The sequence below is a fragment of the Triplophysa dalaica genome, chromosome 7 (genome assembly GCF_015846415.1).
Source record: "Triplophysa dalaica isolate WHDGS20190420 chromosome 7, ASM1584641v1, whole genome shotgun sequence".
Taxonomy (NCBI): domain Eukaryota; kingdom Metazoa; phylum Chordata; class Actinopteri; order Cypriniformes; family Nemacheilidae; genus Triplophysa; species Triplophysa dalaica.
In genome coordinates, this window is record NC_079548.1 from 2,385,884 (window position 1) to 2,510,079 (window position 124,196).

General features: G+C 39.2%; 7 protein-coding genes, 1 long non-coding RNA gene, 3 other non-coding genes and 1 pseudogene across 13 annotated transcripts; 7 read left to right on the forward strand and 5 right to left on the reverse strand.

Moving 5' to 3' along the window:
• Positions 1-9,252: 9,252 nt before the first annotated feature.
• Positions 9,253-24,281, forward strand: evplb (envoplakin b). The gene is made up of 22 exons (XM_056752332.1): positions 9,253-9,363; positions 12,094-12,193; positions 13,608-13,762; positions 14,118-14,241; positions 14,404-14,523; positions 14,673-14,714; positions 14,820-14,981; positions 15,073-15,180; positions 16,777-16,872; positions 16,972-17,082; positions 17,156-17,302; positions 17,398-17,552; positions 17,650-17,747; positions 17,832-18,004; positions 18,127-18,305; positions 18,426-18,564; positions 19,247-19,440; positions 19,543-19,693; positions 19,783-19,866; positions 19,944-20,048; positions 20,224-20,316; positions 20,502-24,281. The coding sequence occupies exons 1-22, from the start codon at positions 9,323-9,325 to the stop codon at positions 23,970-23,972; spliced, it is 6,048 nt and encodes a 2,015-aa protein (XP_056608310.1). The 5' UTR covers positions 9,253-9,322; the 3' UTR covers positions 23,973-24,281.
• Positions 24,282-24,410: 129 nt separating this feature from the next.
• LOC130425928 (sphingosine kinase 1) lies at positions 24,411-39,437 on the reverse strand. Its single transcript, XM_056752380.1, has 5 exons — positions 38,039-39,437; positions 30,716-30,865; positions 29,592-29,686; positions 29,400-29,515; positions 24,411-27,891 (listed from the first exon to the last, which is right to left on the reverse strand). The coding sequence occupies exons 1-5, from the start codon at positions 38,607-38,609 to the stop codon at positions 27,123-27,125; spliced, it is 1,701 nt and encodes a 566-aa protein (XP_056608358.1). The 5' UTR covers positions 38,610-39,437; the 3' UTR covers positions 24,411-27,122.
• A 168-nt stretch (positions 39,438-39,605) lies between these two features.
• On the forward strand, positions 39,606-40,828 carry LOC130426003 (uncharacterized). The gene is made up of 5 exons (XR_008907123.1): positions 39,606-39,733; positions 39,923-39,978; positions 40,207-40,253; positions 40,445-40,538; positions 40,710-40,828. It is a non-coding gene; the product is annotated as an uncharacterized LOC130426003 (long non-coding RNA).
• LOC130427024 (small nucleolar RNA SNORD49) lies at positions 40,058-40,135 on the forward strand. The gene has a single exon (XR_008907271.1). It is a non-coding gene; the product is annotated as a small nucleolar RNA SNORD49 (small nucleolar RNA).
• Positions 40,297-40,373, forward strand: LOC130427025 (small nucleolar RNA SNORD49). The gene has a single exon (XR_008907272.1). It is a non-coding gene; the product is annotated as a small nucleolar RNA SNORD49 (small nucleolar RNA).
• LOC130427023 (small nucleolar RNA R38) lies at positions 40,568-40,639 on the forward strand. Its single transcript, XR_008907270.1, has one exon. It is a non-coding gene; the product is annotated as a small nucleolar RNA R38 (small nucleolar RNA).
• LOC130425911 (fas-binding factor 1 homolog) lies at positions 40,772-50,483 on the reverse strand. 2 transcript variants are annotated; one of them, XM_056752349.1, is made up of 28 exons: positions 50,132-50,483; positions 49,959-49,986; positions 49,825-49,878; positions 49,667-49,742; positions 49,389-49,449; positions 49,199-49,249; positions 48,899-49,010; positions 48,738-48,818; positions 48,364-48,489; positions 48,153-48,285; positions 47,916-48,073; positions 47,745-47,841; positions 47,240-47,668; positions 46,782-46,841; positions 46,554-46,606; positions 45,669-45,757; positions 45,251-45,370; positions 44,692-44,792; positions 44,418-44,624; positions 44,235-44,342; positions 43,881-44,139; positions 43,577-43,699; positions 42,999-43,184; positions 42,727-42,903; positions 42,517-42,654; positions 42,164-42,251; positions 41,987-42,093; positions 40,772-40,920 (listed from the first exon to the last, which is right to left on the reverse strand). In XM_056752349.1, exons 1-28 carry the CDS (start codon positions 50,132-50,134, stop codon positions 40,846-40,848), a joined length of 3,300 nt encoding a protein of 1,099 aa, XP_056608327.1. In that variant the 5' UTR covers positions 50,135-50,483; the 3' UTR covers positions 40,772-40,845. The 2 variants fall into 2 exon arrangements, with proteins under 2 accessions (XP_056608327.1, XP_056608326.1); XM_056752348.1 differs by having other exon boundaries at positions 47,916-48,076.
• Positions 50,484-54,108: 3,625 nt separating this feature from the next.
• Positions 54,109-73,609, reverse strand: LOC130425754 (interferon-induced very large GTPase 1-like; annotated as a pseudogene).
• Positions 73,610-77,417: 3,808 nt separating this feature from the next.
• Positions 77,418-97,356, reverse strand: LOC130425903 (interferon-induced very large GTPase 1-like). The gene is made up of 2 exons (XM_056752337.1): positions 97,310-97,356; positions 77,418-83,297 (listed from the first exon to the last, which is right to left on the reverse strand). The coding sequence occupies exon 2, from the start codon at positions 83,287-83,289 to the stop codon at positions 78,529-78,531; it is 4,761 nt and encodes a 1,586-aa protein (XP_056608315.1). The 5' UTR covers positions 83,290-83,297; positions 97,310-97,356; the 3' UTR covers positions 77,418-78,528.
• A 7,862-nt stretch (positions 97,357-105,218) lies between these two features.
• On the forward strand, positions 105,219-112,775 carry LOC130425941 (sterile alpha motif domain-containing protein 3-like). 2 transcript variants are annotated; one of them, XM_056752401.1, is made up of 8 exons: positions 105,219-107,016; positions 107,517-107,678; positions 107,787-107,874; positions 108,006-108,170; positions 108,456-108,659; positions 108,871-109,042; positions 109,165-109,244; positions 109,564-112,775. In XM_056752401.1, the coding sequence occupies exons 1-8, from the start codon at positions 106,793-106,795 to the stop codon at positions 109,858-109,860; spliced, it is 1,392 nt and encodes a 463-aa protein (XP_056608379.1). In that variant the 5' UTR covers positions 105,219-106,792; the 3' UTR covers positions 109,861-112,775. The 2 variants fall into 2 exon arrangements, with proteins under 2 accessions (XP_056608379.1, XP_056608380.1); XM_056752402.1 differs by lacking the exon at positions 108,006-108,170.
• Positions 112,776-114,182: 1,407 nt separating this feature from the next.
• LOC130425755 (interferon-induced very large GTPase 1-like) lies at positions 114,183-118,730 on the forward strand. Its single transcript, XM_056752136.1, is given in 6 exon segments — positions 114,183-114,204; positions 114,298-114,354; positions 116,103-116,399; positions 116,402-117,039; positions 117,041-117,315; positions 117,317-118,730. Coding segments are annotated over 6 exon segments (2,703 nt in total).
• Positions 118,731-121,231: 2,501 nt separating this feature from the next.
• On the reverse strand, positions 121,232-123,655 carry tmem220 (transmembrane protein 220). The gene is made up of 6 exons (XM_056752476.1): positions 123,468-123,655; positions 123,314-123,343; positions 123,177-123,237; positions 122,517-122,640; positions 122,329-122,388; positions 121,232-122,184 (listed from the first exon to the last, which is right to left on the reverse strand). The coding sequence occupies exons 1-6, from the start codon at positions 123,558-123,560 to the stop codon at positions 122,052-122,054; spliced, it is 501 nt and encodes a 166-aa protein (XP_056608454.1). The 5' UTR covers positions 123,561-123,655; the 3' UTR covers positions 121,232-122,051.
• Between the last annotated feature and the right edge of the window lie 541 nt (positions 123,656-124,196).

Sequence of the window (124,196 nt, forward strand, 5' to 3'; positions counted from 1 at the left end):
TAATGTAAAGCTTTATTCTTTGCAGAAAAGATGAGGTATTTTGCGTGTTACAGCTTTTGCCTGGAATTTATTCTTTTCACAAGTGTGGTCTTTTCAGGTTGGTAAACACACACTTTCACTTTATGGTACTATAAAAATGCACATTCATGTATACAAAACGTCTGAATATTTTGCAGCAGTCAAAAAACAAACACATCAAACATTTTTCAAGTGTTAAATGAATGTAAACAGATTTAAACTTGATTTATATAATGCGTGTGATGTGTTGTAATGTATATTGTTTTATTATGTTGCATTGTGCTTCAGTTTAGTTCTTTTTTCAGTAAACAGAAAATCCATCAGGTTCATCTGAATTTGTTTGTGTATTTTCTTAAATTAATGTTGATTTGTTTGGATCTTTTCCTCCATCTCAGTTCTTTATAAAAATGTTGGGAATAGACTTCTGCATTATTCAGTCTTTGAAAGAAGCTTGATAACAGTCTTGTTTGGAATGGTCCCTCTCTTGTGTCTCATCATCATTTTTTACAGTAAGTAGTCCCGCATAATATGATAAAAAGGAGCCAACTTGATAAATAAATGTTATTTTTAGCGAACATATGATACATTGTTTGATTTGTATTTCTGATGTAAAACAAGATTTTAATATGGATTCTGTACTATCATTGTTTACTTTTTCCTTACAGTAGTATTCACTGTAGCCTCGGAGACACATCCATTAATACTCAACATTATGGCTTCTATAAGCTTGGATATTCTGCCACCATTACAACTTATACTTTTATTCTACGCCTTCGGTGTTGCCAGAGGAAGTAATTCATTTTTATTAATTATTCGTGTTCAATATTTGGAACATTTCTCACTATAATATACTATATTTCATATTTAGCATTTCTCATTGCTGGAGTTTTACCAGTGATTGTAATCGTGGCAAGATTTAACTGGAGCTATATATGTGGAACAGAAGGACTCAAATGTAAGTGTGTGCTGAATACTGTCTTGATTCCGGTCGTTTGTTCATTTTAAAAACAAAGTCTGTCCTGACACAAAAAAATGGCTTTATTAACTTTATTGGGAACCTCTGTAAATTCTGTAAGCTTTTTTTCTATCAATGTTTATCGCAGTCATCTTTTTTAGGTCTTCCTTTGGTCACGAGAACGGTGTGGTTTATATTCACATTGCTGATGAATGTAATGTTAGGCTCTTTTTACCTCATGGCTCTGGATAACGAGGAAGGTATTGCGATTGGAAGGTTCAAAACTCTTAAAGATTGCTCATTATTTGTTTATTTGTCTCGACAAATTCACAGAATTTATTTTTTTTACAATAAAAGATTTTGCAGGATGGGCTTGTTTGATCATGTTTCTTCAAGTTCTATGGAGCTTTCTTAACTTCAGGCGTTCCTTTAATCATTGGGGTACAATATCTTAAAATCTTTTTTTGCGTAAATGAGCTTAATCTAAAATCAACTTTTGTCTTTGCAAAAGAATTGTGCAGGTAATTTGTTTGACTGCATTACAGGTGTCAAAGTAAATGGCGCTGTATATTTGTTTGGATCCGCTGGTGTTGTTTTAATCAACGCTGTTGCTTTGATGACTACATTGATCATGAAAAAAGGTGAGAAAACACACAACACAACTTCCGCTTTAATATCAATCATAAACAATATTTTTCAAATACAGTACTTGCCAGCTTAATAGAACATACATGCGTAACAAAATAAATGTTTATATGTTCCGATAAATATCTTTATCCATAGCCTTTCGACTGAGTGCTTCCTTTTTCAATATCATGTTGGGTAAACATATAGATACCATATAAAGCTTGATAATATTTGCAAAAAGTGTTTGAACTTTAAGCATAAGTTTACAGAACAATGAAAGTATATGTGAATGTTTGTTGTCAGTTAATGGTGAACATTCACCGGGGGATTTGAGAATCCCTGTCTTCTCCTCTGAAAGCCTGTTTGCTGTATGTCTGTTGATTCTACAAATTTATGATGGTAAGTTTAAATGTCTAAAATTCTTCTTTGGGGTACACTGTAAAAAATGTCTGTAGAAATGACGGAAATACTGGCAGCAGTTTTCCAGTAACTTTCGGTAGATTTCCATTTATATAGTATACTGGCAACAGTTTGTTCAAATATAAATGAACATTAAACATAAGCCATCTGTATAAAAAATAATAAATAAATAAATAATAAATAAATAACAGCCTCATGCAAAGCATTCTGGGGACCAAAATTAGAAAAAACAGCAAAAGGTTGATGAGGATTATCTCTGTTCCCATTATGCTTTGCATTAGACTGTTATTTTATATATTTTTTCTTTTAGGATAAGACATGCTAATGTTTAATGTTCATTTATCTTTTAACAAACTGCCGCAAATAAATTGGATGGATATAAATCCACAGTAAATTAGTGGCAAGTAGCTGCATAACTACAGCAAAAACACTTTTATTTTGTGAATGTGGGTGTGGTGTAGCTATTGTTTATGTATTTTATTACAATCATAGATACAAAGAAGCTTCATAAGCCTCAGAGCTAGTGTGTGAACTGAAACAAGTTGAAACTACTGTAGTTATGCATCTATGAATATTGTCTTGTGTAAACAAACATTGTATAAGTAAGGGATAATCCATAGTTTAACACAGGCTAGCTGTGGATTATCCCATTTATACCATGGTCATTTGCCAAGCTTAAGCTTGTATTGATGTTTAAAGTTTACAGATGTTTGTCAAAGGAAGTTATTTTGTAAGGTAATTTCAAATTTTATCAAACTGACTGGATCTACCCCTGCTTTAAAGCGTTTTAATGCACACCCTCCAGCCAATCAGAATTGATTATTCAAACAAACCATGGTATAACATATATTGATAAACTAGCACACAACAACAAGATGAAGCTGTTAACTAACACAAGATAACAACTTTTTCATCATTTTAAAACCTGCAACATTGACTTGTGAAAACCATACAAAACTGTAGCTTGTACAGTTGCTGGTGTCTTTAAGGGTATGCAACAGAAAAGGGTACTATTGTGTACCTTTACCCTCTACGTTTTTAATGATCATTGGATGATTTTACTGCATTTCATCTGTGAACGATTTTTCATCTTTACAGTATCTGAAGAATATGAGCAATCAGAGACTCAGCTTCGCCGTCAGGTGGGTTCCTTACGTGAGATTTATATCCAACTGCAATACAAGGCAATTTTTGAAAGAAAAGTGTAATGCACACAATGTTGGATGTACTGTATATATCTTATTTTTTTCATAGCCTTCCTTCACACAACGCTACTACAGCAGAGGCAGTTCTTTACAGACCGACGGCACAGCAGAACCCATGGCTCAAACAATTGAATTACAATAATAGATGAAGCAGGTCTTGACACATTTTGACAACTCAGCCAACAGAAGATGTTGTTCAGAGCAAGCTTATTACGTAAAAAAAAAATGTTAAAATGATATAACTTTTCTTTAAGCAATGACAGGGTAAAGTGCACTTGAAAAATGACTCAACTTATTGGACAAGGTTTTTCTAATGTATAATTCAGATCTCGATTCCGATCAGAGAACTCGATCTCAAACTCTTCAGCACTGGAATGCAGGGTTGACACAATGGTAGGAGATTCGGTCCATAACCAAGTCCTTATCTTCCGTCCCACCGACAACCCACGGCCGTGACAAGGGGCGGTTTGGGTATCTGGAATACCGGATCTTTCCCCGGTGAGCCGCTAACGTTTGGGGCCGGAATGGACGCTTGGACCAGACAGACGGACATATTATAAATGCGACTGCATGCAACGCGAAGGCATTAGCAAGTTGGACACGTATGCATGTAACGCAATGTCAAGTTATATACAACCCCCTACCCCATGCTGAAATGGTGGTGGGCCGGTGTGGGCCGAATATTCCATGACCGTTTTTGCTTCCCAGTCCGCCCCTGGTGGAATGTCAATGGTTGTAGGAATGATAAGTTATCAAAAAGTAAGTGCTGTTGTAGTTGTTGTTATAGTGTTGTTTGTTCAAAAAAAAATTTTATGTGTTGTGAATGAAATGATCCCAGGATGAATGAATGATGAAAGAAACACACAGGTTACTCCTCAGCTACGGTGATGAAACTTTGTGTCTTTATGAACATTACTGTGTATACATCAGTGGCGCTCTCTAGTGGTGTGTGTGAGAAGTGTTGAGCTTCTCCACGAATTTAAGAATGATGCCTCTTTGTCTTTTTTGTTTGAGAAAAACATGTAAGCCTGCTTGTATGCAAATCAAACATGGAACCTAACAGGTTTGTTTAATAATCTCATGAAAACTGTGCTTTTATCAACAAATCTAAAGAGAGAGAGAGAGAGAGAGAGAGATAGCGTGCAGCATGATCTTTTGATGTAAAATGTCCTTTTTTGTTTCAGATTGAAAGCTCTTGATAGTAGATCATCCCTCAACACTTCATGTCAGCGTAATTTAAAGGTCAGAATTCCCAACATGCGCTTGTGAAAAGATTGTAAAGGCGTTGTTATGTACAGAAGGTCATGCGTGACCAAAAAACATGAAACTGTTTGGGTCACGTGTGTTCAATTGTCATGAAAATATTTCATATGAAAATAAATTGTAACAACCCAATTACATATGAAATTTGTTTATAGAACTATGTTTAGGTGGTGTGTGATGTTCTGCAGAAGTTCAGGGTGAGGTTCTGCGGTAGTACAAAAACATCATCAGGTATGACTGGAATGACAGGCATCTTCAGTCTCACATTCATGTTCAGGGGTCATGTGTGCTTGTATGAGATCTGCTGCTCTACAGTAGGTGTGTTTCTCACTAGGTTGGCCGGTGATCAATCTCAGGAGTGTTTGAGAGCTGGTGAAAGATCACCCAGCCTCCAAAAGACTTTTTCTCAATTCATTCCGAGCTGATAAACGTACCGAGAGAGTTTTTATTGTTGACATTATTACCCACTTTCACCTTATACACACACATCAAGTAGCTCCGCATTCCTTTTACCGCGGTATTTATGGCTTATAAATGTCACTGATGTTGAGATAAAAGATGATGAAAGCTTAACAGGGCAAGGCGTCACAGCAGAATAATCATCAACGCTCAGAAATATGCCATTGTGAAAAGAAAGTTTGCAAACTTCACACAAGAATTATGTGAGGTTGAACGTTTTCTTTTAATAGATTAATTTAATCAATATTTGTATTAAATATAATAACAATTTTTACTGCTCTCAGATTTAGATTTTATTAAACAAGCATCATCAGGAGTATATAATAGTATATGTATATTTATATGTATAAGCATATATATAAATGTATATGCTTAATTCTTCCATTCAGGTAGAAACAGAAATTAAATCCTAATAATAATTCAATGTTGATCATTTCATTTATTAATTTGATAATTTAATTATTATTATTAATAATGACATTTTTTTTAAGTGACCAGGTAACACTGTATGGTTGTGTATGTTGTATGGCTGTACAGCGTTTAGTCATCTTGGTTCATGTTTATGCATTTACATGTTTTTCAAAATCAAAAGTTGTGTCTGTTAATCCCCCATAAACTAACATGAACAATTGTATTGACATTAGCATTATTAACAAGATTAATGAATACCCATTGTCAGTTCATGTTGGCTATTCCACTTCATACAGATCTTATTTCATACATCAGAGATTTGCCAAAAGAAACATGTAAAAGAAGCAATATACCAGGAGAGTGTTTTTCAAACACATTTTCAGTGTAATTTAGGGGTTGGTTCAGAACTGATAACTTACATTTTCATTCATGCATTTGCCAGACGGTTTTATCCAAAGCAACTTACATTTGATTAACCTATACATTTATACTAAGGTATATGCAATCCCCTGGGATCGCGTTGTTTAAGCAATGTTCTTACCACTGAGCTACAGGAAATCTGTTGATAACTGCAGTTAGTACACATTTACACAGTACATGTGGAACAAGAGTGTCGAATAAGCTAATGGAAAAACTGCTGATGATGATGATTGTGAGATCATGACAGTAACAAGAGATGCACTGATGCATCTACCACCGATATTCGTCAGCCGATATTGGAACAATTTAACACCATCTGCATAGCGGCAATAGCATGAAGGCCGATACTGATGGTTTATTAATTGCAAAATAATTTCAATGATAAGCAAAATAATTCAACAGAAACAGCACAAATGTTAAATACGAGTTAATGTTGTCCATAACAAAATATTGGATAGCAAAAATCACCTTTGAATATTGTCGTGTTGTCTTTTTGTATTTTTATGTTAACTTGTGCCTGTCTTAAAATATTGAATGGATACAGTTCATGTTCAGTCAAATTAATTGAATGCTACTTTAAACTATTATTAAAATACTATGCAACTGACCAATATCAGACAAACGTTCTTTGTTAAAATCGGAATTGGTCCAAAAAATCCTATATGTGCATCCCTAAATGTAACAAAATGAAAAATGTTGGTACTCGACTACCAAACAGCGCTTTACAGCGGGTTACATGCGCTGTAAGTGCTTCCAGGTTTCACAGACTCTGTGGTGAGATGGTGATACTGTGATGGCTGAACACAGGGGAGTGAGAGCGTGTGGGACGTGTCTGGAATGACACATATGACAAGGTTGTATGACCACAGCATTCTGTGTGTTTGTTCAGGATTTGTGTGTGTGTAGTGATAAGTGCCTGTGCAGGGTGTGATGGAGACACACCTGTTTCAACAGAATCTCACAATCTTTTCCACTCTGCTTCACTCACACGCGCTGCACTTTTTGCTCTACAGATGCCTCAGGTGTCAGGGCACCAACATCCAAATGACCACGTTACCGTATAGATCATACACATTGTTGAAACATCACACTGCTAGTAAACATAGTCAACTGTGATGTAATTGTCAGCCGCAGGAGTGTTACACAAAAGTGTTCATTAAACCTGGATTGAGACAGAGACGACAGTATTGAGCGTTTAAGTGTTTATGTTTTTACGGCCGGGTGGTGGTCTTGATAAAGTTTACACTTTGTTCTACACAAAACCACAGTGACCGTTGGACTGTTTGAGCACTTGCGTTACAAAGTTAAACATTTCTAAAAAATGTAATTGGATATATTTTTTATAGAAATACTTTATGACACAATATATTCTAATGTCAATGTGATGATGCACAGCTGAGCTTTTTTCACATTTTAAAAGTGAAGTTTGTTGTCTGTGTAGATGATGCTTGATTTGATATTTCGTGGTTTGATGTGATGACATTTCAAAATGATACAAAGAATGTCATATGTAATATTCACAGTGCAATTATACGCAGTCTCTCTCTCTCTCCCTCTCTTTAAATGTGTCAGAGTTCTGTGTGTGTTTTCTGTGTTTGCTTGTAGGGTGGATGCTGTGCTGGAGTGGATCCAATGTTGTTCGACTTTAAAAATAAATCTAATTTAAAACACATCAACTGTATAGAAACATCCATCATAGCACGGCATGAAAAACGGTACAAGACGGGTTATTTATTCACAGCGAACTTTTGTTTTGGTCAAACAGGCCAGTAGTTTGTCACCACGAGAAGAGAAAACACACCTTATGATATATTCATGATTATAAGCCAAGACAAATAAAACTTAGGAACATCACAGGTGGTCTGTCTGCTACCGTTCATGTCATAAACTGTGTTAGTGAGCAGAAAACACACAAGAAGAAAGAGTGAAAATGTTCATGATTCAACTGAACTTTGATTGATTAAATGAATTGTCATGTGACATGTTAAGTATGACCATTTTTCACATCACATCACAAAATCTTTTTTCATATTTATTCTAACATTTCTACTATAAAATTCAACCAGTAGATCTTAAACTCCGCGTGGGACAGTTTTATAATATGAGATATAGAATTGATGAATTGAATTCTGTCTAAGAGGAGAAATAGGGCTACCAACTATCAGAATTTAATGTTTCATCAAAAATATTTATTCAGGTGTAATATTGCATTTGTTTTTATCCGGAAGAACGACTTCTCTAATACAGTCATAACATAAAGTTTGTGTTTTGCAAAATTTAGATTGAGGATTGACCACTGGTGAGATGCTTTTGTTGCCTTTGATCACTCTGTACAGTAATCTATAGACGATGTGAATGAACACCACGACAACAGAACCACAGCATTTATGTCACCGCCAATACTTTTGGCTACGACTTGTATCTTTGCATAATACAATGTATATTCATCATTGCATCCATTATTGTAAAATGTCTTGTGTTTTAGTTTAATTGAAATGCAAAGAGTTAGATTTTTTTGTGTTTGAATTGGGATTGGACGCACCCTACACAAGAGCTCACTCAGACATGAATATGACCCTGTGGTATTTCGAGTGATGTATCTCTGTTGATCAAGTGTCTCACGTGAGAGGTCATGGCCTTTGGTAACATTTATAACATGTTAATTTTGTAATTATGTAGTGTAAGGATGTGATGAGTGGGAGGATACACTCTTAAAAACAAAGGTGCTTAAAAGGTTCTCCACAGAGATGCCATAGAAGAACCATGTTTGGTTCCACAAGGACATTCAGTCAAAGGTTCTTTAAAGAACCGTCTCTTTATTACTTTTTAAACAATTTTTGCTACAAAAGAACCTTTCGATGTTAAAGGCTCTTTGTGGAACCAAAAGGTTTTCCTATGGCGACAAAACAATGTTTTTAAGACTGTGGGTGCTCATTTGAAAACTATAATGACACGAGTAGAAAGAGAGAGACCGGATACACAACATTCCTGTCCACCACACAAACCCACAGAACAGATTATCACACAAATGCATTTAAACACACAGAGAGATGCTTTAAACACAGCTGCAGACACTCACTATTCACATTAACTGCTTTAGTTTATGACATCAGGCGAAAAATCAACCCTTTCTCCCTGTTTGTCTGTACGCATATGTGTGTTTCTATTTTATGTTTTTCTGTCTGCAGGATGACTTCTGCTGTCCGACAGGAGACGCCGCACATTAATTCTCTTTAATAAAATTAACGCTTGTAGCCCGGAAGTGAGGCCAGACATTTCAGCTATACACAGATATGATACTTGACTCATTTTGACAGCTTTCAGTGATCCATCACGAAATCATTGTATGACAGAAAGGGCTTGAAAGAGAAATCGGTGAGTGAGAGCGAGGAAACAGGTATGGCCAGTCGTCCTGTGTTGAATGAATGTGACACACCTGTTTCAGTGGGCGGAGCTACAGGAGGTGACAGTCCTGTCATAACAGAGTACACGAGAGAGCCGGACGGCAATCGGAGAGAGTGAGGGACTGCTGACAGACGCAGACATGAGTAAGAAAAAGGACTACAGTCCAGTGAAGGCCTCGCAGTGAGTTATAACCTCTTCTTATTTCTTCTTCACTTTCCAAAAGAATCTATTGATATGGTGTCTGTTGACTTTCCTCTGATGTTTACCTTCAACAGTCGCCTGTAGCTATAACGCCTCATGGGTTATTATAAAAAGTACATCAACCGCATGCTTCTTAAAGGGACAGTTCACCCAGAAATCAATTAGTCCCCTCTTCAGTGGAACACAAAAGAAGATATTTTGAGAAACGTGTCCTTGGTTTTGTGTTCATATAATGGACGTCTGGGTATAGACGTTATTCTTTTGTGTCCTGTAGAAGAAAGAAACTCATGACATGAGACGACTGTCCCTTTAAATCTCGCTAAGTTCATTTTAATGTGCTTTTAATGTAGAAATTGTATGTTTTACTCTATACAGTTTTTGTGACTTGTGTGTGTTTGGTAATGTTCAGTGCTTGATGTGATTTATCTTTACGGCAGGGCAGGGCTTTATCTGACACACACACACCCACAAGGGTGGTTTTATTATGCCGAGGAGAATGTATTGCAAAATAAATCCCAACAGCTCTTGTGTCACCCTGAAGGGCTTTATTTTGCTATAATGACCAGCTGACTGTACATTATTCTGTGTATTCCGTCATTACTCAGCAAAAAACGTAAGTTTGAGATGATTTCGCACCGATGCGTTCTTAGAAACTAAAGGTTAGCGGCTAGTAAACTAAAGGATTATGATTTTGGCCGGGTCACCAGATTGATAGTTTAACAGCATGTGGTGTGGCCTTCAAATGATGACGTGAAATTGAAGTACAGATAAACAATAGACAATGCTTACAAACAGACAATAGATGTGTGACAGTATATTCAGTATTCTGTTAACATTAGACATGTTTGTTACACCACAGCACTGTCAGAACTGACAAATAAACTAAAAGACGTAGCGAGAAGTCAGCTGAAATATACATTAATTGTGTCTCGGGAGGTGTGAAGACGTCTTGCTGATGTCGTGATATAAGAGTGCAGATCTTCAAGGGATAGTTCACTGAAAAACAGACATTTCTATCATCATTTATTCTCTCTCATGTGGTTGCAAACCTGTATGTGAGTCTTCCTTCAGTGGAACACAAAAGAAGATATTTTGAGAATTGTGTTCATACAGTGAAAGTCAAAGGAGTTCAGTTTTGTTTAGTTATCAGCACTCTACAAAATATCTTCTTTGGTGTTCTGAAGAACAAAATAAACTCATGCAGGTTTAGAAAAACATAAATAAATGATATACTTTTGTGTGAAGTTTCGCTTTGGATGAAGCTAAAAATCATTAATATGTGTCAGATGAAAAGAGTAACACTTCTCATTTTTGATATTTGTTTTTCCTTTCCGAGTCTTGTTACGCACAATAATTAAATGAGTCACGTCCATTATTTCTTAATAATGTCAATCCAGCTGATCAGGTCAAAGAGGTGTGTGTGTGTTTCCCTGTATCCGGCTCCACATACAACCCTGTGAGTCACACAGAAACTAACCGAACACACACACACATGTAGTGCAGAAGAATAGTTAAAATGATGTGTTAATTTGGTCTTGACACTGTAAACATTTGAATTGGCAAAAAGTGATGTCCAACTTTGACAATATGATGTCATGACTTTTCTTGAAATATGCGCTCAATGATGTATTAATTATGTATGTGTGTTGTGTAGTTGTGCTTGGAGTGTAAACTGAAGCGTAGGAGGGCAAGAATGGACACACAACACATGAGCAACATTTATTTGAGTTAAAATCAACAAAATAGGAATTACTTTATATCCTTTGAGCTTCTTGTGTTTCTACGCATTATAGAATTAGAATAAAACACATATTTCGTAATATGCTGTAGTTTGACCTTTTTCCAGTCTAAATCAAGTTTAGTGTTTTCATCATCATTCTCCTCATATTTTGATGGTTTAATCGAGTACAAATGTTCCCTCGGGACATCACTTTTGGCCACCGCTGTACTGAACATCTCTGTTTAATGCTCAGTGACCTACAGACGTTTATCACAGGTGACATCTATAGAATGAAGTGTGTAGTCCTCCCACACATCCAGGGCGTGACTGTATATAAGTGATGAGGAATCTCTTCCTGCAGTGCAAGGATTCCGAAATAAAACAGGCAGAATTCCGAGAGTTCCAGTCCGAGCATTCTTTAAGACACTCCTTTACACCTGTCTCAGTCAGAAGGGGCGAGGTCGCTTGCGTAACGCCGGCAGGAATGTCAGCACAATGAACTGACAGAAAAGAAAATTACACGGAGAGAGTGAGATGTAAGAAGAGTTGGGAAGAGCCATTGACAGCTGAGGAATTCAGGCGGGTTTTGCTCTTTCAGAGGTCAAAAACATTTTCTGAAGCGAGTTCTTGTTCTGCCTGTTGAGTGATGACGGCGCAAAGCCAGACGCTTGAGTCATGAAGACAGAAAGTCTGGTCTTGTTCTGTATTACTGTAAGGGAAAGATCACTCAAAAAAATTGATTCCATTATATGAACAGAAAATCACTGAGACGTTTCTCAAAATATCTTCTTTTGTGTTCCACTGAGGAAGGACTCGCCTAAAGGTTTTAGAGAGAATAAATGATGACAGAATTGAGATATGTAAGAGCACTGATCTGAAACCAATAAAACTCCAGTGTTTGTAAATCGCTTCGGATAAGAGCGTCTGCTCGATGAATGAATGTGAGTTCACGTGTAACGATAGATATCTTTCATGTTTTATTCGTGCAGGTCACAGGCCACTGACATGCTGGCCATCATCACACGCTTACAGCAAAACGCAGACCATGTGGAGAAGAACATCCTACAGGCTGAGAAACTGCTCATAGAGGCATGTACACACACACACATGTACATGAACACATGCACATATATCCTGATAACACACTCCATCTGGTTTACGTCTATTTGACGTTTTCATTAACATCTGCAACACGTCTGGGAGACGTCTTTATGTCTGTAATACGTCTGTTAAAGATCTGGAGATCTGGTAAACATCTGCTGTGTAAAGACATCTGCTAAACATCTTAGAAAGAGCAGTTTTACATCCATTCTGAATCATAAACATCTTACAGACATCTTATTGTCTGACAGCAGACGTCTCAGAGACGAATTGCAAATATGCAAATTATGTGTTGCATATGTAAATGCAGACGAGGAAGACTTGTTTTAACAGCACGTTACACCTAAAGACAGTTAATAAAGATTTGTACTATTTAGAGCCCTTCCTTGGTAGTAATTAAGGCACAAATACAGGTGCACTCCTGACACAAAAGCTTTAAGAAACTGGTCTGGTCTGACTGGAATTCCTGACTATTTCACAAGGTGGCTGCCTAGCCAACAAAAATATTTCCCAAAAACATTCTGCTTCTCTAGCATTCACATGAAGATGAAAATGTTATTTCTGAATGTTTTAAATGTTCCAATGTTTAAGAATTAATACAATTTTGCGAACAAAAAAAGTTTATTAAATGCGCATTTAAAGTTGCTGCAAGAATCTTTATTGAAAACTTTGCAAAAACTTTTGTTTTGTCCTCCACAGTTTTGATACTTGCGGCCTAAATCACCAAAACGTAGAAATGAGTTCACACAAACTAATATGTGGCCTTGGATCATGAAACCAGTCTTAAGTAGCACGGGAACATTTTTAGTAAAATCCAAAAATGCATTGTATGGCACAAAATGATCTATTTTTCTTTTATGCCAAAAATCATTAGGATATTAAGTAAAGATCATGTTCCATGAAGATATTTTCTACCTTAAATATATAAAAACTTTATTTACGAGAGTGGATGGCCTGCCACAGAGCCCCTGATTAATAAGTCCATTTTCTCAATATTTTGATTTTCTTGCGCTCAGATTTCAGAGATCCAGATATTGTCCTATTCTAACAACTCTAACAGCAATAGAAATCATATTCATTCATCTTTCAGATTATGTAAAAATCTTAATTTTTTAAAAATTGACCCATAAGACTTGATTTGTTGTACAGGGTCACAGATAAATTACCTCCTCATAAAATGGTCACGAATTACCATGAGATTTTGTTAATGTTACACATCCTTTGGAGAGAGGCCAATGAGTTTCTTTAAACAATTGAAAATGTATCTCAAATTCCAGTTGAGTTCCTGATGTTACATAAGCACGTGAACATGTATTGAATGTATTGAAATTCAGACAGACCGGTAATATTTTAGTCTTCAAACGGAGAAACAATGTTTAATTCAAATCGTTCTGTGTTTCAGGACAACGACAATGAGAGGAAAAACTATTCCCTCAGACAACAGCGTCCGGCCGCAGATAATCTGTCTCAAGCCGAGGTATTACTGAAGGATCTCTTTCTGGATGTCGACCGAGCTAAGAGACTCAAACACCCGCAAGCCAATGAGATCGAGCTTGAGTGAGTGACATCACAAACCCCGCCCACAGAAGAGACTTATCACAAATAAGATCTCTTGAACATGTCAGACAGCGAGACTTTTGCATTAGTCTTCTGTTGAGGAATAGATCGCAGTCTTAACTTTCCTCATATTTGCAAAATTGTTGATTGAGATTCATTTTGAAGTTTAAAGAGAGACCCATTTTCTGTCTATTTAAATGAGATCTTATCATTTTTATTTTCAATATTATTTTCTGTCCACATTCACCCTTATGTTTGTTTTCACTCTCCACCAAATTATGTCCGATTCTCATTCATTCATTCTGTAGAAATATTTGTGAAATTGTGAAATGAAACCTTATTTTCTCTGGTTCAGTGTGAGTAATCTTCACGATCGCTGGTCTAAAGCCTGCGGGTTGTACAGAAATCTTTACGGTCAGCTTCTCGAGCTCTCTCTTTCACCCAGCGTGGACTGGAGCAAACTTCTGTCTGACAAACAGGTAAAATCTCTTCCGTCCACCGCCACAGTCAACAAAACACTATTGCCAAAACATCAGACAAAACGTCTGAAAGTACGTCTCTGTCTTTATAAAGCAGGGATGGATTGAGGAGGAGTGTTTGTTCCAGTTATAATATTGTGTGTGTTTGTGTGTTTCTCGCAGAAGTTTGTTCTGGGGGAACGTTATGGACCGTCTCTGTCTGATGTGGAGAAACAGACAGCAGCCCATAATATTCTGCACAAAGAGATCGAGGCGTATCGCTTGGCCCTGCAGTCCAGTGATGTTAGTCTACACACACACACACATTTATACAAACACAAACCTTTTGTCACATTCGCACGCTTATGCTGACACCTATATGCATTTCAACACATACATTTACACAAACTTTATAACAATACAAATTAAAAAAATGATCTTTCTCTCAACAGGATAATTCACCTGCCCTTCAGAGGCAATATGACAGTCTGCTGGTAATGTCTGAACAAATATATTCATATAAGAAAACTTGACAAATATAAATGATATATGTGCACAAGTTGTCTATGAGACTCTGATGTGTGTGTTTGTGTGTTCAGGAGGCGTCCGGGAAGCGTAAGAAGCATCTGTCGTCGCTCTATGACTTCTTGCAGGTGTGTAATAAAGAAACGGTGTTTCTCGCTGATCAACAGAAGAAGATCATGAAGAGAGACTGGAGTGATCGGATGAATGACAGCAGTGAAGTACGCTTGGAGTATGAGGTGAGCTGATTTATATACTCATCAACATTCATTCATCTCTTCTTTATTACACAATCATGTACTAATGTTTATCCTCCGTGTGTGTGTGCAGAGATTTAAGAACAACGGTCTGCTGAGTCATGAGAAAGAGGTGAACAGAATCCAGAGAGACGCCGATAATCTCCTTCAGAGCAAACACCCCGGATCTCCTGCTATTGCGGTAATCACTCGCTCGCTCACTCACTTACTTGTTCATGCATCACTCTCTCGCTCGCTCACTCACTCATTAATTCACTCACTTATTTGTTCATGCACTCACTCACTCAAACACTCACTCTGTCTCACTCTCACTTGCTCGCTCACTCACTCACTCACTTATTTGTTCAGGCATCACTCTCTCTCTCTCTCTCTCTCTCTCTCTCACTAACTCACTCATTAATTCACTCTCTAATTTGTTCACAAATCACAATTTTTCTCTCTCTCTCTCTCTCTCTCTCTTTCTCACTCACTCATTTCTTCAAGCATCACTCTCTCGCCCACTCGCTCACTCATTTTTCCTAGCATCACTCTCTCACTCACTAACTCGCTCATTTGTTCACACGCTTGCTCGTTTGTTCACTTGCTCACTCACTGATTTATTTGTTCAGACACTCTCTCTCTCTCTCTCTCTCTTTCTCCCTCACTCTTTTCTTCAAGCATCACTCGCTCTCTCTCTCTCTCTCTCTCTCTCTCTCTCTCGCTCACTAACTCACTCATTAATTCACTCACTAATTTGTTCACAAATCACTCTCTCTCTCTCTCTCTCTCTCACACCAACTCACTCATTTATTCACTTAGTTATTTGTTCAGGCATCACTCTCTCTCTCTCTCTCTCTCTCTCTCTTTCTCTCTCTCGCTCACTAACTCACTCATTAATTCACTCACTAATTTGTTCACAAATCACTCTTTCTCTCTCTTTCTCTCTCTCTCTCTCTCTCTCTCTCGCCTACTAACTCACTCATTAATTCACTCACTTATTTGTTCACAAATCACTCTTTCTCTCTCTTTCTCTCTCTCTCTCTCTCTCTCTCTCTCTCTCTCTCTCTCTCGCCTACTAACTCACTCATTAATTCACTCACTTATTTGTTCACAAATCACTCTTTCTCTCTCTTTCTCTCTCTCTCTCACTCTCTCTCTCACTCTCTCTCTCTCTCTCTCTCTCTTTCTCTCTCTCGCCTACTAACTCACTCATTAATTCACTCACTTATTTGTTCACAAATCACTCTTTCTCTCTCTTTCTCTCTCTCTCTCTCTCTCTCTCTCTCTCTCTTTCTCTCTCTCTCTCTCTCTCACACCAACTCACTCATTTATTCACTTGGTTATTTGTTCAGGCATCACTCTCTCTCTCTCTCTCTCTCTCTCTCGCTCACTAACTCACTCATTAATTCACTCACTAATTTGTTCACAAATCACTCTTTCTCTCTCTTTCTCTCTCTCTCTCTCTTTCTCTCTCTCTCACCAACTCACTCATTTATTCACTTAGTTATTTGTTCAGGCATCACTGTCTTTCTCTCTTTCTCACTCATTTCTTCAAGCATCACTCTCTCTCTCACTCACTAACTCACTCATATGTTCACACGCTTGCTTGTTTGTTCACTAGCTCACTCACTGATTTATTTGTTCAGACACTCACTCTCTTTCTCGCTCGCTCGTTCACTCACTGACCCACTCATTAGCTCATTTCTTCATCATAATTAAGTGATACACACACAATAAATCAGATTGATTCTGAGTGAGTCTTGCTGTAAATGTGATGTGTGTTATGTGTGCGTTGCAGTCGTGCCTTGAAAAAGTCGAGCAGGACTGGAGTCGCTTCATGAATCTGTGCGTGTGTCAGGAAACACATCTGGATAACGTAGAAGACTACAAAAAAGTGAGTGAGCACACATTAAACGTTCAGTCTGTCCCTGTCGTTTGACGATAACATACAAAAACAGAAATCTAAAATGACTTTAATCAAATATTTAATCAGTATCAACTGGATGTGGAGACGTTCGGTGAGTCTCTGAAGAGAATCAAATCCACCACACAACCGTCAGTACTGAGAAACATGAGCAACTACGAGACCTTACTGCAGCTGGAGGTACACACACACACACACACACAAGCACACACACACAGTATTTGAGTGTTGACGTGTTCATGTGTGTATTCAGAGTGAGGAGAGAGATATCTCCAGAAACGAGCAGAGACTGGCTGATCTGAAAGAAGCTTGTACAAGACTCGCTCCTCTACACCTGAGACGAACTGCCCCCAACAAACCCGTCAGCGTCATCTCTCTGTGCGACTGGACCACAGACAAGGTAACACAAACACACAATTTATTTCACAAAAAGACACTTTCAAATGATCTTAAGTTCAGTATGACGCCTCTCTGTCTCTCTACCGCCCCCTGCAGGACTCTGTGAGCAGAGGCGATAAACTCACACTGGTCTCTGATCCCAAAGAGGAAAACTGGGAGGTGAAAACCAGCACAGGGAAGACCAAGACTATCCCAGGAGTCTGTTTTCTCATCCCTCCACCTGATTCAGTCGCCATCGAGAAGGTGGACAGGTAAGAGACTGAAACACGGGAAATGCGGGTGCATTGGAAATGCTGTTTCAGATGACGTGTGAGGCAGATTTATTAAGCGTGGCTTGTGTTTGTTCAGTCTGAGCAGGGATTTCTCGGATCTCAAGAGGTCCAGATCTGCTCTGCAGTCTCAAGTGAAGACGTCAACTGTGGAGGTTGTGAGGGTCGTGAAAACAGGTTCGTAAAACAACAGCATTTCATCAAAAAGAAAAGAAGAAGAGAGGTGAAGACGAATGATGTTTGATGGTTGTCTGTGTGCAGCATCTGTATCAACGGCTCCTCGAGACTCGAAGTACGACACCACCAACAGTCAGCTTGACCGCATCATTGAAGATCTGCTGAAGCTGGAGAAAGATTTGCAGAATCGAATGAGACGTCCTTTAGACCGATCCGACCCTGTTGGAGATCTGTCTGGCAGAATCAAAGACCAGGAGGTGAGAAATGACACTTCTGAATGTCTTTTTAACTTTCAATTAGAGGGCCCGCTGCATTATGGGAGATTTTCAAACACGTTACTCACATGATGTATGATAGAGGTCTGATTTCATATGTCCAGAAATTTGGTGTGATTCTGAGAAACCTGGAGGCGGAGAAATCTTCCATTCAGAGAGAAGTGCAACCGCTGCTATCCCAGAAGCCCCTGGATCCCACCGCTTCCACGGTGCAACAAAAACTCACCACAGCCAACAACAAGATCGATGACCTCACAGCCCTCTCTGATCTTTATAATAAGAAGTGAGGAGAAACTCTCGTTGGATGAAGTCTATATGAAGTCATACAAACCTGTCCGGCGAGGTTTCATCACCTGGACCGAGTGATGACTGTAATGTGTTATCTTTTTTTGTGTTTTCTCAGGACCACAGCAGCCATGTTTCTAGAGAAACAGATCAAGAAGGTGGACAACATGGTGTCAGGATTTGAGGATAAGCTGGCTGTTGACACTGTACTTGTCAATGAGTCCAATAACATCAACACTCATTCCAAACAGCTTCAGGTAGAGACAATCTGACTTAAAACAAATAATTCATGCTTCTAAATCTACTGTCTTTAGTTTACTACGGTATGTTATTTACATTAGAAATTAACTGTGTTACTAGAAACGTACAAACTTCGAAGCCAAATGAATTTCAGTTATCTATAGCCTTAGAATACTTATAAGAAACATTTTAAATTACAATTATTACAAATATTATTATTATTAAATTTTATATTGATTGATTTATTTGTATTTATATTCTATAATAACGATGATATTTACGTTTCTGTTTTATATAATAAGAATAGTTGTAACAATATTAGTAATTATAAATATTAATTATTATTAATGATGATAATAAAAGTTCATAATAATAGTGATAATTATTATTAGTAGTAGTAGTATTAATACAAAATAACAATTCCGTTTAATACTAATTATTATTTTAATTATTGGCACCAATATTATTATAATTACTAATAATTAAAAATACATTTTTAAAGCTTTTTTAATATTGTTTAGAACTGAGTAAAAAATATGGCCTTGTAAATATGTGCATCAGTTTTCCTCTGGTTGACATTTCGGCACCTTGGTGTCAATAAATGTAAAAGATGTTGATAATAAAATAATTCTTCACATAAAAATGTAGTTGAAGAAAACAATAATATTCCTGGATCTCCTGTTATCATCTTATTTTCAGAACATGAGGAAAGATGTCAGCTCCAGGAAAACTGATGTTGAACAGCTGACCCGTGAGTTAGAAGTGGCCGAGCAAGCCTGCAGCTCCCTGCAGAAGAACTTCCAGGAATACTGTCCTGATATCCGTCATCAAGAGTCTGATGTCAAACGCCTGAGGAATCGCTACGCCACCATCCCCAATCAGCTCCAGCTGAGGTGAGACGCGCTTGTTTTTAAAATGAACTTCTTAGTTTACTCACAATTGATCTTCTCAAGGGGACTTTTGGAAATCTGAACTTTGAAATTTGTGCTCGACAGGACGACTCTGTTAAAAGAAGCAGCCAGTAAGGACCAGGAGTTTGAGAACACGGTCCACTCACTTAACGCTTTCCTGATCAACATGCCCAACAACAAGATTCGACCTGGAGAAAGTGCCTCGCAGATCTACTCCAAACAAAAGTCTCAGCTGGTCAGTGTAATGTGTTTACACAAGAGTTTTTAACAGTTGATATTGTCCTTTAATATTCTGATGGATTCCTGTTTGGTGTTTGGTTGCAGAGAGCAGTTGAAGACCTCAACAGAAAGGCCGATGAGGTGAACCGGGTCGTCAAACTTTCTAATGAGCTGCAGAACGTTCTTAATGTACGTAACCATGAGTATAACACTACACTATTAGTTTTAGAATAAGCATTAATACTAAATTGTTTCTGCGTTTGCAGGAATATGAGGTAAATGCAAATAAATACCGCAGCACGCTGGGAAAACCCAATATAGACGCAAATAAGGCTGAATACATTAGCATGGCTGAATCTGTCCAGAAGAAGGTAAGATGAAGAGCATGTGCATGTCAGATCATGTTAAACTAGTTTAGTTATTACTACGTGCACTCTTAAAGAAATTCAGTTTCTTTTCTTTGAAGAGCTTCTTGAGCATGTATAAAGTCATGAAATAAGAGATAAGTTTATAACTTTGCATAACTTTATTCTTTTTGTTTTTTAGGAAAGAGATGTTGTAAACCTTTATTCCGAAGTGTCTGCTGAGCATAATCAACTTTTGAATCAAGTGATCTTGGCCAAAGATCTTGTCAATAAGGTATAACAAATGTTAGATGATGTAAAGTAAATAAGCTGTAAATAAACCCATCAGAAATGTTGTAACGGTAGCATCACAACAGCAAAAAGAGTATGTTAAAGTACCTCTCAATGTCAAAAGCATTTCCAAGTGCTTGTCATGGATGATTTGTTTTGTAATTCATTTGTTTGTTTTCATTTGAACAGAATGACCAAATTGTAAGTCAGGTGGTGGTGAAGCAGCAGTTAAACCTGCAGAGTCAACAAAGAGACATGGTGGAAGTTGACGGCCTGAAGCGTGAACTCACCGAGGAGATTGCACGCCGCACTCATGCCGAGAATGATCTAAAATCCTTCAGCAAACGGATGATATCCCTCAAGAGTCGCAGAGGTGTAGAACGAGTGGAGGAAAAGGAAACCGTGCTTTACTACCGTGACCCAAAGCTGGAGGCCGACATGGAAGTGCTGAGAAGGAAGATAACTGAAGAGATCAACAAACGCTCTGCTTTTCACACTGAAATTGATATTGTGAACAAGAAAATTATCAGCCGGGAATATGAGGTGACCGAGATAAAACCCAGGCTGGTGACCAAGGTTTTTACAGAGATTGAGCGGGACCCCAAACTGGATATAGAAGCAACTAGAATCAGGGAGATGATACGCAAACTAAAGGAGGAGATTCGAGTGATGGAGAGTGAATCTGTGCACGTACGTACTGAAGTTACCGTCTTGGAGTCAAAGAGACCTACGATAAGAGAAAAAGTCGTAATGAAAGAAGTTGTGAAGCTGGAAAAAGATCCAGAAATGCTCAAGGCTGTCCTAAGCTTTAAGAATGAGATCTCTGATGAGAGTATTAGGTCCAAGAGCCTGAATGATCAAATATTCCAGGTTAGGAGTCAGATCAATAATCTAGAGAGGATCATCCCAACCATCCAGCCTAAAACTGTCATCAAGGAGGTGAAGAGGGTTGAGCAGGACGAAGAGCTCCTGAGGGAGTCCAAGAACCTCCGTGTAAACATTGAAGAACTGTCTCGAGAGATTTCTGTTTTGACCAAAGAATTCTCCAGCCTTCAGCTCCGCTTCAGCCATGTGGAGACAATCAAGCAAAAGATAGAGATCAATGAGAGTATCCATGAGACCTACAGAATAGATCCCGATACTGAGCTGGAACTGAGACGTCTGAGAAATGAGCTTCAAGAGATCAGCAGAAGACGCACTAGCTTTGAGAATGAGATCAACCTGATCATGGTGGAACTCAAGACTCTGCGCTCCCAAAAGCCTAAGGTGGAGCTGAGGGAGGTATTCCAGGAGGTGGTGAAAGAAGAGAGAAGCCCTGAGGTTGTCAAAGAAATGAAGAGACTGAACGAGCATCTCATCATTCTGAGAACCAACTATGACACGGTTCTGACTAGGGTAACTCGTCTACGCAAAGACAGGGATGAATGGAAAACTGAACGGTCAAAGGTGGAGACACAAGTTGTGACCAAAGAATTGATAAAGTATGAAAATGACCCACTTCTGGAGAAGGAAGCCGAACGGCTCAGGAGGGAGATGAGGGAAGAAATTCAACGGCGTAAAACAGTTGAGGAGTATGTTTTTGACCAACAGAACAAGTACATCGTGCTGGAGAGACAGAAGCGGGAGGAAAGGGTTGTAGTCCACGAAGTGGTCCGCCTCCAGACGGATCCCACTCAGATTATCAATCACGAGAGGTTAACCAGGAATTTGGAAGAGATGATGAAGACTCGTAGACAACTGGAACTGGAAGTGCAGCAGTTGAGAATCCTGGTGCTGGAACTGCAGAAAAAGGTGGAAAATGTCGATCAGCAGAAGAAGATCCTAATAGAGACAGAGCTGAGACAAATCAAGGCTAGAATTTATGAGCTGGAGACTTGTCCAAAACCTGTTGAGGAAAAGATTGTTATTGAGGAGGTGCTGAAGATTGAGAGAGATCCTAACGTAGACAAACTGATCACTGGGCTTCGCATTGAAATAGAAAACGAATGCAACAAAGTTTCTCTCTTGGAAAAAGACAAACGAAACCTTACAATAAGAATACAGACTTTGACCAAAGAGAAATCTGTCGAGAAAATTGTCCACAAGGAGATCATCAGAGTGGAGAAGGATCCGAATGTTGAGGCTGAAAGAGAACATCTTAGACGCCAGGTTGCCCAATTAATAAACTCCAGAAGCCTTAAAGAAGAAGAATTAAAGGTAGTCAACAGCAAAATAACTAGATTTCAGACAACCAGAACAACTGTCACCCAAGAAGAGAGCACCCTGATTGTACAAAGGGATAGACTCAAGAGAGAGAAGGATGAACTTCTTCGAGAGTTAAAAAGACTAGAGTCTCAACAGCATGAAATCACTATTTCCTTCCAGCACCATTCCAAACTCTCGAGTGAGAAAACACAAGTCATCCGGCAAAGAACCATCAAGCTGGAGTCCGAGCTCCAACGTCTGGAGAGAGAAATTCTCGAGGAGAAAGACAGAATTCACAAACGTGACACTACAATCATAGAGCTTCAGAAAGAATCCAACTCTATGCAACATTCAGACACCAACACCCAAACGACCAACGTCTCAACCAAAATCACCATTCTCGACCCAGACACTGGCAAAGATATGTCCCCCTACGACGCCTATGTTGAGGGTCTGATCGACCGCAATCAGTACATTCACCTTCAGGAGATGGAGTGCAGTTGGGAGGAGATGACAACAACCGGTCCTGAGGGCGAGGTCACAATTCTGCAGGACCGTAAGAGTGGAAAGCAGTTCTCTGTCAAGACGGCCCTGCAGAATGGCCGATTGACCGAGTATGACCTGCAGCGCTATAGAGAGGGTAAAATATCCATCTCAGAGTTTGCTCTCTTGGTTGCAGGTGAGACGAAGTCAAAGTCTTTCCCTGTCTCAAGTAAAACGCAGACAACAACTGTACAGAGTCTTCCTCCACCAAGCCCCAGCTACAACTCTTCCAGTTTGAATCGTCGCACATCCTACTCCAGCAACACTAGCCTGAACACAATAGTGAGCACCAATGGCGATGAACATTTTCCAATTTCCGGAGTACTAGACCTCACCACAGACAGCCGCATGTCCGTAAGAAGTGCATTGACACGCAAACTGATCGACGGAGATACGGCCATGAAGCTTCTAGAAGCTCAGGCTGCCACAGGAGGCATTGTGGACCTGAACAAGAAGGACAAGGTGTCCGTTCACAAGGCAGTCCAGTGCGGATTGATCGACTCAAGCCAACTTAAAATGCTCCTCAATGCCCAGAAAGCTTTCACTGGTTTTGAAGATCCGATCTCGAAGCAGCGAATGTCAGTCGGAGAGGCGGGCCGCAAGGGTTGGGTACCCAATGACAGCGCCTTGTGGTTTATGGAGACGCAGCTGCTCACCGGTGGCCTTGTAGACCCCAATAAAGCAGGTCGGGTCAGCCTGAAGAATGCAATCGATCAGAAGTTGGTTGATGCATCAGTGGCCAAGCAGCTTCAAGATGAATCCACTTTTGTGAAGAGTGTGTTGGATCCCATCAAGAATGAGAAGATCACTTATAAGGAGGCCATGGATCGATGCCAGAAGGATCAACTCACAGGGCTGCCTCTGCTCCTGGTTAAATCAACTGATTCCACAGATGCTCCTTCTTTCTCCAACTACAACTTCTATAAAAAATAAAGGCAGTAGCTCTTGATATCACACACGTATGTTTGATCATAAGGGACTTTTAAACGTAGGTGTTCTTTCAAACCCATATACTCAAAGGTAAATGATCTATTGTGTGGATGGGTATTATTTTAAGGGGTGTTTGTTTTGAGTTTAAAGTTCACTGACTTTTTTCTGATACTGATAATGACATGTTGGGAGAAATAGTTTTTTTTTAATATAATGGTTATAAATGAATATCTAAATCTCTCTGTATTGTGTGAATTGTGCTCTGGTGCTAAATGTAACATTTTGTTTGTCATAATAAATGGTTTGGCATTACATTGTTTTACTAGCCATGTGCCTAGTATTCATTTTTCCCTTTCTGCCAATGACGAGACGTTTTATGCACCCAGTTTTTCTTTAGGGTAAGAGTTTTGGTACAGAAGCATGAATTTGTTTTATCACAAAGTTTATTAATAACCCATGACTTTGGAAAAAATAGAATCCATTTATATACAGATTTCAAGTACACACGTTGTGCTATTGAAACAGCAGTCCAGCAATTTTATTTAACTATTGAAGAATCTGAATCAAATCGAAGAACCTTCATTTTAGATTGTAACATTTTGCTGCAGAATTTACTTCAAGTCAGACATTGTGCAAAAAGTATACTCATAAAACCTCTCCTCAAAAATAATATAGCATGTATTCAGAAAATAATTATCAGACACACAGACTAAGATTTTAGTGATCCTTTTCTATACCCCAATGACAAAAAAAAACATCTTAAAATCATATTATTTATTATTATTATTATTAAGTCTCATTATCAGACAGGTTTTTCTTTATCAGTCTAGTGTGTTTGGGTACACTGTCAAAAACCCAACTGTCATTTTCTACCCAAAATATGAAGTACAATCAAACTGGGTTTAAATATTATTTCAACTGTTTAAATGTCTTACATCACTCCGACTCATCAAAACCAGTTTCAACTAGTTTAAAAAAAAGATTAAAATTAAACAACCTAGAGTAAAAGTTTAAGGCAACAAATTAAAAAAACAGTTTAAAACTGCTCTCTGTGGCTTTAAACATTTCATCTTCTATCTGTATTTGCTCTGTTAGTTTATAAAGCACAATAATGTTACAGCCCAGAGACGGACTGGATTTTACGGCCAGACATACTAACCAGACCAGCACCAAACCATCATAAACCAACACAGAAAAATGGTGGTCTTACTAAAAAAAAAAATTTTGTTTGTTGTTTTTCAGTACAAATATAATTCTTAAATCAAGATATATTTACTTAGAAAGCTAAATGTCTGAGATATTGAGTCAAAAATGTATAAAAATTAAGTTTATATTTACACAAAGAAATATAAGCGAATGGGTAAGTAATAATATATTTAATTCAAAGGGAAAACAAGATTTATTTAGCCTATTGCCAGTTCTTTTTTCTTTTCAAGCTTTAAAAATAAGAATATTTTAAGAATTTGAAAATGTGGTTTTGTGTTCCGGGTTTAGGGTGTATAAATGCTGAAATAATTTTGTTTTGTGGCTAATCTATCACTTTAAGAAGTCTTTGAGTATTTTGATTTAAGAATTTGTACTGTAAAACAAACAAAAAAATACTAAGTAAAAAAGTACTTTTTCTTTTGAGCTGGATTGTATATGAATGTCTTTTGAACATTACAATTCTAGAGAAATCCATTAAGCTTTCGCAGGTCAATCATAAAATGTCAGAAACCTTTTAGTAGCAGTAAATGAGAGAAAGAGTCTGCGTAGTGCTGTATTACAAGGTTGTAGTAGTGTAGTGTTGTAGTCCAGCATATAACATTCATCCAGAATAAAAAACGAATTTCATGGGCTTCCAGAACAATTGTCTTCTGATTGATACAGAAAGTTCAACAAAATGCTCAACTTGACTTTGTGTTGTTAATACAAAACATAGGAAGGAAATTGTCACAGTATATTTTACAATTATATATTGTGTACGTGTGTTCACATGATTTGACTTCAGGAATAATCACGAGCATCCTTGGCATGTTTTGTGTCACATGATCAGTCCTGGAGTCTGATTGTGTAGTGTAGCATCACGCTTGAGGACACACAGAACCGATGACATATACTAACCTCACGCACACATCCAATTGAGACATATTCTGACAATCACACCAAATTCAGACAATCTTGAATAACCAGACTGTAAAACTTTACTGAAATTTCAAACCAGGTTTGCCAGTAACTTAATGTACAACTAAATAATTAAGAATAAACTTACCTAGTTCATGTAATTGTCTTTCATAAAACAAGACTAAATATCTTGGGTCACTTTTCTTGTTATGTAATGTATCGTAATTTAAGAAATTTTAAATATTTTTACAGAAAACAAGAGAAACATGCTTTGGAAGAATGTCATTTTTTACAGTGTTGCTGTGCTAATGCCAGTCTCTTCTTGATCATTTTGAACCTCGAAAGTCAAAGTGTTTTAATTTTGATTAAAGTAAATTTAAACAGTTTTAATTGGAAAGTATGCTAAGCAGTAGTTAAATCTACAGAAAGTCAGGCAAACCTGCTGCAAAAACAACAGCAAAGTTTAACAGTGGACAAACGTAACAAGTTTTGCTTTACTGTAGAAAAATAAACAACTTTAACATTTTGTTTCACATTGGCACTTCTGAAAAATCGAGATTGATGCACCGACAGAAATTCCAGCATAACACAATCACCTGGAGACAACAGACGGAAGATGAAATTCTCAAACTCATCAAGGTCTCATTTCACCACAAATAAAATAACAATCTTACTATTTCAAATTAAGAAGTTTATTCACGTGTGCTATTAGTCTTCTTTTCAACTAAAAATTAGAAAGTCTTTCATTCTAATTTTATGTACTTCTCAGAAAGAAAACTGGTAAACCAGTAATCCAGGTTTACAACATTTATAAGCCAAAAACAGTGCTTACTAAGTATTTATATTTTCCCCTCTGCTCTCATAATAACTATTTATTTTCGTTAATTTCAATATCGTGGGGAAATGTGACCCAGACGTGTATTGGTGAGATTCATTCACGAAACATTTTTTAATCAAATGTCAAACTTTGACAGGTTGTGCGGTTCTATACTGTATGTGCTTCGTCTAACATTACTCCTGTATTTCTAAACATGTCCTGGAGGTCAGAGGTCATCCGGTAATGAGTCTGGCCACCCCCCGATGTGCCTGCGCTTGCAAGGGTCCGTATTCCACCTGCTCCCCGTCCACGGTGATGATTCCCGGCCGGGTCTCCGGCTCCAGTCTCAGAGCCTTCGCCCGTCTGTACACCAAATGAGGACACCCGCACTCCATGTGCGTCCCGCTCTGCATGGCCCGGAAGAGTCTGAGCATAGCGGGCCGAGAGATGCCGGCCGTCATGTAAAACAGATGAATCACGCCGTCGTCTGTACAAGCGCTGGGGGCCACTAACCAATCCTCACCCAAGTATGATTGAAACATGGCTACAACCAGCACAAACTCCTGCTCCTCCACCACCGTCCAGCTCTGAGGAACGGGCTGATCCAGCGGCACGAGGAGATGATCCACCAGACGCGTCTGTTCCGAGGGATTGTGCTCAGAGCTCTTATAGCTTGTTCGGTTATTGTGTGTCTGTTGTGCTTGTGACACATCCGTCTCCAGATTGTCTGTAACGGGGAGAAACGCCAGTTTACCGCGGTAGGTCCTCAGAGACGCCAGGCGGACCAGCGTGCCCACGATGAAGCGAAAAGGGCCGATGAGACGGAGCTGCTCGCTCTCGATGTCGACGTCGGCCACGAAGCCCCAGGCGATGGAGAGGAAGGAGAACAGACGGGCGCCGGAGGACAGATGGACGGAGATCAGGTCCAGTTTAGAGGTCAAACCCTTACAGAGCACAAACCCACAGCTCACCAACAGATCTTCACCCCACACCTGAGGCTTTCTGGAGAAAATCAAAAACAAGGAATAAAGGAAAAGGTAAAAGAAGGAATCATTTCTGAATTGTAATAAAAAGAGTAACCATAGAAATAATGACAAAAATAATATTAACATAAGATCAAGTTGTGTTCATGTATACATAAAGACAAAGATGTAAAGAAACTTTTTAACTTTTGTTCGATTATTATGAGTAAAAACATTTTTCACTGTACATTCTGTGACATTTTAACCTTGATATCTTAATCATGTCTGTGTGTTGTGTGTGCCAGCAGGGGGCGTCTCAGTGCCGTCCTCTGCTGTTCACTCAAAAATAACAAAAACATCCTCTCACAGTTTCTCATCCTAATGTCATCCCCAATTTATATGCACAAACATCTGTCATTAAACAAACTACATGTCTAATGAAGTGAAATGATGCATTTGTAAAATCCCATGATATATTGAGCTTATTTAGTGATGGATACATCTCCTATTAATCCTAATGATGTACAGATCACAGTGATGCGTTGAAATATGACGATTTCATCATTTTAATTTCATAGTTTTAGAGAATCTCGAGACACACAAGAAGTTATCTATGAAAAAATAAAATCAGATCAGATGAGGGTAAGTGAATGATGAGAGAGAACTTATAGGTGAACTATTCTTTTAAATCATTTCCTCTGGTTGATGTGAATGTCCCGCTGCCGTCTGTCAGTGTTTCATGAATAGAAATGCAGAAAACTCATCACTTGTCTTCAAATAATACTGAGCTGATGTGTTTAACTTACCATCTAGAATCACTCTTAAGGGCCTTTGTGTAATGTTTGGTGGCACCTAGTGGTGAGGTTGTAAAATGCAACCAACGGCTAACTCTTTCGTACCACTACCGAGGCTGACACAGCACTAAGTTGAAATGTGTTCTGTAAGTTTGTCCATTTTGGGCCACTGTAGAAACAATACTACGAATTTCATGCAAAGGGACCCAGGGTGTATGTAGATAGAAATAGCTCATTCTTAGATCATAAAAACATAACTCTACATTATGTTAGGGCTTTATACACATCCTGAAGACAGGTATGTATATTAAATCGTATTAATCTAAAAGAAAATGACACACTGGGCCTTTAAAACACTTTGTTTAACCTTTCCCCCCTGACCCTGACCTATGACCCTCTGTTCTGCTGAATTTGCCCATGCCATAAAGAATCTGTCACTTTGACTTTTGTATTATCTTGCTCATAAATGACTCATTATTTATTCATTTGTTTTGCCTTTCCACTGTTGTTCTTGGTATAAAAAACAGGAGTGTAATAATGACAGCTGACTCGACAAAAGAACTGCAGGAGAAGAATCGTTTCAGATGTCGAGCAGGAATCAGACGTCTGATATCAGTCCGGTTATATCGTCATGTTGGTGTTTCTGCAAGTCGTTTCCAAACACAACTGAATTGTATTATTACTGCACATGTGGAGGTTGTGTTTGTTATTATCAGACATGCTGTGCGAGATCAGACAGCAGTGATGTTCTCACCGTGTGTAATGATGAACAGATGCGGCGAGTGCATTTCCAGAACCTCCCGGCAGAATTCCCACAGGAGTCTGGATGGCCTTCTCCCAATCCTGCCTGTCCATTAGACCGTTCACCACCTGCACAACACACACACTGAGATGAGCGGGACCACACACACACACACAGTGATGTAATGCAGCAGTGTGTACACACCTCAAAGAGCAGCCCGTCTCCAGACAGAATAACTATAGCATCACACTGCGTCAGGTCAGCGTTTCTCATCATCTCTCGTGCGTGATTCTGTCTCTCTGCATGAACACAAGATAGAGTCAGACAGACATGTGTTAATGGACTTCAGTTAATAGACTGAGTGAAAGAGGTCTGATAATCTCATATGCCTTAAGCACATTTATTAGATCTACATCTCACTGACAGAGAGAGATGGGTGTGTGTGTGTGTGTGTGTGTGTGTGTGTGCGTGAGCTTGTGTGCGTGTGTGTGCACGTGAGCTTCTGTGTGTGTATGTGTGTGTGTAACATCACTTATGGGGTGTGTGTGTGTTTTCTCAGAAAGATTCACAGTGACTGATTCAGCAGTAATGCCTACAGCTGAGACTGCATCACACACACACACACTTGAGTGTGGTGTAAGTGTTGTGTGTTAATTGATGTAGACAGGTCTCACAGCTTGAAACATATCATAGTGACCCATATTCATACTGATCAGACGCAAACGCACATCACAGTGTCCTGCCATCCGATCATGAAAGTTTTAATATTTTAATTTTGAACTGTATGAGATCTACAGTATACGAGCTAAACACTGCAGTTAAACGCCATTACAGTTTACAATTAATATCATGTTAACAGAATGAACATTTTGGAAGCATCACTCAATTTGAAGTGAACTTAAATTGATTTATATTTATTTTAATTAATAGCCCCAGACATTTCTCCTTTAAAGCTCATTTCAGTGATGAAAGACATTCAATACAGTCAGTATTCTCATAAGAGAGGGGGCGGGACTTGATTCCTGGAATGTGATTGGCTTCTGAAAAGCTGGTTGTGATATGATGGTTAACATTCTTTATTTAGTTAGCGTTGATTATATCAGCAGAAAATGAGGATGTGTGTGAGTTCTGATGCTGTCTTTGAAGGGAGCTGTCTATGTAGTCAGCAGGAGGAGCATCTCAGTGAGGTTTGTAGTAGAACGACATGATCTTTAGTGATTTCTTCAGTCTGCAGTTTCTCGTGACTGTGAGAGATTTATGTTTTCACAGAAATGAAAGCGTGTGTGTACATGTGTGTGTCTGCGTGTGCATGTGTGCGTGTCACAGACCTGTGATGACCAGTGTGTGTTGTATACCCGCCTCTGTGAGCATCCGTTGGATATGACTGTTGTAGAGAGCCATTGCTTGACCCCACCCACTCTGAGGATTGACCAATACCATCACACCACATGAGCGACGCCCCTCAGAAAACAACACACCTGAAAGAGAGTAAGAAAGTACAATGGTCAATAACAGTGTTCAAAACTTTTTACTACACATACATGAATTACAACCAGTAAAACAGCACACACAGACACGCACACACATGACACATGTACACACAAACACGTGCACACACTCACAAGCACACAAACATCTGCAAACACACACTCTCTCGCACACACGCAAACGCACAAACACGCGCACACTCGGTGCTGTATATATTGAGCTCATGATTAATATTCCGGGAGGTTTTGATTCTCAGGACTTGTGTGAGCCGGTTCAGCCGGATGAACTTGTTTCCCGGGGAGCGGTTTACACGTGGGACCCAACATGACCTACATGACAGGTGAGATGTTCAACAGCCTGAGGACAAACGCACAGCAGGTCTGACAGACACCTCAGGTGATGATGATAGATGACACGACACAGGTCTTTATACACTGTCACGAAAACCTCCACCCAGAACAAAACATTCAACATTCTCTCATTTCTCTGAGACATCAATGAGATGAAATGGAGAGCAGTTGCTTTATTTCTCCTGAGAGAAAGAGTCAGAAACTCCCCATAATACCCTGCGTAAAAATCTTATTTTATGGAGAAAAGAAAGTCACACAGTATGAATTCAGAGCAATGTGCACGACACGTGAGTAAAAGATCAAAGAATTTATATTTATTGGTGAACTATTCGAACCACATCCTCACTATCGTCTGAGTGTGTTTTATAGATGGTGTCCTCATCAAGAGATAGATTCCCTTAACATGAAGATTCCGTTGTCATTTATTCATCCTCATGTCCTGTGAGTTTCTTTCTTCTGCAGAACACAAAAGATAATTTGAAGAATGTTGACAATCAAACAACACTGAACCCCACTGACTTCCAATGTATGCACACGAAACAACCAAGACATTTCTCAAAATATCTTCTTTTGTGTTCGACTGAAGAAAGACACGCATACAGATTTACAACCACACGAGAAGGTATAAATGATGACTGATCTTCTGGATCACGGTGTTAGTTTCAGTGCTTACTCTCAGAGGTCTCCGTCAGTCTGTCCTCACACCTCAATGAGGTATTTTGACCGTGTTTATTCATTCCAGAGCTGCTCGTGTGCTTCAACTCAACTGAACTAAAGGAATGAGGGAATATACTGTGAAGATTAAATAGGTTTTAAATTGCAAATTATATTTTTTATACAAATGTGTAATTATAGGTTATAAAATATTTCATTAAAACTAATATTTAAAAACAATACTACTTTTAATAACAGTTAGGAATTCTCATGACACCTGTAAAAACCAGTTGGGTGAGTAATGTTTATTCATTCATGATCAATCTTTTGGAGATGTTCCAATGATTTAACGTGCTTCTATTGTAGATTATACGTTTTCTAAAACAAAGTGTGTTTACGCTGCTTTCGTGAGATTCAAGCACGCCTTATATTGTTATGAGGCTGAGAAAAATAAAATGGACAATGAATTGAGGATAAATTAATTGTTCAATAGATTAATTTTAATTGCATCATGACCAGTGTTGGGTGTAACTAGTTACTAAGTAATTAGTTACTGCAATTTAATTACTTTTCCTTTGAAAAAGTAAAGTAGGGGATTACTTCTGCTGTAATTAAACTAAAATACTTTGTGTAATATATGTGTGTGCAATAGTGGAATTGACATCAAAATTCAAAGTCAAACTTTAAAATCCGTGCCTTAATGTATTTTTTTTTTTTTACTTTGGTCAGTAAATAAGAGTAATTTATGCAGTTTAATATTATTTATTTGAATGAATTAAATAAGCCTTTTCATGTCTATCCTTGAATCACTTAACTAATCAAGGTTGATGTAGGATATAGAAAGTAATTAGTAATACGTAAATAAATACTTTTTGGAGAGAGTCATTTGTACAGGAATCTATTTACACTTTGAATATGTATTAGTAACTAGTAATGAATTACTTTTTTTCGAGTAACTTACCCAACACTGATCATGGCACAGAAATGTGACTGCTGTTTGTCATGTATTTTAGTAAATATATGCAGGAGAACATTGTGTTTACATATGTTACAATATACATGTGAATTAATTTATATAAAATCTTCCATGTGTTCATTTAGTAAAAAACTGTGTGGAAAAAATGCCCTGATCATTTGAGACGTTTTCTTTACTTTTCACTTTTTTGTCGAATCTTTGCAATTTTACGAAAGAGCTTTCATTGCTGTTGTAAGAAGTTTTTTTAAATGATTTGCTTCATGTAACTGAGATTTAATCACTGTGTTGAAACACATGGACTCAAGGAGCTTCTTATAAAGACCTCTGACGCTTCTGTTGGATTAAAGACTTTAGATAAACGACAGCACAAGCTTCTTTAACCTGAGGTCCATCCGTATCCCAGAATGCGGTAATGAGCTCCTCCGGGTGCCGTGCCAGGCCACAGCGCACACATGGATGAATGGCAGCTTTCAGCGGGATGCCAGCGGGAGTTGACACAACGGAAAGACCCTGATCTCACCCGTGCCAACAGACAAACAACAGCTCTCTGTCAACAGAGACACAACTCACAGAGAGAGAGAGAGAGAGAGAGAGAGAGAGAGAGAGGTACGAGGATAGATTCAATCACATCTCGCTCACAGCGATCATTATCACACTGACACTCAATTCAGTTCATTAAACAACTTCACACACAACCACACCAGCGCTTTCATTACCTGAAACCACACAAGCATGAAATTAAACAGCAGCCGATTTACCATCAAACCCTCACCCTGCACAGACCTTCATAGACATATAATATACTCTCTGTTTATAATCATGATATATAGATATTGTGTCGATGATTTTTTTAGCATTCTGGGATTGTCTATGCAAATATATATAACAAAAGGGGCGTTACAACAGAACCATCACACTTTGGCCCTTGTCTATGCTTCTGTCTAGACCGCAGCGCTGGTCAAACGTGAATGTCTGCGTACTTGTGTAAAGTTGTGTGCAAAAATGACATCACAAGCTCATTAACATACTGTATGACTCTAGCCTATCAATATTTTAAGCAAACTGTCTGGATTCTTGTGGGAATGATTTTACAGACCCAGTGATAGATTGAAGAACATAAGGTACAATTCAATTCTACAAATAGACGCCTATTTTTAGAGAGAAAGAGAGAATGTGATGTGTTTTTCATTGTTCACACTGCATGATGAGGCTCTCAGCATCACTGCATCACAACTGAGAACATATGGTGACAACACAGAGGGGTGTGTGTGTGTGTGTGTGTGCTATAGGCTGTATATGTGTGTGCGCGCCATATGTACAATGTGTGTGCAAGCAGGTTACACATAAAGTGTGTCAATTACGATATTAAGTAAAGATCATGTTCCATGAAGATAATTTGGAAATTTCCTCTGCCACAGTGCCCCTGATTAATAACTTCAAAGGCCATTTTCTCAATATTTAGATTTTTTTGCACCCTAGTATTTCAGAGTTTTAAACGGTTGTATCTCAGATTTTAATTTAATTTAATATTCCAGATATTGTCTCTTTCTAACAACTCAATATAACAACTCAACATCAATAGAAAGTTTATTTATTCAGCTTTCAGATTATGTAAAAATGGACCCATCAGACTGGTTTGGTTGTCCAGGGTCACATATAATCATTGTAGTTTCGTTCCTAATTAACGGATGAAATATAATGGATTGCTTTCGTGAAATAAAACCTGAAATAATTAACCTGGTGACGTATGCGGTGGACAAATGTGACCTCAAGAGGACGCACCCGAAAAAATGGCACGTACGGTTACATAACTAAACAATCAGACTTAAAGGCTAGTGTGTGTGTGTGTGTATGACTTCAAGTGTTTGTTTACAGCAGAAAACAGATTCTCTGAGGGATGGAGATAATGACCGGGACTCACTGTCCCACAGCAGCTCTCGTCTCATTATCTCACAGGACAAACACTGAATCTCACAGAAACACTAGACCTGATGTCTGCAAAGTTTACTGGACTACATAAAAAAATATAAATTTAGATTATAAATCTCCCAGGTGTATGTGTGATATCAGGGGATAATCCAAATGTATCTAGACGACTTCAACAAGCCATCATTTATTCATTCAGACATCATTCATGTCCAGTGCAGATTGATCCGTCAACATGGCTTTGTTTACATCACAAACCATTGGTATGAGGAATAACAGTATCCTAGAGATGTTTGTATCCACAGTCATGCTGTCAACACACTTTCTAGCTGCCCATTGCTCCAGTTGTGCGTGTGTTCACAACTTGCTGTGCGTGTGTTCACTACTCTCTGGATGGGTTAAATGCAGAGGTCACATTTCGGGTATGGATCACCATGTCTGACAGATAGGTCACTCTCACTTAACTTCACTTAATTAATCTGAGAAACAATGAAGTAGATGAAGTAATTAAACCATCAGACTGGATTACAGCATGAATGAGTTTAAAGTGCTCTTCATTTTTACAAACTCACCCTGTCTGCGTGACACACCTGTATGGAAATACTCATCCTGATCTACAGCTCTTCATTCAGTATTCAGGTCACATGTGCATCTCTGATCGCATACGCTCTGACAGAAGAAAGGTCAAGGGTCAGAGGTCACCAGAGCGATCGAGGGACTTTTAGATTTCTGACAGAGAGATCAGATAGATATGCGATTTATCTGGACACACACAGAAGCGCACACTTCCTCTAGGGAACACAGCGTCAAGAAGAGATGTGACTGGTGAACTCGGTCAGCAGTACATGTGCGCTCTCTCTATCCAACTCTCACTCACTCACTCACTCACTCACTCACTCTCTCTCTCTCACTCTCTATTTCTCTCTCTCTCTTTCTCTCTCTCTCTCTCACTCTCTCTTTCTTTCTGAACACAGAACAGCAGAATTACTCTCTTCCACTACAACAAATGTATGCTTAAGTCTCATCAGAGTCTCAGGTATTTCTCCTGAGAAAGAGTCAGAAACGTCACATGTGTCTGTCATTAGAGTTTGAGAAGAGATGTCAACAGTGTGTCAAACTGAGCTCAGATTTGTCAAGTCTACAATCAAAAGTCAATAACCCCGGGCCCGTAGCATTCAGAAGATCACATTTTGAATGGTTTGTGTCTATCCTGAATTTTAAGGTTAAAGATCTCAATACAAACTCAAACATTTCTCATCAAATTTACCCAAATGCAGATTATTTGATCCCTAAAATCTACATTCATGTACACCTCCAGACTCTTCGTGTGTTTCAACTATAAAACTCTCATTTGATTATTATTTTTTTATGACCAATTTAAGGAGAAACTAAGCAGACTTCAAATTAAACAAACTTGTGAACTCCATTAAATCTCCTGTGCTCTGAAAGAGAAACATCTGAGCAATGACATTCAACTCTGTGGTACCCTGTCGAAAGAAACAGCATATGCTGGTTAGGAAGGTTTTGAAGCATGTTAGCTGCTGGTTTGTGCTGGTTCAAACTGGTCCTTAGCTGGTCATGTGCTGGTTTAAGATGGTCGTGAACAGGTTTAAGATGGTCATGAGCTGTCCCTAAACTGGTCCTTTGCTGGTTTAAGATGGTCATTGCTGTTAAAGGTGGTCGGGGGCTGTTCCCAGTGCTGGACTGAAATCGCTCCTGGCTATTTTTGCTGGTTTAAGCTGGTCGTCACTAGTTTAAACCAGCAAATGACCAGATTAGGAACAGTTTATGACCAGCTCAAACCAGCAAGTGACCAGCACAAACCAGCTATCATGCTTCAAAACCTACCTAACCAGCATATGGCGTTTCTTTCAACTGGGTAATAATTTTACTGTCTACCAATGATGGAAACTTGCAGATCTTTGTTAGTGTCACCCTTCAGATATGAAGGATGGAGTGTTTGGTGTTTCACTGCTGTTCTCTGAGCTCAAATGGAGAAGCTCATTTAAAATACATGTATTCTGTTAAATAGTGTATTATCATCAGCTCTGGATCACATATGCTGAAGCACACTCATAAATTAATCAAGAATATGCAGAACTGAGTCAGTGTGTGCTGCCATCATGTATGCTCACATTATATCACTCCTGTCGTGTGTTTTTCATATGACAGAGAAACTTGTGTTGTGATTCCTTCATGAAAATAAACAATTGTGACTCTTCTCTTAAAGTGGCCTGATATGTCAAGTTTGGCTTGGTGTTTATGGGGTGCAACTTCCTGTTTGTGTGAGGCGTTGGAGAGTCTGCGAAACCTGTTTGTAAAAACACTTCAAGGAATCACACACAACTCATCTTTAAAATCGCACAAGTTTAGTTAAGAGTTAAAGGGAAAATTCACACAAAAAGGAGAATTCTGTCATCAGTTATTCACCTCATGTCAAACCCGTATGAGTTTCTTTCTTCTGCAGAACACAATATAAGATATTTTGAGAAATTTCTCAATGGTTTTGTGTCCATACAAAGGAAGTCAGTCGGGTTTGGTGTTGTTTGATTATCAATATTCTTCGAAATGGCTTCTCTTGTGTTCTGCAGAAGGAAGAAAATACACGAAATACAAGAAATACAAGTTTGGAAAGACATGAGAGTAAGTCATTTTCATTATTTGGTGATCTGTCCCTTTAACCATGATCCAAGACAAGGTTCACCGTCTTGAGGATCTTAAAGGTGAAGTGTGTAACTTTGATGACATTTACAAACTTGTTTATATTCAAATTGAATTATTAAGATTAGGTACCACGTGTTCAGGACTTTATCGGTTCAGCTGTTTTTCTGAAGCACAGCACCGGTTACATGTGTAACATGACCGGCTGGTCAAACACGTTCTCAAGAGGAATGTCATTTCAAGATAGTTTTCAAGAATACAAAGTTTTACCATTGTACCGAAAAATGTATGGTTTCCATTACAGACCCCAATATGAACAATCAGCTCTTTACCATTACAACCATTGTAATTTACCAAATGTATATATGTAGTGTGCTTGGATCTTATTCCAGTAGGATTTTATGGTGTTCTATGGATTCAGAAACCATCCCATCAATAGAACCCAAAACGTTACCAGTAGAGACACGGTTATAGTTTCCATTGAACCCAACACACTTCCCATTTGTAACTATTAAATCCAGTAGAATGTATCTAAGGCTGAGAAAAATAGGATCAAACTTCATGCTTCACACTCTTTGATAAGTTTTGTTTCTCACCGCTTGCGTGTCCGGCGCAGCGCGCGCTGTTGTCTCGGATGGCTCGAGCCCAACGCTCCGCCTCGCGCAGGTTAGCTTGCGCATCATCATTATCATCATCTGCGTTAAGCACGAGCCGAAAGCGCCGCTCGTCCCTGTGCCGGACTGGACTCGAACCCATCCATCGGTAGCGGTACGGGTAGAAATACGCGCACAGATACGCGGTCCGGTCGCTCTCTCCTTGGTACGCGCGGCTCCCGGCGCAGTCGCGCAGGTCCAGTCGCTCTGGTGATGAAGGGCTATAGGTAATCCTCTGGACCGCGAGGCAGCCGTCCGTCAGTTCCAGACAGTATGTGACCTGCCCGGTCTCCGCGTCCGTGAACAGCCCGTGCATGTGCGCGCTCGCGCCGGGACCGTTTCCCAGCCCCTGACGTGACGCGTGCGGTTCATCCATCCCGTGACGGGACGGTGCTGCAGTGAGTGAGACTGCTGTGGCTGGACGTTGTGTGTGTGTGTGTTTGTGTGTGTAAGAGCAGATGTGTGTGTGTGTTTGAGGGTTCAAACATCTCTCCCTAGTGACAGAAAAGCGCATGACATTGACATAACCTAGAAATGCCAAGTTCGATTGTACACGATGTAGAAGTGCAATGCTGGTGTATTTAGTTACTTACTCTTCACCTTAAAAAGTACAGTTATTTACACAAACAGTTGCTTTATATAAAATTGCATTTTATATACTTCATTTTTTATACATCAATATTACATTTGTAAACTATAACTATACAATAGTGAAAAGTGGAATGTTGTTATTTGTTGTAGATGTTGTATATTTTTTAGATTTAAGCTAATCTTAAAATATTTTAAATGTTAAGATCTTAAGAATTAAAATGAAAAGTACCATTGCACAGTATGTGATTGAGATTGATTCGTGTTTATGGGATTATAAATAGTACCAATACATCCAGTAAACATAAACTATGGCAAACTTTACATATACCAAAAAAGCATTTTTTCTAATGTTATTAAAACATTCTTATTGACACTTTAAAACAGCTGTAGTGTCAAGTTTGAGGAGAGCAGTGTCCTCATTTAAAAGTCAATATTTGGACATCAAAATCGCACGTTGTAATTTACTTTTGTTACTTCTGCTGATAGTAAAAGTGCTTGTTGTCAAACTCTTTCATTAAAAAAACAATGATTGGCAAACCATTAACATACAATAACTGTGATGAATTCCCATCACGTTTCAGAGGTAGATCACCAGAACCTAAATAACAGAGAAACAAGTGACTACAGGAAGACTACATATGCAAAACTATATGATCATCAACACATGATTAACAACAGCAAACATTGTGTGTCTGTTTTTATACGCAATTATTTAACAAGTTAAATAAAACTATTAGATTTGTATCTTTGCACATGTAGTTGATCAAATATAATACACGTAAATAAGATTATTGAACATGTTAAAAACGAAGTTTGAAATGACTTTTATTTGGTAAAATGTTGCACGCAGCGCGCAGTCGTCAGGATTGTCACATGGGTCGTGACGCACTCGAGCATATAAATACGCATGCGCGCTCGTAGTCTTTCTCTCTCTTCATCGGCACATGCTTGTGTGCACGTTTAGGAAGTCTGTGTGCTGATTTGGTTTTAAACACGATGCGTGAATCCACAATCCGATCGCAACGGATCCAGACCAACGTGATCGACGTAAGTGGTGTATTTTTTGAAGCCTTATGAATATTTTAAATCGTTTTTAAGCATTAAGCGCTGAAGAATGGCCCTCGTGTCGTTCTCCTTTCACTCATAACGCGACCAGTTTAATGTCTATATTTTTGTCTGTATATAGTGTTTAATTATATATGAAATGTTTTCATTAATCCTCATTTATCTTTGTAGACTGGATGATGTATGATGGAGTCTTTACTCGCGCGTTAACAGCTCTCATTGAAGAGGTGGGTATCGCAACTCAACCAGTGGATCAACCAGTGTTGATCCAGAACCACATTTTACTTTAAGTCATGTTTACTGCACTTCTGTGATGATAACCGCTGTATAGGAAGTGCCGTCTGATGCGATAACTGACGATGGCAAAGCGAAACCATTCTGAGACGCACAATCTGCAGACACGTGCACGTGTGTTCTGTAAACACCAGATCTGATGATGGCTTTGTCTTTTACAGATGCTCCTCAAGATCTTCACCAGAATGCTGGCCTGACTATTGATCAGGTAAACCTCCTTGAAGTTGTTTTATTGATCACGCTATGAATATTCCCGAGATGAAAACGCTACATAGGAAGTGCCGTCTGATGCGATAACTGACGATGGCAAAGCAAAGTTATTCTGAGGATCCACAAAAGATCATAAAATGCTTCATGTGAGCATCACCAAGCTGTTCTGACTTGAGTTTGTCTTTCCAGAGCTTCTGCTAGAGCCGGTCCGAGGTCTTTGATGCCAAAACCTCTTCATGTGACCTAAACCACAGTTTGCTGGGCCAGAATCCTTCTGTTTTAGGTAAATGTTTATAAAAAGTTCCTCATACTTATAGCCTATGATGAAAAAAAGTTATCCCTGTCTGAAAATGATGTGTGGACTTTTGGTAACCTGAGGCTTGTGCGGATCATTCATGTTAAACAGTCTGTCTGTGTGAACGCTTTACTAATGAATTCATTTCACTCTTCACAGGAATGAATATTCCTTGCGTTACTAAGATGACTGGAGAGATGTTCAACAGACCACAACAAAACTCAAATGCTTGTATTTATTAAAGTATCAAAGTTGTCAATAAATGAATATAAAATGTTTTCCAGTGTCTGTGTGGTCATGTGTTGAGGTTGTATGAGGTTTTCTTCAGCGTGTCCAGGAAGTATTGCTCCTCCTGCAGGAAGTCTCTGTCCTGTGGGTGACATGAATGTACAGAGTCTGAAATGACTGATTTAATTTACTAAACCATTGAAGAGACCAAACTGCACATGTTCATGTGATGTTTACTTGATATAAGATTTGTATATTGTTTCCTTTACACTTTCTAAAGACAAAAATCCACGTTGTCAACAGTATGTAGCTTCCGTTCTCAATTTTGTTAGATGTTGCAAATGTCATTATACACATGGGTTTGGATTAGGGATGTTGCCATTTGAAAAAAAAATCCTGAGAAATGAAATTTTAATTTGACATGCTACACTTTTCTAATTTGTTTTCCAAACGAGATTAAAATTAAAGCTGAATTTGACATTGCATTAAGTTTACAAAGTTTCTTTGGCCACTAATAATGTAGTGAACGTCTAATTGTGATGTTATAATTTGGACACTTTTGTAGTTTTACTAACAAAAATCTGGTTTTATTACTGGTAGGATAAATTAAGTATAAAATTTCATATACACAACACATGCAGGAAAAACGACCTGAAATTTACACGATCCATTTTTGGGGGTAACAAAACGCTACACGGCAAGATGTAGATGAGCAGGTTTTTTTTTCAATCCTGTTCCTGGTGACGCACTGCTCTGCATGTTTTGTGTTTCTCTCCGACACGCGTGGGCCTCAATTCTCAATTCCAAGAACGGATTGGCAAGGGAACCTCTGAAGAACAAACTTGGATGGACGTGCTACATGACTCATGGGACTTTAAGCCTGTTCGGAACAAGCAAGTCTGTATTGAGTGCATCCTTGATATCAAGAACACATCCTGGTACTTTCCTCCGTTCTTTGTTCTTGAGTATCGGAATGTGACTGACCGTTATTGATGACGTAGAACGAGGACACAAGAACGCATATTGCAAACGGCCTTAATTGAGCTGATGAAGCTCATGATCAGGTGTGTGTGATGAGAAACACAAGATGCTCAGAGCAGTGTGTCAACATGAAGACGAATGAAAACCTGATCAAACAACAGCCATGAGAGTTATAGTTCTGAGATGTTTATCTGGTCATTTCTGACTCTGATTATGGGATGCTGTACCTTCTCAGCCGTGTGTTTGATGAGGGCAAGTTTAGCGTGTAGTTCAGCAGGTACAGGACTCACGGCAGCAGTCATCACGTGTGTGCTGGTGAACGCCGGTGAGAAATCTAACACACAAAATGATAAGTCATACACATACAGTGATGTTAAAATGAATGAGCGCTGATAATGATGTACCTGTGATTACAGGTGCTGGAGGATTGACAGGAAAACTGTGTCTCAGTCTGTCCACGTCTCTGCGCTGACCCGTCATTCTCAAACGCTCCTGCTAGAGAACACAGATGTGACTGATGTAAGTCTGGTGTCAGAAAACTCTTATTCTCTTTACAACGACAATAAAGACTCAATAACAGAAAGTAACAAACCATCTCAGCGCGACACAAAAAAGCTAATTGAGGTGAAAAACATCACTTAACATCTATGCCGGCAGGTTATGAATATTTCATGTAACGATGTAAACATGATTAATATCAATGTTATCAGTCCAGTACGTGATTGTATGAGGGAATGTAGTCGTGTGTGTTTGTTACCTGTTGTAAGCTCTGCTCCTGCTGTCGGAGTCTCTCCATCTGTGTGTGGATGTTGTGTAGTCGGCTCTGGTGTTGAGTCTCCAGCTGTCTGGCCTCTCTCAGCGCTTGCTCGCCCCCTTCAAAGCGTTCGGACGCCAGCTGCACGACAGACAGTGATGATGATGACATCCACACACCCGCACATCACACCTGTGTTTGTGTGATATTTACCTTACTGAAGCTCTCCACCTCCTCTGCTCGTGTCTTGAGTCGCAGTGCGGCCGTGCCGAGTTTGTCTCTCTCTCTCTCCATCTCCTGTCTCGTTTTCTCCAGACTCTCTCTCTCTCTCTGGAGCGATTCCTCTTTCTGTTTCAACTCTCCAGCTCGAAGCTTCAGCTCGGCCTGCTCCTAAACACACACGTTTACACACACTTATTTCAATTCTATTCTATTGTTTAAAGATTTATCTGTCATTATTTTGTCTGTTGTGTGTGTGTTATTACCTGTGCCATATTGATGATGGATCCCTCTCTCTGAGCATCTCTCTCCAGCGCACGGCTGGCCTCTTTCTCCACTCGCTCCTGTCTCATCTTCTCCTGCGTGTGGAACCGTGTCCACTCCGCCGCCAGCTTCCTGCGTTCTTCAGCACAGTGCTGCATCACAGACTGCTGTTCCTCTAACAGAGCGCTCTGACGGATACACGTAGAGTTATGACGTTTACTGAGGTTTCTGTGGGAATCAATATTTCTTCTGAAACAGTTCACTGTACGAATTAGAATCGATATACGAATCAAGACTCTTTACGAATCATTCACTGTACAAATTAAATACTCTTACGAATTAGAATCGATCTGATCAAGACTCCTTCCGAATCACTTCACTGACGATTGATTTAAAAGTCAAGACTCTTTCCAAACCATTCACTGTAAAAATAAGAATTGATATCTGAATAAATACTCTCTCTGAATCGAGACACTGTGTGAATTAGAATCAATATCTGAATCAATACTAATAATCAATGATTAATACTGAATTATGATGTTTAATTTCAGCTCTGCAGAGAATGTTGTTTCTAACTGACCTTTGCCTTCTCCAGCTCCTCTCTCTCCATGCTGAGCTGATGCATCATGGTCCGTCTCTCCTCCTCGAGTCCTCGTAGAGCAGATTCAGCTTTAGCGTGTTCTGATGTGACCCGCCAGCGCTCCTGAAACACACAAACACATCTCTCTTTACTGATGTACACCGATCACCGTTTACATCTAAATGAAGTCACTAAAAAAAACAAGCATTTGTTTTGATCGGTCTGAACAACCCAAATCAGACTTTAAATGCCGATGTTTAAAAGCCGGTGTGTATTTGTCACGTGTGAATCGTGTTCTCTGGACCTTCTCCAGTTGTCTCTGTTGTTCGGCGAGCTGTGTGTCCATCTTAGCGATGACCTCTTTGAGCCGTGACCTCTCCTCGCTCATCTCTCTCTGCTGCTGACCCAAGCGATCCTGCAGGACCCGGAGCTGCTCGTCTCTCTGTCTCGCTCCCAGCTCCAAACCCTGAGCCGTGTTCTCATGCGTGCTCTCCACGCGAGACGACACGTCGCCCAGCCTGCGGGAGAACTGCTCCATCTGCTCGATGACCACCGTCAGAGACCTGCCCACACAGATTACACTCTCACCTCCATCCGTCTCACTTCAACATTCAGCTTCAGATGTGAGATTAAATCCAGATGAATTGAGATGGCACACCTGGTCTGTGACGTCGCGCTGGTGACGGCATCAATCTCTTCGTCCTTCAGTTTCTTCAGACGCTGAATCTGATCTTCGTGGTCTCTCTTCATCTCAAGAATGGACTTCCTGTTGACACAAGTTAATAAAAAAACGTAAAGCCCCTGTTATCATCAGGCTTTTGATTGGAGTGTTGTCTTTCACCTCTGCAGGTCTCGCAGTCTCTCCACCTCTCGGTCTCGGTCCTGTTGGCATTGTGTCAGTCTGCGCAGGTACTGAGTCTGAAGCTCTGCCCGTTCCTGCTCTGCCATGCGCGAGGCGACCGCCAGTCTCTCCGCCAGGTCCTCGTTCTCCTGCCGGGATCGGAGCTCTCGCTGAGCGGCCGATTCCTCCAACAGCTTCACACGAGCTCTGAGAGGGGACGATGACATGTGTGTTACCTGTGTGTCTTGTATGTTTTCGTGGTGTGTTGTTTTACCTGTGCATGTTCTCCATGAGAAGCGTGTCTTGTTTGTGTCTCTCTTGAACGCTCTCTAACAGCATGTGCTTCTGATCTCGGTCCAGCTGCAAACTTCTCAGCTGAGAACACACAAAATATTTCTTTTCATTATTTATGTCGCTCGTAGCTTTTAGCATTTATACTTCATTTTGAAGTGTGTCAGTTAAATTCTTTAAAGGGACAGTTCACCAAACTGTTGTTCCAAACTTGTATACATTTATTTGTTCAGCTGAACACAAAAATATATTTTAAAGAATGTAGAACAGAAAACAGTTCTGGGGCACTTTTGACTAACATTGTATCTTTTCCTACTATGGGAGTCAAAGGTGGGCAAAATCTCTCTGGTTATAAACATTCTTCCAAAAATCGTTCTCTGTGTTCATCAGAACAAAGACATTTGTACAGATTTGTAACAACTTGAAGGTGAGTAAATGATGACAGAATTTTCATTTTTGGGTGAAGTATCCCATTAACAGCAAAATTTCTGATAAGTAATAAATTATTCTGACGGGATGAGCCAATAAGCGTTTGTGAGCACCTGTCCCTCCAGCTGTATGATGCGTGTCTGCGGTGATGTCATCATGTCTACAGGTGGCTCGTCTGTGTCTCTTCCGTGTTTCTGATGTGAGCTTAAACTCCACAGCTGAGATTGAGCCAACTACACACACACAACACAGCAGGTAATAAAATGTTATATCATGTTGTGTGTAGCTGTACGCTCGTGTGTGTGTGTGTACGTATGTTTTTACAGTGAGGACTTAAACCTGATGGCACACCTACTTATGTCACAAGTCGTACAGAACGCTATTTTTTGAAAATTAAAAATGCAAAAAGTTTTCTATGATCTTAAGGTTTAGGGGTAGGGTATAAAATATACAGTTTGTACAGAATAAAAATCATTACGCCTCTGAACAAGGAGATAATAAACCAGACGTGTGTGTGTTCGCGGGCATCACCTGTTGTTGCATGAGCAGATGTTGAAGATGATCTGCAGGTATTTGACTTAGAGGCACAGCGCCATCTGCAGGTGACGTCTGCTGTAACACTGAAAGGTCATTTTACATTACACTGATGAATATACATCCGACACACATTTGTACTTCTGACCAAAATCAGGAAAAACATCTCTGAGTGACTCTTACAAAAACATGTCCAGGATAAAAACACATTTACCCCGAACTCTCCTGACTGATGAGATTAGTCACATAATAAATATCTGCTCTACATCTACACTAGTAGATCGTGTGAGTACCCACAGCACACAGATGGTGGCGCTATAGCTGTCATGTTAGACTGGGTCATGTCTCATTCTGTAGATGTTTTGATGTCTTGTCTGTCTGTTTGTTTGTGTAGAAGAGTCGTGACTGAAGAGTCATGACTTTCTTACCAAGTCCTTTTTTCTTGTTTTCCTGTAAATGTCTACAAATTCTTGAATCAAGATGCATTTTCTCTATGAGCATAATGACCTAAGAAAATAAGTCTTGTTTTTTGTAAAACAATATGAAATTTCAGTGAATTTGTCCCGAAAACAAGCAAAAGAAAATCTGCGGATGGTGTAAGAGAAATGATCTTGAATTAAGGTTTACCTTTTCTAACTCACTCAATTCAAGATTATTTTTCTTATCCCATTGGCAGATTTCTTTGCTCGTTTTAAGCACAAACTTCATATTTTTCTACCGGTGAAGAGGGTCTGGACAGCTGTGTATACTAGACTGACATTATAGGGAAAAGAAGATACCTGGGGGATGAGCGTTTAAAGATTTCCAGTTTGTTGCACTGAAAACAGAAACCGTATGTCTATAAACAATGTCTAGAATCAGTGTGTAGTGTTTTCACAGTACCATGTTTCTGTTGATCTTCTCTGGCTGTGTTGGAGATGTCAGCAGGAATCAGGCTAATAAAACACACACACAAACACACGTCTTGTGTCATTTCACTGCAGTCTTTCCACAGATAACTGTATCTCCTGTAGCTCTCTAGCCACGCTAAGATCATGGGTTCGATCCCGGGGACTGCACAAACTCAGATACAAATGCAATGTAAGTCGTTTTGGATTAAAGCGTGTGTACCTCGCCTCTTGGTTTGATGAAGGATGTTCATCTGGTCGTCTGCGTGTGGTTGAAGGAGAGCTGAAACACAACACATTCTCCTGTGAGTTTTCTTTTAGTGATCTGTGTAGTTGTATGTCTTAGCATAATCCAAACTCTTCCTTTGTGTCAAATAGTTAAATACCCATTAAAACAAAATATAACTTTGAAAACAAATTACAGCAATTAGGATCAAGAAGCTGTGACTTTTGTACAGAACACAAAAGGAGATATTTTGAAGAATGTTGGTAACCTAACAGCACTGGACCCCATTCATTTCTATCGTTTGAACACAAAACCAGTGCAAGTGAATAGGGGCCAGTTAAAAAAATCCATGCAGGTTTGAAATGACAAGAGGGTGAGTAAATGATGACCTAATTGAAGAAACACACACGAAACATTTAGTGAAGTTAGTTGGATTATGGGTTGTTTATTCTCACCTGCTAAATGTGTTTGACTTGACTTCCTCCCCCAGAACCAATGAACTCTCTTGTTTTCTCTCCCTCTCCTCTGGTTGGTCGATAAACTGCGCTTTCTTGCGACTCAGTGCTCCCGAGAGCCAATCATCGTCCTCGTGGTCCTCTCTCCTCACTTGTTGTCGGGTGGTTTGAGGAGAGGACGGTACGACTGGCGGTTCTGTTGTCTTTATAGCGGGCGTCTCTTGGCTGGAAGGTTTTCTTGAAGGAGATGCTGGTGGCTTCAGGGATTCTGGGGCGGTTTGTTTGGGCTCCTCCTTTATCTTTGGCTCCTCCTCTTGTTGTTTCAGACCGAGCCAGTCTGATCTGGGACGGGCTGCTCGTGCGGAGGTTGGCATGGAGGGTTTGGCTTTGTGTTCAGGAGAGTGAGCGCTCACGTCTTCAGTCGAGAATCTGGAACGATCCAAATATATGACAAAAACAGTGAAGGTATTAAGATTAAAGGAAGAACTGTGATGTCCAGACTCACCTGACAGACTGTCTTCTAGACTGACGTCCCTCGGGCGTGGAGCCCATCGTGGGCTGGTAAGATCCAAACATCACGTCCTCTTCATCCATCACAGAACCTAAAGAAACAAGAATCACTGTTAAAATTCATTCATTTATTTTATAATTCTGTCTTTAAAATTGATGCTCCCACCTTTCACTGCGGAGAACTTCTCTGGAGGTTTCTCTGTCTGGTTCTCAGACGCTCGAGTCTCTTTCTTCTCTCCGGTGACAGGTCTCTCCAGCAGCCGAGGAGACGTTCCTCTTCCGAGAATCTCATCCAGTCTTGTACGAGCTCTCTGAGGAGTGTCACTGCTTACAGAAGAGAGAGAGATCTGTACCTCAAACCGTACAAAAAACATTTTCATCTTTTTGAAAACCAAGACTCCACCTCTCTTTTTTCTGTATCAGTTCATTTCCTTGTGTTTTGGGTGTCTCGTCGAAGCCCAGAGCATCCATCAGGTCATCTTCATCATCATCAAACATCAGATTGTCTCTCTTCTTCGCACGAGCAGCAGGAGACACTGAGAAACACACAGCATTCAGTTTTATCTTGCGTTCACGTGTGTTGAGAGTGATCTTAGTGACATCATCTCTCTCACCTGTCTCTGTTTTGTGGGAAACAGCGGGTGGTGCAGACGAGGTCGCCTTGGTTTTAATCGTCTTTTTCTGCTCCTGTTTGGGCTCCAGGTCGTCCAGCAGATCATCTAAAGAATCGTCCGCGTTATCTGTCACAAGAAGATCCGATGTTTTTGTCACAGGATTGCTTATAAAGGTTTCTTAAGGTCCAGTCAGTTTTGACACCTCTATCAAGAGGAGGTGGATCAAGACCACCATCATCATCATCTGAAATATATGCAGCCTGAAAATGAAGCTTATTATTTCTTAAATAATCATGCTGGAGATATAGAGCGGACATGAATACCACACACAAGGAAGACCAAAAGAGAAATCTGTTTTATCTGGTTTCACCCACCAAGAAAACTGAACTTCTTGTAACTTCTCGCTGTGGATGCTGGAGCAGAACTGGGCTTCTTCTCTTCAGGAACCATTTTGTCTGCAAATGTGGGTGAAGTGTTTTAAAAACATGATAGTAAAGTCATTTGTTAAGGCATTTAAAACACTCAAATCATTCACCTGAAGTTTTGCTCTTGTCTGGACGTATGGAAGGTTCTTCCTCTCTCCTCTGAACTGGAGCTGAGCTCGGCTTCTTAGAGCTAAACAGATCAGCGTCCATATCATCAATGTTCTGTGGTTAACAGAAGTAATAGGAAGAGAATGAGAATGACATAAATTGTATATATAATATAACTGCACTTTATTTATAGAGCGAGCTTAAAATATTGAAATGTTTGTTCCACATGTAGGAAGATCAAATACCCCACAGTGGGTTTGTTCACTGTTAGTCATCTATTAGTAGAATGAGGATATATTTACTTTCATGCTGTCCAGTAAAGCAGCCGGATCAGCATCAGATACATCAGAACCCTGAGAAACAAATCAGATTGACACTGATACTGAATCTATAGAAGATATATCAGACCAGTTTGTTTAAAGTGTTTTAACTGATTTACATTTAACATTTTTTACGTTTTCTTCCCTACAGGTTGTATACAGCGGTTCTCACCTCATCTGTCCTCTCGGCGTCTGCTGCCAGTTTACTGAAGAAATCATCATCTATCAGCGACCTGAAGCACAACAAACATCATGTGACAATCACACAAACACACTGTGATCATAAGAGCGGTGTGAGAGAGAGAGAAGAGATGCTCAGGCACATCATTCAACACATGTTAAACGTGTATTGCTTAATATAGCCTGAATGCAAGTCTAAGCATTTCCAATGAATCGTGTGGCGTCTCTTAACCAATCAGCTTTCATCGCTATCTGTTCATCAGCGTTCACCTCTTCCCACTGCGTGATGTGAGGACACCTGTGGGTTTGCTGCGTCCGGCAGCTAGAGATCGGACCTTCGCCGGGCCTGCAGACCACAGAAACTTACTGTTAAAATATTTCAGGAACTGGTAATTTTTTATCAATAAACCCAGAGGACAGACTCATACCCTCATCATCATCATCATCTCCCAGAAGATCTCCTAATACATCATCAATAGAGCCTGAGAGACAGACACACACATTCAAGTTAATTCAGGAAGACACACGTAGAGCTGTATGTTCAGCACATCTACTGCTTCACCTCTGAGACCTTTCTTCTGCTTTGAAGTCTGCAAAAGAGAATAAATAAAAAATTTATGTTCCACATTGTAATAAAAAAAGTGTAAACAAATAAACGCATAACTTCGTTATGTTGCCGTTTACAATCATAAATGATATTACTGTTATATCAGAAATAAGGAAAGTGATTAATACCATGACAAAAATCTGTGCGCGTCCCCGTTACCAATGGAAACCAGCGAACGCCAGACAAATGCACGAGCACGATCTGATCATCAAGAAATTCCTCTGTGTCCACGAGACTCTGATTCAGATTCTGAATAACCTTCATCAAAACATAGATCTTGAGGATTCAGATGATACAATCAGAAACTGTGTTCTGGACGGAATCACTTTGTGTTGATGAGTCGGTTCTCTGAGTCAAATCGACACCTAGAACCGCCGTGAAAGGCGATACTTTCATTTAAAGAAAACAACACTTTGCTCTTCTGTTAATGGTTTTACGCGAAACGTTTCGCTACTGTCTTACATGTTTGAAACCCGTGGAGACTCTGACGCACTTCCTGTTTACAACAGGGCATTATGGGTAGTGTATTTTGTCTGACACAAATGTTTGTTGTCGCAAAGAAATTGGCCTTAACATTCGAAGGCTATACTGAATTATTTATTTATTTTATGCAATTGACAATAGTATTGTCTATTGTGAAGGTACATTTTTAACTCGTTGAAAAGAACTAATACATTATCAGCTTTTATGGTTATGCTGGTTTCGTTTAACCTTCACTCAAGCACGCATGCTATACTTGCGATTTAAAAGAAGTACCGTTTCTATTGGTCACGCTAGGTTGGAGTGATATGTTGGCCACGCCCACTGTGTTTGTCTAAAGATTCCAGTCAGAAGAGAGCGACGCGTCCTTTAATAGTAAAAAATAAATAATTGATCACAGTGTACATGAATGTGAATAACTTTTGTGTGATCCTACTTTTTCATTTCGTTGAATTGTTTGGATACATTTCTCTAGCTATCCTACAAGAAATAAGTCACTTTATGTATTTTTAATCCATGCAAACAAAAGTTGCATATGGATTGATCAAAAGTTTACACACTCAGACACGTTTTATTATCTCCGTGGGACTATCCATAGGCGTAATGAGTTGTATACTGTACATTTGATCCCCAACCCCTAAACCTTAAGATCATAGAAAAGTTTTTTGCATTTTTAGATTTTCAAAAACTATTGTTCTGTACAATTAATAAGCTTTTGTAGCGTGGGGGCCTCAATTTTTGTCCCCACAGTGACACCGGTTCCCATGAGTTGGTGTCCATTCAGGTGTAGGTCCCCACTAACATATAAAAACCAAGTCCACAGACACACACATACAAGATAAAAGTGGTCAAACTTTATATAGACCTTGCAGATTCTGTAAAATGGTTCACATTATTTGTAAGTGTAAAGCAGTTTAAAGTTAATTGTTGTTTGGGAATGATTGTACCTTGATGTTTTTTTACAGAAATATAAAGTCAAACCTGCATGACATGTAACAGTATTTTCTTGTAATTCTAATAAATCACAGTATTTAACTGCCAATTAAATTAGCCAATATCATCATGAAACCCCCAAAACAAGATAATGTTGTAACAGTTTTACATTGAAAATGCTTTAAAAAATGCTTTCTTACCACTATGCATGAAAATATATAAAAGTGAACACAAATTATTTTACAAAATAATAAAACCCAAGTCCGTTAGAAAATGATTTAATAAAACTGATGGCAAAACAATGTAAGAGCTCAACAGATTTCTCACTTTGCATTACTTTACAGCTTTGTAAAAAATCTTTTCAAAATCTTTAACAAAATAACTCATACTTTTGAGATAACGTGAAAACATACTGAGTTATCCCCTGAGTATTCCATCTAAAACAATGACATCTATAAATCTATAAAATTTTTTACATTTTGTTAGCAAGTTGACCTCCTTTTGGCAGTGAATAAGATCTTGGTGGAGATAAAAAAAAGTTGGAACAAGTTTCTAATCACTGACGTTTCCCGTGTACAGCAGATATATATGTGAACTTACAAGCTTACAACCATTTACATTCATTCAATTTCTGAGAGAGGTGTGGTTTGGCTTCTCCGAGACCTCTCTGCTGTTTTGCCTCCAACTCTTGTTGTGGGTGACCTGGTGGATGGGTTGATTCCAACCCAAAATCTGCAAAAAGAAACACAAGATGAAGCTTTAGAATTATTGGCAGAATTTAATTAGAAATAAAGCAATCTTTTTAAAACAAAATAACAGGTAGATTTTTGCCCCTTTCTTTGTGTCTAGGTAAATAATAACATTTCCAGAGTAAAATGTTTCAACAGCTTATTTTATAAATGATCATTTGCTCACCCTCCAGTTGTTACAAACCTGTAGACATGTCTTTGTTATGCTGAACACAAATAAAGACTAAACCATTTGAGTCCACACTGACAAAGGACTGCTATGGGGGGTCAATGGCGACCAAAAAAGGCTTATTTAAAACTTATGTTAAAATATCTTCATTTGTGTTCAGCACAACAAAGAAATGTATACATGTTTGTAACAACCAGAGGGTGAGCAAATGATGAGAGCTTTAAAGGAAAATGAGCTTTGCCTCAAAATGAAAGTTTTGTCATCATTTACTCGCCTTCTTGTCATTTTCAACTTTCTTTGTTTTGTAAAACACGTAATAAGATATTTTGATGAATGTTGGTAATCAAAAACCGTTGGTGCCCATTCACTTTTATTGAATGGACACAAAACCAATGCAAGTCAATGGGGACCAACAGTTTTCTGTTTAACATTCTTCAAAATATCTTCTTTTGTGTTTTGCAATAGAAAGAATGCTATACACGTTTGGGAATGTCAAGAGGGTGAGTGAATGATGACAGCATTTTTATTTTGGGGTGAACTATCCCTTTAAATAATTAACTGTACAACAGGTTTCAGAACATAGTACATTATAGAAAATCAGTCTGGGATAGTCTGGAAGCGTCAAATTTTCATTAGTTTTAGCAGCAAACCAAAAAGTAACAACGTCAGACTAAGTTACTTTAAAGTTTTCAATTTGTTGATCTCATAAATACACAACACAGTTGTTTACCTCCTAATAAAGCGGTCACATCCATGAAGATATACTTCGTTTGATGTAAAACATTTTATTCTGTATGTGGCACACAAAATCATAATTTACTTTCATAAAGATAGAAAAATAGTCCTGATACATAATGAGTTAGCAGCTGATTGTGACATTTATTAGAGGGGTTTGTGCCTGTGATTGTCCTGGTGCAGGCGCCTCTTTTCACCACCTGAGGGCGCCATACTATTCTGTGTTCTGTCTGTTTTGTAAGGACTCCAGTTCCCATCATGCTTTGTCTCGTTATCATGTATTGGTTTCACTTGTGTCTCATTACCTGTTTGTCCCTTCATCTGTGTATATATAGCCCTTGTGTTCAGTTGTCTGGTGTGAATGGTTACTGTATGTCTTCAATAATAATAAAGAGTGTTCAAATGAATGTGAAAGGTATGATGAACAGTGATGTATTTTTAGAAATAAAATCTAGAATACAACTATTGTTATAAAATGGCACAGTGTTTATTTAGGCTACAATTCCTGTGTTTTCTATGTGCGATATTTGTGTGCATTTATGAAACAGTGCCTAAAACAGAAAAGAGTAAAACAAAATTGATCCCAACCATTATACATGGGAGCATTTTTTAATTTTCAATGTACTGGTAATACATTATAAATATTTTGGGCATTGACATTTAATGTTGTTAAAGTAAACGTTAGGGTTAGGGTAAATTGAACTGTCATTTATGTTTCAAATTCAGCCCTTTCGCACCTGCTTCGAATGTTATCACTCGATTGAACAAATTAAAAAATGTAAATTTGTATTCCCCCAAAAAACAACAGTGGAGAAATATGGATGTATAACATTTGTATGAGTGTTTTTGGACAAGAACATTTTTGTCCGTTTTGATTCTGAGTGTAAGTTTTGTTAATTGACAAGTGATAAAATGACTAGACTAAATGACTTGTTTGATGCATGTAAACTCAGAGGACAATAATTGAACAAGAAACAATTATGTGTTTTGATTCAGTTCAGTTTGTTTATTTAATCATTTATTTAATAGTCTTTCCTGTAGCTCAGTGGTTAGAGCATGGTGATAGCAACACTAAGGTCATAGGTTTGTTCCCAGGAGGTTGCACTTTCTCAGAAGCAAATTTGTAGTATAATGCAATGTAAGTCGCTTTGGATAAAAGCTTCTGCCAAATGCGTTCATGTAAAACAAAAGATTAATCACGATTTTAATCACGATGCATGTAAATAAAAGTCAATAAAATACAGAAAGGAAAAAGACAGTTGAGATGTATCATGTACAGAAAGACCCTAAAAAGAAAGGAACCACAGCACTGCACATTCTGCATAGCTCCCAAATGTACACATCTGATTTAAATAATCGGCTCAGAAGCAAAGAGATCGATTTGCTAGACATGCTAGGGAAGGGAGACAAAAAAAGTGCAGTAAACTGGAGATGAAACCCCTGACCTATAAAATTTCATACAAAATCAATTGTTCCTCTAAACACCTAAATGAATTACTGTCTTTATAAATCAAAATCTTAATTTTCTTTAAAAAAATCTTAATTATGACTTTACAGTTAATGTAGCCTATATATTTTTTCAGAAAATATGGCTTTGTTTACCACTCCATGTAAACAAGAATGTCACCTCTCTTATCGGTATCTAAAGAAAGATTGTGTAAGTAGTCATTATTACAGGCTTTACTGCTGCTATGCTTACATGAGGACAGTTTGCAAAAAAATTCACCAAGGAAAGTTCAATAACTGATTCTATCACCAATAAACCCTCCAGAATGCCTACTTCCATACTATATAAGCGAAAATGAGTAGACGTCAAGTTCAAATGCAAGTATAAATGAATTTCTCATCACTTAATTATGTTTTTACCAACACCCACTTACAAGTTATTGTTAATATGTCATAGTCAAATATGTCAAAGAAGATACGGGTCACTTGACAATAAAACATGGCGGACGCAGCAAGTCCAAAATGTATTCATACTACTCCCACACATACTACATAGAACGTTTCTTTCCCATATTTATATGCTGTGTGTTATTATTAGATTTATAACATGTATTTAACAAGTAAAGTAATATAGAAGAGTACCTAACATTTTGCAGATCCGTGTGTGAAACAAAACACTTCCTACTCATTGTTAAGATCACCAGACGGAATCCCCTGCAGATACACAAGAGGGGACTCTCCCCATCACCGGGACTGCCATTACACATTACACTTCCCATAATCCATTGCAGGACTCATTATGTTGATCACTCTCACCCGTGTCTATTGTAGCTTGTTACTTCTGTTAACATAAGCCTGGATTGTTCTTTCATTCCTTTCGGAGTCTTGTTCGTGTTACAGCTGCATTTCTTTTTGGATGACCATCTTTTGACCCTGGTTTGTTCTTTATTTTCTGTGAATCTCTGCTGCCTGCCCTGACCTGACCATTCCCTGCCATCTCGTCTATCTATGTAACCTGCCTGCCCTGATTTTTGTCTGTTTTGAGATTGTTTATGAAAGCTGCGTGTAGATCCTCAACCCCTTAGTGTCTTGGAGCAGATTGTGACAGAAGTCAGACTAACACATTATAACCAACAATAATGGCTGATGAGTCCCGCCAATGGGAGTTGTAGTGAAAATTGAATCCTGGTAAATGTCTGTAGTGCCGTCTGGTGGAGCTCAAGGGACTCCTTCTGATGATCGTAACACTCAAAGTATTTTTATCTATTGTTTTGTTCTCTAAATTACTTCTCTGAGTTCGAGTCTGAAACTGAAATAAAGGTCAAACTTTTTCATAGACCTTAAGTCACGTGTCATTTCATTAGATGTAATTATCCAAACTCTCAATAGCTTCCTGCTTTTTGATTTGTTTCCAGTTAGAGGGTATTTTACCATTACCCGTAAAAAAATGTTCATATTTTGTTTCCAGATTATTCTTGAATCTGCAAACAAACCACTTCCAGTAGGGCAGTTCAGAGAGATCAGGTGTAATGCTCCATGTTTCATAAACTCCTCCTGCTGTTCTGTAGTCTCTACAGGGGAGTGACCACTCAGATTCATCTGGATAAAAATATTCATCACTTGATGCTACTGATGTGGTGCATATTTGAACTGACAAGTCTTTTGAGTGTCTGTAAGACATCCCTCGAATTCCATCCACTCTATGGAAAGGTACACTGTGATCTTCATCGTGGTTTTCTATTGTGTTTGTGCAGATGGCATTACAGAACGGACACTGAACCCAACAGCACTCACAGAAGTGATCAATCAGAATCTCATCTGGTCTGTTGTTCTCATCCAGTTTTTCATCAAATGTATCTGTGTTGAATTCTCTGCTGATATCAGACATGGTAGAGGGAAGTTTTGTTCTTATCACATCTTCTAGAAGTTTAAAATCAACATCATCATGTTTGACTCCACTGAAGTCCTTCACAGAGAACATCAGAACATCTGAGAGCTTCAGTGTGAAAAACCTCAACCACACATCAACATTTCCTCTGTTCTCTTGAACATGTTGAGTAGATTCATGTGCTGCTGTCATGATCTTCTTCTGCAGGAGTTCAATGTTCTGATTCATCTTGAGCTGAACACTGACATTGAACTGATCTCTGATGTACTGACTCACTTCATCTCTGATGAAACTCTTGAAGTGATCTTTAGGGTTTTTAATGTAGTTGATGTATTTGTCAAAGTTCTCCTCTTCTGCCAGTCTCTTCAGGATGTGTTTCTCCAGATTTGATCTGTTTCCATTCAGTGATGGACAGTTTGCAAAAATAGCAGCTGATGATGCTCCTTTACAGTATTTCTGGAAAATACTGTAGTATTCTCTCTTCTTCTTCTCCAGATAGAGATCAGGATCTTTGGCTTCTCTGAACATTCTGTGTTGGTCAGTGAATGTCTGGTTTGCTTTCTTAAATATAGAAAATACTAAATCTATGAAGAATTCTCTCTTAAACACATATTTCACTTGTCTTTCCTCGTATTCTGTTATTTTTGCCTTGATGTGATCTGTGAGTATTTGAATGCAGCTTTTGTTGTAGCCCATCTTGGAAATATTGAATGACTTGATTGTGTTATCTGTTTGATGAGTAACATCTGAGATCAGGCTTCTTATTTGTGTTTCATCCTCAATAGATAGAACAGACCCAAACTTCTCTATATTTGCTTTGTATACATGTTTAGCATGTCCTGTAACTGCACTGGATTTCTTGAATTGAACATAATCTGAAAAATTTGGCACATTGAAAATATTCCTCATGTTCTTCCAGGTGTCTACATGGACACTTTCATGGATGTCACAGAGGAGTTCTTTAACATCTCTCAGTATGTCAATGTCTTTGATTGGAGGAAAATCTGTTGTTATCTTCTTCACACAATCTTCCCAGAACACATCAAACTCTTGATTCAGTATTTTTTTATTGTTTACTTCTTCTTTGAGGTCTAAAGTAAGTTCTTTGCTCTTTTCTAAGAGATTGTTTTCATGATGTGTCCCCTGAGCATCAATCTTTCTCTTCAGGTCTCGCTGCTGAAGAATCTCATTTAATTTTCTTTTTGTTTCTCTCACAATGTTTTCCTGAAGCTCCTTGATTTTTATTGCAAATGACACTTTCCACTGAATCATGATATCTTTGTCTGTGTCTTTCTCAAATAATTCTGACATTGATTTAATCACTTCATCACTTTTCTGCTTCAGTTCTTTTTGAAGATATCTTTCATTAACCTCATGAACTGTTTCATTCACTATTTGGTTGTGTAGTTTGCAGAGGTGGGGGACTCGAGTCACATGACTTGACTCGAGTCTGACTCGAGTCACAATTTTCAGGACTTGCGACTTGCTTGATTGAAGTAAGAAAATGACTTGACTTGACTTTGACTTGAGAGCAGGTGACTTGAGACTTGACTTGACTTTAAATGGAAGACTCGACAATGACTTGAACTTTGTAAAGTAATGAAATTACCTAAAATAATTATTGTGACTCGGCAGCACTACAGCGCCTGTGCCTTTAACGCTGCTCAACTCAAACCGCGCCAAACAAGGTGAAACAGCCAATTACTGTAGAGCAGTTACGATAGAGAGGAAACTGCGCATGCGCCTGGCGGCTTGAAACAGTTGTGGCCGTTACAATGGCGGACAACAGTCGAGCTCCACAGTCACGTTTGGCTATAAGGACTTTGAACTGGACCGTGAAAATAAAAAATTATTTGCCAGATGCAGAGCATGCAACGCGAGGATTTCTGACGCGACAACCACAACGTCGAATTTCATCCGACATTATAAGAACCACAAGGAAAGGTTACAAAGTAATTTCTTTATAGTCAGTGTAATAAAACGATTACTAATATAATGAATTAATCGTTTCTGTTTGTCATAATTTTGCTTTGGTTGTTTTTTATCATTAGAAAAGTGATAATCGATCATCACTGGTAGGCCTACATCTCGTCTCATAAGGTGATGAATTGGGGAATCTGGCTATAATGGCGTAGCCCGAATTGTTATGTTCTTAAAACATTAAAATCATCTTAAAATAAAGAAGGGCTTCTCTGTATTACATGTAGGCGAATGTCTATATTAAATGTGCGCATGTTCAAGTGTTTGTGTGGACTGCGTGTGGAAACTGAATAGCAGCTCGATTATATACTGCATGACTGGCTAACATGGACGCGCCGGTGAGATCACTTGAACTTAAAAAAACTCTTTAAAAACTTTTCGGTCATACTGACGAGAATAATTTCATAGTTTGAATCTGTTAAATGTCTAAATTTTTTTTATACTCACAATAACAGCAAAACGTTTTGTGCTGTAAAATAATGAAACCCGTTCAAATAGAAAACACATATTCTCAGATTATATATTACGTATGAAACGTTCATACTGCGTGTCCACCGCAGAGATGACGATTAAGCATCATAACTTCATCACTGGGCTATATTAACATACATTTTATTTATATTCTACCGAAATGAAAAAGATTCGTTCATTTTGATAAACAAGATTCAATACCGAAGTCAATAAAATGATCCGGGATTCCCATCAATAGATGCAAATTCCCTATAGGCCTACTGTTCACATTAATGGACAGCACAAGTATTACAGCATCATATACTTAAAACATACAATAGTCAAGTTTTCAATCACAATTCTTAGTTTATAAGCTTCATAGCCTGTATAAATGCATTCTCTCAGATACAAGTATTTCCATTTCTGTGTAGACGTTGCAATTAAATTGAATTAGATTTTATTATACATTTCAGACTGGATTTCTTTTGTGTAAGCAACACTTTTATTTTCAGATATTAATGTTGCACAGATATGCATATAATTCATATATAGCAATGTGAATAAGATACATAATGTATGTATATAAGTTCATCTTTTCTGTGCAAAAATAAACATGTATCTAAAAAATTAACCTCTGTTTATTTTAGTACTGCGACTTGACTTGACTTGAAACTTATCAGGACTTGACTTGACTTGCTTAGGGTGAACCCTTGACTTGACTTGACTTGCTTGATTTGTCTAAACTGTGACTCGAGACTTGACTCGAGACTTGATGGTTAAGACTTGAGACTTGCTTGGACTTGGCCATATGTGACTTGTTCCCATCTCTGGTAGTTTGTTCCCAATTTCCAGCATTGCACTGCGAAGAGTCCACGTCCACTTGCTGTATTCTGTCTCCAGTCTCCTGCCTTCTGAAGTCATCAGAGAATTTCTAATACTGAACACAAATTGTTCATTCAGTAAAGCCTCCCAGAGATCTTGAACTCGCTTTTTTAGGTCTGACAGTTTCATTCCATCTGATTTTGAGGCTTTTGAGATAATAGTTCTTTAGTTCTTGAATATTCTCACAGTAGTTTGGGTTTGGTGGTGCCATGGGTGTGCTTCCCTCCCACAGCTGAGCAAAATACTTCACATCATTACGTACATCAAATCCAATGACATCACTGAAACATTCTTCAACACAACCTTCATCTTTAGCTGCAAGTTTTGTCATCTCATCCAGAGTCTTCTGAAGTTTTCTCTTTCCTTCCAATTTTTTTCTCCAGCTGTGACGTCTGAAACATTCTGATGTACAAAAATACAGCTGGGGTTCAGTTTGACCTTCTTCATCCTCAGAAAGGCCTGAACAACAATCTGAAGAATTTCCTGCATCTCAGACGGGTTTTCTCCAAAGATGTTGATCAATGTCAGATGTCCAAGACCAACAACAAATGTGGCCAGTTCATTGTCATGATGTCTTGTGGATCTTCCAGACAGTTCAGAACCTCGAAGACCTTCAGTATCAACAACCAGAATATAATCAAACTTCATCTGATGTTTCATCTCCTCTGAGACTCTGATCAGCTGCATGAACGCTCCTCTGGTGCAGCGGCCGTTACTGACTGCAAACTCAAGTCCAAACATGGCATTCAGCATGGTGGATTTCCCAGAGCTCTGAATCCCTAAAACTGACAGAACAAACACTCTCTGATCTCCCAGTTTCTGGATGAGTTCATCTAGAACAGCAGTTACAGTATTGTTCAAAATAATAGCAGTACAATGTGACTAACCAGAATAATCAAGGTTTTTTGTATATTTTTTATTGCTACGTGGCAAACAAGTTACCAGTAGGTTCAGTAGATTCTCAGAAAACAAATGAGACCCAGCATTCATGATATGCACGCTCTTAAGGCTGTGCAATTGGGCAATTAGTTGAATTAGTTGAAAGGGGTGTGTTCAAAAAAATAGCAGTGTGGCATTCAATCACTGAGGTCATCAATTTTGTGAAGAAACAGGTGTGAATCAGGTGGCCCCTATTTAAGGATGAAGCCAACACTTGTTGAACATGCATTTGCAAGCTGAGGAAAATGGGTCGTTCAAGACATTGTTCAGAAGAACAGCGTACTTTGATTAAAAAGTTGATTGGAGATGGGAAAACCTATAAAGAGGTGCAAAAAATGATAGGCTGTTCAGCTAAAATGATCTCCAATGCCTTAAAATGGAGAGCAAAACCAGAGAGAGGTGGAAGAAAACGGAAGACAACAATCAAAATGGATAGAAGAATAACCAGAATGGCAAAGGCTCAGCCAATGATCACCTCCAGGATGATCAAAGACAGTCTGGAGTTACCTGTAAGTACTGTGACAGTTAGAAGACGTCTGTGTGAAGCTAATCTATTTTCAAGAATCCCCCGCAAAGTCCCTCTGTTAAAAAAAAGGCATGTGCAGAAGAGGTTACAATTTGCCAAAGAACACATCAACTGGCCTAAAGAGAAATGGAGGAACATTTTGTGGACTGATGAGAGTAAAATTGTTCTTTTTGGGTCCAAGGGCCACAGGCAGTTTCTGAGACGACCCCCAAACTCTGAATTCAAGCCACAGTACACAGTGAAGACAGTGAAGCATGGAGGTGCAAGCAGGTTCCCCGTCCCCTGTTCCTCCCCCTTGGGCGGACAGACGCAGGCTCCGGCCTCTGGCAGGCGGTGGCTCACCCAGCACTTCCGCCCCCTGCTCCTCCCCCTCGGGGGACGGACACAGGCTCCGGCCTCTGGCGGACGGCGGCAACCCCCCCGCTCCCACCTGGACGAAAGCCACCCCACCTCGACCCAGGGGCGCGGCAGCAAAGGTCGCCGTTCCACCGAAGTTTTGACGGTGGCCGCACTGTGCACTTCCGTTTCCCCAGAGCCACCGCTTCGGGCAGCCACTGGCGGACGCCCTTCGTCCGCGATGCCCGAACTCTCCGGCACCGCGAGGCCACTCGGCGGCGAGGACTCTCCGACAGCATGTCTCTCCTTCCTCCCGGGTTTCGGCACCAATGTAACATCTCAATAAAATGGAAGGAAGGAGGCGGGAACCGGAAAACATTTAATAAATTAATATAACAGCCGGCGGCCCCTCACGGACGACCGCCGGCGAACAAAACATGAACATAAATATAAATACAAACATAACGTAAGTTCGGGCCCGGTCCTCTCTCTTCGACGGTCCGGTCGCTCGTTCCTTTTATATACTCCCATCTCCTACGTGATTCGAGCCCGGTGTGCGCACAGCTGGCGCTAATTCACAATTACTCACCGGACTCGAACCACGGTCTCGTCCCGCCTACTCTACTACAGTCACATTGTACTGCTATTATTTTGAACAATACTGTACCCACATGACAGGAACATGAGCAGCATCTCCATCCATCAGCTCCAGTGGAAATCCAGACTGGAATCCTGTGAGTTTGTTTGTTTCATAAAGATCTCCATAAACTTACTCATGTGAGATGTATGCTGCTGCTCACGAATGTTGATCATCTTTTTTTTACTTATTTCTTGTTCTAGCTTTTCCATTTGAGGTCAATGAAGTTCTTTGTTTTTCTGACACCACTGATGCCACAGTTCACCCTGACAGGGCAGAAATGATGATTTCTGTCAGAGGTTTATTCTTCAGTAAACTCATTATCTCTTGTGCTGCTTCTCTTCCTCTCCTGCAGTCTTCATCATCTACTCTGATATCTGAGTGTTTGGACACGTCTTCAAGTCTGAAGTTGAACCTTCCTGATCCTGAAGATGGGAGACAATCATTTATGACTCTTCTGAGTTCTTCAGATACATCTGACTAATTCCTGTCCTTCAAACCAATTTTGTATTTTCCTTTCCTCATCTCAGTAACAGCAGATTCATCCTCAGTAAGAAGAGAAAATGAGTGGCTTTTTGACTTTGTACAGGTTTTGAATCTTTGTTGCGTTTTTGTCATTCTTTTCAAGTTTTGTCAGAAGAACAACATTGACTGAAGACATTTCAGTGAGAATCTTCATCTGTGTCTCATTGTCTCCTGCATCACCATGAAGATTACAGAAGGCAACACAGTCAGTAAATGTATCTGTGTCTTTTCCAGATGGACAGTACCAGGCGATCTCCACCACTCCATCCATCAGTAGTCTGGTTCTGCTGCTGCCTGGACAGTTTCTGGTGAAGAACGTGTTGTGTTTCTCATTGATCAGACTGTTCATCAGGTGAGATTTAGATGAAGATACAGAACCAAACCTGAAGAACGACACCATTGGAGTTTCTGCTGTGCACACTGACTGGACTTTACTGATGATGTCATTGTCAGTATTTCTGATCTTCCAGCTCTTGTTGATTTGTCTGAATGTCCAGAGAGGAAACTCAATGTGTTGTGTGAATGGATGTGGAACAAGCAGAGGAAGAGCAAACTGACGACTGAGAGAGTTTAGTGACCATCATCTGCTTTAAGTGACTATCTGAAAAATGAAACACGGCCATCTGAACATCCATCGGGTGAACAGGGTGTGGTGTACTTGTTGCCGCATTAGACGAAGACACTTCATTGGAAACATCATCATAAAAATCCCCCTCAATTTCAGATAATTCAAAGTCTCTTTGTTGTGTGTTATTTTCTTCATTGGTCTTTTTAGTTTTAATGAATCTTGATCGGTAGTTCATCATCAGTAGTTTCTGTAGATATTTGTTGACCAGCTCTTCTTCAGCACAAGACTCATGAGACTGTAATGAATGTGATGATATCCGAAGAACATCTGAAGCTCTCAGTTTATTCTGGTGTCTTCCTTTAAGATGAAGTCTGTGATAAAGTGCTCTGTTTTTTCCGTCTTTTCCTGTTGCAGGTGCTGATCTGTCTCTGTGCCTCCTGTTCTGAAGTCCATGATTTTTCCTGTTAAACACAGTTTTTACAATAATGTTATTTCACTGAATTATAAATAATAAAATACATTACAGTATCCTAATGCTAAACACTACAAGTGTTGTTTAATGACATCCAGAGTTAATTAATTTAATACGTTAACATTTATTTATGTTAATATATAAAGTGTTGTTTTTGTACTCTCACCTTTACGTTTTCTATAAAGTTTTCTATACAAACAGCAATGTTGTAAAATTATCCCTATTTACACAGATTCACAAATACAACAAAATTATGCTTTCTATGCTATGTTAAATTATGCTTGCCAGGTCAGCAGTCACTTGTACAGAAACACATTTTTTTTTTTTAAGTTGGGATATTGACTTAAACTATTAAACAACACTTCATGTTATCATAAATGAATAACAACCAATCAAAGCAAAGCAGCGTTCTGCATAATTATATTAACTTAAAAACAAGTCTGTTTCCCCTCCTTGAACTGCTACCTTACCGTGGTGAAGGGGTTTGAGCACCCGAATTACCCTAGGAGCTATGTTGTCTGGGGCTATATTTCCCTGGTAGGGTCTCCCAAGGCAAACAGTTCCTAGGCGACGGGTCAGACTAAGGGCGGTTCAAATCCCCTTATGATGACAAGGAATTGGAGGACTGTGACGTCCCCCGGCATGGCGCAGCCGGGGCCCCACCCTGGAGCCAGGCCCGGGGTTGGGGCTCGTATGCGAGCGCCTGCTGGTCGGGCCTCCCCCCATGGGGGCTTGGGCCGGGCTCAGCTCGAAGGAGCCTGCCTCCCTTGGACCCACCACCTGCAGGAGGGACCGTAAGGGACAGGTGCAAAGTGGATCTGGCGGCAGTCGAAGGCGGGGAACTCGACAACCCAATCCCTGGACGCGGAATCTAGCTCTTGGGAAATGGAACGTCACCTCTCTGACACGGAAGGAGCCTAAGATTGTGCGTGAGGTTCAGAGATTCCGACTAGAGATAGTCGGGATCACCTCTACGCACAGCTTGGGCTCTGGAACCACACTCCTCGAGGAAGGATGGACTCTTCACCACTCTGGAATTGCCCATGGTGAGAGGCGGTGGGCTGGTGTGGGCTTGCTTATAGCCCCCCAGCTCAGCCGCCATGTGTTGGAGTTTACCCTGGTGAACGAGAGGGTCGCTTCCCTGCGCCTTCTGGTCGGGGATAGGTCTGTCACTGTGGTGTGTGCCTATGGGTCAAATGGCAGTGTAGAATACCCGGCCTTCTCAGAGACTCTGGGAGGGGTGCTGAAAAAAAAGCCCTGACTGGGGACTCCTTCGTTCTGCTGGGGGACTTCAATGCCCACGTGGGCAACGACAGTGACACCTAGAGGGGCGTGATTGGGAGGAAAGGCCCCCCGGATCTGAACCCGAGTGGTGTTCTGTTATTGGACTTCTGTGCTAGTTACAGCTTGGCCATAACGAACACCATGTTCAAGCATAAGGTCATCAGTCATCACATGGCACCAGGACACCCTTGGCCGGAGGTCTATGATCGACGTTGTGTTTTTTTTTGTGGTAGAGTCCTATCGGGCCTGGCTGGCTTGTGGGACTCCCGAGGCAGCTGACAGGTACCGACAGGCCAAGCGGACTGCATTCCGGGTGGTTGGGGAGGCAAAAACTCGGGCCTGGGAGGAGTTCGGTGGGGCCATGGAGAAGGACTATCGGTCGGCCTCGAAGAGATTCTGGCAAACCGTCCGGCGCCTCAGGAGGGGGAAGCAGGGCCCCACCAACGCTGTTTACAGTGGAGGGGGGCAGCTGTTGACCTCGACCGGGGATATCATCGGGCGGTGGAAGGAATACTTCGAGGATCTCCTCAATCCCGCTGTCACGTCTTCCATTGAGGAAGCAGAGGCTGAGGGCTCGGAGGCGGACTCGCCCATCACCCGGGCTGAAGTCATCGAGGTAGTCAAGAAACTCCTCGGTGGGAGGGCACCGGGGGTGGATGAGATCCGCCCTGAGTACCTCAAGTCTCTGGATGTTGTGGGGCTGTCTTGGCTGACACGCTTCTGCAGCATCGCGTAGCGGTCTAAGACAGTGCCCTTGGATTGGCAGACCGGGGCGGTGGTCCCTCTTTTTAAGACGGGGGACCGGAGGGTGTGCTCCAACTATCGGGGATCACACTTCTCAGCCTACCCGGGAAAGTCTATGCCAGGGTATTGGAGAGGAGAATCCGGCCGATGGTAGAACCTCGGAGTCAGGAGGATCAGTGTGGTTTCCGTCCCGGTCGTGGAACACTGGACCAGCTCTATACCCTCTCCAGGGTGCTGGAGGGTTCATGGGAGTTTGCCCAACCAATCCACATGTGTTATGTGGATTTGGAGAAGGCATTCGACTGTGTCCCTCGCGGGATCTTGTGGAGGGTGCTCTGGGAGTATGGGATTCGGGACCCTTTGCTAAGGGCTATCCGGTCCCTGTACAACCGGAGCAGGAGCTTGGTTCGCATTGCCGGCAGTAAGTCAGACTTGTTTCCGGTGCATGTTGGACTCCAGCAGGGCTGCCTTTTGTCGCCGGTTCTGTTCATAATTTTTATGGAAAGAATTTCTAGGCCCAGCCAGGGGCTGGAGGGCGTCGGGTTTGGGGACAACACGATTTCATCTCTGCTCTTTCCGGATGATGTCGTCGTGCTGGTCCCATCAGACCAGGACCTTCAGCATGCACTGGGACGGTTTGCAGCCGAGTGTGAAACGGCTGGGATGAGAATCAGCACCTCCAAATCTGAGGCCATGGTTCTCAATCGGAAAAGGGTGGCTTGCCCACTTCAGGTAGGTGGAGAGTTCCTGCCTCAAGTGGAGGAGCTCAAGTATCTGGGGGTCTAGTTCACGAGTGAGGGAAGAATGGAACGGGAGATTGACAGACGGATCGGTGCAGCTTCTGCAGTAATGCGATCGCTGTACCGGTCTGTCGTGGTGAAGAAGGAGCTGAGCCGCAAGGGGAAGCTCTTGATTTACCGGTCAATCCACGTTCCTACTCTCACCTATGGTCATGAGCTGTGGGTAATGACCGAAAGGACAAGATCCCGGATACAGGCGGTCAAAATGAGCTTTCTCCGCAGGGTGGCTGGCCGATCCCTTAGAGATAGGGTGAGAAGCTTGGTCACTCGGGAGGAGCTCTAAGTAGATCCGCTGCTCCTCCACATCGAGAGGGGCCAGCTGAGGTGGCTCGGGCATCTTTTCCGGATGCCCCCTGGACGACTTCCCGGGAAGGTGTTCCGGGCATGTCCCACCGGGAGGAGACCCCCGGGAAGACCTAGGACACGCTGGAGGGACTATGTCTCCGGGCTGGCCTGGGAACGCCTCGGTAACACCCCGGAAGAGCTGGAGGAAGTGTCTAGGGAGAGGGACGTCATGGCATCCCTGCTTAAACTGCTGTCCCTGCGACCCGGCCCCGGATAAGCAGTAGAAAATGGATGGATGGATGGATGGATGGACAAGTCTGTTTTTATTATTATTTTTTTGCATTGAAGGTTGATTCTGTCATCCTTAGAGTGGAGTTTTCTAGTTCTGTTTTCTAGTTCTCCCCGACGTGGGTATTTGTTTAAAAATCTCTTACACTCCTTGGCTATTTTAAGGATTTCCGCCAGAATTTTGCCTGCCAAAATTGAAAAGCTTCCCGTAACCACATGCAGAGGTGTAAATAAAAAATGTTTGTATACTTTTACAGGAAACACTTCGGAGTTAGATAATACACTCTTGAAAGTGATACAAATTATTGTATATTTGTCTGTGTTATAATAAACACATAAAAAACAGGCGCTCTTTTAGTCTTTTTTTTTATAGCCTGCAGTTTGAAAGTACATATCTCAGCCCATAAGGGATACCAGTCCCTGAAAACAAATGTACTTGTTTCCAGCACATATCTGAAATTAGAGGAAAAAGGAAATGTGTCTCTATCATAATCTAATCAAGAGTTTTCCAACTGAAGAAAGGATTTTTTACACAATTTCCGCCTACCCTAATTTGAAGTCTACCCATACCCACAACCAGTTGAAAAAAGGCAATATCTTGGAGTCATTTTACAGAAATCCCTTTGAAATTACATAAATAACTGCTGTAAGTGATGCCAATTATTATACATGTTGTCTCTCCTGTGATTAACCATCTAAATATCAAAGAAAGGAATGACACACAGTAATACATTTTTCCTTTTATTTTCAAACTTAACAAACTTATTTGTAATTGTAAATATAAGATAGTAATAAAACAGACAATCTCAATAGGTTTCTAGCGTTTTACGCTCGAACCCTAAATATAAGACAAGTGGGGGTTGCAGAAGCGCAATACTTGCGAAAAGATGTTCGCTTCTTCAGACGGGCTTGGAATCCATTCATCATCCGATGAACTCCGACTGTAATTTATACAGATGTTTTCTTTTATATAATACAAAATAGAATACTCAACGGAATACCCGTGTACCGTTATTTCAGTTGTGACCATCACAAACAACTAAAGAAAAACGTGTGCAAAGCGCTATGGGGACATGTAGGTCGGGTGGAAAGGAGAATTTTGGTGGGAATGTCCGTCTCGTGATTTCCACTATTTCTCACTTTCCTGACACAGTACAATCACAAATACACAAACTCCTCAAGGGTAGAGTGTGTGCTATCTGAAGATTTTTTCTAACATGATGATAAGAAGCTTTTTCACACTAATAGTGACCTAGCAGGAAGTTACAGCCAAGATATTCATTAGAATATGAGACTTCAAGCATTAACTTTTTCGACTTTGTGTATCAGCAAAGATTGGTATTAATCATGGTTTTACTGACCCAGCCATCAATTGAACACCACCTTAGTATTTAGCTCAGATCAACAACTATATCACCCACTAAGTCTGGGAGGAACCTTGGGGTGATGTTCGACGACAAAGTGAAATTCACCTCCCACATCCCACCATTCCTGTCGGAGCTTCTCAGCTGCTTGTCAAAGCTCTGGTCATATCAAGACTGGACTACTGTAATTCTCTACTGGTCGGCCTTCCAACCAATGCAGTCAAGCCCTTGCAAATGTCCCATAATGCAGCTGCACGTCTAGTTTCAATCAGCCTAAAAGAACCCATTTAAACCACCTCCTGATTTCACATAACTGGATGCCATTTGTAACCCACATCAGGTTTATATCTCTGACACTGGCCTTCAGAATCATAATGGCCATCTACCTTACAGTTTTTTTCAATTGCTAACATCCCTTTGACCAATCTATAGTCACATTTTTAAAACTCTAAATACAATTAACACAACATCGGTCTGTTGTGGCCATACCATTAACAAAATGAATGTTGTTTTCACACAAAATCCAATCAATTAACATGTTTCTAGAATGCCTACATTTTCTTTACATATAAGCATACCCAATACCAAAATCATGGATCTTTATTGTGTTTTTTACAAATGCTTAAACGCAGCATGCCAGAAATGAAGACCTATTGTTCCAAACCATAGATACAGTATAAAATATCTACTTCTGCAACAATATCAGAAGTAATGCAGTTTTTGTAATGCCACCAACTGTTAGTATTTTGACAGTCATTGCGGTATGATTGACTACGTATTCATGTTGGATAGAAAACGAGTGCTAAAGTTTTGACCGAAAGATTCGATTTTGAAACGGGTTTGCAGTGTTTTGATAGAGTTAGTGTATATTGAAAAAGTTTTTAAGGGTTTTGAAATGTAGAGTTTGTATTTATTTAACAAACTGTGGTTTTGGTCAGAAAATTAACAATTTGGCTAATTGTGTGATGTAGGTGAGTTGCTGTGTTACAGTTTTTTTCAATTGCTAAGAAGCGTTTCCAATTCTTAGAATACTTTTTCTAAACTCTTAACACAGCAACTCACCTTCATCACACAATTAGCCAAATAGTTAATTTTCTGACCAAAACCACAGTTTGTTAAATAAATACAAACTCTACATTTCAAAACCCTTAAAAACTTTTTCAATATACACTTACTCTATCAAAACACTGCAAACCCATTTCAAAATTGAATCTTTCGGTCAAAATTTTAGCACTCGTTTTCTATCCAACATGAACACATAGTCAATCATACCGCAATGACTGTCAAAATACTAACAGTTGGTGGAATTACAAACACTGCATTACTTCATGTTTCAGTTCTTTCTGTATAGAACATACAGTAAGATGTTTTTTGTTTTCATTCATTCAGCTGTGTGTGTGTGTGTGTGTGTGTGTGTGTGTGTGTGTGTGTGTGTGTGTGCGTGTGTGTGTGTGGGTGTGTGTGTGTGTGTGTGTGTATGTGTGTGTGTGTGTGTGTGTGTGAGAGAGAGAGAGAGAGAATTCATGGTGCATTAGATGTGTACAACATAATATCTAAATGTGAAGGAGTCATCAATACTTTATAGAATGTACAACTGGGAAAAAAACAGTAAGCGACAGAATTGCACAGTGAAGACTTTATTAGCAATATGAAATTGCTGTCAGTGATCAAAACGAAACAAGGACAAACATACATGGCCTTTGATTTACAGTAAAGTGTGCAAAAGTAGAACAAAAGACTGTCTTTTTTTTGTGTATGTCCATGTAATGGAAAGTCTTCAACACCTGGCTATGTCTCTGATTGAGATTGCAATCAGCTATTGCTTATTCTAATTATCAGTAAATTATCAGTATACCGTAAAAATGCTTATCAGCTGTATGAATATATATTTAAAATATTTGTTTCAATACTTTGGAGCTGATATTGTTGCAGAAGTAGATATTTTATACTGTATCTATGGTTTGGAACAATAGGTCTTCATTTCTGGCATGCTGCGTTTAAGCATTTGTAAAAAACACAATAAAGATCCATGATTTTGGTATTGGGTATGCTTATATGTAAAGAAAATGTAGGCATTCTAGAAACATGTTAATTGATTGGATTTTGTGTGAAAACAACATTCATTTTGTTAATGGTATGGCCACAACAGACCGATGTTGTGTTAATTGTGTTTAGAGTTTTAAAAATGTGACTATAGATTGGTCAAAGGGATGTTAGCAATTGAAAAAAACTGTAAGAGTTTAGAAAAGTATTTTAAGAATTGGCAAACGCTTCTTAGCAATTGAAAAAAACTGTAATTGGTGTACGTCAAAAGTGATACGAGTCCTTGTGTATGTGGTGTAGCGTTCGGGTGCTGTTCTGACGACTGGACGATGCGTCTGCCGCATATGGGTATGTAAGCTCACTTTTAATGTGTTGATCGCCTAAGAAAGGTACATGACCATTTTATTTTGTTCTTGTAGCATTCAGATGCACAGCAAGGCGTTAGCACATTTTACGGTGTGTTGCTGCTGCATGTCGTGACGCTCCAACGCTGCTGTTTTGTCTTGCTTTGTTTTGTTTGTGTTGATTTCTTTGTTACGTTTTGGTTACGATACCATACGTATTATGTTGTTTTTTGTTTGTTTAGACCGCTGTGTTGCTTGCTTTGCAAGCTTGCTCTGCTTGGCTAGCTGCCTGCCTGCTCGCTTCTAAGTGCATGTAAACCTGTGGGTGTCAGGTTTTTCCATTTTTATTTTATGTGGCTTTGAAATATTATTGTATCTTCATCCTGTCTATTTCGTTACAAGAAATTGATGTTTTTGGTGTGTTTGCTTCTAGGAGTTGGGGAGGACCGGGGCGGGGTTGCAGGCTGGTGCGGCCATATACTGTAGTTCCTTAATCACGTTGTGTGGTTTTCCTTTCTTCGTGCTTTAGGTTGTCTTTGCCTTGAATTTCACATTTGTACTTGATTTAGTTGTAGCACGTGTGGCTCCGTTGCAAGCCGGACACCTAGCCTGCTTCCCTGCTGGCGATCCCCAGACTCTGGTTGGCAGATCTATCTTAACCTCATTTTACTGTTTTCTGAGCCCATGTTGCTATTTGCATTAATTAAAAGTATTATAGTTTTAAATGACTATTGGGTTTTTCCCAAATTATTGATTCAAATAAATGATATTTTGATATTCACGTCTCTTGGTCTTTAGTTTATTGGAAATCTGAACCTGTGTGTTTGAATCTATATTTCCAAGATAGGTATACTGGGTGGCGTAGTCGGTTACATTAATACCCTTTTTTCTTGTTTTCTTGTCCCTTCCACTCCCCTGAGCTCGGTCACATTAATTTAAATACGACGCACTTTGTTTCACAATGTAGAACACAGGTTCTAGACGGCACACGCATCACGAACGAGCGACAGTGTTTTGGGGGAGGAGAGAGTGAAGTTCGCGGCAGGCCCAGAAAAACGTAGCCGTGGATTGTGACGTAGATACGTGACGGTAAGTGAAACGTCTCGTTTGCATGATTCAGAGTCGACTCCCTTTTTACGAGCCAATAACTTTATTTATTCACCTTAGGACTTACAACTCTGAAGACTGCTTACTTTCAAACACAGCAAGATAACACAATGCATGAAATGTAATTTTCATGATCTTATGCTACGTACTCTTTAAGGTAATCCTTATATTCAATAGAATTAATTATTTGGCAAAACCATGTGTCGAAAAAGAGCTTTTTCTTTGTTACAACTAAAGGGCTGGTTATACTCAACGCAGTCGCTCGTTCACCTGTGTGCGCGCGCCAAATATGACGTCATCACGGAGTTAGCGGAAGTTTGCTTTGTGTCCGCGCAAACTCATTTCGCGTGGCGGCGTGCACAACATTTTTTGTGACTCGAGCAAACAGTTCGCGCGGCGCCGCAGTCAACATGAAAGCTTTGAAGAGATTTTGTCTGAACATGTACGCCTGTACAGACATCTTTAATCTTCAGTGTGTCTGTTTTATATTGTGTTCAGAATAAAACAATATTTATCAACATTGCTCTTTTGAACTGTTCTTATATCTTCTCATTTTATATAACAAAGACATCCAATGGGTTAATCTATAGCAATGTACATTGAGCAGTCCCTAACCAACAATATGTAGAAATGTGTCTGCATTATGCACAGAAATGAAAGAGTGTACAAAAATGTTGATATAAAAATTTATTAAATCAACAAACAATAGTTTGAAATGCATTTCCCCGTTCAGGACATACATCTGCATAACAAGAGCGATGTATTCTACATCTCCACATTTTGTGGCATGCAGTGGGTGAACATGCCATCTCCATTTTAGCCCTTTTTTTATAGTAGCAACAACACAAAATCTCCTACGTTTACTTGTTGAGCTGCTGCTCGCAAGACGCCATTCTGAATGATCTGACGTAATTCCGGTAAAATTCCTACTTTTCTTCTACTTCCTGCGGATTTACAGAACGATTTCGTTCGTGCGCCCCCTGTCGTTTCAAAGAATATCTCAACGGCGAACGCGTCAAGTATTAACGTCTCATCCGTTTGGCGAGCTGCCGCGCGGTCAGCGGAGGCTCGCGAAGCGGAGACCGGCTCGTGTATAAACAGGCCTTAACCCTAGAGGTCATTACAGTAATTTATACAGGTATGAAATGACATGACGGTGAGCAAATGATGACATCAATTTTTGGTTAACTGTCACTTTAAGTGCAGCCAAGAAAAGCTTGCATGCGCGATAACGTTTGTTTATGTTGTGAAGTTGAAACCATCTCATGTGATAATAACTTTTTTTGTGATTTCTCTTCATGTAAAGCTGCTTTGCTGTAAAAAAAATGTGTGTGTGATGCTTTTTTGCCGTTGAAATAAACACGTTTTGAACAATGTTTCCTCTCTTTTTCACCTAAGAAATACTTTTATTGAGCCCTATAGTCTGTCCTCTGAAAAAGCCCACCCTTTCTTACGCACAGGCATACTGCGTAGTTGAGAGAGAAAGTTGAAAAGAGTGTCACAAAACCGATGAACCCTGTTTGGCATTGATTTGGGGCATTTGCCAGAGTTTGCGCTCTGTTTGGCGACACCGCTGAGAACTTCGCACAGCAGTTCTCGCCGGTGAAGGAGCAGACGGAGGCTATAAGCCATATTCTACCGCACCGCGACTCGGCCGCCTACAGACCTCCGAGTTCTCATGCAACGTCTGCACCCCAACAGCCCAGGGCCCCTTCAACATCTGCTCTGGTTCCTATGCACCCCCAGGTTGCATCCCGGAAGAGGAAGTCGAAAGGGAGATCTCCACCCCATCAGCAGCCTTCCAGAAAGAAGAAACACTGACGGGAAGAAACCTGGGGGAAACAATATCAGGCCCGACCCTCACAGTTCAATCTCTGACCGGTCGGTACGGGACGGTTCCTGCCTCGTCCCTAAAGCCGGCGCCCACTTACTCACAAAGAGAGTTTTCCTGTTCCCCCTGGGTATTCCTTCTAGCCGTTCGCACACTCCACTGGACTGTGCCCAGAAAACCCGACCTTACGCCCTGGCGAGGCGTAAAGGTCGTACAGACGACAGCTGTTGCCACTCTCAAATCGACAGTGCGTACAGCTGTCCTGCCAGGCAGGTAAGTGAGCAGAGCCATCCTTCCCCCCGGGGCCCCTCCGGGGTTTCCCCCGCGACATGGTCAGCTCTGCCAGCCATCAAACCACCCTCCAAGGGAATGGTGAAGCAGACCGTCCCCTTGGTCCCCCTGTCACAGTCCCTGGGAGCTCGAGAGCTGCCCACACTGTCTCGGTGACTAATGAGGACGGTCCGTCTTGGTTACTCGATCCAGTTTGCCAGAGACTCTCCAAAGTTTCGGGGCATCATCTCTCCCTCTGTCAGGGAGAGATACCTTCATGAGCTGCCATTCAAGATGCTCACGCAGAGGCACGTCCTGACATCTATCAGGTCAAAAGCTCTGACCAGCTCGGTGTCTGTATTGGAGGACAGTAGAAGGGGAAGGCTGTCTCCAAGCCGAGGCTGGCGTACTGGGTCGTGGATGCCGTTACGATGGCATCCCGATCTCAGAATCTCCCATGCCCATTGGCAGTGAGGGCTCACTCCGCATGGGGTATAGCCACCTCCTGGGCACTGGCCAGAAGCGCCTCCCTAGCAGACATCTGTTGAGCTGCGGGTTGGGCTATGCCCAAACACCTTCGCAAGGGTTATTAACACTTCGCGTAAACCCGGTGTCAGCCCATGTCCTACGTGGCGACATGTAGGACTGGCATCTGGGGGGGCGTATGCCTGCGAAAGCACCTTTCCACCCTCCACTAGGTTGGGTCAGTGTTCTATCTAGGTATAGGTATAGGTATCTCACCAACCTCCCTTCTTACCCAAATACTGGTTAAGAACAGGTATTCCATCCATCACTAAACGAGCACACCCTGGGGACTGGCTGGGCAGTGCAGCCTTCCCCCTTAGGCCGGGATACCATGTGAGCTCTATCACAGATAGCTCTAACCGGACCTAGTGCTACCGGACGTCTGTAACACCCCCTCCGTGGGCTGTTCCGTCTGATGTATCCTCATGAGAATGGTTCCCACTACTGGTAAACCATGAGCTTCCCCAGGTGGGCCTCCACCTCGCGGTTAACTTCTCAGTCCGCACGTTCCATGCGTTCTCCTCCAAAGATGAGACCATACCTATATCCATCATATTTCTCCCCACGGGTAGGAGGTGGCCTCTGCAGCGCATTCCTGATTAAGGAAGTGGCGCTTACCCGGTGTAAACCTGAGCCGGACGGCCTCTCGCCAGTAGAGAGCTAAGGCCCCGTCCTTGAAAGGTTACCGGTCAGGGCAGTACCCATCTTTCTCCATTAAAGCTCTGGAACCCCCCGAACACCACACTGGAAGGTTACAGTTTTGTGAAAGCATCGAACTGACACGCCCAGCCTTGTTACCGTCGCTTCGCTAGAGATTGTGACGCGATACAGCGTTGTGACGTTTTCCATAGGCAACACCATCTGTCGTTCTTGACACAACGTCGAGAGACTGACAGAAAGGGAACGTCTTGGTTACGTATGTAACCTCAGTTCCCTGATGGAGGGAACGAGACTTTGTATCCCTTATGCCACGAACATGTATCATATTCTGCTGCAGTCGTGAGAGGCTCTCAGGCTCTTCAGAACAAGAGGTAAATGAATGCTGCACGCCGGCTTCGTTTTATACCGGATATTCGGGGGCGGAGCCCGGCATGCAAATTTAATTCGCCAAATTTCATTGGCCTTTTCAATTGTAGTCAGAGTTGATTGGTCCTCAAGGACGAACCCCATCTGTCGTTCTCGACACAACGTCTCGTTCCCTCCATCAGGGAACTGAGGTTACATACGTAACCAAGACGTTTTCATGTTATAGAAAGCATAATGAAACTTAGGTCAGACTCTAAAATGACACCAAGATTTTGTACCTTACTTTGTGTCTTTAGACCTCTTTAAGTCAAGGTATTGTGACAGGCTGAACAAGACACAGACACAAGTATTCCAAAAATTAAGTCCCGGAGGGTGATTTAATATGCACGCAACACAGTGCCACACGGTGAGGTATACAATGGGGAAATATAACTCCAGGGAGCTCCGTGGTAGCTGTGGGGTGGTGCTCATGCCACTCGTGATCATAAAGGGTGAGCTGAGGGTGCTGACGATCTGCAGGTGTGTGAGCTTGATTGCTCTGTTGCCATGGCGATGCTGACCACGTATTGACCCGCTCGTCACAGTATGTGTTTACCTTTTTAGTTTCATCCTTGTACCAAAAACAATGACTTCAGTTTTGTTTTTGTTTAACTGAAGGAAGTTTTGACACATACAGCTGTTCATTTCATCAATACACTGGCAGAGAGAGTCAATAGGCCTGTAGTTATTTGGTGAGAGGGCTATAGGTAGATCTGAGTGTCATCTGCATAGCTGTGGTAGACAATATCAGAATATTTTACTTACAATATAGTCTTACACAGGGGCGATACTAGGATTTTCATTTTAGGGGGGCTCAGCCCCCAATAAGGGTATGAAAAGAATATTATTTGACTATTATGGTAGGGTTGTATACTACTAACCTTATTGCTATTCACTATTTCATTGTATTCCCTGTATTTCATATATCGGAGTAGAAGTACTGACTGAGCCATATACAACACTGTAATTTTTTTTTTAAACATTTAGTTGTGACCAGTCACAAGAAAATTTGAGTTGGGAATGTAGATTTTTTTTACAATGAAGACTTCCTGATTCATTATTCACTGTACAAACACAAGTAAACACGTTTCATTAAAAGTAACAACATGAATAATCAATTTGCCACTTCTATAAATCAATTACTTAATATAAATCACAAATCCCTTTACTCTACAGTTACTCTAATGCAGGGTTCTCAAACTCAGTTCCTGGAGGGCCGTAGCTCTGCACAGTTTATCTCCAAACCTAATCAAACACACCCGATTCAGCTAATCAACATCTTCAGGATTACTAGAAACTTCCAAGCAGGTGTGGTTTTGAGCTGGTTGGAGCTAAACTGTGCAGAGCTGCGGCCCTCCAGGAATTGAGTTTGAGATACCTGCTCTAATGTATCATGATGCACTAATGATTCATTATTACTTAATACAAAAAAATGTATTTAATAAAACAACACAAAATAACTTCGCATGATGTTTCTCTCTCTGTGCCGTTTCAAATTAGTTTTTAAAGGGGACTGAAGCAATCACAAATAAATTAATCTAATAATTTTTCGGGGGCTGGGCTGAAGCCCCCCTAAAAAGGGCCTAGTGACGCCCCTGGTCTTACATATAATATAGGGTGAGTACTGAAGTTCTATTTTGTGTGAGACAGATAATCAACTGTGTATCAGAGTAAAAGTTGATTGATGCAGAAAAAAAGACCAAGAAACAATTGTTATGATGAAAGAAATAACCGTTTTAATGCATTTATCAAATGAAGCACAAATAAAGCAAATGAGAGATAGAATAAAGAAAAGCATTGATAGTCTATTTCCCATATACATATCGTAATTAAAAAGGTCATATTATCACCTTGAGAAATTTACTGCACCTGTTTAAAAGATCTAAACATTATCTAATTGGTTTAACTTCAAGAAAAAGTTAAACGTTTTGTTAAGAAAAGATATTTGCTGATCATACCATATTTTTTTAGCAACGTATGTTTTTCCATGCAGCCTTTAGCAAAATCCATCAGTTATTATGCAAAGTTTACAGTCTTCATCATGAAAACAAAATGTTAGTTCAATGACCAAAAATGATAATTTCTTCGCCCTCAAGTTGTTCCAAATCGGTAAAAAATGTAATGATATTTGGAAGAATGTAAGCAATTGTCAGTTCTGGGACATCATTCTACAATAGTAGAAAAATGTAAATGGTATTCTGAGGTGCCCCATAACTGTTTGGTTTCATAAATTCTTTCAAATATTTCATTTTGTCTTGAACAGAACAGAAATAATATACAACATTTTTGCAATACTGTGGTAGTCAATGATGTCCCAAAACTGAAAATAGCTGATATTCTTCCAAATATCTTTTTTTTTGTGTGTTTAACAGAACAAAGACATTCTACAGATTTGGAACGACTTGAGGTGGTTAATGATGACAGAATATATATTTTGGTGTGAACTATCCCTTTAAGTTTTTTAAATTAGTATATATAACAGACTAATTCTGTCACATAATCCCAGTACTTCACCTTGTGGCTATACTATATTATAAAGAGTATTTCAGTATTCATTGCCAGGTTCGGTTTACTTTTAAAAGATCTAAACATTGATCTAAACATGTAAGTGGGTTGAAAAAATGAATTTGGAAACATTCCAGAAAATGAGCATAAATGATGTTGTGTCCTTAAACCCGCCACACAATGTGCAACAATGTGCAACAGTTGTAGACCTGCAGACTTGTACTCAGCACACTTCGAATGCACATGCAGATGTTACGTCACATGAACTATTTTAAACAATTAATTGTCAAATTTGTGCATTTTTTCTTTTCAGACTGTGTTTTGTGAATTAAACACCTGACCTCATTTCATTAGATTATTTATCCAAACTCACAATAGCTTCCTGTTTTGTGATTTTTCTCCATTCATCAGGAATTTTACCATGACCCTGGAATGTTTTATTATAATGCTTTTCCAGATCTTTCTGGAATCTGCACACAAACCATTTCCAGTAGGGCAGTTCAGTGAGGTCAGGGGTGATGCTCCATTTTTCATAAACTCCTCCTGCTGTTTTGTATTCTCTCCAGTGGACTGTGTCATCTGAGGCGTTTGGATGAAAAGATCCATCTCCTGCTACTGATGATGTGCAGATGTTGATAGATACGTTTGTTGTTCCTCTGTAAGACCAGCCATTCAGTCCGATAACACGATGGAAAGTAACATTGTGTTTTTCATCATGGTTCTCTAGTGTGTTGGTGCAGATGGCTGCACAGAACGGACACTGAACCCAACAGCACCGACACAAGTGATCAATCAGAATCTCATCTGGTCTGTTGTTCTCATCCAGTTTTTCATCAAATGTATCTGTGTTGAATTCTCTGCTGATATCAGACATGGTAGAGGGAAGTTTTGTTCTTATCACATCTTCTAGAAGTTTAAAATCAACATCATCATGTTTGACTCCACTGAAGTCCTTCACAGAGAACATCAGAACATCTGAGAGCTTTTGCGTGAAAAACTCCAACCACACATCAACATTTCCTCTGTTCTCTTGAACATGTTGAGTAGATTCATGTGCTGCTGTCATGATCTTCTTCTGCAGGAGTTCAATGTTCAGATTCATCTTGGGCTTAACACTGCCAATAAACTTTCTACTAATGTACTGACTCACTTCATCTCTGATGAAACTCTTGAAGTGATCTTTGGGGTTTTTAATGTAGTTGATGTATTTGTTAAAGTTCTCCTCTTCTGCCAGTCTCTTCAGGATGTGATTATCCCTATTTGATCTGTTTCCATTCAGTGATGGACAGTTTGATCTCATCTCATCTGCTAAATCTCTGGCGGTCTGTCTGTAGACACTCTGTTCAGTGGGTTCTTTCAGTTTCTGACAGATGATCTCACCAAAAATAGCAGCTGATGTTGCTCCTTTACAGTATTTCTGGAAAATACTATAGTATTCTCTTCTCTTCTTCTCCAGATAGAGATCAGGATCATTGGCTTCTCTGAACATTCTGTGTTGATCAGTGAATGTCTTGTTTGCTTTCTTAAATATAGAAAATATGAAATCCATGAAGAATTCCTTCTTGAACACATATTTCACGTGTCTTTCCTCGTATTCTGTTATTCTTGCCTTGATGTGATCTGTGAGTATTTGAATGCAGCTTTTGTTGTAGCCCATCTTGGAAATATCAAATGACTTGATTGTGTTATCTGTTTGATGAGTAACATCTGAGATCAGGCTTCTTATTTGTGTTTCATCCTCATTTGATAAAAGAGGCACTAACTTCCCTTTAACTGTTTTCCAGACATTTTGTAAATGTCCTGTAACTCCATCGGATTTCTTGAATTGAACATAATCAGAAAAATTTGGCACATTGAAAATATTCCTCATGTTCTTCCAGGTGTCAGCATGGACACTTTCATGGATGTCACTGAGGAGTTCTTTAACATCTCTCAGTATGTCAATGTCTTTGATTGGAGGAGAATCTGTTGTAATCTTCTTCACACAATCTTCCCAGAACAAATCAAACTTTTCCTTCAGAATTTTTTCATCGTTTGCTTTTTCTTTGAGGTTCAAAGCAAGTTCTTTGCTCTTTTCTAGGAGATTGTTTTCATGATGTGTCTTCTGAGCATCAATCTTTCTCTTCAGGTCTCGCTGCTGAAGAATCTCATTTAACTTTATTTTTGTTTCTCTCACAATGTTTTCCTGAAGCTCTTTAATTTTTATTTCAAATGACACTTTCCACTGAATCATGATATCTTTATCTGTGTCTTTCTCAAATAATTCTGACATTGATTTAATCACTTCATCACTTTTCTGCTTCAGTTCTTTTTGAAGATATCTTTCATTAACCTCATGAATTGTTTCATTCACTATTTGGTTGTGTAGTTTGTTCCCAATTTCCAGCATTGCACTGCGAAGAGTCCACGTCCACTTGCTGTATTCTGTCTCCAGTCTCCTGTATGCTGAAATCTCCAGAGAATTTCTGAAACTGAACACAAATTGTTCATTCAGTAAAGCCTCCCAGAGATCTTGAACTCGCTTTTGTAGGTCTGTCAGCTTCATTCCATCTGATTTTGAGGCTTGAGAGATAATAGTTTTCTTAAGTTCTTGAATATTCTCACAGTAGTTTGGGTTTGGTGGTGCCATTGGTGGACTTCCTTCCCACAGCTGAGCAAAATACTTCACATCATTCTGTACATCAAATGCAATGACATCACTGAAACATTCTGCATCAGAGACTTCATCTTTAGCAGCTAGTTTTGTCATCTCATCCAGTGTCTTCTGAAGTTTTCTCTTTCCATCCATGTTTTTCTCTCCAGCTGTGACGTCTGAAACATTCTGATGTACAAAAATACAGCTGGGATTCAGTTTGACCGTCTTCATCCTCAGAAAGGCCTGAACAATAATCTGAAGAATTTCCTGCATCTCAGACGGGTTTTCTCCAAAGATGTTGATCAATGTCAGATGTCCAAGACCAACAACAAATGTGGCCAGTTCATTGTCATGATGTCTTGAGGATTTTTCAGCCAGTTCTAGAGCCCGAAGACCTTCAGTATCAACAACCAGAATATAATCAAACTTCATCTGATGTTTCATCTCCTCTGAGACTCTGATCAGCTGCATGAAAGCTCCTCTGGTGCAGCGGCCGGCACTGACTGTAAACTCAAGTCCAAACATTGCATTCAACATGGTGGATTTCCCAGAGCTCTGAATCCCTAAAACTGACAGAACAAACACTCTATGATCTCCCAGTTTCTGAATGAGTTCATCTAGAACAGCAGTAACCCACATGACAGGAACATGAGCAGCATCTCCATCCATCAGCTCCAGTGGAAATCCAGACACCATCATATCTGCTGCAAGACTCGGTAGAGAAGAGAAGTCAAACTGAAGATCTGTTTTGTTCTTCTTCACAGATAAACATGATTCATAGATCTGACCGATCTCTCTCATGATGTGCTCCAGGCCAAAGGTTGCTGCCTGAAGTTCTTCAGATATTCGCTCAAGTTCTGTTTGTGCATCTTTGAGTTGTTCTGCTTGCTCTGATTTAGGTTTATCATTTTCTTTCAGTTTTATAACAGTTGCCCACTTTTCATTATACTTGTTATGTAATCCAGAAAGATCAGCAGAGGTGAATTCATCCATGAGAATTCTGAGCCAGTTCAGGATAAAAATCGGACTAAAATCTTTTGCAATCATATTTTTTAAAAAATACTTTATAAATCCACTTAAGTTATTTTGATATTGCTTTTCACGAATCTTCTTCATTTCTGTTTGTTTTCGGCTTATTTCTTGTTCCAGTTCTTCCCCTTGAGGTTGATGAAGTTCTTTGTTTTTCTTACACCACTGAAGCCACAGTTTCCCCTGACAGGGCAGAAATGATTCTTTGATTTCTGTCAGATGTTTATTCTTCAGTAATTTCATCATCTCTTGTGCTGCTTCTCTTCCTCTCCTGCAGTCTTCATCATCTTCTTCATCTACTGTGATATCGGAGTGTTTGGACACGTCTTCAAGTCTGAACACTGAAGATGGGAGACAATCATTTATAGCTCTTATGATTTCTTCAGATACATCTGACTGATTCCTGTCCTTCAAACCAATTTTGTATTTTCCTTTCCTCATCTCAGTAACAGCAGATTCATCCTCAGTAAGAAGAGAAATGAGTGGCTTTTTGTTTTTGTACAGGTTTTGAATTTTTGGTGCGTTTTTGTCATTCTTGTCAAGTTTTGTCAGAAGAACAACATTGACTGCAGACATTTCAGTGAGGATCTTCATCTGTGTCTCATTGTCTCCTGCATCACCATGAAGATTACAGAAGGCAACACAGTCAGTAAATGTATCTGTGTCTTTTCCAGATGGACAGTACCAGGCGATCTCCACCACTCCATCCATCAGTAGTCTGTCTCTGCTGCTGCCTGGACAGTTTCTGGTGAAGAACGTGTTGTGTTTCTCATTGATCAGACTGTTCATCAGCTGAGATTTAGATGAAGACACAGAACCAAACCTGAAGAACGACACCATTTGAGTTTCTGCTTTACATACTGACTGGACTTTACTGATGATGACATTGTCAGTTTTTCTGATCTTCCAGCTCTTGTTGATTTGTCTGAATGTCCAGAGAGGAAACTTAATTTGTTGTGTGAATGGATCAGGAACAAGCAGAGGAAGAGCAAACTGACACTGAGAGAGTTTAGTGACCATCATCTGCTTTAAGTGACTATCTGCACAATGAAACACAGCCATCTGAACATCCATCGGGTGAATAGAGTCTGGTGTACCTGTCACTGCATTAGATGAAGACACTTCATTGGAAACATCATCAAAAAAATCCCCCTCATCTTCAGCTAAGTTATTGTTTCTTTGTTGTGTGTCATTGGTTTCTTTAGTTTTAATGAATCTTGCTCTGTAGTTCATCATCAGTAGTTTCTGTAGATAATTCTTGACCAGCTCTTCTTCAGCACAAGACTCATGAGACTGTAATGAATGTGATGATATCTGAAGAACATCTGAAGCTCTCAGTTTATACTCGTGTCTGCCTTCAAGATGAAGTCTGTGATAAAGGCGCTCTGTTTTTTCCTTCTTTTCATCTTGCAGGTGCTGATTTGTCTTGACACCTCCTGTTCTGGAGTCCATATTTTTTACTGTTAAACACATTTTTAAAATAATGTTATTTCACTGAATTATAAATAATAAACTACATTACAGTTGCCTAATGGTAAACACTACAAGTGTTGTTTAATGACATCCAGAGTTAATTAATTTAGTTTGTTGACATTTATTAATGTAAATATATAAAGTGATGTTATTGTACAGTCACCTTTATGTTTTCTATAAAGTTTTCTATACAAACAGCAACGTTGTAAAAATTATCCCTATTTACACAGATTCACAAATACAACAAAATTATGCTTTCTATGCGATGTTAAATTATGCTTTCCAGGTCAGTAGTTACTTGTACGTAAACACTGCATCACACATTTTCTTCAAAGTGGTGACATTGACTCAAACTATTAAAAAACACTTCATGTTATCATAAATGAATAACAACCAATCACAGCAAAGCAGCGTTTATAGTGAATTTTCTTTGTGTGTTCTGAGGAATTATTCTGGAGTCTCGAGTTTTGATACAAAAAACACTTTTTAATGGAGTTGGATTGCAATGTCACTCTCTTCTCCCTTTTTGGAGAAGTCCTTATATAGTGTGCTTAACACACACACATTCTCACACACACATCCTCTGAGACCCCCAATATAATGTAAAACAGATGTGCTTCCCTCCCCCAGCTTACCTAGGGTGCTTTGTGTCAACTAGTATTCGGCCCCTAAGATAAGAAACTCTTAAAATGATTTTATAATAGTAAACAATTATAGACATTATTCTTCTATATTTTAGCCAAAAATATCTTCTACATTTCCCCCTTTGGTACGTTATTTACGTACCATTTCCCAGAATACTGTTTCATGATATAAGTCACAACGTCTATCTAATGACTTAGTAGTCAGAATTTTCTATTACCAATAACCAATCATGCCACAGCATTCTGGAGTATCAGAACCAAACATCTCCCTCCTCCATTGACAGGAAGGAAGTAAAAGATTCTGATACTATAAGATTACAGGTTACAAAAACTTGTTTAAAGCATGTGCGTGCATAAGGTTCTGCGCTTGCCTGTGGTTTTCACAGTTATGTAGAATATATATAAACAAATAAGAGTAAGCAAAATAAATTGGTGTAAATACAACAATAAAAAAGAAAGTACATAAAAAATGAAGTATAACACATTGTGATAAGCATGAATGAAAATGAAAGAAATTAAGATAAAGAAATGCGCATAACAAATGAAATATGAAATCTTAATTAAAGAAAATAAAATAAAATGTGCACAAAAACAAAAAGGATACAAATGTATAACATGTAAAAATAAAAATAAACCATCCGTAATATAAAATCAAGAAAATATGGAAACAAGCATGCATAATATTGATTATGTTACAAAATATATTTGTTTAGGGTTCCTTCCTAATTTTCAGTAGAGGTTTTCTAACTCCCCTCTGCCTGTTGCAAAGTCAATACTGTATTGTGTAATAACTCTTGATAACATTCTTGTTGTGTCAAAGTTATTTTCATATCATCATGATACCTTAACATGTCCATCTGTTTAACTGTGGCTTTAATAATTAGGGATTTTAATATGGGTATTGCACAACAAAACAGTAATCCTCCTATCCCAGTTGTCACTCCAAAAAGTATTCCTAATTTCGCTAACCATTCTCCCCAAATTGCTAATTTTAAATTAAACCAATCCCATGTTTTTTCATCTTTTCCAGCATTAGTTGCTAATTTTATTTGCAATTCCTTGAGTTTAGTCATGGCTTTAGTAAATGTTCCTTCTGGTGATGTATTGTTAGGAATATAAGTACAACATTGGTTCCCAAATAAGACGCACACACCTTCTCTGTCTGCTAACATCCAATTCAGGGCTAATCTATTTTGCCATGTCATTTTACTGGTTGCATGTAATTGTTCACCTAAAGCAAGTAAAGCTTCATTGGTATAGTTAATAAATCTTTGTTGGTTGTAGTAAATATAATTTATCCATTCTGTATTTTTGTTTGGTGAAATCCAAATTAATATTGATTCGAAACCTGATTTAACTTCGTCTCGTGCTTTGAACTGACCCGGTATTCCACTAGGCTGTCCTATGGAGTCTATGTAAACTTTAGGATCTGGTGTATAACTTCTCTTAGCTCGGTAATTGATTATTTTATTTGTTTCCCTTGAGGATTCTGAATCCCATTCTATTATTTTGATTTCTTGTATTAATCGTACTCTTGTACATTTTCCATTCCATCCGAGGGGTAAAGAAGACAATAGTTTTCTTTTTCCACAAATCCAGAAATAGTCAGCTATTGCTTTAGTTTGATCATGATATATCTCTGCTGAAGGTAAAGATATAGTTTGATTTTCACAAGTTTCAGCTGGACTAATTCGTTCTCCTCTTCTTAGTCCTGCTGCCCGAAAGGGTTGGAATCCCTAGAGTCATCTACATCTAGAAAAATGTCTTTATTATTTATATCTATATTCCAAATGACACTGCATTTCCCTTTAAATTGTCCCATGTTTATAACCCCTGTGGATTTGAAAAAACATTCATATTCCTTACTATAGTCTATGGTATACAATTGTGGAATTTCTACTTGGTTATCTTGCATTTTTAAACTTTCAGTTATTTCAACATGTTTACATTTAGCTCTCAATAGAGGTATGTTCTTTAGGAGAAGCATGTGGTGATAATTACTTAGGAAACCCAAACATTCAGCTGGACAAACATATCTTGCGGCTTTTATCAAATGGCAAGAGTCTCTGTTGAATCTAGCACAATGTTCGTAATCGAAAGGATTTGGGGTTACTATCACTTGGCTCATCGGTGTTTTAGTACAGAATAAACAGTCTTTCTTTTTTACCTTTGTGGCTGTAAAGGTTGCCCATTCATACCACTGATTACTCTGTGCTGTTTCCCATAATGCATCTAGTTTGGTATCGCCCTCATACATGCTGTAGTCTTCTTCAATGTCCCTTCGTGGTCGCCAATTCTGTTGTGAATTTTCTTTGTGTGTTCTGAGGAATTATTCTGGAGTCTCGAGTTTTGATACAAAAAACACTTTTTTATGGAGTAGGATTGCAATGTCACTCTCTTCTCCCTTTTTGGAGAAGTCCTTATATAGTGTGCTTAACACACACACATTCTCACACACACATCCTCTGAGACCCCCAATATAATGTAAAACAGATGTGCTTCCCTCCCCCAGCTTACCTAGGGTGCTTTGTGTCAACTAGTATTCGGCCCCTAAGATAAGAAACTCTTAAAATGATTTTATAATAGTAAACAATTATAGACATTATTCTTCTATATTTTAGCCAAAAATATCTTCTACACGTTCTGGATAATTATATTAACTTAAAACAAGTCAATTTTTTTTCGCATTGAAGGTATCATGAATCTGTCATCCTTGTCATGACATTTCTAGTTCTGTGGACAGAGACATGACAGTATCATGTCTTCTCTGCTTGTTGTATGATGTGTAGAGACACGTGGCCATTGTTGTGACTTTGTTCCATGTGTCCTCCTGTCGCGTCTCTTAGCCCCGCTCTCATGCTTCCTCGTAATCTTGCCCTTAGTGTTTAAATCCTCTCATCTGCCCGACACCTCCCCTATGTAATCATGCCTTCGTTAGTTTCCCTATTTAATTCCCTCTTGTTTATTTCCTTGTGCAGTTCGTTATCTAATTCATATCTTATATTCCCCCATATTATATTGTGTTCTTGTTTTCCCTGGTCGTGTCTTTTGGATTTTATGGAGTTTGTTTTGGATTTTATTATTTGTCGTCTGGACCTTCTTGTTTTGCAACCTTGCGGAAAGTTCTGTTTGTATTGTGTTTCCTTGCTGTATTGTACCCCTCGTGGGTGTTTGATTAATAAAGTTTTTTTGTTTATCCTTGCTGTCTTTATCAGGGTCCTTCCTTTCAGTTTCATGACAGAAGGTCATGAATGGTGCCTTGGCTTCACCTTACTTGCGCAGTTTTGACAAATATTAATAAATTATTGTTCAGCATTATCTTATTTAAATTGATGATTTATGCATGATTAACACCAACCTTTGCTGATACGGAAAGTAGAGAATCATTTATGGTTTAAGTCCTATGAATGCCTAGCTCTCTCTTCCTGCTAGGTCAGTGTTACTGTGAAAGGGGACTTCTTATCATCATGTTCCAAAACATCTTCAGGTACCCCTGAGGAGTTTGTGTATGTGTGATTACATTGTTTCAGGAAAGTGAGAAATAGTGGAAAATCACGAGATGGACGTAACATCATGTTTTAATGTCTCCAAAATTCTCCTTTCCACCCAGCCTACTACATGTCCCCTCGATCCGATCCTTTCCCACCTCCTACATGCTATCTCTATGTCTCTACTGCCTCAACTTGCACACATCATAAACACCTCCATCAACACTGATACTGTCCCCACATCATCTAAACAAGCCATGGTATCAACTTAATTCAAGATACTGTAGTGTACTGTAGTGTAAAATACTGTAGTGTACCAAAACTCCCATCATGAAAAAAAACCTCAGGGGAACCCAGGCCTAACCAGGGGATTCCAGTTCCCCTCTGGCAAAAGCTGCTGCCTCTGCACAAGCTCAACAGTGCTTGCACAACAAGGCTTAATAAAAATATAAAAGTTAAGGATTTAAGATTATCATTAACAATCTAATTGTATTTGAAATGTTGTAGGAAAAACAAAGTTGTCGCGTCCTTTATCCAGCTCTATCCTCTTAGCTCTTGTCAGGTCACCGCTTCCCATTCTCAGCTCTGCCATCCGGTCTGGGCATGAACTGCATCCTGCGGTAACCTTGGAACAAAGAGACATGACTGGCTGGGAGTAGAGTACTGTTCTGCACTCTTTGATGCAACAAGTACATCATTTGTTGTTGGATGTGTTCCTGGTTCCGGTTGATCTAAATAATGCAGCCTAAATATGTGATAAATAACACAGAAACAATTAAAATGTGGAGGCAAATGCAGGTTTATTGACTACACTAAAGAGGGAACAAACCAACCAACTAACTGACCAATAACAAATACTAATCAAAACACACATGAAACGTAAAAGCATTAAAGAAAGGAAAGAAATAGACAAAGTAAAGAGTTCCAAAATTATATCAGGTAATTCACAATCTGCATAAAACATTCACGGACAGTCTCTTTGTTTACCAAGGGTTTTAAGCTTAAAGCGTGACTATTTCCCTTCTTACAAACAACATAAAATAGAGACTGTGTCTTTCCCCCGGATTAGCAAACATAAGATATTGCGTAAACCTCTTGAAAGTAATTTAATAAACGTTAAACAAATCAAACATGAACAAAATACAGATAATCAACTGTTATGACTCGGATTGCTTAATATTAGATCTCTCTCAAATAAAGCACTTTTTGTTAACGATTTGATAACCGATCATTAAATAGACATGCTTTGTTTGACAGAAACATGGCTAAAGCCAGATGATTATATTACTCTAAATGAATCCGTTCCCCATGATTATTACTATAAACACGAGCCTCGTCTAAAAGGTAGAGGGGGAGGTGTCGCTGCACTTTACAATAATTCTTTTAGCATCTCTCAGAAGTCTCTTTTGAAGTCATGGTACTTCACTTAACGATGCCTAATACTAAGGACAAAACATTTTTAAAATTTATTCTAGCTATTGTATATAGGCCTCCAGGGCACCACACAGATTTTATTAAAGATTTTGGTGGGTTCTTATCAGTACTAGTACTGGCCGCAGATAGAGTCCTTGTCGTCGTTGACTTTAATATCCATGTAGACAATGATACAGATGCCTTAGGACTGGCTTTCAAAGACACTCTTAACTCCATGGGCGTTAGTCAACATGTGTCAGGACCCACTCACCTTCGTAATCATACTTTAGATTTAATACTTTCTTATGGTATAAATGTGGACGAAGTTAAAATTGTTCAGCAGAGTGAAAACATTTCGGATCATTATCTGATATTATGTTTGCTTTAATGGCTTATGGCTGCAAATCAAACTCCTTGTTACAAATATGGTAGAACGATTACTTCAACTACCAAAGATGCGTTTCTCGATAATCTGCCTGAATTGTCTAAAATATCTAGCATCAGTAAAAACGTTGACGATTTTGACACTACTATTGAAAATTTTAACTCTACTTTCTCGGAAATATTAGACACAGTTGCTCCTCTGCGTTTAAAGAAAATTAAAAATAGCAGCCCAACACCGTGGTATAATGAACACACTCAGACTCTAAAAAAAGCGTCACAGAAAATGGAGCGCAACTTTAAGAAGTTTATAGCATGGAAGGATAGTACTCGAAATTACAGGAATGCCATAAAAACGTCTAGATCCGCCAACTTTTCAACACTAATAGAGGAAAACCATCACAACCCTAGGTTTTTATTTAACACCTTGGCTAAATTAACAAAAAATAAGTCGTCATCGACGTCAGATTCTGATTATCAGCATAACAGTGATGAATTTATGAACTACTTCACGAGTAAAATCCAAGATATAAGAGAAAAAATTATAACAATGCAACCTGTAGAGAAATCCGCTGAACAAACTAACTACAGCACCCCTAAGGAGAAATTGCAATTATTTTCTAGAGTAGATCACGATGAACGTCTAAAATCATTAGATCATCTAAATCAACAACATGGATGCTGCACCCCATACCTACAAAACTACTGAAAGAAATGCTCCCGGAAATAATAGATCCTCTTCTTAGTTTTATTAACTAATCTCTGACATTAGGACATGTGCCTAAAGCATTTAAGGTGGCTGTTATAAGGCCTCTTTTTAAAAAATAAACTCGACCCTAAAGAACTAGGAAATTACAGGCCTATATCGAATTTACCTTTTATATCTAAAGTTCTGGAAAAAGTAGTTTCAACTCAATTATACTCCTTCCTCCAAAGGAATGACATTAATGATGAATTCCAGTCTGGATTTCGAGCATGTCACAGTACAGAGACTGCTTTGATCAGAGTTACAAATGATCTGCTTTTAGCGTCTGACCGTGGCTGTATTTCATTATTGGTGCTGCTAGACCTCAATGCTGCATTCGACACCATTGACCACAGCATACTTCTACATAGACTCGAAAATTACGTCGGAATTAAAATAGCATTGTAATGGTTTAAGTCTTATTTATCCGACCTTTTTCAATTTGTAGCAATAAACAATGAGGTGTCCCGCAAATCACAAGTCCAGTACGGTGTACCACAGGGCTCAGTCTTGGGGCCTCTGCTCTTCGCATTATACATGCTACCTCTAGGAGGTATAATAAAGCGACACAGAATTAGCTTTCACTGTTATGCTGATGATACTCAACTTTATATTTCCTTGAAGCCTCATGAAACCCAGCAGTTTCATCGAATAAAGGATTGCATAGTTGACTTAAAAATGTGGATGAGTAACAATTTTAAATACTAAACTCGGACAAAACAGAAGTGTTACTTACTGGACCGAAAACTGCTATGCGTAACAACCAAGAATACTGCTTAACGATTGACGGATGCCCCATAAAATCCTTGTCATCAGCTTAGAATCTTAAGAATATATCTAAATTACGTCATATGCTGTCACTGTCAGATGCAGAGAAATTAATTCATGCATTCATGACATCAAGACTAGATTACTGTAATGCACTTTTAGGTGGTTGCCCTGCGGGCCTATTACAAAAACTGCAACTGGTTCAAAACGCGGCAGCTCGAGTTCTTACACGTACAAAAAAGGATGAGCATATAACCCCGGTTCTGTCAACCTTGCACTGGTTACCTATAAAGCATCGCATTAACTTTAAGATCTTGGTTATTACCTATAAAGCCCTACATGGTCTAGCGCCGCAGTATTTGAATGAATTTCTATTGTATTACAGACCTCCACATACGTTACGCTCTCAGGCATCCTGTCAGTTGGTAATACCTAGAATTTCAAAATCAAATGCAGGTGCGAGATCCTTTTCTTATCTAGCGCCTAAACTTTGGAATATTCTTCCCTGCACGGTCCGGGAAGCAGACACACTCTGTCAGTTTAAATCTAGACTAAAGACTCATCTTTTCAATCTTGCATACACTACACCTCCATAATTTTAATCCTCAGAGGATTTATGCTGCATTATTTAGATCAACCGGAACCTGGAACACATCCAACAACAAATGATGTACTTGTTGCATCAAAGAGTGCAGAACAGTACTCTACTCTCAGCCAGTCTTGTCTCTTTGTTCCAAGGTTACGGCAGGATGCAGTTCATGCCCAGACCTGATGGCAGAGCTGAGAATGGGAAGCGGTGACCTGACAAGAGCTAAGATGATAGAGCTGGATAAAGGACGCGACAACTTTGTTTTTCCTACAACATTTCAAATGCTATTAGATTGTTAATGATAATCTTAAATCCTTAATTTTTATATTTTTATTAAGCCTTGTTGTGAAAGGACTGTTGAGCTTGTGCAGAGGCAGCAGCTTTTGCCAGAGGGGAACTGGAATCTCCTGGTTGAGCCTGGGTTCCCCTCAGGGTTTTTTTCTCGATGGGAGTTTTGGGTTCCTCATCACCGTTTTGCATATTGTTTTGCACTATCTGCCTGGCCGGGGGGCTGCTTTAGAATTCATACTTGTATTCAATGTGTCTCATGTACAGCTGCTTTGTAACAATGAAAATTGTAAGAAGCGCTATATAAATAAAGTTGAGTTGAGTTGAGTATTTAGAATAATTCAGATACTTGCATTGGTTTCCTGAGTGTGTTGAGACAAGTTCTTGTGTGGTTGGAAAGAGTTTCAGCATCCTGATGGTTTGAAGCAAGCGGTTGAGTTCTTTCTTAGAACCGGATTGGCTGACGAAGGTAGAACGAAGTTAGCCAGTGCAAACTGCCGAAACAAGATGTCTCTATCAGTGAACAACACGTGGTGAGTGAACACGAAAGAGCGTAGTTTCCTCTGTGCACAGATGTTTCTGTGCACAGATTTCCTTCTCATTCATTCCCGTAGCGTACAGTGCATTACTCTGTTGAAGCCCAGCGTCCATTGACTTCCATGGGGCTGCTTTAAACAGTTTTTTTCACTGCTTAGAAACAAGACGGTCATTGGATAATGCTGCGATTATGTCCTGCCTACGGATGCTCAAGGTCTCTGGGATGAATGGAGGTGTGGGCTTTCCCAGACTCCGAGCGTCTGCGTGATGATTGGAGGGTCTGTCATCTCTTTTTAATCCACTTTTATGTCCTAAAACGCTCGCTTTTTGGGGTCGAAATCTAATAAAAACTTATTTCTTGTTTTCTTTAGCTTGTTTGCTATACACATATCAGCTTTTAGACATTGTTTTTTTTTATAAATCATAAATGACAAGGAGGCGGCAGCTTCTCCCAATGCAAAGAGACGGTTGATGTGGGCGTGATCTTCAGATTATGATTCGTATCACTCTGTGTCTCCATTTCCAACTCAGTCCCATCGCGGATTTTGCATGTGTAGTCGAAAGACAAACTGCTGCAACTTTCATCGTATATTTCACACAATTTCACACCACATTTATTGTTTCAGTTGAACATAATTCCCACATTTCCTCCCGTTGAGTTAAATATATACATATATATATATATATATATATATACACAATTGAAAGAAAAAGTATGTGAACCCTTTGGGATTACTTGGATTTCTTCATAAATTGGTCATAAAATGTGTTCTGATCTTCATCTAAGTCACAACAACAGAGAAACACAGTCTGCTTAAACTAATACCGCACAAACATTTTACGTTTTCATGTTTTTATTGAACACAACATGTAAACATTCATAGTGCAGGGTGGAAAAAGTATGTGAAACCCTAGGCTAATGACTTCTCCAAGAGCTAATTGGAGCCAGGAGTCAGCCAACCTGGGGTCCAATCAATGTGATGAGATTGGATGTGTTGATTAAAGCTGGCCTGTCCAATAAAAAACACAAACCAGTTTTGAGTTTGCTGTTCTGAAGAAGCGTTGTCTGATGTGAACCATGCCTCGCACAAAAGAGCTCTCAGAAGACCTACGATCATGAATTGTTGACTTACATAAAGCTGGAAAGGGCTACAAAAGTATATCTAAAAGCCTTGATGTCCATGTGTCCACGGTAAGACAGATTGTTTACAAATGGAGAAAGTTCAGCACTGTTGCTACAGTCCCTAGGCGTAGTCGTCCTGTAAAGATGACTGCAAGAGCACAGCGCAGAATGCTCAATGAGGTGAAGAAGAATCCTAGAGTGTCAGCTAAACACTTACAGAAATCTCTGGCACATGCTAACATTTTTGTTGACAAATCTACAATAAGGAAAACATTAAACAAGAATGGACTTCATGGGAGGACACCACGGAGGAAGCCACTGCTGTCCCAAAAAAACATTGCAGCACGTTTGAAGTTTGCAAAAGAGCACCTGGATGTTCCACAGCACTACTGGCAAAACATTCTGTGGACAGATGAAACCAAAATTGAGTTGTTTGGAAAGAACACACAACGCTATGTGTGGAGAACAAAAGGCACAGCACACCAACATCAAAACCTCATCCCAACTGTGAAATATGGTGGAGGGGGCATCATGGTTTGGGGCTGCTTTGCTGCCTCAGCCCCTGGACGGATTACTGTCATCGATGGAAAAATGAATTCCAAAGTTTATCAAGACATTTTGCAGGAAAACTTAAGACCATCTGTCCGCCAACTGAAGCTTAACAGAGGATGGACGATGCAACAGGACAACGACCCAAAGCATAGAAGTAAATCAACAACAGAATGGCTTCAACAGAAGAAAATACGCCTTCTGGAGTGGCCCAGTCAGAGTCCTGACCTCAACCTGATTGAGATGCTGTGGCATGACCTCAAGAGAGCGATTCACACCAGACATCCCGAGAATATTGCTGAACTGAAACACTTTTGTAAAGAGGAATGGTCCAAAATTTCTCCTGACCGTTGTGCAGGTCTGATCTGCAACTATAGGAAACGTTTGAGGTTATTGCTGCCAAAGGAGGGTCAACCAGTTATTAAACCCAAAGGTTCACATAATTTTTCCACCCTGCACTATGAATGTTTACATGTTGTGTTCAATAAAAACCTGAAAACGTATAATGTTTGTGCGGTACTAGTTTAAGCAGACTGTGTTTCTCTATTGTTGTGACGTAGATGACGATCAGAACACATTTTATGACCAATTTATCAAGAAATCCAAGTAAGCCCAAAGGGTTCACATACTTTTTCTTTCAACTGTATATTAGATCGTTTGTTCATTAATTCATATAGTCTGAACTAGCCAGCTAGCAAACAGCACACGATGGCAGACAGTGCTAATATTGTCGACCTGATTTTGGCAAAGCCATTAGAAAGTCTTCCTTACGAGGAGAAACTTAGAATTAAACAGCAGGGCAGATCAACACCTAAGATTGATTTAGTGCAAAAGATAGGGAAAAGTAACAGGTCTTTTCAGCTCTTCTGGTATGACAAAGTTAGCTGGCTGACTGGAAGTGCTGTGAAAAAGAAAATGTACTGCTGGCCATGTCTCTTGATGAAACCATCTAATGGATGTGTTGTTTGGTCAAAATTGGGGTTTGGAGATCTGTCAAACTTTGACAGGGGATATAAAAGGCATGAAAATAGCAATGAACATGTGAGTGCATGTGCAAGATTAAGTTGCATGGGCAGGATCAGGGTTGAGCATCCAATCAATGAAGGTGCTCGCATTCAAGTGGCTAAACATAATGAAACTGTTAAACAAAACAGGGTCTTCCTAAACCGCCTTATTGATGTGACATCCTTGCTTGGCCGGCAGGAGCTGTCATTTAGGGGAAATGATGAGAGTAGTGAATCATCCAACAAGGGGAATTACAGAGAGTTCACAGAAACATTAGCTAAATATGACTCTGTCCTGTCCACACAATTCTAGTCCTCAACTGTGTTTTCTGGTATGTCACACACTATTCAAAATGACTTGATCTCTGCTCTTGCAGCCACCATTTCTGATCAGATCAGAGATGAAATTCAGGATGCTCCCTTTTTTGGATGGCAGGTGGATGAAACCACTGATATATCCTGCCGTGCCCAACTCTCTGTCATTGTTCGCTATGTGGATAGTGCAGGTAAAGTTCAGGAGCGTTCATTGGATTTTTTGATGTTTCTGTGGGGTGAGATGCTCAGTCCGTTTTTGATGTTCTAAATGAGAACATGCCGGGCTACAATTTTAGCAACCGTTTGAAGTTAGCAAAAGAGCACCTGGATGTTCCACAGCACTACTGGATAAACATTCTGTGGACAGATGAAACCAAAATTGAGTTGTTTGGATAGAACACACAACTCTATGTGTGGAGAACAAAAGGCACAGCACACCAACATCAAAACCTCATCCCAACTGTGAAATATAGTGGAGGGGGCATCATGGTTTGGGGCTGCTTTGCTGCCTCAGCCCCTGGACGGATTACTGTCATGGATGGAAAAATGAATTCCAAAGTTTATCAAGACATTTTTCAGGAAAACTTAAGACCATCTGTCCGCCAACTGAAGCTTGACAGAGGATGGACGATGCAACAGGACAACGACCCAAAGCATAGAAGTAAATCAACAACAGAATGGCTTCAACAGAAGAAAATACGCCTTCTGGAGTGGCCCAGTCAGAGTTCTGATCTCAACCCGATTGAGATGCTGTGGCATGACCTCAAGAGGGCGATTCACACCAGACATCCCAAGAATATTGCTGAACTGAAACACTTTTGTAAAGAGGAATGGTCCAAAATTTCTCCTGACCGTTGTGCAAGTCTGATCTGCAACTATAGGAAACGTTTGGTTGAGGTTATTGCTGCCAAAGGAGGGTCAACCAGTTATTAAACCCAAAGGTTTCACATCCTTTTTCCACCCTGCACTATGAATGTTTACATGTTGTGTTCAATAAAAACATGAAAACGTATAATGTTTGTGCAGTATTACTTTAAGCAGACTGTGTTTCTCTATTGTTGTGACTTAGATGAAGATCATAACACATTTTATGACCAATTTATGAAGAAATCCAAATAAGCCCAAAGGGTTCATATACTTTTTCTTTCAACTGTATCTTACATTCAAACGATGGAATTGCTGGATTTTTTTTGAATGATTATTATTATTACAACCTACCTTCATTTGTTGTGCTTATTTTATCATTTAATTATTTTTTACAAAGTATTAATTTGTAATAAAATACCACACTATTAAAAATACTAATGTTCACAATAATCGTAGCATTTAACACTAGCATTTTGTAGTCAAATCCGCTCAAGGATTGCTTTGCAAAGAAATGCCTTGCTTACACATTTATATTAACCACGTCCCCCATTCTCAGTATTCGATAGATCGCTTTTTACACACGCAGAACGTGAAGAAAAATCGAAATAATTGTATCTACGCATGATTAACATACCGGAATAATATTCAAAATATACTGTTTTATGTTTGTAATAGGCTTTGTGTGTGTGTTTATATATTAGCCACAGCACTGAACATTGAGTTTGAAGAAAATGTGCGCTGCAGTTATAGTTTCACTTCCGTGTTCTAACACAGAATTGTTTAAGTGTAGTACGAAACAGAATAGATTTGTCATTACCAGTTTGTAATGTATAAGCGGTTATTCGGACCGAAGAGTGAAGAGCAGCAACGAACCCCGAAACTACTTGTAAGCGGTAGGTACATGTTTTATACTTTCTGTGGGGCGTTCTGTGACCAAACTCGTGCATTCGTTCGGTCTAAAAAATAGGTGTTTTCAGGAGCATTGTCTGCGCGTTGCTATGAACTGAAAATAGACTGCGCGAAACAATATGTATATATATATTTGATAATTAAACAGCGTGTTATTAGAAATAGCGCATCTGGGAGTGTCCACAACGCGCTTTCACTTTACTTATTACATAGAGGAAAGGGCAGGAGCACACAACCATATCAAATTTTAAAATAAACGAATTACAATCAGAATCAGGAAGAGCTTTATGGCCAAGTATGTTTGCAATCCCTCTGAAAGCCTATACATGATCATTTTTTTGTTTGTTGTTAATTTTTAAATGATAAAATAAAGACAAACCTGAATGTGGAAAGTTACCCCTTGATTCAGATCCAAAACGTTCTCTGACTGGTAAATGACGGTTGAGTGATGATTTTTGTTTTAAGCAGCCCGACCTTGTTCTGACGACACATACGTGTCAGCCAATCAAAGGACTGTGTAGTGTTTCCATAAACGGACATATAAAAAACTCTCCCCTTCTACTAAACCACGTGATATTTGGGAAATCACAGAGATAACCATAAAAATGTTGTTACCAAAGGTCTTTACGAACAGCACAGATATTAACTTTGTGGTTGAAATACCCATGTGAGGTCTCCGAGTTTAAAAGCTTTTGTATTATTTTCAATGCATGAATTGTCAGGTAAGAGCCATGTTCAGGATTCTCACATCCAAAACGGTACATATTCATCATAAACGAGCACATGAAAATTAAAATAAACGAATTATTTTATGTTTATAAAAAGTCATACCCTCTTCATTTGTTGGGTAATAGCTTCAGGTTTGTGTATTTTTATTCACAAAAATCATACCAAGGTTGTCGTTTCCCAAAAAAACTGTGCCTTTGTTGTCACATCCATGTTTATCTCATTTTTTAAATAGAAACCTCATACATAGACTTTCTACGGTGGCCGCTGGGTGTCACTGCGCTGCAACAGAAGAAAACACATGCAAACACAAAAAACATAAGCAAATTCAGAAAGCATTCGCGTTAGTTTGACGACACATGCCCTGCAAATACTCGAAACACAAACAAACACAGAAACGCGCTGCAAATTCTCGCAACACAAACAAACACAGAAACGCGCTGCAAATTCTCGCAACACAAACAAACACAGAAACGCGCTGCAAATTCTCGCAACACAAACAAACACAGAAACGCGCTGCAAACTGCACACACGAAACCGGAAGTGTTTCCGGGGGACCGCAAAAACTGATGCACCTGATTGGGACGCGCTTCACTTGGACTGTTCAAATTCGTTAGTGGAGTTGTCAGCCACATTGAAGGTTGTTGCTTTATAACTTTATTTTAACTTTCTTAACGTACGTCCGTAGGATATTATTAGCCTGTCGATTTGAACAGTTTAACAAAAACTATGAGACATAGTAACTGCTCGACTTACTTAAACAAGTGTCACGTTAAAAAAGTTTAATGGTTTAATGATTAAAAATGTATTGTAGTCGACATAGTCAGTGTGGCTGACAACTCCACTAACGAATTTGAACAGTCAAAATGAAGCGCATGAAGTGCATCAGTTTTTGCGGTCCCCCGGAAACACTTCCGTTGTCGTCCGTGCAGTTTGCAGCGCATTTCTGTGTTTGTTTGTGTTGCGAGAATTTGCACCGCGTTTCTGTGTTTGTTTGTGCTTCGAGTATTTGCAGGGCATGTGTCGCCCAATTAATGAAGATGCTTTCTGAATTTGCTTTTGTTTTTTTTGTTTGCATGTGTTTTCTTCTGTTGCAGCGCATTGACACCTAGCGGCCACGGTAACTTTCTGATGTTTGAACTCAATGAACAATGGTTTAGTAAAATATATAAATAGGTTCAGTATATTGTTAACAAATAGGCAATATGTCACATATGTCACATTCAAACGCTGGAATTGTTGGATTTTTTTTATGATTATTATTATTAAAACCTACATTCATTTGTTGTGCTTATTTTATCATTTAATTATTTTTTACAAAGTATTAATTTGTAATAAAATACCACACTATTAAAAATTCTAATGTTCACAATAATCTTAGCATTTAACACTATAGCATTTTGTAATAAAATCCGCTGAAGGATTGCTTTGCAAAGAAATGCCTTGCTTACACATTTATATTAACCACGTCCCCCATTCTCAGTATTCGATAGATCGCTTTTTACACACGCAGAACGTGAAGAAAAATCGAAATAATTGTATCTACGCATAATTAACATACAGGAATAATATTCCAAATATGCTGTGTTATGTTTGTAATAGGCTTTGTGTGTGTGTTTATATATTAGCCACAGCACTGAACATTGAGTTTGTAGAAAATGTGCGCTGCAGTTATAGTTTCACTTCCGTATTGTAACACAGAATTGTGAAAGTGTAGTACGAAACATGATAGATTTTTCATTACCAGTTTGTAATGTATAAGCGGTTATTCGGACCGAAGAGTAAAGAGCAGCAACGAACCCCGAAACTACTTGTAAGCCGTAGATACATGTTTTATACTTTCTGTGGGGCGTTCTGTGACCAAACTCGTGCATTCGTTCGATCTAAAAAATAGTTGTTTTCAGGAGCATTGTTGGCGCGTTGCTATGAACTGAAAATAGACTGTGCAATAGACCAACTCAAGCCTGGTCAAAAGTCTACGGCACAATATATATATTTACATATTTTTGTTATTGGAACAGCGTTTTATTAGAAATTGCTCATCTGGGAGTGTCCACAACGCGCTTTCACTTTACTTATTACACAGAGGGAAGGGCAGGAGCACACAACCAAATACAAAATTTACGAATTACAATCAGAAAGAGCTTTATTGCCAAGTATGTTTCCACATTCAAGGAATTTGTTTTGGAGACAGGACTATCCAGTAGACAGAGACCATAATACAATAGAATACAGTACACAGATGATTTAAATAAGGGCGTATGGGTATAACAAATTAAGAAATACAATACAATAAACACAAGATAAAGATTTTGTGGAATGATGCGCTTCGCGAAATTGATGTGCCCAAGTATCGAGAGAAGCTCGCGTTTTTAGTATTGCAGGGTATCTATTAATGAGTGGGTGATCAGAATAGCCCCGTCGATTTTTTCTTGGGTATAACTTGATGCCTAGGAATTCGATTGAAGTGCTGGGTCCCGCTGTTTTTTCTGGTGCTAGTGGGACAACGCGAAGACATCTTGAACTTTAGAGAGATGCACGGCTGGGATGGAGTCGGGCGGCTATGGAAGTAAAATAGTGACACGTGTGTTTGAAGCAAAGAGACGTGCTGAACAGCACTAACTGGAAAAAAATGCATTGTATTAACAGTTCTTGCAATTTAGGGTTCTGCAATTCAATATGGTTGTACATTTAAGCTGTGAATATTTCAAATTGAAACATTTCACACTCGGTATCAGCGTCTAAAAATTAAAAAATCAAAATTCACCTTTTAAATTTCATTTAAAAATTTCAACTTGTTTTTAAATTCAACCTTTAGTATTCGACAGATAATTTTCAGTTCATATTATTATTTCGATTTAAAAATTCGCTTCCACAAATTCAGGGGTTCAAATTCGGCTTGAAATTCAGAGTTGCACATCCGGGAATCCCAGGAAAAGCAATAGAGCGCCGATTCTACAAATGCATGATCTCTTCCTGCTGCCTGACCGCTTCACCAGCAGGTGGTGTAAGTCGGTTCTGACGTAGATCAAATCAAGAAAAACAGATAGTCTTTATATGTTTGCCACGGTGTCCACTCATCTGCTCGATTAAGTGAATTTAGATGTTCTCATAGAAAGCTTCTTATACATCATCAAGAAAAAAAATAATGACGTTTGTACTGGCAGCCTAGCTCACCACTGTCAGCCCTGGAAAGGACATGGAGCACGGGGACAATTCTAGGTGGCCTGGAATAAATGGCGTCATACATTTATAATATTAATTTAATTATTTTAATATTCTACCCGATCTCCTTGCACTGTCTATCTAGAGTACGAGTTTATGTTTATGTCTAATTTACATTTTTGCATTTTATTAACAGACAGCAACTCAAGCAGTTTGTCGCACATTTTGGGGAACACCATCTTACAGCTGTTAGATCCATAACACCGTGAGGTATCTTGTTTGGCTGCAGGCTGCAAGACATTTCGGGTGTAGTCTGGCTCTAAAGAAAGTGCTTTCTGGTCAAGAAGTTTGCTTGGCTAAAAGATCGTTTTTTCTATTTTTCATTAACAAAATAAAAACGACGAACGTTTCCACAATTCCACAACATCCAGCATTTTCTGAGTGTCGCAAATTAAAACAAGATCATGTGAGGAAAATAAAAAGAAAGTCTGTAGAGATTGCTGCTTTGTCATATAAAGAAGCACATACTGAGAGAGTTGCATACGTGTTAAAATCGGAGCAGTTATCAGTGGGATGCTAGTTGAGATCTCAGTATTTGACTGACAATAAATGTCATGTAAACGTTGATGATGCATAATATTTATGTGAACATGATGGGTTGAAGTAAAAAAACCTAATTCCTTCTAGCCAGAGCAGGAGGGCATTCATAGTCTGAGGATAATAGGCCTAAAGTGTGTCTGTGCAGACTACTGGCAGTGCAAGCGTCAGTTAAATTTCTGAAAATGTTTATGATGTATAAGAAGCTATCTATGAGAACAACTAAATTCACTAGATCGAGCAGATGATTGGACTCTGTGGCAAACATTTAAAGAGTATCTGCATTTCTTGATTTGATCTACGTCAGAACCGACTTACACCACCTGCTGGTGTAGCGATCAGGTAGAAGGAAGAGATCATGCATTTGTAGAATCGGCGCTCTATTGCTTTTCCTGGGATTCCCGGATGTGAAACTTTGAATTTCAAGCCGAATTTGAACCATTGAATTTGTGGAAGCGAATTTTTAAATCAAAATAATATGGACTGAAAATTATCTGTCGAATACTAAAGGTTGAATTTAAAAACAAGTTGAATTTTTTTAATGAAATTTAAAAGGTGGATTTTTATTTTTTTTATTTTTAGACGCTGATACAGAGTGTGAAATGTTTCAATTTGAAATATTCACAGCTTAAATGTACAACCATATCTAATTGCAGAACCTTAAAATGCAAGAACTGTTAATACAATGCATTTTTTTCAGTTAGTGCTATTCAGCACGTCTCTTTGCTTCAAACACATTTGTCACTATTTTACTTCCATAGGCGGCCAGATTATTAAAAAATCGTCTAATAGGTGGATGAGAAAAGGGGTGTCGTGATTGTTGGATAGGATCCAGCAAATCGCTTCTGACAGCATATCAACATTTTTTGGCTACTTCTGGATACGAAGGTGTACATATACGTACATACCAGTGTTGCCAGGGTCGCGGTTTTCCCGGACAATTGGGCTATTTTGAGAATTCAGTTGCGGGAAAAATTATGGAGCCGCGGGTTGCCAGTTTTTTGGGCTACTTTATAATGTACTGCGGCCGCCAAAATGTTTATTTATATTCTATGGATAAATGATAATTGATGAGTTTCTTATTTTGTATTCATACGCTGAATGAATACCGGGCAACTCCAGGACCAACCCGTTCTCAAAAGTGTGTAGAATGAGTCTGAGTCTGACAGACAGGCTACAGTAGGCTACAGGGCTGAACGCGGGAGCTCAGCTCAACCAAAGAGGAAAAATTAGCGGTGGTATTAGACACAGTGAATCCGAATGATGTTTTTACCAATGTTTCTTCAGGTTGCACAATGAAAGAAATCACTCCTGAGTGAACAACACTTGGTTCTCCCGGCTGCCAAATATCACGTTTGAGCAGCGCTATACGCAGTCTAGAACAACTAAAACATTGACGTGCTTGTACACATTATACATTATGCAATACATGTAACCATCCGTATTTCTTAAGCAAGTTTCTGAATGTCTTACGAAGAGAAACATGTTTCTCGTCCATTTGCGTGCGTGGCAGATTTGGGATATTTTTAAAGGGACACTCTTTAAAAATTAAAATTCTGTTATGAATTACTAGTTGTTCCAAACCTGCATGTATACATTTATTTGTTCGGTTGAACACAAAGATATTTGGTAGAATGTTAGCTGCTGAAAATTCTTTGCCTTCATTATTTTACCCAGGAAACCATTCAGATAAAAAAATATGCCAATAGAAACGTCTTTAGGGAGTTGTTAACTTTGATTCGACACAGGGAAAAAATTGGGCTAGTTTTCATTCCTTTTGGGCGGGTTTTGAGGGGTTATGGGCTGGAAATATTTCTTGGACCTGGCAACCCTGGTACATACACACACACAATAGTGGGCCGCTGATTACTTGGTAGTAAGAATGGTGGTCCCTGGCACAGAACCGGTTGAAAACCCCTTCTGTAAAGGAAGGGTAAGGGTGGTGCAATAGTTGAGCAGACAAATGTAGAACATTGACAGGAGTTGAGAAATACTTTTTAGATTTTTTATTTGCAGGTTTGAACACGGGGCAAACGGGGCGGGCCGGGCTGAAGGAGGTCTGAAAACCTGAACCGGCTCATTCGCGACTTCCTGCTGTGGGGAAGATCTGGCTGGTGGGTCTTCTGACTGCAGTGCGACGTAGATGTCGTACAGCTGTGCTTTTCTCAACCGGCGGCAGAGGTACACATCCTGATTGGACAAAGCTAGTCGAAGTCCTGCGACTGTCCACTTCCTGATGGCTGGGATTATTGAGTGTGCCGAAGCGTATGACGACGCTGGTGAGGAGGAAGGGAGCCTGACCTGGCTCCGTGCGGAAGAGCGGCTCCGATTGGAGGTGCGGTGGGTCAGTCGGCCTTGCTGGTGGCCTCGTTCTTGAGCAGCAGGTTGGGTTGTTGCCTGAGAAGGGCCCGGAGTATCCTTTCGGTTTGGGCTGTCGTTAACAACAGATTCCTGGGTCTCTATGCGTCACCATAGAGATGTCGCAGGTAAGAAGTCTTGCTTATTTACGGGCTGGCTTGCTTAGCCGCTATGGTGGAAGCCATGATTACTTATTGCGAACTAGCCAGGCTTAGTTAAATGCTCCGGCTGTCAAGGGACAGAAAAAAAATATTTATTATCAGAACAAAAACAAAAGGATAACAGAAAACAAAGCAGAGCACTCCGAGTGCCTGCGTCCGCTGGAACAGTGGACAGAGAGTAACGCTGAAGGACATCCGACCAGAAGCTCTCTAAGCAGTCTCACTGTCCGGAAGAGCATAATCTATTTCCTCCATGAACTATTTCCTAATACAAACGGCCCTGGACAGAAAGGTACAATTCTCCTTAACAATACAAGTAATACAGTCACAATTCGCACTGTACACAAGACATACCCACACAGACCAAACGAAAGGACAAGGTTAAATAGGAAAAGGGTAACGAGGAATAGTGGCGGGCCGAATTGGTGCGAGGTGCAGCAATTAGCTAATGGCTGCCCAGCCGAGTGAAATAAACAAACAGGCATAGAGCGTGACAACGGCTCCTCCCGAACTTTGTTTATAAAACATCATTTCTGCACACACGCTGGCGACTTAAATTCTGGTAGATAGACACTTAAAAGTGCATTTTCTGGGATTTTCCCCTTAACATTTACATTTAGTCATTTAGCAGACGCTTTTATCCAAAGCAATTTACAAAGATTTAGGGAGCAATAAGCGGTATGTCATACAGGAGCCATAATTCATTAGGTCCCAATACAAAGTTACTGGTTTCAATAAAACCAAGACCACTACCTGTTGAGAGAAAGGGTTAGTGTTTTAATTTTTATTTCATTTGTCGTTCAAGTATTCACAGAAGAGTAGGGTTTTTGGTAGTTTTTTTAATGTTATGAGAGATTATGTTGACCGGACAAAGTTAGGAAGAATGTTCCAACAGGAAGGAGTTGTGAATGAGAATGTGCGGGAAAGTGTTTTACTGCCTTTATGGGAAGGCAATACAAGATGCCGCTGGTTTGCTGAACGCAGAAACAACAGATCCAGTGATAATCCTGTAGGCAAGCATTACTGACTTTAATCTGATACAGGCTTCGACCGGTAGGCAGTAGAGTGAGATGAAAAGGGGAGTCACATGAGCCATTTTGGGTTGTTGGAAGATGAGGCGTGCTGCTGCGTTCTGGACCAGCTGGAGCGGTTTGATAGCTTTTGCAGGAAGACCAGCAAGGAGACCATTGCAGCGGTCAAACCTTGAGATTATCATGAGTTGGACAATGAGTTGAGCCTCATGCTAAGTGATATAGGGTCTAACCTTTCTAATGTTGAATAAGGCATATCGGTATGACCGTGTTGTCTTTGCAATGTGATCATTGAAGGACAGCTGTTCATCAAATATGACTCAGAGGTTCCTGGCTTTCTTGGAATGGGTGATTGTGGTATTGCCAAGATGGATGTTGAAATCGTGTTGGACCGTAGGGTGTGCCGGAAACACGAGTAGTTCTGTCTTGGCAGGGTTCAGCTGGGGGTGATGGTCTTACATCCAAGCTGAGATGTCTTTGAGGCAGGCTGTAATGCGAGCTGCTACAGTGGTATCGTTTGGCTGAAACGAGATGTAGATCTGGGTGTCCTCAGCAAAACAGTGATACGAGAAGCCATGTGTCCGTATTATGGGTGGGAAAAACCAGCGGTCCAAGAACCGATCCCTGAGGGACCCCAGGCATCAAGTCGTGAGCAGTGGACAGCGAGCCCCACCATGACACCCTGAAGGATCTTTTGGAGAGGTAGGATTTGAACCAGCGGAGAGGAGAGCCTGAGGGTCCTACACACAGAAAAATAGGAGTACTGTTTTTGTAGCAAAAGGTACATTTGCTACAAAAGTACCCTGTAAGGTACAGGGAATAGTCCTTAAGGTTATATTTGTGGACCCTTGCTTAATTCTAAAGGTACAAATTAATATCTCACCGCAAAAGGTACGTGATTGTACCTCATAAGTTCAAATAATGCAGCACATCAGTTATCACAAATGACCAGGAGGTGTCGGTCTTAAGTCTTTCCGGTCCTGACAATCACCTTAAACGAAACATGTTGGTTGTTGATCGTCCGTTGTCAAATTTATTCACGGAAGATTTAATTCAAAAAATAGTTGAAGCAGGAATACAAGTTACTGAAGAAGAGTCAAGAAAATTCAGGGGTAAGTAACCATACCTTGATTTTTGGTTTTCGGTCTCGTTCATGTTAACGTTACTTTCAGCCATTACCCATTTTTAGCATCAACTCCAATGGTTGGATCGTAACTTACACGAAGCAGCTATTATAAAGTATTTAAAATATAAATAAAATAAAAAAGCATTGTTCTTGTATTTTATGCTTTGCCGTTCATTTCTAAGCCCCTGCTAATTAGGCAGAGCAACCCGTTTTTTCCCCGCGCAGAATGCTGAGGTAAATCCGCTTAAATCGGGTACTGCTTATCTTTATGTACGTTATCTTATTAAATGATTTTTAAATGGGCTTGCTTTGTAACCTTAGTCGATCCAGTATTTTATGTTGACTTACTCTTTGTATTGCAAGTTCTAAGTTACATTTAACATATTCTCTTTATAGTGAAATTGCTTCGAAATGAACGTATGCCGGTTCTTATCTTAACCGGTTTATGTGGTAGCTTTAATTTAAAACTTTAGATTCCAGGGGATAGACACCTGCCCTGTATTTAATGGATTAACATTAGCTAATATGCATTACACGCGTGCGTTTTCTTTTTTTTCATGGCCGAATATATGTCCCATGTAGATGATGTTAGTTAAACTAAAATCCGCCATTTTTTAAATTTCAACAGTTCTCGTCTTTTCCGACCATGTGTGCGTGTGTGTTTACAAAGTTGTCTTAGAACTGCGTTGTAATTGTGCATGTGTTTCCTAGAAAATGACATAGATGGAGAAACAGTGGATTGTGGACTCACTGAAGCCATGGTTGGATACCTTTTTGATGGTTCTTTCAAAAAGCAAATAAAATTTCAACAATTTGTGCGCCAGTACAAGGAGGCCGAGACCATTGTTATATTAGAGCCAGTACCAGTTGGAGTCGCCAACTCTACGGCAGAGCTCCAACCTACTCCTTCGAATGACTCAAGGTAAGTGCTGTATGAGCGTTTAAGAGACCCTCTTAGCTAATGTGTTAACAACATGAGTCAATTTTAACGTTTTATAATAGTCTTATGTGCTTATTTTAATGGTATGGTCGGTGTTTAGTTTTTATTGAAATATGTATTGTAACATTGTAACACGCATATTTATGGATGCAAAACTGTGCATCTATAGTTTTATTATTATTATTATGGGCATTTATTATTTTTTGGTGTACATAAAGTGTATTTTTTGACTCCTTATACCTGTAAAATAAATGGTGCCTAATAATTCTGCACATAAAGCATTGTTTTACTTACCATTTACTACCATTTTATATCACTAATAAATTATTTACACAATTAATAGTAATTATTAAGACTTAGGAATTAGGGTTAGGAATTGAAAAAATGATCAAAAGTCAATATACCCAAAAATTATACACACAGTATATTTTGTCTGTCTCCTGTTCACTAGCCCATAACACTGATGTAATCATGTATTGCAGTGGTGAACCAGCTCACAAGAGACTACCTGTTGTGATTGTTATTCCAACCTTCCCAAAAGATGTGCAGACGAGGCTTGATGCTAAAGAATCATGTCAGAAAGTGCCAAAAATACGTCATAAAATAATTCGTGTCCTTTATGAAATTATGGCTGAATACACTATGTAAGTAAAATAGTTCACTTAAAGTGCAACTGTACTATATGGCTTATGAATCGATCTTTAGAAAAAAACAAAATATTGCTTTATAGTATGTTTTTGACTTTGTGCTAGGTATCCAACCAATGCAGAGTATATCCAAGTTGCCAAGGCACTGATCGTGAAATACCCTTTTTTAAGAGATAAGGAGGGGAATGGCTATGTAAGTTGCATTTTTATATGTATCATTAGCTCCCTATCTATACAGATTCAAAAAAAAAATTACTTTACTTGCTGGAGCATGCCAAATACTGAAATGTTTTAACTCTATACTTTAATTTTTATTACTGTTAGCACACCTGGCACATGTCTCTAAAGCGAAAATATAAAGCAGAACGAGCACCACTTGTCAGCGACAGTGAAGTCAGAAAGTTGAAAGAGAAGTTTGGTCACAAAAACCAGTCTAAAGCTACCAGTGCATCTTCAAGGTTGTGTCGAAAGCCAGCTAGTGTAGCAAGTGTAAGCCAACTAACTGACATTCATAACGTCTTCTCACTTTATTAATCACATTAACACTATGTGAAGGACAATTTAAGACATGATATTTAAAAAACATACATTTAACAGATATTTATTACGATGCCACTGACTGTAAATAAGGCCCTTTGTACATGTAGTTCATTGTATTTTCTTTCTTTAATGCACATTGCATTGTTGTACAATCAGTATGTAGCCTTTTAGCGTATACCTGGCTCTGTCATTATTTTTCACCATCTAAGCATTATCTCTGTTGTTTTGCCAAAGGATATTTGTGTTGGGGAGGATTTAATGTCTGTTGAGGCCCACGTGAAGGTGCTACAAAGTGAGTGTAGCAAGACCCATCCAGATGTATCGTCTGTCAAAGACCTCATGGCCCGAACATTCTCATGGAGACGTCGTGAAGTCACGGAAGGGATGCCTGTGGACGATGTACTAAAAAAATACCCATACTTAAGAATGCCTTCTGGAGTAAGTATTGTGAAAACACCTTAATGTTGTAGGGAGCACTCTACCAATTTTAAATTTCAAAAGTTATTATTTCAAAATAAGTAAAGTGTGCTATGAAAACATTTATGAAACATTTTGTATATATGCAGTATATACAAAAAAAGGTTACATTGTACATCTCAAAATATTTAATGAAGTACAAATATTTGATATGTTAATGTGTTTTCTACAGTTGTTTAATGAGGTTGACCAAATTCATCCTTCGACAAGCAGCTTCTGTGCTCGCTTTAGAGATTGCTTCACCGCTGTTCTGCCAAACGTGCTGAAACTTGCCAAGGGACAATCTCACCTAACAAAACATTACACTGACGCAAGACAGGATGCCCTGGCTGAAGATCTACCAGGTAGCAACAGTCACATTAGTAGCGAACCTGATAATACACTTGTAGTTTTTTTATTGTTGTAATTATCACATTGCACCCTTAAGAATGTGAATGTAAAAACAGAATATTTTTCTACATTTCAGGAATTGACTTGAGAGCTGGACTTATCTTTCTGCCATCTATCTTCAGAGAAAAGATTGAACACTTGATCACTGTAGGAGAGGTAGGTTTGTCTGTGGGGACAAAGAACTTGACAAAGTGGACTGTGTTTCCCACAATACAAACATTTTTATTTTTTATTTTTAAACTATGAAAATATAGAGCACAAGCATAAAATGCAGTTGACCTCAATGGCAGTATTGTTATATGCGAACCTCAAAATAGAATATGGCTATGATTAACTGTTAAAATCTCTTAAAAGTTCATATTTACTTAAAAGAACATGAAATTCATTTTATAATGTTTATCTTTCTTATTAACTTTAAATAACTTCTGTAGTATTTTTTTTGGTAAAATGTTTGTATGGTTTTGTTTTAATGTAGGGAGACCCTGCTACACCCTATCCAACCATACAGCTGATGGACAATGACTGGATAATGGCAATCAGTGGAAGAGGTTTCAGTGTGGTGAAAGTCGATGGAATAGCCGTGTGTCAGTGTACCAGCATTGATGAAGCCTTTATAACAGCCTTCAGTATGTATTTTGCCTTCAACATTGCATATCCAGTGCACCTGAAAAACACACTGACCTTCCTTCAGAGGTGCATTGTCAGTATCGTGGAAGAGGGAGAAAAGCCCCTGCCAGTAACTTTACTCCGAAAGATTAATCTTCTGTATTAGATTATAATGCCTCAACTGTATCAGTGCCCAAAGTGCACTCGAAGAACGTTCACTCTTACAAAGTTAATCCAGCATGTTGGAGTAGTTCATGCACATCAACCAAATTTTTGTATTACCTGTGGTGTAGATGATTGCCAATCAACTTTTTTCCGATTCCATTATTTTCGAAAACACATGTACAGGAAGCACAGATGCAACAAAAATGACTCAACAATGCCCTGTCTCAGTGAAGAGTCCACAGTACAGCAAAACAGTTTAGATTTGGATCAGCAAAATTCTGAGACAGATCCGAGTACTTCTGATCCACAAGTCGTTGAGCCACATTTTGATAAATTTTTTGAAGATTTTAAAGATAATTTGTTTAGATTCATTCTTAAATGCAGAGAGAAAAACCTTCTACACTTGTCGGTCCAACAAGACATTACTGATGATGTCAAATTTCTCTTTTGCTTTTTCAAAGAAAACTATGATTCATTTATTTCTTACCATCTTGAAAAAAGTGGTTTTAATATCTCCCAGTGCCCTGAACTTCAGCAGGTTTTGCACTCATCTGATTTCTTTGATAAAGCATATGAGGTTGTTCGTTCTCCACATATGATTAAAGAACACTGTAAGACCAAGATGGATTATATAGAACCAGTACACTACACACTGAGAGGCTCTTCAGGGCAAAAAATAGGAGCCTATTCTTATGTTCCTATCTCTGAAGTTTTAATAAAATACTGTTCTCATGAAGATGTCTGGAGTCAAATAGTATTTGAAAATAACAAGGTCAGAGATAAACAGTTTCTAATGGACTATAAAGATGGTCTTTATTTTAAAGAACATTTGTTTTTCAGAGAGCATCCAGATTCTTTAAGGCTTCATTTATATGAAGATGAATTTGAAATATGTAACCCTTTAGGCTCAAAGAGAACTAAGTATAAGTTGTGTGCATTTTACTACACTGTTGGGAATTTAAGTGGAAAATATCGATCTCAACTAAAGCACATTCATTTGGCTATGTTGGTTCGTTACTCACATTTAAAACAATTTGGTATGGATGTAATTTTAAAACCAATGATTGAGGATTTAAAACAACTCTCGACTGAGGGCTTCTCTCTAAATGTGTGTGGATCAGAACACAAAGTTTATGCAGCTTTAGCAACCTTTTCTGCTGACAACCTGTCAGCTCATTTGATTGGTGGATTCCGCATGTGTTTTCACACAGGACGGATTTGTCGTTACTGTATGGCATCCCATTCAGAAATTAATCTGAAGTTCCAGGAAGATAGTTTTGTTTTGAGAACAACAGAAGTTCATGCATACCATCTTCAGTGTGTCCAGCTTAACAAGGAAAATGTTTCTTTGTATGGTGTATGTGGCATTAGTTCATTTGATGCACTAGGTTATTTTGATGTGACAAAGTCTTTGCCTCCAGACATCATGCATGATATGTTAGAGGGAGTTTTTCCACTGACAATGAAGCTTGTAATTTGTGAAGCTCATAGACAAAAGCATATTACTATAAATGAACTAAACGAAGAGATTCAAAAATTCAGTTTTGGTCAAAACGACAAGGCCAACAAGCCTGTGCTGTTATCTGAACGACTTTTACAAGCTTCAGGGATAGTAGGAACTGCTTCCCAAAAATGGTGTCTTTTTAGATTGTTGCCATTTCTGATGGGCCATCGTATTCCTTCTGGCAGCAAATACTGGCATGTGTTTTTATTGTGCAGAGAGATTGCAGATGTTGTTATGGCTGATAAATTGAAGAAAGATGAACTACCATATCTAGAATTTCTTGTACATGCATTTCTTTCTGAAATGACAGATATATTTGGTAATGTTTTAACACCTAAATGTCATTACCTCATACATTATCCAAGATTATTGTTGATGTATGGTCCACTTCGTTCTCACTGGTGCATGAGATTTGAAGGCAAGCACCAATATTTTAAAAAATTGACACATAATTGCCGAAATTTTGTAAACATTACATTCACACTGAGCATTCGTCATCAGTTTAAACAGTGCTGGGAATTTTCACCGGATAATATTTTGGGTGATTTTTATAGGGTGCCAGGCAAAAGCGTCTGCACACCATTTTTTTCTCTTCCCACGGATCTTCAGACTGCTTTTAGAGAAAATTGCAACTTTATAGGTGTAGAATTTGAGGGCAAAGAAATTCAGCGTGTCTCTCAAATGACTGCAAATAACATCAAGTATGCTGTTAAAGATGTGTTTGTAATAGATCTTTTACATGTTGAAAACATTCCTGTTTTTGGGCAGATCAAATACATTCTTAAAATTAATACTGCGTGGGTACTTTGCAGTAAAATCTTGCTTCCGTTGTCCTTTGACTCACATTTTCATGCATATCGTGTAAAAGTAGACAGTGACTGGATTTTGCTCAAACCTGGAAATGAGTTAGACCACACGTCACTTGACACGTACTCAGTTGATGATATTCTTTATGTTGGATTAAGGCATTTATTATAGAAGGTTTTAAGATTTGACAGTAGATGTATTGAATGCTTAGTGTGAATTAGTAAACAGAACTTTTCTTCCCCTTTACACACGCCATTGATGCATTCTGTCCAGATGTGTGTAACTGGATGTGGTAAACTGCTTTAGAATTTTGGATTTGAAGCTGATTAATGAAGTGCTCCTTATGCCTGATGCTTTCAGTTTTGTATTTTTAATTCTAAAGGTTTTTAACACATCTTGTTTGTTTATTTGATATTGTTAATTGTTGGTTGTTTTACCAATTAATGCGTTTCACTTAGGGGGTAATTTGATACAAAGAACTTTGTTCTTTAGTTTTAAAATTCTTAAAATATGAACTGCCTTTGTGCTTAGTTTTGTATATTTTAATTGTATGACTGTTCTGTACATTATACTTTGTACAAAAATTTGTGAAACATGCAATTAAAACCTGTTACAGCCTCATGCCTTAAGTTTAAATACTCAAGAAAATGTTATCTATGCATAAACTCATGCAAAGAGTATTTTGTGTCTTACACACACACAAAAATGAGTAAATAAAACTATAAAATGGAATTTGTTGCCCTGTGATTACTTAACACTACTTTGAATATGTGAATGTTTTGAGAAAAAAAAACTTTATATCCTCCCTGAATTCATAGGTATGTTTTTATTTTGCAGACAAAATATCATGACCCTCCAACTGTACCTCATTAGGTACAAATTCTGTACCTTTCCAATGTGTACATTTTTGTATGCAGACAGAAGGGTACAGTTATGTCACTAGGGGTACATAAATATACTTTTAGAGGTACAAACAAGGTGGTACAAAAATGTACCATAATGAAGGCTACATTTTTGTACTTTACTAGGGTACAGCTGGGGCGACAGAGCATTTGTACTTTTTTAGGTACATTCCTGGACCTTGAATTCTCTGTGTGTAGTGATGACAGGGTTGCTAGCAGTATCTGGTGATTCATAGTGTCAAACGGTGTAGATAGGTTTAGCAGAATCAGGACCGAGAATTTAAATTCCGCCTTGGCTAGCCGCAGTGCTTCTGTGACTGATAGCAGTGCAGTCTCAGTGGAGTGGTTCGTTTTGAAGGCAGACTGCTTGTCATCCAGTAGTATGTTCTGGGATAGGTAGGAAGACACCTGGTTGAAAGTTTTCCTTTCAAGTGTGGGAGGAGAGAGGAAGTTCTGTAAATGTCGGGACGGGATGACAGGAAAATGGTCAGCACGCGGGGCATGGTCAAAATGGGTTGTCCTGATTCTCTTAATGAGTTAACTCCCGTTTCATACCGCACGCGTGAGCAGCGTGTAAGGAAAGCGGCATAATGGCAGCGTATGCACCATCCACCGCGCTGCCTGGGTAACTGTTACTGCTGTACAACAATGCAATTTCTCATTACGTTATTTACTTTTTCCTGTCAATCCATGTGGATTTTGTCGGTAAAGTATACTGGTAAATAATGTTGCTTTAATTGAGCATGCGTAGCAAAAATAGACTCGACACGCCCTGAGTGCACCTGCGCCGTGCGCTTTAGACCATGTGCTTAGATCGTTAAAATAGGGCCCTTAAATTGTTTAAATGTAGATGATCCGTATGTCTTTAATATCATATATATTGTGTCATGTGTTTGGGATATCTCGTTTTTGTTGTAATTTATGTATTTTTTTCTCAGAATGTTTGCATTATTGGTGTATTGATGACCGCAACAAAGATGAAGTTAATAGTCTAGTCAAGTTAGCAGTCTCAGCATGGGTTTTATTAATTAAACATCACTGCAATCTGGCAAACGGGATATTTAATAGATGATCATCTGAAGATTCAATAAAGACACTGAGGACAGGAAAATGACCAGTGATGACAGCACGGGTGAGATGCACAGACAATGAACATTTTCTGTCAATATTTCTTAATCTTATTTATGTCAGTTGAATATGAGTGTAATGATTTTGTCCCCTGCAGAGTCTGCTGTCCACAGTCCTGCTCGCGAGAGAAGAAACAGCATACATACATCTCCAAGTGAGTCTTTACATTTTTTACAACTCTATGTTCTGTTTCAGAAATATATCACAATACTTAAGTCAGTCGCAACTTTCGTCTTTTGCTGACTGTAAATCAGCTTTGAAACAACAGTTTGGAAAATACTTTTCAAATAAAGATAAATATTAACATGAACTATGGTTGAGAATAAAATATTTAGCTATTCTTTTTTTAAATAAACAGAGGTGTAACTGCAGATTTGCTAGGGCATATATTCCCAGGGTCTAACACACATCTTTGCATTTGTGGTATGCTCTCTAGACATTAATTTTTTTGTACTGAACAAACTAGTTTAATTGAACATAAAATGTCATCACGAATTGATATTTTATCGCAGTCTCAACTACACAAACACAATGTGCTTTAGCTAACAACACAAACCATTATAATATGTCTTATCATCACATTAAACTGGGTATCCAGGTATATGTCTACTGTTTTTTGCATACTGAGGTTTTGGACAAACTATTCATACTGATTTTCGCCTATAGTATAGAAGCTGGTGATTTCGGATGCAGGGTTAAAGATCCGGTACCATGTACATCCATTATATGAAGCACAGAGTGCTGCATATTTCCTTAAAAATCTTAATTGTTCTACTCAAGAAACAATATCACTCACATCTCGGATGACCTGGCAGTCAGAAAACAAACAGCACATTTAATTCTGCGGAGAAATATCACTTTCAGGCAGACTACTGTGTAAGCCATGCCATTAGCTGATATAACTCCTCCCACCATCAATTAAACAATATATTTAATTAATCTGTACTTGAACTTGCCATAGTCTATTACATAGACATGTGCTTCCTCATCTTCAGCTCCATCACACAGACGTGCTTAAACCCCTTTGGGCCCCATCATATAGCCGGGTGCAATGCGACACACCAGCATACGAACATGGCAAATATTTAAAATGAAATGTTGACAATGTAAAAGATTATCGATGTGTACATAAAGATCCGGCTTGTCTTACAGATGGTCTGTTCGTGTAAATTAACCTCATTTCCTCCCTACAGAAGAGTTCTGCTGGTGCTCTCGCCAACTCCGTCATGTAAATAGCCAATCTGCCATGGCATGAGTGCAACTACCTCTTAAAGGAAATGGGAAACGAGACTCTTGATTGGTTTACTACATGTTACTCCCAAAACACGCCCTTGACTCATTAAGAGGATACGGACAGCCCTTTTAGACCATGCATTGAGTACACCGACCATATTTCCCACCGTTAAACTAGAAAAAGTGCGCTGTGCGTTTCAGACCATGTGCTTGGATCGTTCCAATTTGCTCATTTAAAATGTATAACAAAATGTTTCCTTTCATTATTTTTATAATATGATATACATATAAAATATAAAAACATATATTCAATATTTTCAAAATTTTAGATATGAGCCCATCGCCCCTCCCTCGCTGACCCACCACATGTACTGAAACAGAGAAGATTTGCTCTCAATCAAAAGCTTCATTAAAGGTGAGTGTACAGAGGAAAATAAAGATGAATTGATTTCCGTATACCTTTTTATAGCTATGACACACTGTCAGGGCAATCAAATAATTTTACAATAAAAAGATGTTGTGTAAAGTGAAAATATTTCATTACTAAACCCAGCAATCATTAAAGCTAGTGTGTAAACGAAGACAGGACATGAGACATTTCTTAAAATGTGAGCTTTTTTACAACATTAAAAACACAATTATCATTTTTTTGTATCATTATCTAATAAGGACACTTCAAAACACATCAAACCCTGCACGAAACATCCAGAAAAGATCAAACAGAGCGCCTTTATCACAGACTTCATCTTGAAGGCAGACACGAGTATAAACTGAGAGCTTCAGATGTTTTTCAGATAACCGCACATGCATTACAGTCTCATGAGTCTTGTGCTGAAGAAGAGCTGGTGAATATTTATCTACAGAAACTACTGATGATGAACTACAGAGCAAGATTCAATAAAACTAAAGAGACCAATGAAGAACATAACACACAACAAACAGCCAAAGACTTCTTAGAAGATGAGGTTTTTTTTTTGATGATGTTTCCAATGAAGTGTCTTCGTCTAATGCAGTGCAAAGTAAACCTGTGTTTCATTGTTCTGACAGTTTCTTAAAGCAGATGATGGTCACTAAACTCTCTCAGTGTCAGTTTGCTCTTCCTATGCTTGTTCCTGATCCATTCACACAAAAGATTGAGTTTCCTCTCTGGACATTCAGACAAATCAACAAGAGCTGGAAGATCAGAAGACCTGACAATGACATCATCAGTAAAGTCCAGTCAGTATGTAAAGCAGAAACTCCAATGGTGTCGTTCTTCAGGTTTGGTTCTGTGTCTTCATCTAAATCTCAGCTGATGAACAGTCTGATCAATGAGAAACACAACACGTTCTTCACCAGAAACTGTCCAGGCAGCAGCAGAACCAGACTACTGATGGATGGAGTGGTGGAGATCGCCTGGTACTGTCCATCTGGAAAACACACAGATACATTTACTGACTGTGTTGCCTTCTGTAATCTTCATGGTGATGCAGGAGACAATGAGACACAGATGAAGATCCTCACTGAAATGTCTTCAGTCAATGTTGTTCTTCTGACAAAACTTGAAAAGAATGACAAAAACGCAACAAAGATTCAAAACCTGTACAAAGTCAAAAAGCCACTCATTTTCTCTTCTTACTGAGGATGAATCTGCTGTTACTGAGATGAGGAAAGGAAAATACAAAATTGGTTTGAAGGACAGGAATCAGTCAGATGTATCTGAAGAACTCAGAAGAGTCATAAATGATTGTCTCCCATCTTCAGGATCAGGAAGGTTCAACTTCAGACTTGAAGACGTGTCCAAACGCTCAGATATCAGAGTAGATGATGAAGACTGCAGGAGAGGAAAAGAAGCAGCACAAGAGATGATGAGTTTACTGAAGAATAAACCTCTGACAGAAATCATCATTTCTGCCCTGTCAGGGTGAACTGTGGCATCAGTGGTGTAAGAAAAACAAAGAACTTCATCAACCTCAAGGGGAAGAGCTAGAACAAGAAATAAGTAAAAAAGAAATGATCAACATTCGTGAGCAGCAGCATACATCTCACATGAGTGAGTTTATGGAGATCTTTATGAAACAAACAAACTCACAGGATTCCAGTAGGATGTTTTTTATCAAATGGCTCAGAATTCTTCTGGATGAATTCACCTCTGCCACTCTTTCTTATCTAAATCACAAGTATGATGTAAAGTGGTCAACAGTCTTAGAGCTAAAAGAAGAAGATAAATCTGAACAACTCAAAGATGCACAAACAGAACTTGAGCGAATATCTGATGAACTTCACTCAGCATCCTTTGGCCTGGAGCACATCATGAGAGAGATCGGTCAGATCTATGAATCATGTTTATCTGTGAAGAAGAACAAAACAGATCTTCAGTTTGACTTCTCTTCTCTACCGAGTCTTGCAGCAGATATGATGGTGTCTGGATTTCCACTGGAGCTGATGGATGGAGATGCTGCTCATGTTCCTGTCATGTGGGTAACTGCTGTTCTAGATAAACTAATCCAGAAACTGGGAGATCAGAGAGTGTTTGTTCTGTCAGTTTTAGGGATTCAGAGCTCTGGGAAGTCCACCATGTTGAATGCCATGTTTGGACTTGAGTTTGCAGTCAGTGCCGGCCGCTGCACCAGAGGAGCTTTCATGCAGCTGATCAGAGTCTCAGAGGAGATGAAACATCAGATGAAGTTTGATTATATTCTGGTTGTTGATACTGAAGGAGAGAAAAACATGGATGGAAAGAGACGACTACTGGACACACTGGATGAGATGACAAAACTTGCTGCTAAAGAGGAGGGGAATTCTGATGCGGGATATTTCAGTGATTTCATTCAATTCGATGTACGCAATGATGTGAAGTATTTTGCTCAGCTGTGGGAAGGAAGTCCACCAATGGCACCACCAAACCCAAACTACTGTGAGAATATTCAAGAACTGAAGAGAACTATTATCTCAAAAGCCTCAAAATCAGCTGGTATGAGGCTGACAGACCTACGTAAGCGAACTGAAGATCTCTGGGAGGCTTTACTGAAGGAACAGTTTGTGTTCAGCTTCAGAAATTCTCTGGAGGTTTCAGCATACAGGAGACTGGAGACAAAATACGGGTTGTGGGAAGAGACCCTTTGCAGTACCATGATGAAAATTGACAAATTACAAAACAATATAGAAAATGAAGCAATTCGTGATCTTCCGAGAGAATTTAACGAGGAAAGGAAAGAAGTGGAAAAATCACTGTCAGAATTCTTTGAGAAAGACACAGATAAACGTATACTGTTTAAATGGAAATATGGAAATATGAAAATATGGAAATGGAAATAAGTTTCTACATTCAGTTTTAAAACATATTCAGATCCCCGTTTTTAATCATATAAAATCACACTTTTAAACAAAACCCCTTAACTGTCGGTCCATATTTTACGCAAAGACAAAAAAAGGCACTATGCAAACTTAAACAGCTGTAACTATTGAATGCTTTGGAGTAGAGACATATGGTTGGTCTCTTTTAAAAAGAGACACTTGGAGGATTATTGAAGAAGTTAAAAAATTATGTGTCTAAAATATATTCGATTTTAAATGTATTGTTATGAAAATGTCCTGTAATATTAATTTCATTTTATGAAATATTAATATAAAAAAAGAAAAAATATTTGGCCAAAAAATTATAAAAAGTAAAAGCCATAGGTATAAACAAGTAGTCTTTAAATTTTCAGCTTGATATCTGCAGTAATCTGGTTTCTGTAAGTATTTTTGGTGAAATATGACAAATGGCCACTAGGAGACACCCTATCTGTAGGATGATTTCCAAAGGTCACTAGGTTGCTTGAAATTACATCTTACAACACATACACATTTTTTTTTTACTTTTTCCAAACTTTATATTATATATAAAAAATAACATTTAGCAAATTTTAATTTAAACGTGAATGAAACCGAAATATAAAAATACAGTTTCTATGTGCCCTTTTTTCATAAACAAATAAATGACTCCTTCTTCATAATTTAATTTTTCAAACACTGCTTATATCCGTAATCTAGACTCTTAGACCTTTCAGACGGTATATAGTTTGTCATGATTTGATTAGAATTAACATGGACTATATTGAAGTAAACACAGGCGTCCCGTATTCGGGACGGCGACAGAAAGAGAGTTAAGGGATGGGGTCAATCTGTCACTCTTTTAGATCAAAAGAAAATTCTTATTTATTAGCATAGAAAATTCATCTTCAAGAAGATATTTCTAAAGAAGTGTAGATTGAATCCTCTTGATTTGCCCAAAATCACAGCATCACTACAAGATGCAAAATACTGCAGTAAAATGGCTTCTATGAACCTACATTACCCTGGACAAATAATCACATATTCAATCCAAATATTCCTGACAGTTGTTTAACATAGAGAGTCAGGCATTGCCAAATGTTGGATCATGTCATGTAAACGTCCCCCTCACCGGAGTTTTGCAGTCCTTGCTTGGGGGTTGCCCAGATCACAGAGAAGTTTGCTCCAAATACCTGGTGCTTCTCCAAAGTTTTATGACTATCCCCTCTCCAGGGGTTCCTGATGCCCTTTTGTTAGCAGTCTGCCGTTTTAAGAACATTTCACCTCTTCCCCCATCTGATGCTTGTCAGAGGAACTTCTTTGACAAAACTACACCAAACGTTCCTTTTTCTATAATTATATGTAAATATCCTTGTTTTGTGTTGGTACCCTTGCCTTCTTTAGTTACCTGTAACCAGAAATGATGCAAGTTTTGATTGAGGCTTTGTGGAATACACATGTTGGGATGATTAAAAGTTTAACATAATTCAAGGGCATGGAATGTTTACTATGTAACTCCTCCCTTATTCCTGTTATCATGAGTAATTCATTTTTTTATGTTTAAAATAAATGTTGATTTTTGAGACTATAATCTTTTATTTCAAGAGCAGTTTGATTTGGGTGGTTATGCCTCGTAGAACATTATAAAACATGGAAACGAATGTGTCGTTAAAATAGCTCAGATTCTGTATTTATCGGAAAAGGGTTAATATTTTGTTTTATTTTGGTAATAAAGTTAATTTAGAAAACATTTGGAGTGTTTTTTGTTTGTTAAATGTATTTTATTTTTAAAGTAGCGACAAAAAATGCGCTATGGGTGCTGTGATAGGTCATAAAATGTTTTTTTCGTATAAAACGCATTTTCCTAAAACAGACCCGAACTATTACGTGAAAATTTGCATGTGTGTTTATTGCATGCTGGCTTTATCTGGTTCCACACCTTGTGTTACTTCAGAATTGTCATGCGTGAACCAGTCGGCGGGGCTAGAGAAGTAGTCATTGATATTTTTCTGTGGAGGTGGTGTTCAACCTTTCATTGTCGTCATAGATATGTTGCGTTCCAGAACCTGGCGTTCACTGGGACTGGTGTCAATAACAGATGTAATCTCAGTAACAAGGGCGTTTTCAGTTCTGACACTTACATGATGTTTGTCTAAATACGATTCCCTCTTATATTACAAAAGCTTGGGTAAAAATTTTGGTTTATATTCATGGCACCTTTAAATGTAGTCGCGTAGGCAAGCATGCCTAAGAGCAGCACAAACACAGGATACAACACCTAAAGTCTACTCATGGTCAGTGCGGCTGATGTAGTACCAGCAAGCGGTGAGCACTTTGGACAGTAGGAGAAAGAGACGCTACCCTCGTTTTCCAGGCGTTTTTTAACGTTACAATGGCACGAGTGTTGCAAAAATAGGGTGTGCAGTATAAGGTGCATAGGGGCGTCTTTGAGCAAATTCTTTTTAAAAAAAATACGTTTCATGTTTTTAGAGCACATGGTTTAATTCTAGGGCAGTTCAAGTATTTTGGGTTGACATTTTTAAAATTCTCACAGAATTTATTAACAATATATCATCTATCTTTTTACTAAACTCCTGCAGACAGGGTCCAGACATCAGAATAATATCACTCTTTACACAGGCTTTCTATTTAAAAAAAAGGAAACCTGTTTTTGAGAGAGGATACTAAGATGCTCAAATCAGAAGCAATAATATCCAACAAATGGTCAAGAGGTGTCTCCTCATAGACCATGAGTTACTATAATTAGAACGTCATGAGCCCATTCATGAAGTACATGGACTGCTATTGATGTAACCATTCTAAAAGTGCCACTTACTTGACTTTGAAAACTCATGCTTTAAAAAGAAAGAAAACGCTTAAAAAAATGAAGAGAGACCTCAAATAGTTATTTATATCAGTACATTATATGAGTGTGTAGAAAACCCTTTATAAAATGATGAAAATGTTCTTTTTGATGGCAAGATTGACATGTGAATGGAAGTGCCCATTAATACCTGCTGTTGTGTACAGGTAAACACCCTTATTGTCTTCTGTTCTCTGACAGCTACAGTGACCAACCACCCTACATTTAATTGTTCCTTGACGAATCTATGAACCTTCAACGTGTGATTGATGTGAATAAAGAGGCTGTGGATGAGAGCACAAAAACATTGTTTTCATTGCTTGACATTAACAGATGACCTGACAGCAGAGTCTCAATTGAATCTGAATCTATTAGTTCATGACAGCGAGAAATGCGTGTGCTAATATAGTGTTCAGGTGTTTTTATTTATATTGTATATATTAAATGTGATTTGTTTGTGTTTAAATAGCAGTTGTACAGTGTTCAGGCCAGTGTGATCTCTGCTCGGTGTTGATGTAGTAATAAATCCATGTGATGAATGGAAATACAGTGATTCCCACAGCTGTCCACAGCCTGAAAGAGCCAACAGCACCCCTACAGGACAAACACATGTAACACACATCGATCAGATGATACAAATTCTTTACTGCATGTGCTTGAATGAAAAACTGTATCAGATCATGTTTTACTACAGAGTATTAAAAAAGTTAAACATTAAAAAACACAACCAGCTTTTACCTTCCTGAGTGTCTACACAGCAGCAACCAGAAAACAGTAAGCAGAAGTCCAGAGAACTCCCTAAGAGACATGACACAAGAGAAATTACTGTTTGTTCACACAATATGACCAATTCATGTAAACACAAACAGCACATCAAACAAAGTGCAATCTAATTATGTTATTAACATTTAAATATTTGATGTTACCTTCCTTCCTCCTGCTGGAAGATGTTTGTAATCTTCTCTTTATAAAGATTCCAGCCCAGTATGAACACAAATGTCGAGGCTACGAGCACATGAAGATCAGCAATTCTCCTCCACAATAATGTCTCTGGAAAATGATATAAAAGTAAATCCAATAAAGTACGTTGAATGTAGTCCAAACAGCATCTTTTTTTGAGGTCATGTGATTTTATATGATGCAATTCAAAACAACACTACAAACACAACAACTACAAAGACAAAACGAAAGATTTTCATAACTTTTTAAATAAAATAAAAACTGCAAGCTTATAGCACAGAAACAATATACACAAGAGGACTTTGGGAAAATAGTATTCAGAATCAGTATTCTATGTTGATTTTGGTGTGGGAAACGTGCAAATGTTAATTTTATAAGCAGGGCGCAAGCGTTTTCGATTGGTTTCATGTTTTTAGCTCGCTCTCCAGATAAACTAGGGTATTTACATTGGATTTGTAACCTTGTGGTGGATATAACCTCCCTGGTTGGAAATTAGTGGTTATAAAACAGTTCAGATGTTTCTTTCCTTTTAAAGGTGTTTGAACCACTGCTTCATTAGTTTATAGCTCCTTCTTTCCACTAGGGGGCAGCATTACGCAACTCTTTTAGATTCTTCTCAACTTTACCTGTTATTTGTTGCCGACAGCAAATCGAAAAACACAATCCAGCTGGAACAGCATACGCAATCTGCGTAAATAAAAATACGACATTATATGATTTACAGCCAAAAGTATTCACATTTATGGTGAAGGTTAATGATTACCATCCACAAAACAGCGTCTGGATCATTTATCTGAAACGAGATCACGTGCTTTCAGACAGCGTTTATACAACAAACACTAAGTACTTTGTTATTTAAGAGCGATTGTTGTTTCACGATTTACGTTTCAGTGTCTTCTGGAGAAAGTTAACGTTACCTGCACGTAAGATGCCAAAGCGAAAAACAGAGACATGAATAAATTACAAACTCTCCAGACGACCTGAGAGGGGACAGTGCTCTTGTTCGTCATTTCGACTTTTATAATCACGCAAATAATTTCAGTGAAACTGAAAACTATGTTCAAAACAGCCACTGAACTTTATAACTGTTCGTGTTCCGCGTATGACGCGCAGCAGGACTGGTGCATTGTGGGTAATGTAGTCTAAACACTGTTTTAATCCGTTCGAACACTCTCCTCATTTATTATTTGTTATTTCTTTCAACATCTTCCAGCAGATGGAGACAACAGGTCGCCTATGAACCTTCTGTTATTTCAGTGATGTATCTTTTGTAGTGCAGTAAGTAGTTCTATAAACGTTAGTTTTTGGTTCCGTTTTAGTTATTTTTGGGGAAAATCACATTTTTTAAATGGTCGCATTTCCAGAGAATAGAGTATGTGTTTAAAACAAACTATGAGATCACAAAATAATGTGATGAACACAAGCATTTTATCCTGTTTATAATTACATTATCAAAAGAATTTGATGTAATTTTTAGATTCATAATTCACTCTATTACATATAAATCTTAAAGAAAAGTAAAAAGAGACCTTGATGAGACGACTGAGCAGTCTTGAGTAGACTCTTTAAACGCGATTACTTTATCAGCTTGAAAAATGTTCAGGTGGGTTTTGGTACTTTATTAATATTTTCTAGATTTTACTGAA

Excerpts from the sequence above, each read along its gene's own strand:
- evplb (XM_056752332.1), top strand. The coding sequence starts at position 9,323 with ATGAGTAAGAAAAAGGACTACAGTCCAGTGAAGGCCTCGCA. Across the intron at positions 18,565-19,246 it reads CTCATTCCAAACAGCTTCAG|AACATGAGGAAAGATGTCAG; the intron begins GTAGAGACAATC and ends TCTTATTTTCAG. Across the intron at positions 20,049-20,223 it reads CTGAATCTGTCCAGAAGAAG|GAAAGAGATGTTGTAAACCT; the intron begins GTAAGATGAAGA and ends TTTGTTTTTTAG.
- LOC130425928 (XM_056752380.1), bottom strand. The coding sequence starts at position 38,609 with ATGCGCTTTTCTGTCACTAGGGAGAGATGTTTGAACCCTCAAACACAC. Across the intron at positions 30,866-38,038 it reads CTGCGCCGGACACGCAAGCG|GTGTGTTGTTTTCTGAGGGG; the intron begins GTGAGAAACAAA and ends ACTCTCTTTCAG. Across the intron at positions 29,687-30,715 it reads ACACACACTGGTCATCACAG|AGAGACAGAATCACGCACGA; the intron begins GTCTGTGACACG and ends GTGTTCATGCAG.
- LOC130425911 (XM_056752348.1), bottom strand. Across the intron at positions 49,879-49,958 it reads GCAGAAGAAAGGTCTCAGAG|GCTCTATTGATGATGTATTA; the intron begins GTGAAGCAGTAG and ends TCTGTCTCTCAG. Across the intron at positions 42,655-42,726 it reads AGGTGGAGAGCTTCAGTAAG|CTGGCGTCCGAACGCTTTGA; the intron begins GTAAATATCACA and ends TCTGTCGTGCAG.
- LOC130425903 (XM_056752337.1), bottom strand. The coding sequence starts at position 83,289 with ATGGACTCCAGAACAGGAGGTGTCAAGACAAATCAGCACCTGCAAGAT.
- LOC130425941 (XM_056752401.1), top strand. The coding sequence starts at position 106,793 with ATGTGTTTCCTAGAAAATGACATAGATGGAGAAACAGTGGATTGTGGA. Across the intron at positions 108,660-108,870 it reads ACTTAAGAATGCCTTCTGGA|TTGTTTAATGAGGTTGACCA; the intron begins GTAAGTATTGTG and ends TGTTTTCTACAG. Across the intron at positions 109,245-109,563 it reads ACTTGATCACTGTAGGAGAG|GGAGACCCTGCTACACCCTA; the intron begins GTAGGTTTGTCT and ends GTTTTAATGTAG.
- tmem220 (XM_056752476.1), bottom strand. The coding sequence starts at position 123,560 with ATGACGAACAAGAGCACTGTCCCCTCTCAGGTCGTCTGGAGAGTTTGT. Across the intron at positions 123,238-123,313 it reads CAGACGCTGTTTTGTGGATG|ATTGCGTATGCTGTTCCAGC; the intron begins GTAATCATTAAC and ends TTATTTACGCAG. Across the intron at positions 122,641-123,176 it reads CTGTCGGCAACAAATAACAG|AGACATTATTGTGGAGGAGA; the intron begins GTAAAGTTGAGA and ends ATCATTTTCCAG.